This window comes from Hyla sarda, chromosome 1 (genome assembly GCF_029499605.1).
Source record: "Hyla sarda isolate aHylSar1 chromosome 1, aHylSar1.hap1, whole genome shotgun sequence".
NCBI lineage: Eukaryota > Metazoa > Chordata > Amphibia > Anura > Hylidae > Hyla > Hyla sarda.
In genome coordinates this window covers 587812609-587939254 of record NC_079189.1, presented here as the reverse complement: position 1 = coordinate 587939254, position 126646 = coordinate 587812609, and the positions used below count along the sequence as shown (strand labels likewise).

Genomic DNA, 126646 nt, shown 5'->3' with positions numbered 1-126646 from the left:
TTTTTTTTCCTGGATAACCCCTTTAATATTGTCAGCTGCTTAGCATGAGGAGTAGGGATGAGCAAATCAAATCTGACAAATCCGAATGTTACGAATTTCCCCAAAAATTTGCTTTGCTACTAATCTGAATTTTTCCACTATTCGATCACACGAATCGCCTCTTTTAACCCCTTAACCCCTTAAGGACCCGGGGTTTTTCCGTTTTTGCATTTTCGTTTTTTCCTCCTTACTCATAACTCTTTCAATTTTGCACCTAAAATTCCATATGATGGCTTATTTTTTGTGCCACCAATTCTACTTTGTGAGGACATCAGTCATTTTACCCAAAAATCTATGGAGAAACGGAAAAAATCATTGTGAGACAAAATTGAAAGAAAAAAAACGCCATTTTGCAATTTTTGGGGGCTTCCGTTTCTACGTAGTACATTTTTCGGTAAAAATGACACCTTATCATTATTCTGTAGGTCCATACAGTTAAAATGATACCCTACTTATATAGGTTTGATTTTGTCGCACTTCTGGAAAAAATCATAACAACATACAGGAAAATGTATACGTTTAAAATTGTCATATTCTGACCCCTATAACTTTTTTATTTTTCTGCGTATGGGGCGGTATGAGGGCTCATTTTTTGCACCATAATCTGAAGTTTTTAGCAGTACCATTTTTGTATTGATAGGACTTATTGATATAAAAAGTGACCAAAAATACACAATTTTGGACTTTTTTTGCGCGTACGCCATTGATGTTTAATTAATGATATATTTTTATAATTCTGATATTTCCGCATGCAGCGATACCACATATGTTTATTTATTTTTTACACAGTTCTTTTTTTATGGAAAAAGGGGGTTGATTTAAAGTTTTATTAGGGAAAGGTTAAAGGAGTATTCTTGTCTACTCCTGCTTTGTCCTGCCCGGGCTGCAAAAAAAATGAAAATAAACCATCACTCACCTTCCTGGGTTCCCGCGGAGCGCCACTACAGCTGATCGGTCCTCCGGTCCATCTTCTTCATACTTCCATGTGAACGAAGCGTCACATGTCGCTAAGCCTATTATAGGCCGAGGCAGAACATTGCGGAGGCCGGTGATAGGCTGAGCGCCATGTGACGCTTCGTTCACACGGAAATATGAAGAAGATGGACCGGAGGACCGATCAACTGTAGTGGCGCTCCGCGGGAACCCAGGAAGGTGAGTGATGGTTTATTTGAATTTTTTTTTGTAGCCCGAGCAGGACGGAGCAGGAGTAGTCTGCACCAGAGTACTCCTTTAAAGGATCTTTTAACTTTTTTTTTTCCCTTTTTTTTTTTTTTTGCAATGTTTATAACTCCCATAGGGGTCTATAACACTGCACACACTGATATTTTACATTGATCAATGGTTTCTCATAGGAAACCATTGATCAATGATTCTGCCGCTTGACTGCTCATGCCTGGATCTCAGGCACTGAGCAGTCATTCGGCGATCGGACAACAGGAGGCAAGGTAAGGGACCCTCCTGCTGTCCTAGAGCTGTTCGGGATGCCGCGATTTCGCCGCGGTGATCCCAAACAGCCCCCTCAGCTAACCGGCAATGTTTTACTTTCACTTTAGACGCAGCGTTCAACTTTGAACGTCGCATCTAAAGGGTTCATAGCACGCAGCACCGCTATCAGTGCCGCGTGCTATTAGCCAAGGGTCCCGGCCGGGCCCGACCCACTATGACCCCGTATTATAGAACGGGAGCGGACTCAGGACATACAGGTACGCCCTGAGTCCTTAAGGAGTTAATTCTATATAGTGGGGTCCAGGCTCCAGGGCATCTAAGATGGCATATCCACATATCAAGACATGGGGCAGAAGATTGTAGAATCTACAATCTTCTGGACCTCCACCGACTCCCAAAAAGTGCCCGGTTTTCTCTGCAGGCTGCAGCCGAGGATTTCTCCGCACCACCCCGCTACTCAGGGGTTCAATGCATAAAACCAAGCGTCGCTTAAGGTGAGCAATATTTCAGGGCATTCGGGACATTTAGCTCACGGAATTACACGAGGCGCCGTCCTCCATATTTTTTTGTTCCCACTATTTCGTCCTAAGACATGGGGCAAGGAACTCAATTTAAATGGTAAAAAATATCTTTAATCTTTTCAATTGTGAGGCCCTATGGTCTCGTCAGGCGGTTGCTACCTCCAGGCTGTGTGATTCAGCCACTATATGGTCTCCTCATGCTGCCGCCAACTCCAGACTTTGTCATTCAGCCACTATATGGTCTCCTCATGCTGCCGCCAATTCCAGACTGTGTCATTCAGCCACTATATGGTCTCCTCATACTGATGCCACCTCCAGGCTCTGTCATTGTGCCGCTCTGCGACAGTGATTCTAATGGTCGCAGGGGCACAGGGACCAATCTGCATAGTTTCACCCCTGGTACCACTGAGAGAGTATATGTGCTTTCTGATAATCACATTTAGTGACTTACATATTCTTCCTAGCAGCATTAGAAATAGTCAAATGTTTGCTGGACTTTAGATCAAGGAGATTTTTTTTTTCTCTTAGTTTTGAGGATTTTGGGACACAAATTCTGCACATTCTAAATGTAAATTTTTTATGATGTTTTATGTAAGTCTCAGACTCTGCCTAGAACAGATTTTTAGGCACAACATCTAAATTGTATATTAGTTTTCACAAAACCTTTCACATACATTATGTCGGTAGATAAGAACCATTCTGCCCATCTAGTATGCCCAATATCCTGAATACTATAAATAGTCTCTAGCCCTATCTTATATGAAGGATAGCCTTATGCCTATTCCTATCTTATATGAAGGATAGCCTTATACCTATCCCTATCTTATATGAAGGATAGCCTTATACCTATCCCTATCTTATATGAAGGATAGCCTTATACCTATCCCTATCTTATATGAAGGATAGCCTTATGCCTATCCCTATCTTATATGAAGGATAGCCTTATACCTATCCCTAACTTATATGAAGGATAGCCTTATGCCTATCCCTATCTTATATGAAGGATAGCCTTATACCTATCTCTATCTTATATGAAGGATAGCCTTATGCCTATCTCTATCTTATATGAAGGATAGTCTTATACCTATCCCTAACTTATATGAAGGATAGCCTTATGCCTATCCCTATCTTATATGAAGGATAGCCTTATACCTATCTCTATCTTGTATGAAGGATAGCCTTATGCCTATCTCTGTCTTATATGAAGGATAGTCTTATACCTATCCCTATCTTATATGAAGGATAGCCTTAACCCCTTAAGGACCAAGGACGTACCGGTACGTCCTTGGTCCTGCTCCCGTGATATAACGCGGGGTTACACGGTAACCCCGCATCATATCACGGCGGGCCCGGCGTCATAGTGAAGCCGGGACCCGCTGCTAATAGCGCACGGAGCCGCTACCTGCCTCCTCGCTGTCCGATCGCCGAATGACTGCTCAGTGCCTGAGATCCAGGCATGAGCAGTCAAGCGGCAGAATCATCGATCACTGGTTTCCTATGAGAAACCAGTGATCAATGATAAAGATCAGTGTGTGCAGTGTTATAGGTCCCTATGGGAGCTATAACACTGCAAAAAAAAAAAGTGAATAAAGATCATTTAACCCCTTCCCTATTAAAAGTTTGAATTTTCCCATAAAAAAAAACACAGAGTAAATAATACATATATGGTATCACCACGTGGGGAAATGTCCGAATTATAAAAATATATCATTAATTAAACCGCTCGGTCAATGGCGTGCGCGCAAAAAAATTCCAAAAAAATTCCAAAGTCCAAAATAGTGCATTTTTGGTCACTTTTTATATCATTTAAAAATTAATAAAAAGCGATCAATAAGTCCTATCAATGCAAAAATGGTCCCGTTAAAAAATCTTCAGATCACGGTGCAAAAAATGAGCCCTCATAATGCCCCATACACGGAAAAATAAAAAAGTTATAGGGGTCAGAAGATGACAATTTTAAACGTATTAATTTTCCTGCATGTAGTTATGATTTTTTCCAGAAGTACGACAAAATCAAACCTATATAAGTAGGGGATCATTTTAACCGTATGGACCTACAGAATAAAGATAAGGTGTCATTTTTACCGAAAAATGTACTATGTAGAAACGGAAGCCCCCAAATTTACAAAACAGTGTTTTTTTTTCAATTTTGTCGCACAATGATTTTTTTTTCTGTTTCACCGTAGATTTTTGGGCAAAATGACTGATGTCATTACAAAGTAGAATTGGTGGCGCAAAAAATAAGCAATCATATGAATTTTTAGGTGCAAAATTGAAAGAGTTATGATTTTTTAAAGGCAAGGAGCAAAAAAACGAAAATGCAAAAACGGAAAACCCCCCGGTCCTTAAGGGGTTAAGCCTATTCCTATCTTATAAGAAGGATAGCCTTATACCTATCCCTATCTTATATGAAGGATAGCCTTATGCCTATCTTTATCTTATATGAAGGATAGCCTTATGCCTATTCCTATATTATATGAAGGACAGCCTTATGCATATTCCTATCTTATATGAAGGATAGCCTTATACCTATCTCTATCATATATAAAGTATAGCCTTATGCCTATCTCTATCTTATATGAAGGACAGCCTTATGTCTATCCCTATCTTATATGAAGGATAGCCTTAGAATATCCCAATCTTATTTGAAGGATAGCCTTATACCTATCTCTATCTTACAGGAAGGATAGCCTTATGCCTATAAGGCTAAGTGAGGGTCCAAAGCGTCAGACACACAGTTTTTTTTAAACTTTTTTGTTGACATTTTTTATTCTAATGTTCATCCCTTTTACATATTAATCAAAAACCATTTCTATATCTCCTCCTTAGCTGGTGACATGTCATGACTTTCATCATAGCAGCGAGTCACATAACACCAATGAGCAGGAGGCTGCCCGTTGGTGTATAGAAAAAAAGCAGGACCTGGAACTGACCTGTCACATCTGGGGTAGGAAACAGTGTATCTCTGATGCAAGCTTAAATTACCTAGATCCAACACAAACAGTGGTCCCCAACTGGGTGACGTTCCCTATGCTGGTCTATACGCAGGAGCGTCAGAGTGTTCCAGATAAGTCAGACAAACCAAGTTGGCATCACATGGGCAAATAAGGTACAAAAATAACAAGACAAAAGCAGGGTCAGGACAATCAATGAGTCAAAGCTAGATAGTGGCGTAGTACATAATCAGCAGATGGAGGGATAGTCAGAGCACAAGCAAAGGTCAAGTCTGAGGAAGTTAGAAGCACTACAGAAAGAAAGGGATCAAGACTGCTGGTGTAGGGAATTAACTTCTTTCATAGGCACAAGAGAATGCACACGGCATGTTTAAATATTCTGCTATACACACACACACACATATATATATATATATATATATATATATATATATATGCAATTTGCACATGGAGTACTGGAGTAATTTTTCTACATTTAGAGGTCAGAACATCATGGAGCCCAGAAGAAGCTGGATGTTCACAACACTATCATATCTGAGGTATCCTAATACCAGCAGCCGGTCAGAGATATTCCAGTAATCCATTATATAGGGATTATATAAGGAGACGGTATAAACCCAGCAGATTTACAGCACACGGTATTACTGGGGCAGCTTGTGCTGACTCACGCTGTAATGACTCGTGTGCTCAGAATTCTAACAAGCCGCAGTCATAGTTGCCATCTGTAGACACTGAGCAATGCTAAAGAATATCGCTTTATTACTCTATGATTTCTTTACTACTGACTACACTAGAGAAATCTTCATATTCTGGGCATTAACATATGAACAATACAGAATACAGGCCCCTAAGCAGAAAAGCTAAAACTATAAAGTAGGGACCCAGAAAGTGACTGGTAACTGACCATGGAATGGCGGCATTGACATACAGTGATTCATGAATTCAGTGCAGTTTTCCAACATTTGTTAAAAAGTTTTCCTTGTTATGATGTCTCCCATACACTGCTCACACATATTCAAGGGGATCCTGCTCCCCTTTATTGCATTTCCTCAGAAGCAGCGGCAGCATGGAGGACATTACACATCAGTATTAAGCATTGTAAGCTGTGAATGTAAAACTGGTGAGAAGCAATACTCACTACAAGCTGCAGTCTGTGCGTCTCTCTCCAGCCAGTAACCTTCCTTCCTCACACCCCCTCTCCATAGACTTCTATAGGCAGCTGTAACATGATTCTCCAGCGAGCTGATCTGTTTCCAAATGGATATAAGCAGTTCTTGCAAAGTGAACAGTGAGTATAGGAGGGGGAGCGCCAGAAAGGATTCTGACAAGTGATGTTAGAGGAATTTTTCTCTGATAAGATATAATTACCGTATATACTCGAGTATAAGCCGAGTTTTTCAGCATGATTTTTCGAGCTGAAAACACCCCCCTCGGCTTATACTCGAGTGAACTCTCCGCCCCCAGTGGTCTTCAACCTGTGGACCTCCAGATGTTTCAAAACTACAGCTCACAGCATGGGAGTTGTAGTTTTGAAACATCTGGAGGTCCGCAGGTTGAAGACCACTGCGGCTTTCGTCATGATCCAGACCCCCCCCCCCTTTAGTTTTGTACTCACTTCCCCTCGGCGGGACGTTAGGGTGAGCTGGTCTAGGCCATCTGTGCTGCAGGACCGTCCGGTGGGGAGGGATAGTCGTTCCGGGCTGTCCTACTTCACCGGGGGGCCTCTTCTCCGCGCTTCGGCCCCGGAATAGTGACGTTGCCTTGACGACGATGCACAGGGACGTTCATGAGCAACGTCCCTGTGATGTATTTCCCACCCTAGGCTTATAGTCGAGTCAATAACTTTTCCTGGGTTTTTGGGGTGAAATTAGGGGCCTCGGCTTATACTCGAGTATATACGGTAAGTTTCCTACATTCACTTGTACTAGAATCGAATTATGCAAAGTGTATTGAAGTATATATTATGTTGGGACATAATGTGGAAATTTAGAAGCACACATTGGTCCTGCACACCTGATCTTGGATTGTGGGTGCCATGTAGGAGGATATGCAATACATGAGAAAAGAAGAATAGTCTGCAGCACGCCAATAACTGATCCATATTGGCGTACCATGGACTAGACTTCATAATGTGGAAAGTGGAATTATGATGCGAAAACAAAACCATTGTACAAAAATTATTTTTATTTTTTTTCTAGCTTGTATAAAAGACGTAGAGAGCAGAGGCACAGAATGATAATGTCCTGACATTTTCCAGCATGGAGCAGCTGACAGGGGGCTGACACCTTCTATAGCTGGATAAGAGTCAACTGGAGAAATAGTCTGATCCTTCTAGACATCACAGGGACTTGTGCTGACAATCGTCACCTCCTCCCCTTGGCATTTGAGGATTCCGGTGTCACATTCACTTAGGGTTTGCTTCTTGCCATTCACTAGGACACAAATGCTGATGCCGTCAGCTTCACAAGTCTGGGCTTCTCTGCAGACACATGTATCACCTAGACAAGGAGGAAGAAGAAGGAGGCGATTACAGCTGACATCTGGGGCAACCTACAGATAGATGACTAAGGAGCGACCATAGGAAGACACTGATATAATAGTAACACCACAAGCGAGACAATGAAACATGAGCACTGTGCTGAAAAGTTCTACCTTTATCTCAACTGTCCATAGAAAATATTTTAGGAAGCATTGCTGGAAAACCTAGGTCAGGCCTGTACAACCTAGTACTAGGTGAGGGACATAATTCAAATTGGCCGCAGCTTCTTGGGGCTACACATAGGTTTTAGCAAAGTATTCTGCTGAGTATTCTGCAGTGTGATGACACTGACTGCACTGTTATATGGCAGCATTCACTGAATTTACTGACTGCACTGTTATATGGCAGCATTCACAGAATTTACTGACTGCACTGTTATATGGCAGCATTCACTCAATTTACTGACTGCACTGTTATATGGCAGCATTCACTGAATTTACTGACTGCACTGTTATATGGCAGCATTCACTCAATTTACTGACTGCACTGTTATATGGCAGCATTCACTGAATTTACTGACTGTACTGTCATATGTCAGCATTCACTGAATTTACTGACTGCAATGTTATATGGCAGCCTTCACTGAATTTACTGACTGCACTGTTATATGGCAGCCTTCACTGAATTTACTGACTGCATTGTTATATTGCAGCATTCACTGAATTTACTGACTGCAATGTTATATGGCAGCCTTCACTGAATTAACTGACTGCACTGTTATATTGCAGCATTCACTGAATTTACTGACTGCACTGTTATATGGCAGCATTCACTGAATTTACTGACTGCACAGCTGTATGCCAACACTCACAGACTTCACTGCTTTTATAGTGGCACTCAATGTCTGCACTACTGTATGGCAGCACTCACTGATGCACTGCTGTATGGTAGCACTCACTGACGCACTGCTATATGGTGGCACTCACTGACTGAACTGCTGTATGGCGGCACTCACCGACTGAACTGCTGTATGGCGGCACTCACTGACTGAACTGCTGTATGGCGGCACTCACTGACTGAACTGCTGTATGGCGGCACTCACTGACTGAACTGCTGTATGGCGGCACTCACTGACTGAACTGCTGTATGGCGGCACTCACTGACTGAACTGCTGTATGGCGGAACTCACTGACTGAACTGCTGTACAGCAGAACTCACTGATGCACTGCTGTATGGCGGCACTCAATGACTGCACTGCTGTATGGCAGCACTCACTGACGCACTGCTGTATGCCGGAACTCACTGACTGCACTGTTATATGGCGGCACTCACTGACTGAACTGCTATATGGCGACACTCACTGACTACACTGCTGTATGCCAACACTCACTGACTGAACTGCTGTATGGCGGCACTCACTGACTGAACTGCTGTATGGCGGCACTCACTGACTGAACTGCTGTATGGCGGCACTCACTGACTGAACTGCTGTATGGCAGACCTCACTGATGCACTGCTGTATGGCGGCACTCACTGACTGCACTGCTGTATGGCGGCACTCACTGGTGCACTGCTGTATGGCAGCACTCACTGGCGCACTGCTGTGTGGTGGCACTCACTGACTGCACTGCTGTATGGCAGCACTCACTGGCGCACTGCTGTATGGTGGCACTCACTGACTGCACTGCTGTATGGCAGACCTCACTGACTGAACTGCTGTATGGGGGCACTCACTGACTGAACTGCTGTATGGCAGCACTCACTGGCGCACTGCTGTATGGCGGCACTCAATGACTGCACTGCTGTATGGCAGCACTCACTGGCGCACTGCTGTATGGTGGCACTCACTGACTGCACTGCTGTATGGCAGACCTCACTGACTGAACTGCTGTATGGGGGCACTCACTGACTGAACTGCTGTATGGCAGCACTCACTGGCGCACTGCTGTATGGTGGCACTCACTGACTGCACTGCTGTATGGCAGACCTCACTGACTGAACTGCTGTATGGGGGCACTCACTGACTGAACTGCTGTGTAGGCCACAATCAGCTACCAGGTCTCCTTTATGATTTCAGCGCCAGTCAAGTATTGTGTTCCTGCTTTAAGAAACCTGTCCCTGCACAATAGTATGTTCACTGTGATTATGTGGGCACAGCTATGTTGTTATGGACAGTGATACAGGGCTGCCATTAGAAATCTGTAGACAAACAACTGTACCCACATATTTGGTACCCACTGATCGTAAGCTAAACTCCCTGCAGTGCCCATATCAGCATTATTGGATGAGCGGATGAGGCAGGCAATATCAGGAGGTCTGACAGACGGTGGCTGCCATCCTCGTAGAGCTGCACATACAAAGCTCCTGAGGGTTGGATGGGGCAGGGACGGTGACAGCCGCAGCAGGTGCATGTGTGGTTGCTTTCCCAGCCCTCACTGCATGGCTGCCCACAATGACGTCATCCATATATACCATGATGGTGGTGGACTGCAGTCACGGGCTGCAAAAAATTACTTAAGCGGGCCGCATGTTGTGCAGGACTACTCTCGGGGGTCTCGAGCCAACTTGAGATATTTCCAATAAAAAACTAGTCTCCCATGAAGATGATGGAGATACTGTACCTGAGCAGGTTTCCCACAAGTGGCATGAATCACACGACCGTTTAGCATTTTGGGGGAATTTGCAGTCGGCATCCTTAGTCAGGGTGTATTTCCTACCCAGACATTGCAGGGCATGCATTTTACAAACTGTGAGTGCCACATTTTTGCCTGATCTCCCATCAATGGCGCATATGTCCAGCGAAGAGCTAAAAAGCCAATACAAGATATAATATTATTATCCTACTTAAAGTGAAAATCTATGGCCTATATTTACTATGGAAATCAAAGCTATGGCTGTGACGAAACATTCGCACTTCCATATGAAGATGTGTATTACAGATACATTTTTTTGTTACAATTTGTACATTTTTTTGTTCGAAACTGCTTCCATTTTTTTTTTAAATATGGATGAAAAAAAAATAGAAACATTAATTGTTCAATTAAACCCAATACTTCTGCAGGCTGGACAGTACCAATACTGATTAATTTCAACATTCAGCATATTGAAGAAAAAAATCGCCAACAGCATAAAAAGGCTTAAAAAACGTAAATATGAATAAACAATATTGAATGCATTGTTAGAATTAATTATTTTATCAATACATTTATCAATAAAGAACCAAAATACAGAAGTGTGAATGAGCCCATAATGTGATAGCCGACAGTGACATCACTTATAGATCACTGGTGGGGAGTGGAGAGGTGAACATCACAGGAGGATCCAGGGACAATTCTCGATTCTTCATCATTTAAAGGCTATATTTGCTGTCAATGAATAAGAACACCAGTATTGGTTACACTTAGGCAGTAAACTTATACATAGCTAGTCGTGCTTTCAGCTGAGAAGTGGAGACAATTGTATCCAGTCTAGACAATGCTCTGTGAGCTAAACAGCCTGGACTCCAGACTGATACATTGTACATAGCTAGTCCTGCTCTCAGCTGAGAAGTGGAGACAATTGTATCCAGTCTAGACAATGCTCTGTGAGCTAAACAGCCTGGACTCCAGACTGATACATTGTACATAGCTAGTCGTGCTTTCAGCTGAGAAGTGGAGACAATTGTATCCAGTCTAGACAATGCTCTGTGAGCTAAACATCCTGGACTCCAGACTGATACATTGTACATAGTTAGTCCTGCTCTCAGCTGAGAAGTGGAGACAACTGTATCCAGTCTAGACAATGCTCTGTGAGCTAAACAGCCTGGGCTCCAGACTGATACATAGTACATAGCTAGTCCTGCCCTCAGCTGAAAAGTGGAGACAATTGTATCCAGTCTAGACAATGCTCTGTGAGCTAAACATCCTGGACTTCAGACTGATACAATGTACATAGCTAGTCCTGCCCTCAGCTGAGAAGTGGAGACAATTGTATCCAGTCTAGACAATGCTCTGTGAGCTAAACATCCTGGACCCCAGACTGATACATTGTACATAGCTAGTCCTGCTCTCAGCTGAGAAGTGGAGACAATTGTATCCAGTCTAGACAATGCTCTGTGAGCTAAACATCCTGGACTCCAGACTGATACATTGTACATAGCTAGTCCTGCTCTCAGCTGAGAAGTGGAGACAATTATATCCAGTCTAGACAATGCTCTGTGAGCTAAACATCCTGGACTCCAGACTGATACATTGTACATAGCTAGTCCTGCTCTCAGCTGAGAAGTGGAGACAATTGTATCCAGTCTAGACAATGCTCTGTGAGCTAAACATCCTGGACTCCAGACTGATACATTGTATATAGCTAGTCCTGCTCTCAGCTGAGAAGTGGAGACAATTATATCCAGTCTAGACAATGCTCTGTGAGCTAAACATCCTGGACTCCAGACTGATACATTGTACATAACTAGTCCTGCTCTCAGCTGAGAAGTTGAGACACTTGTATCCAGTCTAGACAATGCTCTGTGAGCTAAACAGCCTGGACTCCAGACTGATACATTGTAGCAAACTAGTAGAGAGATTTTTGCCGCTGCTTCTGATGTATTTAACTCACAGAGCATTTTCTAGGCTATATACAATTGTAACCACATCCATTAGGCTGAATCTCACATATTATTTAGCAGCCAATTCATTTCAGCAGATTAATATTCACGCTGTTCTCTCTCAGATAAAAACATATTGAGCTGTGCAGCGCCTGAAGTCTGGCGGATGTTCAGCGTCTGATGCTCCATCTTCCATTCCTTGCATATGTTAAATAACTGGATGCTTTCCCTTGTTTACCGAATAAAAAATCCATAATGTAACTAAATAAAGAACAGGACTGAGTAATATATATTTATTGTGGCTTTTCTGTATATACTCCTGTTATCCCGACCTTGTGGTTAATCCTGACAGTCAAGTCCTCAGACCCTGAGCTTATGCCCAGCACTTTCAGAAGTGCTTCCCAACCATGGTGCCTCCAGCTGTTGCAAAACTACAACTCCGGTTGTCCAGGTATGCTAGGGGCTGAAAGTTAAATGGGTGCTTTTTTTTTTTTTTTTTTTTTTTTAATCAACTGGTGCCAGAAAGTTAAACAGATTTGTAAATTACTTTTATTTAAAAATCGTAATCCTTCCAGTACTTATCAGCTGCTGTATGCTCCGCAGGAAGTTCTTTTCTTTTTTAATTTATTTTCTGTCTGACCACAGTGCTCTCTGCTGACCCCTCTGTCCATGTCATTAACTGTCCAGAGCAGGAGAGGTTTTCTATGGGTATTTGCTCTTACTCTGGACAGTTCCTGACATGGACAGAGGTGTCAGCAGAGAGCACTGTGGTCAGACAGAAAAAATATTCAAAAAGAAAAGAACTTCCTGTGGACCATACAGTACCTGATTACTACTGGAAGGATTAAGATTTTAAATAGAAGTAATTTACAAATCTTTCTGGCACCAGTTGATTTTATTTAAAAAAAAAAAAGTTTTCCACCGGAGTACCCCTTTAAAGATCTCCGGCAAAAATGTACTTATCCACTATCCACAGCATAGGGGATAAGCAGCTGTTCGTGGGGGGGTCTGACTGCTGGGACCCCCGTGATCTCCAGGACAGGACCCGGCGCTCAGTGAGGAGCGCATGCTGCAAATGCCATGCGCTCCATTCATTTCAATGGGAGCGCCGAAAAGACCTGAGTACAGCACTCGGGCATCATCGACCCTCCCATAGAAATGAAGGGAGCGCACCTCACTAAGTGCTGGGGTCCGGTCCAGAAGATCATGAGGGTCCCAGCAGTCGGAACCCCCCGCGATCAGCTACTTATCCCCTATCCTGTGAATAGGGGGTAAGTTAATTTTCTCCTTTAAGACAAGATGCGTGTAGTATATGAGCCACCGCTTGTCTTACCCGCACTCATACGGCATTTTGCAGGTGCACTTGGAATCCTGGATTTTTTCCCATGCTTTGCAGTTGGAGTCAACTTTTGAAGTGACGGCAGGTTCTGCGATATGAGAGAAATACATATATTACACTGTAAATCCTATACTGGAGAAGGTGAATTACAATTCACTCTATTAGAGAAACATTAGAGACATCAACCGCACAACAGTCCCATCTTGAGCTACCAATATCAAGGACCTGCCTGCTGTCGGTACAATCATATACTTTCCTATACACAACCTCATCTGGAGCATACAGCAGCTGATTAGTACTGGAAGGATTATTATTTTTATATAAAAGTAATTTATGTAATGTTTGTAATGTTTATATAATGTCCTGCAGCAGCTCTCACCACTAAGATGCTTTTCCCTTGATGTACATTTCTGTAATGTCCTGCAGCAGCTCTCACCACCAAGTTGTTTTTCTCTTGCTGTCCCTCTATGTAATTTCTTCAGCAGTACTTACAACTGAGGCTTCCCTCCTACTGCAGCTTTCTGTAATGTCCTGCAGCAGCTCTCACCACCAAGTTGCTTTTCCCTTGATGTACCTTTCTGTAATGTCCTGCAGCAGCTCTCACCACCAAGTTGCTGTTCCCTTGATGAACCTTTCTGTAATGTCCTGCAGCAGCTCTCACCACTAAGATGCTTTTCCCTTGATGTACCTTTCTGTAATGTCCTGCAGCAGCTCTCACCACCAAGTTGTTCTTCTCTTGCTGTCCCTCTGTGTAATGTCCTTCAGCAATACTTACAACTGAGGCTTCCCTCCTACTGCAGCTTTCTGTAATGTCCTGCAGCAGCTCTCACCACTAAGTTGCTTTTCCCTTGATGTACCTTTCTGTATTGTCCTGCAGCAGCTCTCACCACCAAGTTTCTGTTCCCTTGATGTACCTTTCTGTAATGTCCTGCAGCAGCTCTCACCACCAAGTTGCTGTTCCCTTGATGAACCTTTCTGTAATGTCCTGCAGCAGCTCTCACCACTGCGTTGCTTATTTATATTAAAACCTGCAGCAGCTTTCATGACTGAGCTGCTTCTCTCCTGCTGTGTAATGTTCTGCAGCAGTTCTTACCTCTAAGAGGCTTCTCTCCTGCTGCACCTTTGTGTACTGTCCTGCAGCAGCTCTCACCACTAAGATGCACCTTTATGTATAGTCCTGCAGTTGTTTCCACTAACAACCTTCTTATCTCCTATTTATGTTTACATAGTCCCATAGGTAAGAGATATACATACATGCAGAATACTTCAGACATATACTGTGATTATTGTTCTGATGTGAAGTGAAATACTCCTCCGGCCTCGCCTTATCAGTACTCACCCTTCTTTACACACTGAATGCTTTTTGCAGGAGGATTCCAAGTTAGGCTAGAAGTGCACTGAATAACATCTGAACCATCCAAATCCAGAGCAGGAGGACAAGACAGCTTTAATTTGTCCCCAATTTCATAAGAAGATTTCTTCGGAGCCGCTTTAATATTACTGGGAAGATCAGGAGAGGAGCAGAGTATTCCTGAGAAGATATACATGCAGCATTTACAATGTGTCGGAATAAACCTCATTCCTATGGATTATGTCAATGCCACATAAGTGAAATAATATAATAAGTATATGAGTCTGCACACAACATAGAGCAAATTGCAAGTTAATAGTGATGTCAGGATCCGGACTGGTAAACAGCGAGGACACTGGTGGTGGATCCTCTGTGTCAGAGAGGGATTGGCGTGGACCGTGTCGGTGGACCGGTTCTAAGTTGCTGCTGGTTTTCACCAGAGCCCGCCGCAAAGCGGGATGGTCTTGCTGCGGCGGTAGCAACCAGGTCGTGTCCACTGGTAGCGGCTCAACCTCACTGACTGCTGAGAGTGGCGTGGTACAGGAGGACTTGACAGAGGCGAGGTCAGACGTAGCAGAAGGTCAGGGCAGGCGGCAAAGGTTCGTAGTCAAGGGCAACGACAGAAGGTCTGGAATCACTGGTAAAGGCTCTCACAAAACACTTTCACTAGGCACAAGGCAACAAGATCCGGCAAGGACAGGAAGGGGAAGTGGGTTTTTATTCACATGGAGCAGGCAAGCTAATTGACACTGATTGGGCCAGGCACCAATTAGTGGTGCACTGGCCCTTTAAATCTTAAAGAGCCGGTGTGCGCGCGCCCTAGAGAGCGGGGCCATGCGCGCCAGGACGTGACAGCCGGGGAACGGGACAGGTGAGTAGATTGGGATGCGACCCGCGGGCGGGCGCGTCCCGCAACGCGGATCGCATCCCCGCCGGCAGTGACAGAGCAGCGCTCCCGGTCAGCGGGTCTGACCGGGGCGCTGCAGAGAGGAGAACGCCGCTCGGCGTAACAAGTGATTTCACATTTAGCAGATTTGAGGGCATACTGATCCACAGTGTGCCTATGTTACCGACCTGTGATGTAGATTTCACTACTATGAAGTCTATGTCACATTCAGCAGCACAATCTAGTGTCTGAACTGGGAAAGAGTTAAATGGTGAAATTACAATGAAATTATTTCTAATTTTTGAACAACGCCAAATGTTAGGACCCTGTCTATAATAGTCAATGTCGACAACAATGGGCAAACCTGGTTCGCAACATGGTGCCCTTCACAATAATTTCCAATATTTATACTGCATTTGGGACACTTAAAGGGGGACTCCACTGGCCAGCATTCGGAACTACCGTATTTTTCGCACTATAAGACGCACCTGACCATAAGACGCACCTAGGTATTAGGGGAGGAGAACAAGAAAAAAATATTCTGAACCAAATGGGTACTAAAATATTTAGGACCCCCCTTGTGGCCAGCAGGACCCCCCCCCCCTTGTGGCCAGCAGGACCCCCCTTGTAGCTGCTTACTTATCGCCGCTCCGCAGCCCCCTACTTATCACTACCGCTGTCCTGTTCTGCCGTCCGCATAATGGAGTCTATGGAGGAGCATGTGACACACATGTCACTCTGCTTCCTCCGTAGCGTTACGCTGGGCACAGGAAAGCGGCGGTAAAGGGAATGGCAGAATGGGGCAGCGGCGTGAATCAGAGAACGGGGCAGCGGAGCACTTCGCCTTATAGAACCCAGGAGCAGGTAAGCTTACCTCTTCAGCAGCCTCCCCTCTGCAGCCTTCCCTGCACTTCGGCACACACATTCGCTCCATAAGACGCACAGACATTTCCTTCCCAATTTTGGGGGAGAAAAAGTGCATCTTATGAAGCGAAAAATATAGTAAATGTTCTGAACATTGTTTTTGTGCTGTGGGGGTTGACCACGCCCCTCGTGACATCACGACCATGCCCCCTCAATGCAAGGCAATGGGAGGGGGCGTGACGTCACAAGGGGCGTGGCCTACCCCCCGCAGTACAAAAACAGCGTTAGGAACATTTAGTTCCCAATGCTGGCCAGTGGAGTACCCCTTTAAGTCCTGCCTGGGCATGCCACAAAATATGCCACTTTTATGGCAGATTTTTGTGGTCTGGTTTATGGCTTTGTCTCACCAAAATTCTGACTTTTGGCAAGTATGCCTTCACGTCAAATAAAGGTAAAGGCCCAGGACCAGATTAGTATCCGGTTCCCCCTTGGAGTCATAAGGACTGACTTGACTATGGCAGACTATAACTGACTTCACCCCTTCTGTAGCTTACCAGGCTTTGACTTGACCTGTGGGGCAATGGACTTGAGAACCCGTGGCTACTGGACTGACTTTAGGCCTCCTCTGGACTCCAGACACACACCTAGGACTTAGTCTTTGCTGAGGAACAGTAAGGTCAAGAGAGAGAGCAGAAGCTCCACCCAGGGCTTATATGGGGGAGACTCTGAGGGGTCCCATAGGTCACCCTTAGGTCACATGGTAACTGGTACCTCACTGGGTTACAATCACATTCTTAAAGGCATAACATGATTTATATACAATACACAGCATAAAGATAACTGTACAAGGGGAACAGGTGCAAAGGGGCCCAGGGGACACTGCAGGGAGGCTGCTTGACAGGGCAGCAAGGGTACAGGGGTGCAGCTCCTGTACTGGGCCACCACAAAATGTTTCCTTTTCTCTTCCTATTGATTATTTTATTATGTAAACTGACAAATATCTGATATTTATACTCACGTTGGCATTGCATGGCATTGACCTGCCACTGACGATCATCTGTGCACTCAGCAATGGGATTGCCCACCACTGTGAAGCCGCTGTTGCAAGCATATATGATACGTTCACCGACATGGTAAAAGCCATCATCATCCTGTAAAATGAAACATGTAGCATATGAGAAAAGACATTATAAAAATAGGGCTGTTTTTTTTTCCAGACACAGGCAGTCCAACAGGTAGTATGTGGTATTGCAGCCATCTTTCAGTATTTTATTGAGCATTAAAGGGGTATTCCGCCCCTAGACATCTTATCCCCTATCCAAAGGATAGGGGATAAGATGTTTGATCGCAGGGGGTCCCGCCGCTGGGGACCCTCACGATCTCCCTGCTGCACCCGGCATTCGTTTAGAGTGTCAGGTGCAGCACCGGAGGCTTGTGACATCACAGCCATGCCCTGCTCCTGACTTTATGGCCATGCCCCCTCAATGCAAGTCTATGGGAGGGGGCGTGACAACCCCACATCGCCTCTGCCCCGCATTGCCAGTCATCTGGCACGGAGCGAAGTTCGCTCCTTGCACTGGATGTCTGGGGTGCCGCAGCCAAGATCGCGGGGGTCCCCAGCAGCAAGACCCCCGTGATCAGACATCTTATCCTCTATCCTTTGGATAGGGGATGAGATGTCTAGGGGCGGAGTACCCCTTTTATGGTAGAAAACGTACAAAGCCTTGAGTTTGGCCTCTTTACAGCGCCTTAAAATTCTTTCTTATCCTGAGGTTGCCATCTACAAAAAAGGCAGTCACACATGATAGAAAGAAGTTGGCCAACCCTGCCGATTGATGTTGAGGGGAGAGGTGGATCAGGCAAAATATATTGGACTTCAACTGCTTGATCCTTTTTTCCTGGAGAGGTACTCTGGTACCACAGGAGTCTGGCCTCCATTCAGAACACATGAACACTCAGGCTCATGAGCATGCGCATGGGGCAAGGGAAAGTTCGTTGAATGGATGCTCTGCTGGTGGGTCTCCTCTCAACATTAGATAGGGCCTATTTATATCACTGACAAATAAGAGTGGTTATATGGACCCGAATGTTACCTAGGTCTTTTAATAAAGGTCCGGCACTAAGTAGTAATGTGGAGTGGGTCCCCTGGGGCACATTCTGGTACTATGGCTGGCTGGGGGGAGTTGGGGGTGACCAAGATGGGGTAAGTATAGAACAAATGTTCTGAAAATTATTAGGTGGTAAAGTAGTGATATGCAACTTCTGGCAACTTTGATGTATGTTACATTTAGCACACATAAAAGACAACATTGGAGAAAATCCATATCCTGGTCGGTGGTGATGTATGTGGTACCTGGATATATCCATCCTGCAGAGGAGGGGGGGCATTGCAGAACTCTGTGGGTAATATACTGATATCAAAACAGTGCGGCTCCACGGTGCTAAAGAGAAAGAGAAAACAAATATTTAGTATTATATGACATCACTTAGCAATGTTCTGCTTGTAGACTGCCTCTACTTAGGTTGTGCTACTTTTTTGAACATTAGTGCCAATCCTGTCCACATACTTCAGTGGAGCTGCAATGACAAAGCCCATAAGCAGGAGTGGTGCTTAGGTAGAGAGCCGAATTTCCCTTGCAGTCTGCCATTAGGACAGGTTTCCCATAAACAACTGAAATTTATCAAGTCAGGGACATATCTTCTTGAACCGCTATAACAAGATCACCAAAACAGACAAGATTTAGTATAGGAAGTCCATTCCTCCCCAAATGAAAGGTACTGAGGGTCAGACCATACGGAGAATCACCGACTAATGACCCATGACCACAAAATAGTTGGTGAATAATAAAACTTCACTTTTATTAATTCTTTATTATAAAATAAACTCAACTGAAAAGTGACATACCTATAAATGTGGTTTGTATGGGGGGGGGGGTGTAAAGTGCTCCCTAACGCTTTATTTTACTCCCCTCTGGCCCTACCCAACCATGATGAAATAGCTATTATCTCCTTTTGTGCCTTTTGGACCACTAAGTAGAGGAACATTGACATCACTTTAGGTAATAACCTACCAACACTGTCATTGCCTGTATTATGTCAATCTCCCTACCTATGGTTTGCTGCTGTATCCCTTACTCTATATAGGACAGGGTCCACCACCATGGTTGGCGATGGGCAAACAGTGATTAAAAAACGGAGGGCCATGATGCACAAACATTTGGAATGAGGCACACCTACCTATAAATGTGGTTTGTATGGGGGAAAGAGGGGAGGGGTAACGTGCCACCTAACGCTATGTCCCACTCCCCTTTTGTCCTACCTCTTGGGGGGCCCACCTACTTAACCGGCAGTCCCAAACCACGGTGGCAGACCGTATCCTATATAGAGTGAGGGATACGACAACAAATCATAGGTAGGGAGATCGACATACCACAGGCAATGACACAGTGTTATTACCAAATAGATCTCAAGGTTCCTCTACCTAGTGGTCCAGAAGGCACAAAGAGAGATAATAGCTAGTCCAAAGTGGTTGGGCCACCGTGTGAAGGAGGTGGTAGGGCCACAGGGGAGTGTGACAAAGCATTAGGAGGCACTTTATCCCACTCCCCTACAAAACAAATTTATAGGTAGGTGAGCCTCCTTCCAGACCAGGGTGCATCATGGTCCTTCTTTATAAATACTGCGTGTGGGTATTTTTGTTATGTCACTTTTCAGTCAAGCCTATTTTATAAGGTATTGTTTTGTAATTCACTATTTCTGGTCATGGGTTCGGAGATTCTACGCTATAACAAGACATTATGGCGATACGCTATTCTGTAACAATCCCACCACTGTCATTCCTCATGCATACATTATGATGATGATGAGGACTGTAGTCTATCTTAATCCATAATAACAACTTCTATTATATGCAACTTCAGGGGAAGCCCCCCGGCACACAAACAGTGACCTTTGTGTAAATGTCTATAATGTGTATTTGTGAGAAGCCGGGGGCCACGTTCTGCAGATGATGAAATGCACTGTCCGGTCGGTGACAAAGCGGCAGTGACAGTTGTCAGAACAGGTGAGCGTTTCATGAAAGGACATGTCTTGAGGAAGACACAATATTAGCACATGGCAGATGCGGCCCGTATCTCCCACGAATAATTCCAAATTAAATCTGATTAAGTCATTCCAGTTGCTGTGCTGGGATACAGACTGGACAAGAAGCTACAGCGTGCACCGGAGCGAGAAATGCAAAACCAGCAACAATACTCTGCATGGACCTGCTGCACCCCAGGAGACATGGCATCACGGGAAATACTGTATACCAAGTGATGCTGCACCCCAGGAGACATGGTATCACGGGAAATACTGTATACCAAGTGATGCTGCACCCCAGGAGACATGGCCTCACGGGAAATACTGTATACCAAGTGATGCTGCACCCCAGGAGACATGGCATCACGGGAAATACTGTATACCAAGTGATGCTGCACCCCAGGAGACATGGCATCACGGGAAATACTGTATACCAAGTGATGCTGCACCCCAGGAGACATGGCATCACGGGAAATACTGTATACCAAGTGATGCTGCACCCCAGGAGACATGGCATCACGGGAAATACTGTATACCAAGTGATGCTGCACCCCAGGAGACATGGCATCACAGGAAATACTGTATACCAGGTGATGCTGCACCCCAGGAGACATGGCATCACGGGAAATACTGTATACCAAGTGATGCTGCACCCCAGGAGACATGGCATCATGGGAAATACTGTATACCAAGTGATGCTGCACCCCAGGAGACATGGCATCACGGGAAATACTGTATACCAAGTGATGCTGCACCCCAGGAGACATGGCATCACAGGAAATACTGTATACCAAGTGATGCTGCACCCCAGGAGACATGGCATCACGGGAAATACTGTATACCAAGTGATGCTGCACCCCAGGAGACATGGCATCACGGGAAATACTGTATACCAAGTGATCCTGGTGAGACATGGCATCACGGGAAATACTGTATACCAAGTGATCCTGGTGAGACATGGCATCACGGGAAATACTGTATACCAAGTGATCCTGCACCCCAGGAGACATGGCATCACGGGAAATACTGTATACCAAGTGATGCTGCACCCCAGGAGACATGGCATCACGGGAAATACTGTATACCAAGTGATGCTGCACCCCAGGAGAGATGGCATCATAGGAAATACTGTATACCAAGTGATGCTGCACCCCAGGAGACATGGCATCACGGGAAATACTGTATACCAAGTGATGCTGCACCCCAGGAGAGATGGCATCATAGGAAATACTGTATACCAAGTGATGCTGCACCCCAGGAGACATGGCATCATGGGAAATACTGTATACCAAGTGATGCTGCACCCCAGGAGACATGACATCACGGGAAATACTGTATACCAAGTGATGCTGCACCCCAGGAGACATGGCATCACGGGAAATACTGTATACCAAGTGATGCTGCACCCCAGGAGATGTGGCATCATGGGAAATACTGTATACCAAGTGATGCTGCGCCCCAGGAGACATGGCATCACGGGAAATACTGTATACCAAGTGATGCTGCACCCCAGGAGACATGGCATCACGGGAAATACTGTATACCAAGTGATGCTGCACCCCAGGAGACATGGTATCACGGGAAATACTGTATACCAAGTGATGCTGCACCCCAGGAGACATGGCATCCCGGGAAATACTGTATACCAAGTGATGCTGCACCCCAGGAGACATGGCATCACAGGAAATACTGTATACCAAGTGATGCTGCACCCCAGGAGACATGACATCACGGGAAATACTGTATACCAAGTGATGCTGCACCCCAGGAGACATGGCATCACAGGAAATACTGTATACCAAGTGATGCTGCACCCCAGGAGACATGGCATCACAGGAAATACTGTATACCAAGTGATGCTGCACCCCAGGAGAGATGGCATCATAGGAAATACTGTATACCAAGTGATGCTGCACCCCAGGAGAGATGGCATCATAGGAAATACTGTATACCAAGTGATGCTGCACCCCAGGAGACATGGCATCACAGGAAATACTGTATACCAAGTGATGCTGCACCCCAGGAGACATGGCATCACGGGAAATACTGTATATCAAGTGATGCTGCACCCCAGGAGACATGGCATCACGGGAAATACTGTATACCAAGTGATGCTGCACCCCAGGAGACATGGCATCACGGGAAATACTGTATACCAAGTGATGCTGCACCCCAGGAGACATGGCATCACGGGAAATACTGTATATCAAGTGATGCTGCACCCCAGGAGAGATGGCATCACGGGAAATACTGTATACCAAGTGATGCTGCACCCCAGGAGACATGGCATCACGGGAAATACTGTATACCAAGTGATGCTGCACCCCAGGAGACATGGCATCACGGGAAATACTGTATACCAAGGGATGCTGCACCCCAGGAGACATGGCATCACGGGAAATACTGTATACCAAGTGATGCTGCACCCCAGGAGACATGGCATCACGGGAAATACTGTATACCAAGTGATGCTGCACCCCAGGAGACATGGCATCACGGGAAATACTGTATACCAAGTGATGCTGCACCCCAGGAGACATGGCATCACGGGAAATACTGTATACCAAGTGATGCTGCACCCCAGGAGACATGGCATCACGGGAAATACTGTATACCAAGTGATCCTGGTGAGACATGGCATCACGGGAAATACTGTATACCAAGTGATGCTGCACCCCAGGAGACATGGCATCACGGGGAATACTGTATACCAAGTGATGCTGCACCCCAGGAGACATGGCATCCCGGGAAATACTGTATACCAAGTGATGCTGCACCCCAGGAGACATGGCATCATGGGAAATACTGTATACCAAGTGATGCTGCACCCCAGGAGACATGGCATCACGGGAAATACTGTATACCAAGTGATCCTGCACCCCAGGAGACATGGCATCACGGGAAATACTGTATACCAAGTGATGCTGCACCCCAGGAGACATGGCATCACGGGAAATACTGTATACCAAGTGATGCTGCACCCCAGGAGAGATGGCATCATAGGAAATACTGTATACCAAGTGATGCTGCACCCCAGGAGACATGGCATCATGGGAAATACTGTATACCAAGTGATGCTGCACCCCAGGAGACATGACATCACGGGAAATACTGTATACCAAGTGATGCTGCACCCCAGGAGACATGGCATCACGGGAAATACTGTATACCAAGTGATGCTGCACCCCAGGAGATGTGGCATCACGGGAAATACTGTATACCAAGTGATGCTGCGCCCCAGGAGACATGGCATCACGGGAAATACTGTATACCAAGTGATGCTGCACCCCAGGAGACATGGCATCACGGGAAATACTGTATACCAAGTGATGCTGCACCCCAGGAGACATGGTATCACGGGAAATACTGTATACCAAGTGATGCTGCACCCCAGGAGACATGGCATCACGGGAAATACTGTATACCAAGTGATGCTGCACCCCAGGAGACATGGCATCACGGGAAATACTGTATATCAAGTGATGCTGCACCCCAGGAGACATGGCATCACGGGAAATACTGTATACCAAGTGATGGTGCACCCCAGGAGACATGGCATCACGGGAAATACTGTATACCAAGTGATCCTGCACCCCAGGAGACATGGCATCACGGGAAATACTGTATACCAAGTGATGCTGCACCCCAGGAGACATGGCATCACGGGAAATACTGTATATCAAGTGATGCTGCACCCCAGGAGAGATGGCATCACGGGAAATACTGTATACCAAGTGATGCTGCACCCCAGGAGACATGGCATCACGGGAAATACTGTATACCAAGTGATGCTGCACCCCAGGAGACATGGCATCACGGGAAATACTGTATACCAAGTGATGCTGCACCCCAGGAGACATGGCATCACGGGAAATACTGTATACCAAGTGATGCTGCACCCCAGGAGACATGGCATCACGGGAAATACTGTATACCAAGTGATGCTGCACCCCAGGAGACATGGCATCACGGGAAATACTGTATACCAAGTGATGCTGCACCCCAGGAGACATGGCATCACGGGAAATACTGTATACCAAGTGATGCTGCACCCCAGGAGACATGGCATCACGGGAAATACTGTATACCAAGTGATCCTGGTGAGACATGGCATCACGGGAAATACTGTATACCAAGTGATGCTGCACCCCAGGAGACATGGCATCACGGGGAATACTGTATACCAAGTGATGCTGCACCCCAGGAGACATGGCATCCCGGGAAATACTGTATACCAAGTGATGCTGCACCCCAGGAGACATGGCATCATGGGAAATACTGTATACCAAGTGATGCTGCACCCCAGGAGACATGGCATCACGGGAAATACTGTATACCAAGTGATCCTGCACCCCAGGAGACATGGCATCACGGGAAATACTGTATACCAAGTGATGCTGCACCCCAGGAGACATGGCATCACGGGAAATACTGTATACCAAGTGATGCTGCACCCCAGGAGAGATGGCATCATAGGAAATACTGTATACCAAGTGATGCTGCACCCCAGGAGACATGGCATCATGGGAAATACTGTATACCAAGTGATGCTGCACCCCAGGAGACATGACATCACGGGAAATACTGTATACCAAGTGATGCTGCACCCCAGGAGACATGGCATCACGGGAAATACTGTATACCAAGTGATGCTGCACCCCAGGAGATGTGGCATCACGGGAAATACTGTATACCAAGTGATGCTGCGCCCCAGGAGACATGGCATCACGGGAAATACTGTATACCAAGTGATGCTGCACCCCAGGAGACATGGCATCACGGGAAATACTGTATACCAAGTGATGCTGCACCCCAGGAGACATGGTATCACGGGAAATACTGTATACCAAGTGATGCTGCACCCCAGGAGACATGGCATCACAGGAAATACTGTATACCAAGTGATGCTGCACCCCAGGAGACATGACATCACGGGAAATACTGTATACCAAGTGATGCTGCACCCCAGGAGACATGGCATCACAGGAAATACTGTATACCAAGTGATGCTGCACCCCAGGAGACATGGCATCACAGGAAATACTGTATACCAAGTGATGCTGCACCCCAGGAGAGATGGCATCATAGGAAATACTGTATACCAAGTGATGCTGCACCCCAGGAGAGATGGCATCATAGGAAATACTGTATACCAAGTGATGCTGCACCCCAGGAGACATGGCATCACAGGAAATACTGTATACCAAGTGATGCTGCACCCCAGGAGACATGGCATCACGGGAAATACTGTATATCAAGTGATGCTGCACCCCAGGAGACATGGCATCACGGGAAATACTGTATACCAAGTGATGGTGCACCCCAGGAGACATGGCATCACGGGAAATACTGTATACCAAGTGATCCTGCACCCCAGGAGACATGGCATCACGGGAAATACTGTATACCAAGTGATGCTGCACCCCAGGAGACATGGCATCACGGGAAATACTGTATACCAAGTGATGCTGCACCCCAGGAGAGATGGCATCACGGGAAATACTGTATACCAAGTGATGCTGCACCCCAGGAGACATGGCATCACGGGAAATACTGTATACCAAGTGATGCTGCACCCCAGGAGACATGGCATCACGGGAAATACTGTATACCAAGTGATGCTGCACCCCAGGAGACATGACATCACGGGAAATACTGTATACCAAGTGATGCTGCACCCCAGGAGACATGGCATCACGGGGAATACTGTATACCAAGTGATGGTGCACCCCAGGAGACATGGCATCACGGGAAATACTGTATACCAAGTGATGCTGCACCCCAGGAGACATGGCATCCCGGGAAATACTGTATACCAAGTGATGCTGCACCCCAGGAGACATGGCATCATGGGAAATACTGTATACCAAGTGATGCTGCACCCCAGGAGAGATGGCATCACGGGAAATACTGTATACCAAGTGATGCTGCACCCCAGGAGACATGGCATCACGGGAAATACTGTATACCAAGTGATGCTGCACCCCAGGAGACATGACATCACGGGAAATACTGTATACAAGTGATGCTGCACCCCAGGAGACATGGCATCACGGGAAATACTGTATACCAAGTGATCCTGCACCCCAGGAGACATGGCATCACGGGAAATACTGTATACCAAGTGATGCTTCACCCCAGGAGACATGGCATCACGGGAAATACTGTATACCAAGTGATGCTGCACCCCAGGAGACATGGCATCACGGGGAATACTGTATACCAAGTGATGCTGCACCCCAGGAGACATGGCATCACAGGAAATACTGTATACCAAGTGATGCTGCACCCCAGGAGACATGGCATCACGGGAAATACTGTATACCAAGTGATGCTGCACCCCAGGAGACATGGCATCACGGGAAATACTGTATACCAAGTGATGCTGCACCCCAGGAGACATGGCATCCCGGGAAATACTGTATACCAAGTGATGCTGCACCCCAGGAGACATGGCATCCCGGGAAATACTGTATACCAAGTGATGCTGCACCCCAGGAGACATGGCATCACAGGAAATACTGTATACCAAGTGATGCTGCACCCCAGGAGACATGGCATCACGGGAAATACTGTATACCAAGTAATGCTGCACCCCAGGAGACATGGCATCACAGGAAATACTGTATACCAAGTGATGCTGCACCCCAGGAGATATGGCATCATGGGAAATACTGTATACCAAGTGATGCTGCACCCCAGGAGACATGGCATCACAGGAAATACTGTATACCAAGTGATGCTGCACCCCAGGAGACATGGCATCACGGGAAATACTGTATACCAAGTGATGCTGCACCCCAGGAGACATGGCATCACAGGAAATACTGTATACCAAGTGATGCTGCACCCCAGGAGACATGGCATCACAGGAAATACTGTATACCAAGTGATGCTGCACCCCAGGAGACATGGCATCACGGGAAATACTGTATACCAAGTGATGCTGCACCCCAGGAGACATGGCATCATGGGAAATACTGTATACCAAGTGATGCTGCACCCCAGGAGACATGGCATCACAGGAAATACTGTATACCAAGTGATGCTGCACCCCAGGAGAGATGGCATCATAGGAAATACTGTATACCAAGTGATGCTGCACCCCAGGAGAGATGGCATCATAGGAAATACTGTATACCAAGTGATGGTGCACCCCAGGAGACATGGCATCCCGGGAAATACTGTATACCAAGTGATGCTGCACCCCAGGAGACATGGCATCCCGGGAAATACTGTATACCAAGTGATGCTGCACCCCAGGAGACATGGCATCATGGGAAATACTGTATACCAAGTGATGCTGCACCCCAGGAGACATGGCATCACGGGAAATACTGTATACCAAGTGATCCTGCACCCCAGGAGACATGGCATCACGGGAAATACTGTATACCAAGTGATGCTGCACCCCAGGAGACATGGCATCACGGGAAATACTGTATACCAAGTGATGCTGCACCCCAGGAGAGATGGCATCACAGGAAATACTGTATACCAAGTGATGCTGCACCCCAGGAGACATGGCATCACGGGAAATACTGTATACCAAGTGATGCTGCACCCCAGGAGACATGGCATCACGGGAAATACTGTATACCAAGTGATGCTGCACCCCAGGAGACATGGCATCACGGGAAATACTGTATACCAAGTGATGCTGCACCCCAGGAGACATGGCATCATGGGAAATACTGTATACCAAGTGATGCTGCACCCCAGGAGACATGGCATCACGGGAAATACTGTATACCAAGTGATGCTGCACCCCAGGAGAGATGGCATCACGGGAAATACTGTATACCAAGTGATGCTGCACCCCAGGAGACATGGCATCCCGGGAAATACTGTATACCAAGTGATGCTGCACCCCAGGAGACATGGCATCATGGGAAATACTGTATACCAAGTGATGCTGCACCCCAGGAGACATGGCATCACGGGAAATACTGTATACCAAGTGATCCTGGTGAGACATGGCATCATGGGAAATACTGTATACCAAGTGATGCTTCACCCCAGGAGACATGGCATCACGGGAAATACTGTATACCAAGTGATGCTGCACCCCAGGAGACATGGCATCACGGGGAATACTGTATACCAAGTGATGCTGCACCCCAGGAGACATGGCATCACGGGAAATACTGTATACCAAGTGATGCTGCACCCCAGGAGACATGGCATCCCGGGAAATACTGTATACCAAGTGATGCTGCACCCCAGGAGACATGGCATCACAGGAAATACTGTATACCAAGTGATGCTGCACCCCAGGAGAGATGGCATCACGGGAAATACTGTATACCAAGTGATGGTGCACCCCAGGAGACATGGCATCACGGGAAATACTGTATACCAAGTGATGCTGCACCCCAGGAGACATGGCATCACGGGAAATACTGTATACCAAGTGATGCTGCACCCCAGGAGATATGGCATCATGGGAAATACTGTATACCAAGTGATGCTGCACCCCAGGAGACATGGCATCACAGGAAATACTGTATACCAAGTGATGCTGCACCCCAGGAGACATGGCATCACGGGAAATACTGTATACCAAGTGATGCTGCACCCCAGGAGACATGGCATCATGGGAAATACTGTATACCAAGTGATGCTGCACCCCAGGAGACATGGCATCACAGGAAATACTGTATACCAAGTGATGCTGCACCCCAGGAGAGATGGCATCATAGGAAATACTGTATACCAAGTGATGCTGCACCCCAGGAGAGATGGCATCATAGGAAATACTGTATACCAAGTGATGGTGCACCCCAGGAGACATGGCATCCCGGGAAATACTGTATACCAAGTGATGCTGCACCCCAGGAGACATGGCATCCCGGGAAATGCTGTATACCAAGTGATGCTGCACCCCAGGAGACATGGCATCATGGGAAATACTGTATACCAAGTGATGCTGCACCCCAGGAGACATGGCATCACGGGAAATACTGTATACCAAGTGATCCTGCACCCCAGGAGACATGGCATCACGGGAAATACTGTATACCAAGTGATGCTGCACCCCAGGAGAGATGGCATCACGGGAAATACTGTATACCAAGTGATGCTGCACCCCAGGAGACATGGCATCACGGGAAATACTGTATACCAAGTGATGCTGCACCCCAGGAGACATGGCATCACGGCAAATACTGTATACCAAGTGATGCTGCACCCCAGGAGACATGGCATCACAGGAAATACTGTATACCAAGTGATGCTGCACCCCAGGAGAGATGGCATCACGGGAAATACTGTATACCAAGTGATGCTGCACCCCAGGAGACATGACATCACGGGAAATACTGTATACCAAGTGATGCTGCACCCCAGGAGACATGGCATCACGGGAAATACTGTATACCAAGTGATGCTGCACCCCAGGAGACATGGCATCACGGGGAATACTGTATACCAAGTGATGGTGCACCCCAGGAGACATGGCATCACGGGAAATACTGTATACCAAGCGATCCTGCACCCCAGGAGACATGGCATCACGGGAAATACTGTATACCAAGTGATGCTGCACCCCAGGAGACATGGCATCACGGGAAATACTGTATACCAAGTGATGCTGCACCCCAGGAGAGATGGCATCATAGGAAATACTGTATACCAAGTGATGCTGCACCCCAGGAGACATGGCATCATGGGAAATACTGTATACCAAGTGATGCTGCACCCCAGGAGACATGACATCACGGGAAATACTGTATACCAAGTGATGCTGCACCCCAGGAGACATGGCATCACGGGAAATACTGTATACCAAGTGATGCTGCACCCCAGGAGATGTGGCATCATGGGAAATACTGTATACCAAGTGATGCTGCGCCCCAGGAGACATGGCATCACGGGAAATACTGTATACCAAGTGATGCTGCACCCCAGGAGACATGGCATCACGGGAAATACTGTATACCAAGTGATGCTGCACCCCAGGAGACATGGCATCACGGGAAATACTGTATACCAAGTGATGCTGCACCCCAGGAGACATGGTATCACGGGAAATACTGTATACCAAGTGATGCTGCACCCCAGGAGACATGGCATCCCGGGAAATACTGTATACCAAGTGATGCTGCACCCCAGGAGACATGGCATCACAGGAAATACTGTATACCAAGTGATGCTGCACCCCAGGAGACATGACATCACGGGAAATACTGTATACCAAGTGATGCTGCACCCCAGGAGACATGGCATCACAGGAAATACTGTATACCAAGTGATGCTGCACCCCAGGAGACATGGCATCACAGGAAATACTGTATACCAAGTGATGCTGCACCCCAGGAGAGATGGCATCATAGGAAATACTGTATACCAAGTGATGCTGCACCCCAGGAGAGATGGCATCATAGGAAATACTGTATACCAAGTGATGCTGCACCCCAGGAGACATGGCATCACAGGAAATACTGTATACCAAGTGATGCTGCACCCCAGGAGACATGGCATCACGGGAAATACTGTATATCAAGTGATGCTGCACCCCAGGAGACATGGCATCACGGGAAATACTGTATACCAAGTGATGGTGCACCCCAGGAGACATGGCATCACGGGAAATACTGTATACCAAGTGATCCTGCACCCCAGGAGACATGGCATCACGGGAAATACTGTATACCAAGTGATGCTGCACCCCAGGAGACATGGCATCACGGGAAATACTGTATACCAAGTGATGCTGCACCCCAGGAGACATGGCATCACGGGAAATACTGTATACCAAGTGATGCTGCACCCCAGGAGACATGGCATCATGGGAAATACTGTATACCAAGTGATGCTGCACCCCAGGAGACATGGCATCACAGGAAATACTGTATACCAAGTGATGCTGCACCCCAGGAGAGATGGCATCATAGGAAATACTGTATACCAAGTGATGGTGCACCCCAGGAGAGATGGCATCATAGGAAATACTGTATACCAAGTGATGGTGCACCCCAGGAGACATGGCATCCCGGGAAATACTGTATACCAAGTGATGCTGCACCCCAGGAGACATGGCATCCCGGGAAATGCTGTATACCAAGTGATGCTGCACCCCAGGAGACATGGCATCATGGGAAATACTGTATACCAAGTGATGCTGCACCCCAGGAGACATGGCATCACGGGAAATACTGTATACCAAGTGATCCTGCACCCCAGGAGACATGGCATCACGGGAAATACTGTATACCAAGTGATGCTGCACCCCAGGAGAGATGGCATCACGGGAAATACTGTATACCAAGTGATGCTGCACCCCAGGAGACATGGCATCACGGGAAATACTGTATACCAAGTGATGCTGCACCCCAGGAGACATGGCATCCCGGGAAATGCTGTATACCAAGTGATGCTGCACCCCAGGAGACATGGCATCATGGGAAATACTGTATACCAAGTGATGCTGCACCCCAGGAGACATGGCATCACGGGAAATACTGTATACCAAGTGATCCTGCACCCCAGGAGACATGGCATCACGGGAAATACTGTATACCAAGTGATGCTGCACCCCAGGAGAGATGGCATCACGGGAAATACTGTATACCAAGTGATGCTGCACCCCAGGAGACATGGCATCACGGGAAATACTGTATACCAAGTGATGCTGCACCCCAGGAGACATGGCATCACGGAAATACTGTATACCAAGTGATGCTGCACCCCAGGAGACATGGCATCACGGGAAATACTGTATACCAAGTGATGCTGCACCCCAGGAGACATGACATCACGGGAAATACTGTATACCAAGTGATGCTGCACCCCAGGAGACATGGCATCACGGGGAATACTGTATACCAAGTGATGCTGCACCCCAGGAGACATGGCATCATGGGAAATACTGTATACCAAGTGATGCTGCACCCCAGGAGACATGGCATCACGGGAAATACTGTATACCAAGCGATCCTGCACCCCAGGAGACATGGCATCACGGGAAATACTGTATACCAAGTGATGCTGCACCCCAGGAGACATGGCATCACGGGAAATACTGTATACCAAGTGATGCTGCACCCCAGGAGAGATGGCATCATAGGAAATACTGTATACCAAGTGATGCTGCACCCCAGGAGACATGGCATCATGGGAAATACTGTATACCAAGTGATGCTGCACCCCAGGAGACATGACATCACGGGAAATACTGTATACCAAGTGATGCTGCACCCCAGGAGACATGGCATCACGGGAAATACTGTATACCAAGTGATGCTGCACCCCAGGAGATGTGGCATCATGGGAAATACTGTATACCAAGTGATGCTGCGCCCCAGGAGACATGGCATCACGGGAAATACTGTATACCAAGTGATGCTGCACCCCAGGAGACATGGCATCACGGGAAATACTGTATACCAAGTGATGCTGCACCCCAGGAGACATGGTATCACGGGAAATACTGTATACCAAGTGATGCTGCACCCCAGGAGACATGGCATCCCGGGAAATACTGTATACCAAGTGATGCTGCACCCCAGGAGACATGGCATCACAGGAAATACTGTATACCAAGTGATGCTGCACCCCAGGAGACATGACATCACGGGAAATACTGTATACCAAGTGATGCTGCACCCCAGGAGACATGGCATCACAGGAAATACTGTATACCAAGTGATGCTGCACCCCAGGAGACATGGCATCACAGGAAATACTGTATACCAAGTGATGCTGCACCCCAGGAGAGATGGCATCATAGGAAATACTGTATACCAAGTGATGCTGCACCCCAGGAGAGATGGCATCATAGGAAATACTGTATACCAAGTGATGCTGCACCCCAGGAGACATGGCATCACAGGAAATACTGTATACCAAGTGATGCTGCACCCCAGGAGACATGGCATCACGGGAAATACTGTATATCAAGTGATGCTGCACCCCAGGAGACATGGCATCACGGGAAATACTGTATACCAAGTGATGCTGCACCCCAGGAGACATGGCATCACGGGAAATACTGTATACCAAGTGATCCTGCACCCCAGGAGACATGGCATCACGGGAAATACTGTATACCAAGTGATGCTGCACCCCAGGAGACATGGCATCACGGGAAATACTGTATACCAAGTGATGCTGCACCCCAGGAGAGATGGCATCACGGGAAATACTGTATACCAAGTGATGCTGCACCCCAGGAGACATGGCATCATGGGAAATACTGTATACCAAGTGATGCTGCACCCCAGGAGAGATGGCATCACGGGAAATACTGTATACCAAGTGATGCTGCACCCCAGGAGACATGGCATCACGGGAAATACTGTATACCAAGTGATGCTGCACCCCAGGAGACATGACATCACGGGAAATACTGTATACAAGTGATGCTGCACCCCAGGAGACATGGCATCACGGGAAATACTGTATACCAAGTGATCCTGCACCCCAGGAGACATGGCATCACGGGAAATACTGTATACCAAGTGATGCTTCACCCCAGGAGACATGGCATCACGGGAAATACTGTATACCAAGTGATGCTGCACCCCAGGAGACATGGCATCACGGGGAATACTGTATACCAAGTGATGCTGCACCCCAGGAGACATGGCATCACAGGAAATACTGTATACCAAGTGATGCTGCACCCCAGGAGACATGGCATCATAGGAAATACTGTATACCAAGTGATGCTGCACCCCAGGAGACATGGCATCATAGGAAATACTGTATACCAAGTGATGCTGCACCCCAGGAGACATGGCATCACGGGAAATACTGTATACCAAGTGATGCTGCACCCCAGGAGACATGGCATCACGGGAAATACTGTATACCAAGTGATGCTGCACCCCAGGAGACATGGCATCACGGGAAATACTGTATACCAAGTGATGCTGCACCCCAGGAGACATGGCATCCCGGGAAATACTGTATACCAAGTGATGCTGCACCCCAGGAGACATGGCATCACAGGAAATACTGTATACCAAGTGATGCTGCACCCCAGGAGACATGGCATCACGGGAAATACTGTATACCAAGTAATGCTGCACCCCAGGAGACATGGCATCACAGGAAATACTGTATACCAAGTGATGCTGCACCCCAGGAGATATGGCATCATGGGAAATACTGTATACCAAGTGATGCTGCACCCCAGGAGACATGGCATCACAGGAAATACTGTATACCAAGTGATGCTGCACCCCAGGAGACATGGCATCACGGGAAATACTGTATACCAAGTGATGCTGCACCCCAGGAGACATGGCATCATGGGAAATACTGTATACCAAGTGATGCTGCACCCCAGGAGACATGGCATCACGGGAAATACTGTATACCAAGTGATGGTGCACCCCAGGAGACATGGCATCACGGGAAATACTGTATACCAAGTGATGCTGCACCCCAGGAGACATGGCATCCCGGGAAATACTGTATACCAAGTGATGCTGCACCCCAGGAGAGATGGCATCATAGGAAATACTGTATACCAAGTGATGCTGCACCCCAGGAGACATGGCATCACGGGAAATACTGTATACCAAGTGATGCTGCACCCCAGGAGACATGGCATCACGGGAAATACTGTATACCAAGTGATGCTGCACCCCAGGAGACATGGCATCACGGCAAATACTGTATACCAAGTGATGCTGCACCCCAGGAGACATGGCATCACAGGAAATACTGTATACCAAGTGATGCTGCACCCCAGGAGAGATGGCATCACGGGAAATACTGTATACCAAGTGATGCTGCACCCCAGGAGACATGACATCACGGGAAATACTGTATACCAAGTGATGCTGCACCCCAGGAGACATGGCATCACGGGAAATACTGTATACCAAGTGATGCTGCACCCCAGGAGACATGGCATCACGGGGAATACTGTATACCAAGTGATGGTGCACCCCAGGAGACATGGCATCACGGGAAATACTGTATACCAAGCGATCCTGCACCCCAGGAGACATGGCATCACGGGAAATACTGTATACCAAGTGATGCTGCACCCCAGGAGACATGGCATCACGGGAAATACTGTATACCAAGTGATGCTGCACCCCAGGAGAGATGGCATCATAGGAAATACTGTATACCAAGTGATGCTGCACCCCAGGAGACATGGCATCATGGGAAATACTGTATACCAAGTGATGCTGCACCCCAGGAGACATGACATCACGGGAAATACTGTATACCAAGTGATGCTGCACCCCAGGAGACATGGCATCACGGGAAATACTGTATACCAAGTGATGCTGCACCCCAGGAGATGTGGCATCATGGGAAATACTGTATACCAAGTGATGCTGCGCCCCAGGAGACATGGCATCACGGGAAATACTGTATACCAAGTGATGCTGCACCCCAGGAGACATGGCATCACGGGAAATACTGTATACCAAGTGATGCTGCACCCCAGGAGACATGGCATCACGGGAAATACTGTATACCAAGTGATGCTGCACCCCAGGAGACATGGTATCACGGGAAATACTGTATACCAAGTGATGCTGCACCCCAGGAGACATGGCATCCCGGGAAATACTGTATACCAAGTGATGCTGCACCCCAGGAGACATGGCATCACAGGAAATACTGTATACCAAGTGATGCTGCACCCCAGGAGACATGACATCACGGGAAATACTGTATACCAAGTGATGCTGCACCCCAGGAGACATGGCATCACAGGAAATACTGTATACCAAGTGATGCTGCACCCCAGGAGACATGGCATCACAGGAAATACTGTATACCAAGTGATGCTGCACCCCAGGAGAGATGGCATCATAGGAAATACTGTATACCAAGTGATGCTGCACCCCAGGAGAGATGGCATCATAGGAAATACTGTATACCAAGTGATGCTGCACCCCAGGAGACATGGCATCACAGGAAATACTGTATACCAAGTGATGCTGCACCCCAGGAGACATGGCATCACGGGAAATACTGTATATCAAGTGATGCTGCACCCCAGGAGACATGGCATCACGGGAAATACTGTATACCAAGTGATGGTGCACCCCAGGAGACATGGCATCACGGGAAATACTGTATACCAAGTGATCCTGCACCCCAGGAGACATGGCATCACGGGAAATACTGTATACCAAGTGATGCTGCACCCCAGGAGACATGGCATCACGGGAAATACTGTATACCAAGTGATGCTGCACCCCAGGAGACATGGCATCACGGGAAATACTGTATACCAAGTGATGCTGCACCCCAGGAGACATGGCATCATGGGAAATACTGTATACCAAGTGATGCTGCACCCCAGGAGACATGGCATCACAGGAAATACTGTATACCAAGTGATGCTGCACCCCAGGAGAGATGGCATCATAGGAAATACTGTATACCAAGTGATGCTGCACCCCAGGAGAGATGGCATCATAGGAAATACTGTATACCAAGTGATGGTGCACCCCAGGAGAGATGGCATCATAGGAAATACTGTATACCAAGTGATGGTGCACCCCAGGAGACATGGCATCCCGGGAAATACTGTATACCAAGTGATGCTGCACCCCAGGAGACATGGCATCCCGGGAAATGCTGTATACCAAGTGATGCTGCACCCCAGGAGACATGGCATCATGGGAAATACTGTATACCAAGTGATGCTGCACCCCAGGAGACATGGCATCACGGGAAATACTGTATACCAAGTGATCCTGCACCCCAGGAGACATGGCATCACGGGAAATACTGTATACCAAGTGATGCTGCACCCCAGGAGAGATGGCATCACGGGAAATACTGTATACCAAGTGATGCTGCACCCCAGGAGACATGGCATCACGGGAAATACTGTATACCAAGTGATGCTGCACCCCAGGAGACATGGCATCCCGGGAAATGCTGTATACCAAGTGATGCTGCACCCCAGGAGACATGGCATCATGGGAAATACTGTATACCAAGTGATGCTGCACCCCAGGAGACATGGCATCACGGGAAATACTGTATACCAAGTGATCCTGCACCCCAGGAGACATGGCATCACGGGAAATACTGTATACCAAGTGATGCTGCACCCCAGGAGAGATGGCATCACGGGAAATACTGTATACCAAGTGATGCTGCACCCCAGGAGACATGGCATCACGGGAAATACTGTATACCAAGTGATGCTGCACCCCAGGAGACATGGCATCACGGAAATACTGTATACCAAGTGATGCTGCACCCCAGGAGACATGGCATCACGGGAAATACTGTATACCAAGTGATGCTGCACCCCAGGAGACATGACATCACGGGAAATACTGTATACCAAGTGATGCTGCACCCCAGGAGACATGGCATCACGGGGAATACTGTATACCAAGTGATGGTGCACCCCAGGAGACATGGCATCACGGGAAATACTGTATACCAAGCGATCCTGCACCCCAGGAGACATGGCATCACGGGAAATACTGTATACCAAGTGATGCTGCACCCCAGGAGACATGGCATCACGGGAAATACTGTATACCAAGTGATGCTGCACCCCAGGAGAGATGGCATCATAGGAAATACTGTATACCAAGTGATGCTGCACCCCAGGAGACATGGCATCATGGGAAATACTGTATACCAAGTGATGCTGCACCCCAGGAGACATGACATCACGGGAAATACTGTATACCAAGTGATGCTGCACCCCAGGAGACATGGCATCACGGGAAATACTGTATACCAAGTGATGCTGCACCCCAGGAGATGTGGCATCATGGGAAATACTGTATACCAAGTGATGCTGCGCCCCAGGAGACATGGCATCACGGGAAATACTGTATACCAAGTGATGCTGCACCCCAGGAGACATGGCATCACGGGAAATACTGTATACCAAGTGATGCTGCACCCCAGGAGACATGGTATCACGGGAAATACTGTATACCAAGTGATGCTGCACCCCAGGAGACATGGCATCCCGGGAAATACTGTATACCAAGTGATGCTGCACCCCAGGAGACATGGCATCACAGGAAATACTGTATACCAAGTGATGCTGCACCCCAGGAGACATGACATCACGGGAAATACTGTATACCAAGTGATGCTGCACCCCAGGAGACATGGCATCACAGGAAATACTGTATACCAAGTGATGCTGCACCCCAGGAGACATGGCATCACAGGAAATACTGTATACCAAGTGATGCTGCACCCCAGGAGAGATGGCATCATAGGAAATACTGTATACCAAGTGATGCTGCACCCCAGGAGAGATGGCATCATAGGAAATACTGTATACCAAGTGATGCTGCACCCCAGGAGACATGGCATCACAGGAAATACTGTATACCAAGTGATGCTGCACCCCAGGAGACATGGCATCACGGGAAATACTGTATATCAAGTGATGCTGCACCCCAGGAGACATGGCATCACGGGAAATACTGTATACCAAGTGATGGTGCACCCCAGGAGACATGGCATCACGGGAAATACTGTATACCAAGTGATCCTGCACCCCAGGAGACATGGCATCACGGGAAATACTGTATACCAAGTGATGCTGCACCCCAGGAGACATGGCATCACGGGAAATACTGTATACCAAGTGATGCTGCACCCCAGGAGAGATGGCATCACGGGAAATACTGTATACCAAGTGATGCTGCACCCCAGGAGACATGGCATCATGGGAAATACTGTATACCAAGTGATGCTGCACCCCAGGAGAGATGGCATCACGGGAAATACTGTATACCAAGTGATGCTGCACCCCAGGAGACATGGCATCACGGGAAATACTGTATACCAAGTGATGCTGCACCCCAGGAGACATGACATCACGGGAAATACTGTATACAAGTGATGCTGCACCCCAGGAGACATGGCATCACGGGAAATACTGTATACCAAGTGATCCTGCACCCCAGGAGACATGGCATCACGGGAAATACTGTATACCAAGTGATGCTTCACCCCAGGAGACATGGCATCACGGGAAATACTGTATACCAAGTGATGCTGCACCCCAGGAGACATGGCATCACGGGGAATACTGTATACCAAGTGATGCTGCACCCCAGGAGACATGGCATCACAGGAAATACTGTATACCAAGTGATGCTGCACCCCAGGAGACATGGCATCATAGGAAATACTGTATACCAAGTGATGCTGCACCCCAGGAGACATGGCATCATAGGAAATACTGTATACCAAGTGATGCTGCACCCCAGGAGACATGGCATCACGGGAAATACTGTATACCAAGTGATGCTGCACCCCAGGAGACATGGCATCACGGGAAATACTGTATACCAAGTGATGCTGCACCCCAGGAGACATGGCATCACGGGAAATACTGTATACCAAGTGATGCTGCACCCCAGGAGACATGGCATCCCGGGAAATACTGTATACCAAGTGATGCTGCACCCCAGGAGACATGGCATCACAGGAAATACTGTATACCAAGTGATGCTGCACCCCAGGAGACATGGCATCACGGGAAATACTGTATACCAAGTAATGCTGCACCCCAGGAGACATGGCATCACAGGAAATACTGTATACCAAGTGATGCTGCACCCCAGGAGATATGGCATCATGGGAAATACTGTATACCAAGTGATGCTGCACCCCAGGAGACATGGCATCACGGGAAATACTGTATACCAAGTGATGCTGCACCCCAGGAGACATGGCATCATGGGAAATACTGTATACCAAGTGATGCTGCACCCCAGGAGACATGGCATCACGGGAAATACTGTATACCAAGTGATGGTGCACCCCAGGAGACATGGCATCACGGGAAATACTGTATACCAAGTGATGCTGCACCCCAGGAGACATGGCATCCCGGGAAATACTGTATACCAAGTGATGCTGCACCCCAGGAGAGATGGCATCATAGGAAATACTGTATACCAAGTGATGCTGCACCCCAGGAGACATGGCATCACGGGAAATACTGTATACCAAGTGATGCTGCACCCCAGGAGACATGGCATCACGGGAAATACTGTATACCAAGTGATGCTGCACCCCAGGAGAGATGGCATCATAGGAAATACTGTATACCAAGTGATGGTGCACCCCAGGAGACATGGCATCCCGGGAAATACTGTATACCAAGTGATGCTGCACCCCAGGAGACATGGCATCCCGGGAAATACTGTATACCAAGTGATGCTGCACCCCAGGAGACATGGCATCACAGGAAATACTGTATACCAAGTGATGCTGCACCCCAGGAGACATGGCATCACGGGAAATACTGTATACCAAGTGATGCTGCACCCCAGGAGACATGGCATCATGGGAAATACTGTATACCAAGTGATGCTGCACCCCAGGAGACATGGCATCACAGGAAATACTGTATACCAAGTGATGCTGCACCCCAGGAGAGATGGCATCATAGGAAATACTGTATACCAAGTGATGCTGCACCCCAGGAGAGATGGCATCATAGGAAATACTGTATACCAAGTGATGGTGCACCCCAGGAGACATGGCATCCCGGGAAATACTGTATACCAAGTGATGCTGCACCCCAGGAGACATGGCATCCCGGGAAATGCTGTATACCAAGTGATGCTGCACCCCAGGAGACATGGCATCATGGGAAATACTGTATACCAAGTGATGCTGCACCCCAGGAGACATGGCATCACGGGAAATACTGTATACCAAGTGATCCTGCACCCCAGGAGACATGGCATCACGGGAAATACTGTATACCAAGTGATGCTGCACCCCAGGAGAGATGGCATCACGGGAAATACTGTATACCAAGTGATGCTGCACCCCAGGAGACATGGCATCACGGGAAATACTGTATACCAAGTGATGCTGCACCCCAGGAGACATGGCATCACGGGAAATACTGTATACCAAGTGATGCTGCACCCCAGGAGACATGGCATCACGGGAAATACTGTATACCAAGTGATGCTGCACCCCAGGAGACATGACATCACGGGAAATACTGTATACCAAGTGATGCTGCACCCCAGGAGACATGGCATCACAGGAAATACTGTATACCAAGTGATGCTGCACCCCAGGAGACATGACATCACGGGAAATACTGTATACCAAGTGATGGTGCACCCCAGGAGACATGGCATCACGGGGAATACTGTATACCAAGTGATGGTGCACCCCAGGAGACATGGCATCACGGGAAATACTGTATACCAAGCGATCCTGCACCCCAGGAGACATGGCATCACGGGAAATACTGTATACCAAGTGATGCTGCACCCCAGGAGACATGGCATCACGGGAAATACTGTATACCAAGTGATGCTGCACCCCAGGAGAGATGGCATCATAGGAAATACTGTATACCAAGTGATGCTGCACCCCAGGAGACATGGCATCATGGGAAATACTGTATACCAAGTGATGCTGCACCCCAGGAGACATGACATCACGGGAAATACTGTATACCAAGTGATGCTGCACCCCAGGAGACATGGCATCACGGGAAATACTGTATACCAAGTGATGCTGCACCCCAGGAGATGTGGCATCATGGGAAATACTGTATACCAAGTGATGCTGCGCCCCAGGAGACATGGCATCACGGGAAATACTGTATACCAAGTGATGCTGCACCCCAGGAGACATGGCATCACGGGAAATACTGTATACCAAGTGATGCTGCACCCCAGGAGACATGGTATCACGGGAAATACTGTATACCAAGTGATGCTGCACCCCAGGAGACATGGCATCCCGGGAAATACTGTATACCAAGTGATGCTGCACCCCAGGAGACATGGCATCACAGGAAATACTGTATACCAAGTGATGCTGCACCCCAGGAGACATGACATCACGGGAAATACTGTATACCAAGTGATGCTGCACCCCAGGAGACATGGCATCACAGGAAATACTGTATACCAAGTGATGCTGCACCCCAGGAGACATGGCATCACAGGAAATACTGTATACCAAGTGATGCTGCACCCCAGGAGAGATGGCATCATAGGAAATACTGTATACCAAGTGATGCTGCACCCCAGGAGAGATGGCATCATAGGAAATACTGTATACCAAGTGATGCTGCACCCCAGGAGACATGGCATCACAGGAAATACTGTATACCAAGTGATGCTGCACCCCAGGAGACATGGCATCACGGGAAATACTGTATATCAAGTGATGCTGCACCCCAGGAGACATGGCATCACGGGAAATACTGTATACCAAGTGATGGTGCACCCCAGGAGACATGGCATCACGGGAAATACTGTATACCAAGTGATCCTGCACCCCAGGAGACATGGCATCACGGGAAATACTGTATACCAAGTGATGCTGCACCCCAGGAGACATGGCATCACGGGAAATACTGTATACCAAGTGATGCTGCACCCCAGGAGAGATGGCATCACGGGAAATACTGTATACCAAGTGATGCTGCACCCCAGGAGACATGGCATCACGGGAAATACTGTATACCAAGTGATGCTGCACCCCAGGAGACATGGCATCACGGGAAATACTGTATACCAAGTGATGCTGCACCCCAGGAGACATGACATCACGGGAAATACTGTATACCAAGTGATGCTGCACCCCAGGAGACATGGCATCACGGGGAATACTGTATACCAAGTGATGGTGCACCCCAGGAGACATGGCATCACGGGAAATACTGTATACCAAGTGATGCTGCACCCCAGGAGACATGGCATCCCGGGAAATACTGTATACCAAGTGATGCTGCACCCCAGGAGACATGGCATCATGGGAAATACTGTATACTAAGTGATGCTGCACCCCAGGAGAGATGGCATCACGGGAAATACTGTATACCAAGTGATGCTGCACCCCAGGAGACATGGCATCACGGGAAATACTGTATACCAAGTGATGCTGCACCCCAGGAGACATGACATCACGGGAAATACTGTATACAAGTGATGCTGCACCCCAGGAGACATGGCATCACGGGAAATACTGTATACCAAGTGATCCTGCACCCCAGGAGACATGGCATCACGGGAAATACTGTATACCAAGTGATGCTTCACCCCAGGAGACATGGCATCACGGGAAATACTGTATACCAAGTGATGCTGCACCCCAGGAGACATGGCATCACGGGGAATACTGTATACCAAGTGATGCTGCACCCCAGGAGACATGGCATCATAGGAAATACTGTATACCAAGTGATGCTGCACCCCAGGAGACATGGCATCACAGGAAATACTGTATACCAAGTGATGCTGCACCCCAGGAGACATGGCATCATAGGAAATACTGTATACCAAGTGATGCTGCACCCCAGGAGACATGGCATCATAGGAAATACTGTATACCAAGTGATGCTGCACCCCAGGAGACATGGCATCACGGGAAATACTGTATACCAAGTGATGCTGCACCCCAGGAGACATGGCATCACGGGAAATACTGTATACCAAGTGATGCTGCACCCCAGGAGACATGGCATCACGGGAAATACTGTATACCAAGTGATGCTGCACCCCAGGAGACATGGCATCCCGGGAAATACTGTATACCAAGTGATGCTGCACCCCAGGAGACATGGCATCACAGGAAATACTGTATACCAAGTGATGCTGCACCCCAGGAGACATGGCATCACGGGAAATACTGTATACCAAGTAATGCTGCACCCCAGGAGACATGGCATCACAGGAAATACTGTATACCAAGTGATGCTGCACCCCAGGAGACATGGCATCCCGGGAAATACTGTATACCAAGTGATGCTGCACCCCAGGAGATATGGCATCATGGGAAATACTGTATACCAAGTGATGCTGCACCCCAGGAGACATGGCATCACAGGAAATACTGTATACCAAGTGATGCTGCACCCCAGGAGACATGGCATCACGGGAAATACTGTATACCAAGTGATGCTGCACCCCAGGAGACATGGCATCATGGGAAATACTGTATACCAAGTGATGCTGCACCCCAGGAGACATGGCATCACGGGAAATACTGTATACCAAGTGATGGTGCACCCCAGGAGACATGGCATCACGGGAAATACTGTATACCAAGTGATGCTGCACCCCAGGAGAGATGGCATCATAGGAAATACTGTATACCAAGTGATGCTGCACCCCAGGAGAGATGGCATCATAGGAAATACTGTATACCAAGTGATGGTGCACCCCAGGAGACATGGCATCCCGGGAAATACTGTATACCAAGTGATGCTGCACCCCAGGAGACATGGCATCCCGGGAAATACTGTATACCAAGTGATGCTGCACCCCAGGAGACATGGCATCATGGGAAATACTGTATACCAAGTGATGCTGCACCCCAGGAGACATGGCATCACGGGAAATACTGTATACCAAGTGATCCTGCACCCCAGGAGACATGGCATCACGGGAAATACTGTATACCAAGTGATGCTGCACCCCAGGAGACATGGCATCACGGGAAATACTGTATACCAAGTGATGCTGCACCCCAGGAGAGATGGCATCACGGGAAATACTGTATACCAAGTGATGCTGCACCCCAGGAGACATGGCATCACGGGAAATACTGTATACCAAGTGATGCTGCACCCCAGGAGACATGGCATCACGGGAAATACTGTATACCAAGTGATGCTGCACCCCAGGAGACATGGCATCACGGGAAATACTGTATACCAAGTGATGCTGCACCCCAGGAGACATGGCATCATGGGAAATACTGTATACCAAGTGATGCTGCACCCCAGGAGACATGGCATCACGGGAAATACTGTATACCAAGTGATGCTGCACCCCAGGAGAGATGGCATCACGGGAAATACTGTATACCAAGTGATGCTGCACCCCAGGAGACATGGCATCCCGGGAAATACTGTATACCAAGTGATGCTGCACCCCAGGAGACATGGCATCATGGGAAATACTGTATACCAAGTGATGCTGCACCCCAGGAGACATGGCATCACGGGAAATACTGTATACCAAGTGATCCTGGTGAGACATGGCATCACGGGAAATACTGTATACCAAGTGATGCTTCACCCCAGGAGACATGGCATCACGGGAAATACTGTATACCAAGTGATGCTGCACCCCAGGAGACATGGCATCACGGGGAATACTGTATACCAAGTGATGCTGCACCCCAGGAGACATGGCATCACGGGAAATACTGTATACCAAGTGATGCTGCACCCCAGGAGACATGGCATCACGGGAAATACTGTATACCAAGTGATGCTGCACCCCAGGAGACATGGCATCACGGGAAATACTGTATACCAAGTGATGCTGCACCCCAGGAGATATGGCATCATGGGAAATACTGTATACCAAGTGATGCTGCACCCCAGGAGACATGGCATCACAGGAAATACTGTATACCAAGTGATGCTGCACCCCAGGAGACATGGCATCACGGGAAATACTGTATACCAAGTGATGCTGCACCCCAGGAGACATGGCATCATGGGAAATACTGTATACCAAGTGATGCTGCACCCCAGGAGACATGGCATCACAGGAAATACTGTATACCAAGTGATGCTGCACCCCAGGAGAGATGGCATCATAGGAAATACTGTATACCAAGTGATGCTGCACCCCAGGAGAGATGGCATCATAGGAAATACTGTATACCAAGTGATGGTGCACCCCAGGAGACATGGCATCCCGGGAAATACTGTATACCAAGTGATGCTGCACCCCAGGAGACATGGCATCCCGGGAAATGCTGTATACCAAGTGATGCTGCACCCCAGGAGACATGGCATCATGGGAAATACTGTATACCAAGTGATGCTGCACCCCAGGAGACATGGCATCACGGGAAATACTGTATACCAAGTGATCCTGCACCCCAGGAGACATGGCATCACGGGAAATACTGTATACCAAGTGATGCTGCACCCCAGGAGAGATGGCATCACGGGAAATACTGTATACCAAGTGATGCTGCACCCCAGGAGACATGGCATCACGGGAAATACTGTATACCAAGTGATGCTGCACCCCAGGAGACATGGCATCACGGGAAATACTGTATACCAAGTGATGCTGCACCCCAGGAGACATGGCATCACGGGAAATACTGTATACCAAGTGATGCTGCACCCCAGGAGACATGACATCACGGGAAATACTGTATACCAAGTGATGCTGCACCCCAGGAGACATGGCATCACGGGGAATACTGTATACCAAGTGATGGTGCACCCCAGGAGACATGGCATCACGGGAAATACTGTATACCAAGTGATGCTGCACCCCAGGAGACATGGCATCCCGGGAAATACTGTATACCAAGTGATGCTGCACCCCAGGAGACATGGCATCATAGGAAATACTATATACCAAGTGATGCTGCACCCCAGGAGACATGGCATCATGGGAAATACTGTATACCAAGTGATGCTGCACCCCAGGAGACATGGCATCACGGGAAATACTGTATACCAAGTGATCCTGGTGAGACATGGCATCACGGGAAATACTGTATACCAAGTGATGCTGCACCCCAGGAGACATGGCATCACGGGAAATACTGTATACCAAGTGATGCTGCACCCCAGGAGACATGGCATCACGGGAAATACTGTATACCAAGTGATGCTGCACCCCAGGAGACATGGCATCACGGGAAATACTGTATACCAAGTGATGCTGCACCCCAGGAGACATGGCATCATGGGAAATACTGTATACCAAGTGATGCTGCACCCCAGGAGACATGGTATCACGGGAAATACTGTATACCAAGTGATGCTGCACCCCAGGAGACATGGCATCACGGGAAATACTGTATACCAAGTGATCCTGGTGAGACATGGCATCACGGGAAATACTGTATACCAAGTGATGCTGCACCCCAGGAGACATGGCATCATAGGAAATACTATATACCAAGTGATGCTGCACCCCAGGAGACATGGCATCATGGGAAATACTGTATACCAAGTGATGCTGCACCCCAGGAGACATGGCATCACGGGAAATACTGTATACCAAGTGATCCTGGTGAGACATGGCATCACGGGAAATACTGTATACCAAGTGATGCTGCACCCCAGGAGACATGGCATCACGGGAAATACTGTATACCAAGTGATGCTGCACCCCAGGAGACATGGCATCACGGGAAATACTGTATACCAAGTGATGCTGCACCCCAGGAGACATGGCATCACGGGAAATACTGTATACCAAGTGATGCTGCACCCCAGGAGACATGGCATCCCGGGAAATACTGTATACCAAGTGATGCAGCACCCCAGGAGACATGGTATCACGGGAAATACTGTATACCAAGTGATGCTGCACCCCAGGAGACATGGCATCACGGGAAATACTGTATACCAAGTGATGCTGCACCCCAGGAGACATGGCATCATGGGAAATACTGTATACCAAGTGATGCTGCACCCCAGGAGACATGGCATCCCGGGAAATACTGTATACCAAGTGATGCTGCACCCCAGGAGACATGGCATCACGGGAAATACTGTATACCAAGTGATGCTGCACCCCAGGAGACATGGCATCACGGGAAATACTGTATACCAAGTGATGCTGCACCCCAGGAGACATGGTATCACGGGAAATACTGTATACCAAGTGATGCTGCACCCCAGGAGACATGGCATCACGGGAAATACTGTATACCAAGTGATGCTGCACCCCAGGAGACATGGCATCATGGGAAATACTGTATACCAAGTGATGCTGCACCCCAGGAGACATGGCATCCCGGGAAATACTGTATACCAAGTGATGCTGCACCCCAGGAGACATGGCATCACGGGAAATACTGTATACCAAGTGATGCTGCACCCCAGGAGACATGGCATCACGGGAAATACTGTATACCAAGTGATGCTGCACCCCAGGAGGCATGGCATCACGGGAAATACTGTATACCAAGTGATGCTGCACCCCAGGAGACATGGCATCACGGGAAATACTGTATACCAAGTGATGCTGCACCCCAGGAGACATGGCATCACGGGAAATACTGTATACCAAGTGATGCTGCACCCCAGGAGACATGGCATCATGGGAAATACTGTATACCAAGTGATGCTGCACCCCAGGAGACATGGCATCATGGGAAATACTGTATACCAAGTGATGCTGCACCCCAGGAGACATGGCATCACGGGAAATACTGTATACCAAGTGATGCTGCACCCCAGGAGATATGACATCACGGGAAATACTGTATACCAAGTGATGCTGCACCCCAGGAGACATGGCATCATAGGAAATACTGTATACCAAGTGATGCAGCACCCCAGGAGACATGGCATCACGGGAAATACTGTATACCAAGTGATGCTGCACCCCAGGAGACATGGCATCACGGGAAATACTGTATACCAAGTGATGCTGCACCCCAGGAGACATGGCATCACGGGAAATACTGTATACCAAGTGATGCTGCACCCCAGGAGACATGGCATCACGGGAAATACTGTATACCAAGTGATGCTGCACCGCAGGAGAGATGACATTATAGGAAATACTGTATACCAAGTGATGCTGCACCGCAGGAGACATGGCATCATAGGAAATACTGCACCCTAGGTAATGCTGCACCTCAGAAAATGCTTCCCCCCAGAACAAGTTGAACCACAAAATAGGTTGAACCGTAGGAAATGATAAATCCCATGAGATGATGAGCCTCAGCGGAGTCTGTATGCCGGCATATATTACCCCCAGGACATTGTAGCCTCCAGGAAATACTGCGCCCCAGAAAACTGCATCCCAGGAGATGCTGAACCCTAGCCAATATAGCACCTCAGAATATCCCACACCTAATAAGATGCTAAACCTCAAGACATACTGCACCCTAGGAACCACTGTACCCCAAGAAATGGAGCACTGAGGAAATACTGCAAACCAGGGAATTATCGGCCATAAAAAATACTGCACCCCAGAATATGCTTAACCCCCTGTAGATACTGCACCCCAGAAAATACAGTGCCACAGGAGACACGGAAACCTAGGAGAGGCTGCACCCCAGAAAATAAAGTATCCCAGGAAGTACTGCACTCCCACCCCACCCCACCCCTTCAAATGTGGTGACTAAGTACAGGATGTTGTCCTGTCCTGTAAACGGTACCTGGGGGAACTTCCAGTGTCAATGCTCTGTGCCCACTACTGCAGGGTAATTTGTATTTTGTTATGCTGCCATTTTGTGTTATCAGAGTACCTGTCACCAAATAAAACGTTTCGTATAGTGTTCCTTGTGTAACTAGCAGACACTTTCCCATTCACTTGCTTTTAACCCTTTAAGGACCCGGGCTTTTTCCGTTTCTTCATTTTCAATTTTTCCTCCTTAACTTTAAAAAATCATAACTCTTTAAAATTTTCACCTAAAATTCTATATCATGGCTTATTTTTTGTGTCACTAATTCTACTTTGTAATGACATCAGTCATTTTACCCAAAAATCTACGGTGAAACGGGAAAAAAACTCAATGTGCGAGAAAATTGATGAAAAAACACTGTTTTATAAGTTTTGGGCACTTCCGTTTTTACGTAGTACATTTTTCGGCAAAAATGACACTTTATCTTTATTCTCTTGGTCCATACGGTTAAAATGATACCCTACTTATATAGGTTTGATTTTGTATCACTTCAGAAAAAAATCATGAATACATGCAGGAAAATTTATATGTTTAAAATTGTCATTTTCTGACCCCTATAACTTTTTTATTTTTCTGTGTTCAGGGCGCGATGAGGACTCATTTTTTGCGTCGTGATCTGAATTTTTTAGCGGTACCACTTTTGTTCTGATCAGACTTTTTGATCACTTTTTATGGACTTTGGAATTTTTTTGCGCGTACGCCATTGAACGTGCAGTTTAAAAAGCAGTATATTTTTATAATTCGGACATTTCCGCACGCGGCGATACCACATATGTTTATTTTTTATTTACACTGTTTTTTTTTTTTATTCTTGGAAATGCCGGGTGATTCAAACTTTTATTAGGGGAAGGGATAATTGAAAGGGTTAATGATTTTTTTAACACTTTTTTAATGCAATATTATAGCTCCTATAGGGGGCTATAACATTGTATTTACTGATCTTTAACACTGATTGATGCATCTCCATAGGAATGGATCAATCAGTGTTTTCGGCGATTGAATGCTCAAGCCTGGATCTCAGGCTTGAAGCATTCATTCGGCGATCGGACAGCAGGAGAAGGTAAGAGACCTCCTCCTGTGCTACAGCTGTTCGGGATGACGCGGCGATCCCGAACAGCTCCCTGAGCTAGCCGGACGCTCAAAGCTGAGCCGCGCGGCTAAAGGGTTAATAGTGCGCGGCACCGCGATCAGTGCTGCCCGCTATTAGCGGCGGGTCCCGGCTTCACTATGACGCCGGGCCCGCCGCGATATGATGCGGGGTCACTGTGTGACCCCGCGTTATATCGCAGGACCGGGACTCAGGGCGTAAACTTACAGGTTAAGCTTATCAACATAAATATGTTTAAAATGTAATAGAAAAATCGGCCACTTGGTGGCTATTTTCTGGTCTCTGCTGCAATTATTACAGTGAGTTTAGTCTCCTCCTGGCCTGGCAGGGGACCAAACTAAGGAAGTGCTTCTCTATGCACTTAGTTTGATTGACTTCTGTACAGAGCCTCACTGAAAGCTGCACAGACTGAAAGCTGCACAGACTGAAAACTGCACAGAGCCTCACTAAAAGCTGCACAGACTGAAAACTGCACAGAGCCTCACTAAAAGCTGCACAGACTGAAAGCTACACAAGGCATCACTGAAAGCTGTCCAGAGCCTGAGGTCTTCCATTCATCACAGCGCCGCAAAGATGTGATGGCGAAAGTGGTCCCCCGCAGTCTTCAGTGATGTCATGGCTGCTGGGAAACGCCCACTTGTGTTATGAGTAGTTAGGGAACATAGCCTGAGTTAGTTTAGAAAAGTTTATTTGGTGACAGGTACTCTGTTTCCAAGAACCCCATCACACAGATACAGTTTAAAGCCTGGTGATAAGCTAGAAGCTCCGGTGGAATATTCTCCAGCCAGTATAAAGTCAGCGCGGGTTGTCACAGGTCTAAAACTAAAGTATAAATTCTGCAGTTGTGGCGTGCGGGGTTGCAATGTAGGGCAGATGTTGTAACCCTGGGGGCAGATGTTATTAACCCCTTCTTGTCGTGATGCCAGGGCGTGGTTTAGCCTTAACCACCCAAAGGTTATGCCAAGTTATGGCCAACGGTAGCTTTACTGAGGGTAGACGGGTAATACAGTCTATGCAGTACAGCCATTATCCCAAGGAGGTGACCAGTGACACAGGGGGACCTTGCAGGCTTGCTGGGACTTGCAGTATGTAGAGACACTTTAGTACAGGCCATGGTGACTATATAGAAGTCTTGACTTGACTGACTTGACAATTGACATGAAGATGACTTTGAGCTTACTTGAGCTGACTTTGTGGCTGCAGACTTTAGGCTTAAGGCCTCCAATGCTCCGGACACACTATAAGACAACTGCACTGGACCTCAGCAGGAGCAAGAATGCTGGAAGAGAGAGATTGTAGATCCACCCCTGGTTTTTATAGGGGTGTCTAGCAAAGAGCCCATAGGTCACTTAAAGGGTCACCTGGTCACTAGTGCCTACTGGGCAACAAGCACATGGTCACAGTACTTAAAGAAGCATTACACTTTTAACATATAGCATATGTACATAGGAGATAACACTGAAGGGGGTCCTGGGGACATAAAGGGGCTCTGCCTGACAGTGCAGGAGAAGGGTATGGGGAAGCACCATCCTGTACTGGGCCACCACACAGTCAAGCAAAGCAACTACAAGTCCAAGCAAGGCAACATTCTCCCAAGGGTTACTCTGCACTTCCCCTGCTCTAATCTGTACTGTAAAGAATTTTACCATCATTCCTACCTCAGTAAAATATAGTTTCTTGTAACCCTGCATCTGTGTTCTCTATTGTCCCCAGGGCTTAGCCAGGAGAATTGTCTAAACCTTGGAGCGTGGTGGTTAACATTACCCTGGCGTCACGAATGGTACATCCCCCCCCAGTAGTACACCACACAAATACAGGACCCCAGGAGTTACTGCACCCAAGGAGATAATAAATCTCAGGAACTACTGCACCCAGGAGATACCTTTATCCAAGGCCCCAGTATGTCTTAACCCAACCCAAATAAAACAGATAGATTTCAGAGATCAGCAATAGGACAAAATGTACCGTAAATGTTCTATCTCATCCTCTTCACATTTTTCACTTTCTATTGAGTCACCAATACAGCTCTTCCCGCCGCCGGCAGGGGCAGGGTTATTACACACGCGGCTCCTCACTCGCCTCCCAGCTCTCCCAGCACAGGTACTCCATGATGTCCAGCAGCCCCAGTTACCATCAATAACTCCTTCAAGAAAAAGGGAGAAAATAAACAATAAAGGTGGATGCCTCCAAATGGGGATGGTTTATACTAGTTTTTCCTCAACCAGGGCGCCTCAAGCTGTTGCAAAATTACAACTCCCAGCATGCCCGGCTGTCCGGGCATGCTGGGAGTTGTAGTTTTGCAACACCTGGAGGTACCCTGTTGGGAAACACTGCTCTATACATAATAACTTCATAGTGCACAAAAATATGTAGAATTTATATTTTTGCATGTAAGGTAATCAGAAAATCTTAAAGGGGTTCTCCAACCAGCATCCCTGATCTGCACAGCACATTATATTTAGTAGTGGATATTCCTGTTATTACAGCTCACTGCAGCTATTCCGGGATTTTTTTTTATGATTGTGCTAAAGGTGCTGTAAAGTTTTTGTAGTTCATACTATAGTTTCTGTACCTGTGTTTAATAGTGGTCCCGCAATTCTTATTTGATCTTTGCCCCGATGTTCATTTTTTAGCAGCATACAAAAGGAGTGTTGTCTTGGGCTTTTCCCAAGTTGCAGTGCGGCCTGAGACATTACTTTACTAGTCAGGTGTTGAAAGGGAGCCTGTCTGTGCTTTCATGGTGTGGAGCGACCGCTGGGTGGGAGGGAGATCATTCTCCACAGGGCTGCAGGGAATTGTAGTTTCAAGCACAGCACGCACAGAAGGGAGCTCAAGCTGTGCGGAAATGGGTGGGGTGACTAATGTGTAGGAGGGAGAAAAAGTCACCTTAAAAATGAGTGATCCTGGGACTTGTAGTTGGAGGGAGGGAACTCCAACATATAGCCATTTCACAATAAGAAAGCAGCAGCGTGATGGGGACTCACAATATAGCCATTTACCACCAACACAAGCACAGATTCTTCCTAAGCATGTCCATTACTGTCTGGAAGGTAAGTACTAAAGTCACCTTATATATATATAATCCTTCTCAGTACCCGCAGCAGCCCACAAAGGTGACGCGTTTTTATCACTTGGATAAAGCGTAGGATTAATGGAGCCTCCACTACAGACACTTGTTATAGCAAAGAGCTAAACCGCACTTCTTCATGGTAGCCGTATGTGTTCACATTGTCACAAAGCAGGAAAAGGTGTCTATTCTCTGAGGATTTATATTTCATTTCGGGCCATTTTGGGACATATATTTCCCTTTTGTATCCGCCGTCACATTCGGCACGCATAGGTGCTCCGGTACATCTCTAATGTGTCTTTATAGGTATCATGTCTCACAAGTTCAAAGCACAGAAAAAAAAAAAAAAAAAGACCAAAAAAATAAGAAATCTAAGTTCTCAGAGATAAAGGCCTTGGTATATTAATATTTAAATAGTTTTTTTCCCCTTTTCATAGTGAATTTCTATAGAGTTTTCCCTCATATTCATGAATGTTCTGTTCACATGTTGGTAACATTTGGTGTATTGGGCATGGGAGAGAGTGCGCCAATATAACCAAGCGGATTTTCATTTATTGACCAAAAAACGATGCCAAAAAACATGGTGAAAAGTTAATAAATAACTTGGGTTGTTAAAAAAATAAAAAAATAGAAAGATCCATTTCGGATAAACAGCTGAAAGTGACGACTTTCTCAATATGAAAGAAAAATTTGGCGCCCAATGTTTATAAATAGATTGAAATGCGTTTCCCCATACTTTTTTTTTAATGGGCACTGTCAGATAAAAAAAATTAGATTACCGTATATGTTTTTAATCTGGGCAAAACATGAACCTTTCTAATTTACATCAAAATAAATATAAAAATCATGGCTCATAAAAAAAAAGGCCACTAGGTGTCCCCATTCCTTCCAAAGTATAATCCTGTCCGATTGCAGCATCATCTTTGACCCAGCTGAAGAACAGGCAGGGACAAAGTCCAGTAAGTGAGGGCGGAACTAGCACTTCTCTGTGCTCACTCCTGCCCTATCAGACTGAAGCATAAGACCAGAGAGAAGGGGATTAAAAAGCAGCCTGCACCCAGCACAGCAGACTCAGGAAGGAAGTGAATGCATGGTGAGTGAGGGTGGGCTTAGTGCTTGCCTCTGGCCTATCCCTTCCTGAGCAGTGGATGTCAGAATGAATGAGCGGTAGAACAGAGAATTTGTGAGCCAGATACAGAAGCATCTGCATGACTAGTGAGTAATATATAGAATATTTTTTTTTTCTGTCATATGACAGCTATAAAGGTGTGCTCTGGTGCAGGACATCTCATTCCTAAGTGTCTGATCGTGCGGGGGTCCGACCCTTGCGATCTCCTGCTGGCACCCTGACTCTCTCCATGCATGGAGAAACATCAGCTCCGTGTACGGATTTGCTGTTGACCACCGAACTAAGCGATGACGACACGTCCCTCCATGTATCTCTATGGGAGAGGCGGAAATACAGGAACGCTCTATCTCCGGCTCTCCAATACATAGAGATGCATGGACGCTTTACACGCCGAGGTCGCTCCATAGATGGAGAGAGCCGAGGTGCCGAGCAGCAGATCGCGGGGGTTCCACCGGTCAGGCCCCCCGGCGATCAGACACCTATTCCGTATCCTGTGGATAGGGGATAAGATTTTCTGCACCGGAGTACCCCTTTAACTACATTTTATACTGTCCATTTCATGGACTTTGGGGGGTTATATTTGCCTTTTCAATTTATTCATGTTTCCCTCATATGCATGAATGGTGTTTACAGTAGTTTTCGTTTATTTAATTACATTTCAATTAAATAAAAAAAAAAAGTAAAAACGCAAAACCTAAATTTACATGGAACTACAACAGTCTATGAGACCCTTTTTTCTGCAGGACCCCTCTTTTTTTACACTAGATCAGCAGTCTTTAAATTGTGCACTTCCAGATGTTATTGCTGCAAGCAGAGCGGCGCCCCCATCAAGAGTGCTCTCTAGGCAGCTGCCTATTGTGCCTATAGGCAAAGCCGGCCCTGAGGGTTAAACACTGGGAGGAATTTTGGATTGGTTCGTCTTGATGGACCTAAATAAAGAAACTTGCCTGAATTTAATCCACAGACCCCATATTGCAGGGCCGCTCTCTGTGCACGTCAGGTAATACTACAGTTAGGAGCCCAAAAAGACTCTACAAGGACACAACACAGATATTGCGGATGTTTGCTTTTTTGTACAATACGTGTGAATCGTACCAGGTTGCTCGTCCACCAGGATGCCCTTTTCACAAGCGGAGCCAGAAGTGTACGGCCTACAGTGGCACACGCACTTTGTGCCCTCGATGAGTGGCAGTCCTTTGTTTTGGCATGGTTTACACCGACATGGACTGTCCTCATTCAAATACTCCTCTATGGCTCGTTTCAGGTACAGTCTTTTAACCGAGTAGCATGGCACTTCTTTCACCAACTCATATAAGGGGGCAAGCTGAAAAGAAAAAGCAAATAAGGAAAACGTTACATCTACTGGGCTTACTTATATTTTCCAAGATTAGAAAAACATGGCCGCTTTCTTCAAAATCAGTTCACGGTCTGGAATTGCAGCTCAGCTCTATTGAAGTGAACTGCAGTACCACATGCAACCTGTGGGCAAGTGTGGCGCTGTTTCTGATTTTACAATACTATCATAACAGCCTTCATAGTTGATGTATTGGGTGGGTATTCGAGACTCCATGTGCAACAAAACATTTAAATAGAGAGGAACCGATATGAACTCTGTGGTCCCCAACCCATTCCTCAAGGCCCACAAACAATCCAGGATTGACATTTTTCCCTGTTCTATCCCAATGGACTAACTGGAAAAAAAACTGAATGTAGATGGGTCTTGAGGATGGGGTTGGGGGACCAATGCTTTAGAAGACCTAGTGAATTCTGAGTTATTAAAGGGGAACTCCGGTGGAAAAAAAAATGTTTTCAAACCAACTGGTGCAAGAAAGTTAAACAGATTTGTAAATTACTTCTATTTAAAAATCTTAACCCTTCTAGTACTTATCAGCTGCTATATACTAAAGATATACTTCAGAAAATGTGTGTAGTTCTTTCCAGTCTGACCACAGTGCTCTCTGCTGACACCTCTGTCCATGTCAGGAACTGTCCAGAGAAGGAGAGGTTTTTGATGGGGATATGATTCTAATCTGGACAGTTCCTGACACGGACAGAGATGTCAGTAGAGAGCACTGTTGTCAGACAGAAAATTAATTCACAAATTTCCCTGTTTTATACAGCAGCTAATAAGTACTGGAAGGATTAAGATTTTTTTTTTTTTTTTTATAGAAAGTAATTTACAAATCTGTTAAACTTTTAGGCACCTGTTGATTTAAAAACATTTGTTTTCTACTTGTTTCCATCAGAGTTCCCCTTTAATGGAGGGCCCTCATTCAGGACTTCACATCTTGCACACAAAAAAAAAAAAAAAAGCAACAAAGAGCGTCCAGAGCAGCATATGTTTGCTATGGGGATTTTCTCCTGCTCTGGACAGTTCCTAAAATGGACAGCAGAGGTCAGCAGAGAGCACTGTGGTCATGACATCAGAGAAATCTAAAAAGTAAAGCATTTCCTCTGTAGAATATAGCCCCTAAAAAGTACTGGAAGGATTAAGATTTTTTAATAGAAGTAATTTACAAATCTGTTTAACTTTCTGGCACCAGTTGATTTAAAAAAAAAAAAAAAAAAAAAAAGTTTTCCATGGGAGTACCCCTTTAAAGAATTTTCTCTTTCATGTGAAGGAACAATTATAGTTCAAAATATAAATATGCAGGAAAATAGCACAAAAATAAACACTACCCAATAGGGCAATCACTCACCGATCCATGAATATTCTGTTTTTGTTTTTTTTATCCCTTTAAAATGTAGTGTAACAAACTTAAATAGTAGATACAGACATGGCATGCTGCAGTCTTTGCCTCTGTCTGACTCTACCAGACATGGACACAACGGCGTTTCGGGGGCGGACCCCCTTAGTCATGACTAAGGTGTTAGTGGTGCAGTTAAAACCAAGAAACTAGGATTTGAGGATGTTTTAGTAGAACAGGTTATTTTAGTGAACTTCATCCACATATGCAAAAAAAGCACCTGTATTGGAAGATGGTAAATGGCGCTTAAAGAGATACTCCGGAGGAAAACTTATTTTTTTAAATGAACTGGTGCCAGAAAGTTAAACAGATTTGTAAATGACTTCTATTAAAAAATCTTTATCCTTCCAGTACTTATTAGCAGCTGTATGCTACAGCATACATTTTTTTCCAAAGTGCTCTCTGCTGATACCTCTGTCCATGTCAGGAACTGTCCAGAGTAGCATAGGTTTGCTATGGTGATTTTCTCCTGCTCTGGACAGTTCCTGATACGGGCATCAGGTGTCAGCAGAGAGCACTGTGGACAAGACAAAAAAGAAATTAAAAAAACAAAGAATTTCCTTTGTAGCATACAGCTGCTAAAAAGTACTGGAAGGATAAATATTTTTAATAGAAGTAATTTACAAATCTGTTCAACTTTCTGGCACCAATTGATTTAAAACATTTTTTTTCCACCGGAGTACCCCTTTAAGGAGTTAACCTCTGCGGAGTGTAGATTTTCTGAGGCGGTAGATCCCATGAGAAGACTTGAAGACACAATGCAGGTTGGTTTTCAACAGCATCACATTCGTCTGGCCCGACCGAAGGTCCACAACAGGCACAGACAGCTAAGGGGCCCTTGAAAATGTATATCCCCTTAGGAGAAGAAGAAAAGCATGTCCTTCAGATCAGGGGAAAACCATACTGAGGATATCCTGGAGAAGAGAAGTGTAGGGGCCAGTTTTTGTATGTGCAATTCTGGTGGTCTTGCAACTAGTTCATGCAACTCCTGTAGACTTGAGGATTTGTTCAGACGATGGAATTTTCACGAGGATGCATGTTCTGCTGGGAAACCTTCCATGCGGACATTCGCCCATGTGAAGATAGCCTGAGACCCCTTGAGAAAAACTTGAAACCATGTGGGTAGTAAAATCTGGGTTTATTTAGGGTTCTAATAATACTTACCTCACCTTTTATTAAAGATGAGCGAAGTTACAGTAATTCGATTTGTCACGAACTTCTCGGCTCGGCAGTTGCTGACTTAAAGGGGTAGTCCAGTGCTGAAAAGCGTATACCCTATGCTAAGGATAGAAGATAAGTTTCAGATCGCGGGGGGTCTGACACCCCCCCCCCCCCCCCCCACGCGATCCCCTGTACGGGGCCGTGGCAGCCCGCGGGAAGGGCGCGTGTTTACCACCGCACGAAGCAGCAGCTGACACGCCCCCTCAATACAACTCTATGGCAGAGCCGGAGCGCTGCCTTCAGCTATCTCCGGCTCTGCCATAGCGATGTATTGAGGGGGCGTGTCAGCCGCCGCTTCGTACAGTGGTCGACACCCGCTATCTGGCCAGCGAGCCGGGGCCCCATACAGAAGATCACAGGGGGCCCCAGCGGTTGTACCCACCCCCCCCCCCCCCCCCGCGATCTGAAACTTATTTCCTATCCCTAGGATAGGTGATACGTTTTTCAGCACTAGACTACCCCTTTAAGCCTGCATAAATGAGTTCAGCTTTCAGGTGCTCCAATGGGCTGGAAAAGGGGGATACAGTCCTAGGATAGAGTTTGCAGCCCACCGGAGCCCCTGGAAGCTGAACTAATTTATGCAGGCTAAAGTCAGCTAACGGAGAGACGCGAGGTTCGTGACGAATCGAATTTACTGTAACTTTGCTCATCTCTAACATTTATACTTGAAGATTTCAGGGGATTCTAGAAGGTTAAAACTATCATACTGTTTTCCTCCAGAGGTGGCAGCATAGAGCCGGTAATTCATGTAAATGTACATGCGCAATTACCTCCTTGATACCATATCAAATCAAGGGCATACACAAGGGGCGGTTTCATGGTTTTAACAGCCCCTTTGGTCCTCAGGACGCCCATATGGGTGAACACTATGGTGGATTACCTGTATGATGGGCACTTTTAACCGTAAGTATGTCCTTCAATTTTGGGGTCTGGGGTAGGGCTGGGTGGTATGACCAAATGTGTGTATCACTGTATTTTTGTAACTTTTGGCGGTTCCATGGTATATAACGGTATTTCCTCCTCCTCCACCCCCCCCCCCCCACCCCCCCAAATTAATTATGAGCCCAGCACTGCCCCCATCAGAGTAAATACTCACATGCCACCCGCAAGCGCTGCCCTCCTCGTCCTGCTTGTTGCGGCCGCCGGCGCTGACACTCTCTATACTATGCAGTACCCCTATGCCCGGGCTGCAAAAGGTAAACAAAATAAACGAACGCATGTTCCTACGTCGGCCTTATGCTGGGGACGGGAACATTGGACAGTCCTCAGCCTATCACCGGCCGCAGCAATGTCCCGCCTCGGTCAGTGATAGGCTGAGCCCACTGTCATGTAAGAAGCCGGCTTCTTACATGACAGTGCACTCAGCCTATCACCGGCCGAGGCGGAACATCGCTGCGGCCGGTGATAGGCTGACGGCTGTCCGACGTTCCCGTCCCAAAGAAGCAAATGAGGCCGGTACCGGACCAACGGGAGGTGAGTTAAAGTTTATTTTGTTTATTTTTTGCAGCCCGGGCATAGGGATACCGCACAGTATAGAGCAGTGGTCTTCAACCTGCAGACCTCCAGATGTTGCAAAACTACAACTCCCAGCATGCCCGGACAGCCGTTGGCTGTCCGGGCATGCTGAGAGTTGTAGTTTTGCAACATCTGGAGGTCCGCAGGTTGAAGACCACTGGTATAGAGTGTCAGCGCCGGCGGCCGCAACAAACAGGAGGACGAGGAGGGCAGCGCTTGTGGGTGACATGTGAGTATTTACCCCGATGGGGACAGCGCTTGGCTGATAATTAATTTGGGGGGGGGGGCAGAACAGCGCTCGCGGGTGTCAGTTGATAATTCATTCAGTCCCGAGGGGGAGGGGCCAAACCGGTACTGCGGTATGGGTAAAAATCCATATCGTGCAGCACAAAAATTTCGGTATTCGGTATGAACCGGTATAACGCCCAGCCCTAGTCTGGGGACTGAATTAATCTTTGGGGTCTGCTGTAGCTAAGCAGGGGAGTGTGCGCCGCAGCACTAGTAATTTAATAACATTAAGTTGATGGTATTTGGGTGCATGGGGGGGAGATTTATCAATAGCTGTCCAGAGGAAAAGTTGACCAGTTGCCCATAGCAACCAATCAGATCGCTGCTTTCATTTTTCACAGGCCTCTTTAAAAATGAAAGAAGCGATCTGATCGGTTGCTACGGGCAACTGGTCAACATTTCCTGAAGAGGGGGCAACATGACTTTGGTTTGTCTTTGAAATGTGTTCTGTCATGTAGATTAAGTTGTGAACAGTATACGGCGTACGGCGTTCATTCCCTTCACCGACTCATCATGGACGTCTCCCCTCCTCGATCATCATCCAGCCAGACGCTCACCACATTGCTAACATCAGGCTGCGGCATGTCGGGGATGTGAGCGGAATGATGAGAACATTGATAAACATACTTCAGGCAGAACCATTGATCATACGGAAAGGTCAGCGCGATTCCTGTCAGATCCCTAATTACTTTTTGTCTCCCGTATTCCCTAATGCGAAAGGTGTTGAAGTGTCTGGCAATGTAAGACATGATAAATGGCGCTGTCATGTGCCGCCCGCTATGATAAAGCCACCATAACTTACTGGGGTTTAAATAGATCTTCTATTGTTTCAGCTCCGAAGAAATGCGAAGAAAAATCATAATATCATCTGAGGCAAAGTCATGCTCCCCCCCATCCCCCCCCCCCACCATCCCGCAACAAATATCTATGTGAAAGGGGTTATCCAGGAAAAATCTTTTTTTTATATATATATATCTACTGGCTCCAGAAAGTTAAACAGATTTGTAAATTACTTCTATTAAATAATCTTAATCCTTTCAGTCCTTATGAGCTGCTGAAGTTGAGTTGTTCTTTTCTGTCTAAGTGCTCTCTAATGACACCTGTCTCGGGAACCACACAGTTTTGAAGCAAATCCCCAAAGCAAACCTCTTCTACTCTGTGCAGTTCCCGAGACAAGCAGAGATGTCAGCAGAGAGCACTGCTGCCAGACAGAAAAGAACAACTCAACTTCATCAGCTGATAATTATTGAAAGGATTAAGATTTTTTAATAGAGGTCATTTACAAATCCGTTTAACTTTCTGGATCCAGTTGATATATAAAAAAAAAGTTTTTTCCTGGAATACCCCTTTAATAAGAGAGGCTTGTAAAGGGTTTTGTTTTTTCATAAATGAAGCTTAACCCCTTAGGGACAATTTTCACCTTAACCCCTTAAGGACCCGGGCTTTTTCCGTTTTTTCATTTTCAATTTTTCCTCCTTAACTTTAAAAAATCATAACTCTTAAAAATTTTCACCTAAAATTATATATAATGGCTTAATTTTTGCGTCACTAATTCTACTTTGTAATGACATTAGTCATTTTACCCAAAAATCTACGGTGAAACGGGAAAAAAAATCAATGTGCGACAAAATTGATGAAAAAACACTATTTTGTAAGTTTTGGGGGCTTCTATTTTTACGCAGTACATTTTTTGTCAAAAATGATACCTTATCATTATTCTGTAGGTCCATACGGTTAAAATGATACCCTACTTATATAGGTTTGAATTTGTATCACTTCCGAAAAAAATCATGAATACATGCAGGAAAATTTATACGTTTAAAATTGTCATCTTTTGACCCCTATAACTTTTTTATTTTTCTGTGTTCAGGGCGGTATGAGGACTAATTTTTTGCGCCGTCATCTGAAGTTTTTAGCGGTACCATTTTTGTTCTGATCAGACTTTTTGATCACTTTTTATTCACTTTTTTGTGGTATAAAAAGTGATCAAAAATGCGCTATTTTGGACTTTGGAATTTTTTTGCGCGTACGCCATTGAACGAGCGGTTTAAAAAGCGGTATATTTTTATAAATCGGACATTTCCGCACGCGGCGATACCACATATGTTTATTTTTATTATTATTTACATAATGTTTTTTTTATTTTTGGAAATGCCGGGTGATTCAAACTTTTATTAGGGGAAGGGATAATTGAAAGGGTTAATGATTTTTTTACACTTTTCTTATGCAACATTATAGCTCCCATAAGGGGCTATAACATTGCATTAACTGATCTTTTACACTGATTGATCCATCTCCATAGGAATGGATCAATCAGTGTTTTCGGCGATTGAATGCTCAAGCCTGGATCTCAGGCTTGAAGCATTCATTCGGCGATCGGACAGCACAGGAGAAGGTAAGAAGACCTCCTCCTGTGCTACAGCTGTTCGGGATGCCGCGATTATACCGCGGCGATCCCGAACAGCTCCCTGAGCTAGCCGGGCACTTTTACTTTCGTTTTTAGCGCTATTAGAGGCGGGTCCCGGCTTCACTATGACGCCGGGCCCGCCGCGATATGATGCGGGGTCACCGTGTGACCCCGCATTATATGGCAGGACCGGGATACGTCATGGGTCCTTAAGAGGTTAAGGACTCAGCGTTTTTCCGTTTTTGCATTTTCATTTTTTCCTCATCACTTTCTAAAAATTATAACGCTTTCAATTTTGCACATAAAATTCCATATGATGGCTTATTTTTTGCGCTACCAATTCTACTTTGCAGTGACATCAGTCATTTTACCCGAAATGGAAATAAATTCATTGTGCGACAAAATTGAATAAAAAATTTCATTTTGTAACTTTTGGGGGCTTCCGTTTCTACGAAGTGCATTTTTTGGTAAAAATAACACCTTATCTTTATTCTGTACGTCCATAGCCTGTAGCTCAGGCTTGGAGCAATCAAACCCTGATCGGACGCCGCGGAGAGAGGTAAGGAGACCAACTGAGCTGCCAGGAACCGTTTACTTTCACCTTCAGACGCGGTGGTCAACTTTGACCGCCGTGTCTGAAGAGTTAATAGCGTGCGGCACAACGATCGGTGCCGCTCGCTGTTAGCCCAGGGTTCCAGCTATGATTAGCAGCCGGGACCAACCCGGTGTGATGCGGGGGTCAAGCTTTAAACACCGATACCGGGCTCAGGGCGTACAGGCGTACAGTCCTTAAGGATCGGGGATGCAGGGTGTATGCATACGCCCTGCGTCCCCAAGAGGTTAAAGGGGTACTCCCGTGGAAAACTTTTTTTTTTTTTTAAATCAACTGGTGCCACAAAGTTAAACAGATTTGTAAATTACTTCTATTAAAAAATATTAATCCTTCCAGTACCTTTTAGGGGCTATATACTACAGAAGAAATGCTTTTCTTTTTGGATTTCTCTGACGTCACGACCACAGTGCTCTCTGCTGACCTCTGCTGTCCATTTTTGGAACTGTCCAGAGCAGGACAAAATCCCCATAGCAAACATATGTTGCTTTGGACAGTTCCTAAAATGGACAGCAGAGGTCAGCAGAAAGCACTGTGGTCTTGCTTTTCTTTTTGGATTTCTCTGATGTAATTTCCTCTGTAGTATACAGCCCATAAAGTGTATTGGAAGGATTAAGATTTTTTTTTATAGAAGTAATTTACAAATCTGTTTAACTTTCTGGCACCAGTTGATTTAAAATAAAAAGGTTTCCACGGGAGTACCCCTTTAAAGGAGTACTCTTCCCCTAGACATCTTATTCCCTATCCAAAGGATAGGGGATAAGATATGTCTGATCGCGGGCGTCCTAACGCTGGGACCCCACAATCTCTGTGCAGCACGAGGCGTTCGTTTAGAACGCTGGGTGCGGAGGTCGTGACGTCACTGCCACTTTCCTCGTGCCATCACGCCACGCCCCCTCAATGAAAGTCTATGGGAGGGGGCATGGCCCTCCAACCCCCCTCCAATAGACTTGCTTGGAAGGGGCGTGGCCATGACGTCAGGAACAAAATGTTCCAAACACTGGGGCAGCTGAGTACCCCTTTAAAGGAGTACTGCGGTGTAGGAAATTTTAAATGTCATGGGGTGGTCCGACCGCTGGGACCCCCCAGGATCTCCTGCACTGTACTCTGGCTCTCCTCACTCACGGAGCAGGGGTTGGCGTATGCCCTCTATTCAGCGTGCTCGGGTATCTCCAGCTCTCCCATAGAGATGAATGGAGGGTGCGTGCTGACCCCCGCTCCATGCACGAGGAGAGCTGGAGTGAAATGCAGGAGATTCCGGGGGGGTGCCAGCTGTCAGCGGACACCTCCACGATCAGACACTTATCCCCTATCCTATGGATAGATGATTCATTTTCCTATACTGTACCTATTCCTATACTATTTCCTTGCTCACCCTGAAGAATCTCACCTGCTTCTTAAGTAATGAGGCAGCAGGGAAGGGAGGTGTATATAAGTAGTGTTGAGCGGCATAGGCCATATTCGAATTCGCGAATATTCGCGAATATATGGACGAATATTCGTCATATTCGCGAATATTCGCATATTCGTAATATTCTCGTTTTATTTTCGCATGTGCGAAAATTAACATATGCGAAAATTCGCATATACAAAAATTATCATGAGCGAAAATGCACATATGCGAAAATTAGCATATGCAACTTTTCGCATATGCGAAAATACGCACACCGGTCTCACACAGTAGTATTAGAGCCTTCTTACACCACATAAGCTGGAAGCAGAGAGGGATGATCACTGTGATGTGTACTGTGAAAAAAATAAAAATAAAAAAAAATAAAAAAACGAATATTCGTAATTACGAATATATAGCGCTATATTCGCGAATATTCGCGAATTCGCGAATATGCGATATTCGCGAATAAAATTCGAATTGCGAATATTCGCGAGCAACACTATATATAAGATGGAGACGCAGTCTGATCTGTGCTCTCCCTGGGAAACAGCATGTCGCTGTAGGGGGAGACACTCGGACCCTGCTGAGGAAGCACACAGCTGGAATCTGTGAGTGGTCCAAGAAGTGGTGTGAACTGTGAGTAACAGGTTGTAGGAGTCACATGTTTAACTGGCTGAGGGTAGCTCACCAGTTAATAGTCAGGGCATGCTGATATGTGTAGTCAGCAACGGATTTTATGTTGTTCCTGCGTTATGTTTGTTTTTCCCCTGCAACCTGTCTAAATAAAGATGGCAAGGTGCCAGGCTTGCATGAATAACCGTGAGGACTGGGGGGTCTCTACTGGACTGTGTGAATGGTGCTGTATATTGTGAACCCATGCAGGCTGATAATGTTTTTCTTGAAACACTTATGTTAATGTGTTCTGATGTAAAGAGTACTGTTGCCACCTCTCGCAGGACAAAAGAAAACCTGTGTGAGCTGGAAATAGAAGGTAAAAAAGATTATGGTTTTGTTAGATCCAAAATGTGTAATAAGTCTGGTAAAGACCAGCGGCAGAAAGCCAGACCCCGCTATAGTGTCTATACAAGCCGGTATTTGGGGTTATAAAACAGTTAATGTGTGTATTTCTACTCCCTATGGTACCATAAGTCACAAGGTTGCAATAGAGCCTACCTTAGAGTATGAAGTAGTGCTGAGGAAGGATTTTCCATTTTTTCAGCAGTTGTGGGAAGATAGTCAGGTGACTAGAGCAGGAACACCTGATAGGCTCACAACACTTGATTTGCACCACATAGCAGGGGACAGTAACTCAGCAGAGGCTGAGGATGGGGAGTGTCAGCAGACCCTAGGTGTATCTCCGGAGGGAGTGTGCCGGACCACTAGGGGAGCTGAAGAACAGTCCGCGAGTCAAGATAAAGAGGTGACTGGAAAAGAAGCTACGGAGATGGCTGTGGAAAAACAAAAACTCCCGAAAAGAGTACCGGTGGAGCTGGGGGCTGCAAACAGAGTCCTAAGTGAAGGAGATGTGGCGTCTGGACCAGAGAGGGGTTGTAACCAGGAAGGTCGAACCACTGGACCAGATATTGTTGCAGACCCAGGAGCCCTAGTCGTTTTTGCCAGGCCATGGAGAGACTGTGACAAGACAAAAGAAAAGTCTGCCAAGGAGCCGAGAGACAGTTCAGAGGAACTGTTCTGGAATCACCCTGACTCGCTGGTGCCAAGAGCCATTGAAGTCGTTGCTAGGGGCAACAAACTTACCGCCAATGGATTGCCGGTCCGACGGGAGTGTTTAGCAAGAGTCTCCAGAGTTGCCAACGTGGTGGGAGAGGAAGAGTGCCAGGTGTCGGTGGCACCTGTTGTTGATGATAATAACAAGGCACAAGTGGCCGCAACCCCGAAAAAGGGGGAGACTTCATTTAGAGATGGAGAAGAGCTGGGTTGAGTGTCTGACAGAGGACCAGAGGATGTCTTAAGGTCTAACAGCAAGAGTGATGAGACCGCTGTCAGTAAAAGGTCTCGGAAAAGACGAGCTGGCCTTGGAAAAAAACTGGAGCAGATCCAGAATCTGGAAGAATCCCTACAGATGGTCTCTGTGAAGTTGACGGAGAAAGAAAAAGAAGTACATCGCTTGACAGAGGAGAGGGACAAATCGTTTGCTGACTTTAAAAAAGAGCAAGAAGTGAGGCTTCAGCTGGAAAAAGTCATGGAGCACCACAGAAGTGAGTTTGTGGCTCTGCAGGATGAACTGTCCCGCTCCCAGGGTCTTGTGACCAGCAAGGAGAGTGAAGTGGAGAGTCTGGCCAAGCGGATGTCATTCCAGGAAGAAGTGAGTCTTCTACATGGTGCATATCAGGCTCTGCGGAGTGATCACAAGGCTAGGCTGGTAGCCATGGAAAAAATTGAAAAAGAAAAGAATGAAATGAAGATGGACGTTGATGCTCTTGCCAGCAATCTGGAGTGTCTCTGAAGCTAATAGACAACTTGAGGAGAAAATCAAGGTGAAGAATGCCCTTGCACATGCTCTTCAATCTGCTCGTCATGACAATGACTTGCTCCGTGAGCAGTATGAGGAGGCCCTGGAACAAGTTGAGACCCTGAAACTTGAAAACAAGAACTTGCAACAGGAGATCTCAGATTGGTGAGAGTGGAAAATTTATCAACGAGTTAGAGAAGACCAAGAAACAGTTGCTGGACAGTGAGAAGATGATCTCTGCAAAGCTCAAGAGTGAGCAGCTGAAATATATAAAGCTGGAAGATGACATGAAGATCTTAAAAGAGAGCCTGAAGCGCAGAACGAAACACGCAGAAGGTCCCACGTAGCTGCCTTGGTTTTGCTGAGAGCGCAACTCTACGAGCACGTGGGTGTGCTGGCGGACAATGTTGAGGAAACAATTGCTGTCTTCGGAAGATACTGTCAGGGACTTGACAGAGTTACTTGACAGCGAGAGGATGAAGTCCGCTAAGCTCCAGTGTAAGCAGCGAAAATGTAAGAAAAAGGAAGAGGACCGGGAAGTTCTAAAAGAGAGCAGAGACCAAGCTATGGTGGAATTGGCTCAAGAAAGGCTTCTGGGGCAGAAGTTACGGGATACAGGGATGCTTTCTCTGAAGCCCGGTAAAAAGTCCTCTAATGCTAAGATTGAGGTGAAGCCCTGTAAGAAGTCCCCTGAAGCTAGGACTGAGCTGAAACCTGGTGGGAAATCCTCTGAAGTGGAGACTAAGGAGAAGTCAGGCGGGAAATCCTCTGAACCTGAGCAGACCAAAAATTCTGAAGGTAATGCTGAGGCAGAGAAATCCTCTGAAGCAGAAGCTAAACCAGAGACAACCTCAAAAGCTGTGAGTAAAGAAAATGGTACAACTGAAGCTACAGGTGAAGAGAAGAGTAAGCCTGAAGAAGCTGCAAAGAAGAGCCAAACAGTAGTAGAAGCTGATTCTACACAAGAATCTGAAGGAGCCAAAGACTCTGAAGCCAAATCTGAGGAAGCTGGTGCCCCTGAAGAGAAAGCTGGAAGGGATGAGGTGAAACCATGTGAAAAATCCACTGAAGTCAAAATTGTGGTGAAATCGGGTGGGAAGTTCTCTAAAGTTGAAACTGAGATGGACCCGTGTCGGAGGCCCTCTGAAGCTACAGAGAACAAGACAGTGGTTGGTGAAGCCACTGAGGCCAAAAGATTTTCTGAAGCAGAGGCAGAGGTCCGGCAAGCCAGAAGAAGACAAAGGTTAGAAGCATCGGTCATCTCGGTCCTTAATTTCAAGAACCCTGCCCACACCAGGGTGAAGAACCTGGTAATGGAGAGGTGTGACCGAGAGACTTGCAATTGGTGGCTGGTAAAAGTACGGAAGAAAAAAGTCAAGGATTTCAGAGACTGTGGGACAAAAGTTGTCCAAGAGAAAGGAAAGGCAGATGGTTTCTGCCTTTCAAATACATGTGCTCCTTCCCGGTGGTCTGAGCAAAGGGGGGGGGGGGGGATATGTGACAAGGTGGCAAGGAAAGGGTGTATTTCCTTGCTCACCCTGAAGAATCTCACCTGCTTCTTAAGTAATGAGGCAGCAGGGAAGGGGGGGGGGGGGGGTGTATATAAGATGGAGACGCAGTCTGATCTGTGCTCTCCCTGGGAAACAGCATGTTGCTGTAGGGGGAGACACTCGGACCCTGTTGAGGAAGCACAGAGCTGGAATCTGTGAGTGGTTCAAGAAGTGGTGTGAACTGTGAGTAACAGGTTGCAGGAGTCACATGTTTAACTGGCTGAGGAAAGCTCACCAGTTAATAGTCAGGGCATGCTGATATGTGTAGTCAGTGACCAGACGGTCTAGGATTTTATTTTGTTCCTGCGTTATGTTTGTTTTCTCCCTGCAACCTGTCTAAATAAAGATGGCAAGGTGCCAGGCTTGCATGAATAACCGTTGTCTGCGGGTTTATTGAGTGGAATCGTGTCCCGTGGCAGTGTCCAGGACAATCCCGGAGCTATCCCCAAGGAGGAATCCTTACACCCTTTAAAGGGGTATTTCGATATAAGCATGTTATCCCCTATCCACAGATAACATGCTGATCTGTGGGGATCCTAGCAATCTGACCACCACTGATCGGCAGAGATCCGAGGTAAAATCTGCCCCCGGAATAAATGGAGCTCAGTACTCTGCAATGTTCAGAAGCCCCCGCAGAAAATCAACGAAGCATTAGTCCTGCATGTACAGTATACTCCAGGGGACATTTCACCTCCATTCTACGAATCAAGTCCCAGAAATCGGACCCCCACCACTCCTGTGGATAGCGGATAACATTCTGATATTGGGAAACCCCTTTAACCTCTATATTAATACAATGTTCTACAGCCTTTTAAAGGGGTATTCTGCCCCCAGACATTTTATCGCCTTTCCAAAGGATAGGGGATATGATGTCTGATCAAGGGGGTCCCGCCGCTGGATGACTGGTATGCCGCAAGAAATGAAAATAGCAGTGAACCTGTACATAGCTAGTCCTGCTCTCAGCTGAGAAGTGGAGACAATTGTATCCAGTCTAGACAATGCTCTGTGAGCTAAACAGCCTGGACTCCAGACTGATACATTGTACATAGCTAGTCCTGCTCTCAGCTGAGAAGTGGAGACAATTGTATCCAGTCTAGACAATACTCTGTGAGCTAAACATCCTGGACTCCAGACTGATACATTGTACATAGCTAGTCCTGCTCTCAGCTGAGAAGTGGAGACAATTGTATCCAGTCTAGACAATGCTCTGTGAGCTAAACATCCTGGACTCCAGACTGATACATTGTACATAGCTAGTCCTGCTCTCAGCTGAGAAGTGGGGACAATTGTATCCGGTCTAGACAATGCTCTGTGAGCTAAACATCCTGGACTCCAGACTGATACATTGCACATAGCTAGTCCTGCTCTCAGCTGAGAAGTGGGGACAATTGTATCCAGTCTAGACAATGCTCTGTGAGCTAAACAGCCTGGACCCCAGACTGATACATTGTACATAGCTAGTCCTGCTCTCAGCTGAGAAGTGGAGACAATTGTATCCGGTCTAGACAATGCTCTGTGAGCTAAACAGCCCGGACTCCAGACTGATACATTGTACAGACTAGTCCTTCTCTCAGATAAGATATGGATTACAACTATATACAGTCTAGACCATGGGTGTCAAACATGCGGCCCGCGGGGGGCAGGGTCTTGTGCAAAGGGGGGCATGGGGTCTTGTGCAAAAGGGGCATGGGGTCTTGTGAAGGGGGGTCATGAGGTCTTGTGAAGGGGTCATGAGGTGTTGTGAAGGGGTCATGAGGTGTTGTGAAGGGGTCATGAGGTGTTGTGCAGGGGGGTCATGAGGTGTTGTGCAGGGGGGTCATGAGGTCTTGTGAAGGAGGGTCATGAGGTCTTGTGAAGGGGTCATGAGGTGTTGTGCAGGGGGGCATGGGGTCTTGTGTAGGGTGGGCATGGGGTCTTGTGCAAAGGAGGCATGAGATGTTGTGCAGGGGGGCATGGGGTGTTGTGCAGGGAGGGCATTTTTTTTTTTTTTTATGCGGCCCACATGAACTTAAACCTTGTTTTTTTGGCCCATGTTAGCCTATTAGTTTGACAGGCTTGGTCTAGACAATTCTCTGTTGGCAAAGGCAACAGCTGCAGAAAGCTCACTGCTAGTTTGTATCTATCTGTTTGTTATGTCTTGTGCTATCTTCTCGTGTCCTGGAACCTGAAACAAGGCTGTGCGCAATGGATATAAAGCAAATATTGGTATTTAAGGCAGTATGATACAGTGGTAGAAATATGAAATAAACAGTCTGCAGAATATGGAAAAATGGAGATTCTGTAAAAAAATTATTACAAAAAATAAGCTGTGTATAAAGGGGTACCCCTGGACATCTTATCCCCTATCCAAAGCTCAGAAGTGGAGACAATTGTATCCAATCTAGATAAATCTTTTGATGTTCATGAGGTGCGGTTGTTCCGGGTGGCATTCTCTTTGGCGTTTTTCGTGTATTTTCATGTGTCGGAGTTGGTGTCCCCGGTGGATTGTCATTTAGTGAGGTGGAGCCAGGGCCAGATTAAGGCTGCCTGGAAGACAGAGGTTGGCAGTATAGCTCCCCAGCATTTGGTGCAGTATAGTTCCCCCACATTAGGTGCAGTATAAGTTCCCCCACATTAGGGGTGCAGTACAGTTCCCCCACATTAGGTGCAGTACAGTTCCCCCACATTAGATGCGCAGTACAGTCCCCCCACATTAGGGGTGCAGTACAGTCCCCCCACATTAGGGCTGCAGTACAGTTCCCCCACATTAGGTGTGCAGTACAGTTCCCCCACATTAGGTGTGCAGTACAGTTCCCCCACATTAGGTGCAGTACAGTTCCCCCACATTAGGTGTGCAGTACAGTTCCCCCACATTAGGGGTGCAGTACAGTTCCCCCACATTAGGGGTGCAGTACAGTTCCCCCACATTAGGGGTGCAGTAGAGTTCCCCCACATTAGGGGTGCAGTACAGTTCCCCCACATTAGGGGTGCAGTACAGTTCCCCCACATTAGGGGTGCAGTACAGTTCCCCCACATTAGGGGTGCAGTACAGTTCCCCCACATTAGGGGTGCAGTACAGTTCCCCCACATTAGGGGTGCAGTACAGTTCCCCCACATTAGGTGCAGTACAGTTCCCCCACATTAGGGGTGCAGTACAGTTCCCCCACATTAGGTCCAGTACAGTTCCCCACTGGGTGGAGCTGTGGTCAGGGTCGGTGTGCTGCAGGATTCTGCGGTCCAAGATGGATCAGGTGGGTGTGGGCTGCTGGGTAGTTTTAGATGAGTTGGCGGGTTCCTAAGCCAGTGGTCGTAACATCATGGCCACGGCCCTCGTGACGGCCAACACGCCCCCTCGCTTAGACATAAATGGGGGGGTGAATGAGGGGAGTATGGGGACGTGGTGTGATGACACGAGTGGGTGTGGCCATGAAGACACGATCACGGCCTCCGTCTCATAGAGTTGTGAACAAAATGTTCAGAACGCTGAAGCACCGGAGTACCCCTTTAAACTAGTGACAGATATCTTTAAACACTTTTGTCAAGATTACAAGTAACGTATGAGTATTGTACTGACCTTGAACTTGATAATAACTGGCAGATTTGTTACAGAACCTGCCCAGGAAGCATAGCGTTGGTCATTGGCAACTGGGTTATCCATGGAAAAATAGCTGAGCGCAGAGATGAATTTGGGTTCTCCTCCTTTCACAATGGCTTCACCTCGAACCTCTGTACCACTGGCACCTACAAATATTAAGGACAAAAGTCAACGTTTTCTGGTGAGAATGAACACGTTCCATGAGTGTGTACTAATCTATCTGTAAGTTTGTTGTAGTATATTCTAGTTACCCACTACAAAATAAAAAATATAAAATAGAATTTTTTTTTTTTAAAGACCTTGAATAGTCCTTTTTGTCATTACAAATTTTTTTCATCACAGCTTGTATATGTAGTTTTTATTTTATTTTTTCTTCATTCATGGGAAAGCACTTTAAAAATGTCAGGAGCCACGCTTAGCCTAAAACCCCAGTGGGGCAAAACAGATAAAGCTTCTCCTTGAGGAGAATACCAAAAAGCATGTGGAGTCTTAGGGCCCATTTAACAGAATCCCAATCTGAATGGGATTCTGCTGCTCCAGGCTCACTATAGAAGTTCCACATCAGAACTTCATATTTTCGGGGGCATTCTGCACACAAAAAAAGCCATAGGTCAGTGGGACTTTGAATTGTAAGGGTTAATTTCTCCTGCAAATTCTGTGGGAAATTAGCCCTAATTCTGAAAATGTTTTGCTTAAAAGGGCTACTACGGTGGAAAATATTTTTTTATTTTTATTAACTGGTGCCAGAAAGTTAAACAGATTTGTAAATTACTTCTATATAAAAACCTTAATCCTTCTAGTACTTATCAGCTGCTGTATACTCCAGAGGAAATTGTGTAGTTCTTTTCTGTCTGACCACAGTGCTCTCTGCTGACACCTCTGTCTATGTCAGGAACTGTCTAGAGCAGGAGAAGTTTGCTATGTGGATTTGTACTGCTCTGGACAGTTCCTGAGATGGACAGAGGTGTCAGCAGAGAGCACTGTGGTCAGACAGAAAAGAAATGAAAAAAGAAAAGAACTTCCTATGGAGCATACAGCAGCTGATAAGTAATGGAAGGATTACGATTTTTTAATAGAAGTAATTTACAAATCTGTTTAACTTTCTGGCACCAGTTGATTTAAAAAAAAAAAAGTTTTTCACCGGAGTACCCCTTTAACGACGCAGGACGTATATTTACGTCCTGCGCCGGCTCCCGCGATATGAAGCGGGATCGCACCGCGATCCCGCATCATATCGTGTCGGTCCCGGCGCTAATCAGTCCCGGCGCTAATCAACGGCCAGGACCCGCGGCTAATACCACACATCGCCGATCGCGGCGATGTGCGGTATTAACCCTTTAGAAGCGGCGGTCAAAGCTGACCGCCGCTTCTAAAGTGAAAGTGAAAGTGACCCGGCTGCTCAGTCGGGCTGTTCGGGACCGCCGCGGTGAAATCGCGGCGTCCCGAACAGCTGATCGGACACCTGGAGGGCTCTTACCTGCCTCCCCGGTGTCCGATCGACGAATGACTGCTCCGTGCCTGAGATCCAGGCAGGAGCAGTCAAGCGCCGATAATGCTGATCACAGGCGTGTTAATGCACGCCAGTGATCAGCATAGGAGATCAGTGTGTGCAGTGTTATAGGTCCCTATGGGACCTATAACACTGCAAAAAAAATGTAAAAAAAAAAGTTTTAATAAAGGTCATTTAACCCCTTCCCTAATAAAAGGTTGAATCACCCCCCTTTTCCCATAAAAAAAATAAAACAGTGTAAAAAAAATAAAAATAAACATATGTGATATCGCCGCGTGCGTAAATGTCCGAACTATAAAAATATATCATTAATTAAGCCGTACGGTCAATGGCGTACGCGCAAAAAAATTCCAAAGTCCAAAAAAGCGTATTTTGGTCACTTTTTATACCATTAAAAAATGAATAAAAAGAGATCAAAAAGTCCGATCAAAACAAAAATCATACCGATAAAAACTTGAGATCACGGCGCAAAAAATGAGCCCTCATACTGCCCCATACATGGAAAAATAAAAAAAGTTATAGGAGTCAGAAGATGACATTTTTAAACGTATACATTTTCCTGCATGTAGTTATGATTTTTTCCAGAAGTGCGACAAAATCAAACCTATATAAGTAGGGGATCATTTTAACCGTATGGACCTACAGAATAATGATAAGGTATAATTTTTACCGAAATATGCACTGCGTAGAAACGAAAGCCCCCAAAAGTTACAAAATGGCGGTTTTTTTTTCGATTTTGTCGCACAATGATTTTTTTTTCCGTTTGGCCGTGCATTTTTGGGTAAAATGACTAATGTCACTGCAAAGTAGAATTGGCGACGCAAAAAATAAGGCATAATATGGATTTTTAGGTGGAAAATTGAAAGGGTTATGATTTTTAAAAGGTAAGGAGGAAAAAACGAAAGTGCAAAAACGGAAAAACCCTGAGTCCTTAAGGGGTTAAAGTACGGGGAGATTATTGAGTACACCCCAGTGAAAAGTTTGCGAGGGGAATGGGCAGCTGCTGTCACCAGACCAGTAAATCCTACTCAAATCCTGTTTGCCTATTTCCCCTCTGAAGATTGGGACTCAGATCCCTTTGGACTCCTCCCTCCAAGTGCTAAAGGAACAGTCGTCCAGGAGGAGTATCCTGATCCACCAGCGATGGATCCCAGGTACCATAGACCTTCAAATCATCGTTCCAGTACAGATGTGCCCAGGCCTACTCCTATGAGCGAGGAGGATTGGCCTGACCACCGGGCACCAACTCATGTACCCAGGCCTACTCCAGCTGTCAAGGAGGTTTGGCCTAACCAACGGGTACCTATGAAAGTGCCTAGGCCTACTCCTGCAGTTTGGCCTGGAGAACAGGCACCAACTAGTAATCCCTCTGTGGCGCAAGCTGCTGCAGTGCAGGTGGTGGTTACTGTTAGTCCCACCATCACCAATTCCAGCCTGGGACACCCATATTGACCCCATGCAGGGGGCCCAGTCTCGCAACCCTAGGTTCATCTCACAGCCTAGGACCACACCTGGTAGGTGAGACTGGGAAAGAAAGAAAGCTGAATAGTAACTTTGTGTAGAGAAAATAACCTGACTTGGTTGCAAGACTGACAGATTGTCGTGCAGTAGCACACTTTGTTGTTTCAGGTTCCTGCAACGGTTCAAGATTTGTGCCTGACAAGACTTTGTCAAGAAAAGTTCTCCAGTTTGCAACCAACCCTCATAAGTAATATGCCCGGCATTAGCCGAGAGACTCCTTGGTGTAGGAGATTCTATTAAGTAATGTGCCCGGCATTAGCCGAGAGACTCCTTGGTGTAGGAGATTCTATTAAGTAATGTGCCCGGCATTAGCCGAGAGACTCCTTGGTGTAGGAGATTCTATTAAGTAATGTGCCCGGCATTAGCCGAGAGACTCCTTGAGGTAGGAGATTCTATTAAGTAATGTGCCCGGCATTAGCCGAGAGACTCCTTAAGGTAGGAGATTCTATTAAGTAATGTGCCCGGCATTAGCCGAGAGACTCCTTGAGGTAGGAGATTCCATTAAGTAATGTGCCCGGCATTAGCCGAGAGACTCCTTGAGGTAGGAGATCCTAACTGATCTGAACGAAACAAATGAACTCCTTGTGTACATGGACTACTGAGCAGTACATGAACTCTTGTATAGAGACCTAAAGTAATATACTTTGGTTCAGTAAAAATGGTCATGGAGGTACACTGAGTGGTCGTGGTCCTAATGTGATGGTCCTATGTTGTGTTATCAATGTCAAATGTCAGATAACATGTATAAAGTTATTGTACACTAAAAGTCAGTGTGTACGGTCATCTATGATGTCTGGTTGTCTCCTTACAGGGGCTTTATCCTGATATGGTCGGGAGGAGCACATATCACCCCTTCACCAGCATCTTGTACATGTAAAGTAGTATGTGTAGTACACTACAGTACACATAGTTGTGTCCACCATTAAAGTACACATAGTTCAGTATACCTAAGTCAAGTATACCTTAGTCACATAAAGTAGAGCTGTATCACTCACATTACACAGTCTACTAACAGTCATATAACCAAGATTATGGCACAATATATTATATTATTATAATTAGGGATCTATGATACCTATAAATATAGTGTTGTTACATATGGCCCTACTATACACTCCTTATACTAAGAACAAATACAAAAGGAATGGGATGGAGTAATAAGTGGATAAAAATATGACTTTATTAATAATTCATTACATATTAAAAACAAGAAAAGACATCATACAGAGGGAGAAAACAACTTGTGGTGGAAAAGAGGGCGTCACTCCAGAAAGTCCACAATGTAAACTATAGTATTAAATACATTTCATACGTTGTACTACTGCTCATTCTATTGCACAATCCCATAGAGGAAATACCTCAACAACTATAAAGTGCCTAGAGACAGTATACATACCAATAAATAGAATCAAAGTGCAAATACAAGAGGGACCGCTGGAGAGACGCCACCCCAGTCATAACAGTCATATGCCAAATGTGTATAATGTCATATGTTCTTGTGTTCGTGCGCAGGATACTTTCCTGGCCAGAAAGTAGTCCTGGAACTAACCTAAAGCACGTAGTCAGTAAAAGGTAACATGAATGTCAAAATGTTATCTGTATTCATTGTCTAGCATAAAAATGTCTCAAATAAACTAATAATAGTGTTCTGGGGAGATTGTTTTTATGCCAAGGGACCCCAGTAGCCAAGGCATTGGGCAAAGGGCCTCAGGCAACCAGATCCGATAAATGTGTAATTCATAAGTCTAGTCATGTATACAATATCTAGTATATAGTCTAGTCATGGACAGTATATCACATGCATAGTCAAAAATGTCATGCTATGTTTAGTAAACAGTAATGCAAATCAGCAAATGCATAGTCCAGTTGTTATGTGCATAGTCAAAGTTCCTTACAAGTCAAGTAAATGTATATGTACAAGTTATATAACATCATTAATCCTGTTCAATCACAAAACAGAGCGTGTGTGGACTGTTATACAGATACTCTAATGTTATCCGTTATTTCACCAGCCTGAAATGGACGTTTGTGCAAAATTGCCTCAGGACTGAATCTGGCCCTGCGGCCACTTCGTCTCTCAGTGCTGACAGAACCTAAGTCGAGGACGACTTATGTTAAGTAAGTGGGTTTGTGATGTCCCAGTACAGGACATGGTCCTGTACTACCCTTAGTCCCTGTCAGGTTGAGACCCTCAGTGACCTGGGGGCTCCTCTGCATTGTCTTCCCCTGTTGTTTCCAGAATGTTGTGTATATCACTTTAATGCCTAGACAGTATCTTTATGTATAGATAGAGCAGAGGACCTGTAGGAGGTCTCAAGGACCTGTGGTCTGTCACATGTTATGCAGTCACATGATTTGTTGTCACATGTTCTCCCAGAGAGCACCAGCTTAACCTATAACCCACAGCTTGACCAATGGGCTTTAGCCCAGCTTCCCACTATATAAAGGGGCAGACAATATAATTCAGCCTCTTGTACCATCAGTCTTTACTGAGACAGCAACCACCAGAGATCTCAGTGCAAGTGATCAGCATCTGGAAGACCCCAAAAGCTACAGTCATTCCAGTAAGTCTCAAGTCTATGTCTGCTGTTACTGAAACTAGTAAAGTCCTGCATATAGTCAAGTCAAGTCCAATCTCAAGTCAAGTTTATTACAAGTGTATTGGTCCAGCAAGCTGAGGGGTCCTTCTGGGTCCTGGCCACTTCTCTGGGAATTCTAACCTTAATTGTGAAGATAATTTCATCTGTCTTATACTCAGTAAAGCCTCCGTTTGACCATAACTGGATGTGGACTCTCATTTCACTACAAGCAACTGGGATAGCGGAGAAACCGGGCGTGTGGTGTTCCGGAACCCTAAAACGACACTGGCGTCACGAACACTAGGGGTTAACAACATCTTGCCCCCAGGGTTAATACCATCTGATCCCACCACTCACACCGCTACACCCGTGGTCCTGCCATACACCGGTGGTCCACCACAAGTACATCTGCTTACGTTCTCCGCAGGGTTGCTGCACCACAGTATTAAAAATTGGATTCCATAAATTCTTGGTCACTAAGAATGTACATCACAGCTAAAAAAGTGCCCGTGAACATTGTACGTATGTGTATAGGGGCGATACCCACCTGAGGATGATCTTATGGCATCATACAATTTATTGCATTCGGTTTTTGATGATTTAAATATTAAAAATCCTGAGCTGGAGGAGGTGCATTTCTCAAAATTCGTTGTGGATCCATCTAGAAAAGAAAGAGACATGTATCTTAATATTTAGGTCGAGATACGGAGCGCCATGTTGGGCGAGTGAAAGATAAATGAAAGATTGTAATGACCAATAGAAGGATTATAAGGAGAAGGGGATTTATGATAATTCTGATCATTGAGATTTGGTGGTATATAGCAAATAGTCCATGTGCAGAATAGTAATAGAATAGTTATCATTTATAGAGGGTCTGCCAGCTTTCCTAAATACTTGCATCCCACATAACAATGCTGACCCATGTTTTTATATTTGCATTGTGTTGTTCCACTGTTATTCCTCCAAAAATATGAATAAGTTGACCATTTCACAGGGAGGGGGAGGCTGAGCTCTGAGCATCAGCTACTGTGAAGATCATGCGTTCTCTATCTACGGAGGGTCACCTTTCACTTTCATGTTGTACAGATCCCATTCTAGCAGCTGCCTCCTTATCATCCCAGTTTTGCCAGGTTTCCCTCCTCACAAGCTAGAATAAGGGGAGAGATATCTGGAGCGATGTAAGTTTTGTACCGTATACAGTCTCTTTGCTGCTATCGAGATAAAACCGGAATTCATATTCGCCACCCAGAGATCCAGAATGTAAAAAATGGGTTCCGTATCTATCTATGAGCTTTCGGTAAGCGGTGTAGTCATAGACTGATGGCAGGTTGAAGAGTTCTCTCCAGAAGGGTTCTGCGAGCAGTAAATGTTCCGGATTGTTATTGATGAATTGCGCCACTTCCACGTTATTCCTGATAACCAAGAACTGGTAACTCTGGAGAGGCAAAAACATCTCGACATTACTCAAGTTTATAAAGAAACATTAGATTGCATTTATTGTTCCAGCTATTCTTTATTTTATTTTTTTTGTGGGGGGGATAGGCCCAATCCTGATTTTTGCTATGGGGCCCCATAAATTCAATTTACACCTCTGCACCTTAGATACGGAGAGGGAATACTATCTGTATGTCACATATTCTGCTCTCACAATAGAGATAGCATCTCCATGACCTGCCTTAAAGGGGTACTCCGCCTCTAGACATCTTATCCCCTATCCAAAGTATAGGGATAAGATGTCTGATCGTGGAGGTCCTGCCGCTGGGGACCCCCGTGAACTCCCTGCTGCACCCGATGTTCGTTTAGAGCGTTGGGTGCAGCGCCGGAGGCTCTTGATGTCACAGTTGCGTCCCACTCATGACGTCACAACCCCGCCCCCTCAGTGCAAGTCTATGGGAGACTTGCAGTGAGGGGACATGGCCGTGACGTCACAAGCGTCTGTTCCGCATTGCCAGTCATCCGGCACGGAGCAAAGATTGCTCCATGCACCGGATGTCTGGGGTGCAGCAGCCGAGATTGCGGGGGGCCCCAGCAGTGGGACCCCTGCAATCAGACATCTTATCCCCTATCCTTTGAATAGGGGATAAGATGTCTAGGGGCAGAGTTAGGCTGCTTTCACACTAAAATGTATCCGTTTTAAAGATCTTTTCAATATTCCGTTATAAAAACCCTGAAAATCGGCCGTTAGAAAATCCAATATAGTCTATGGGATTTTTACATTATCCGTTTTAACCCGTTATAGCCCGTTATTAATAACGGCCGTTATTTTGTGACGGGAGAATGAACAGAAGAAATAGTGCATGCACTATTTCTCCCGTTACTACGGTATCTTCCGTCACAAAATAACGTCCGTTAATAATGGGCTATAACAGGTTAAAACGGATAATGTAAAAATCCCATAGACTATAATGGGATTTTCTAACGGCCGTTTAATGGCCGATTTTCAGGGTTTTTATAACAGAACATTGAATGGATATTTTAAGGAGTATTCCAGGCAAAAATATTTTATCCCCTATCCAAAGGATAGGGTATAAAGTGTCTGATCGCGGGGGGCCCGCTGCTGAGACCCCCCGCAATCTCCCTGCATTCTATGGGGACATGACGTCACGCCACGCCTCCTCTATTCATGTCTATGAGGTCTATGGGGGCGTGACAGCCATCGCGGGAATTCCGTAGTGTGAACTAAGAGAGTAAGAGGATCTATCACCTCTCTTAAAATGTCTGTTTAAAGGGTACCTTTCATCAAAAAAACTTTTGATATATTATAGATTAATGTATGCAGAATAACTTTCCAATAGCATGTTATTAAAAAATATGTTTCTTTCTATTTAATTTTCCACTTTGAAAAAATGACCACTAGGGGTCTCCCTACCAGTCCTTTTTTATAGATTTCAGACTCATGCAGGAGTCCTAAATCTCAGACTGCAGCTGGGACACAGACAAACTCCCTGGCAGGGAGCAGTGCTGAGCTTGTCTGTGTCCCGGCTGCAGTTTGAGATTTAGGACTCCAGCATGAGTCTGAAATCTATAAAAAAAAAAAAGGACTGGTAGGGAGACCCCTAGTGGTCATTTTTTCAAAGTGGAAAATTAAATAGAAAGAAACATATTTTTTAATAACATGCTATTGGAAAGTTATTCTGCATACATTAATCTATAATATATCAAAAGTTTTTTTGATGAAAGGTACCCTTTAAGTACATGCTTGTATTTCCCATAAAAGGAGCATTTTTACGCAACTCATTATGCTATTCCTCTGTTACTCCTCCTGCAAATGCACACATTGATTGGTACCATTCCCCATTTCAGTTGGGTGAGTTCCTATAGCCTGATACTGATTGGACGCTTTTAGACTGTACAAGGACATAACCCCCTATTGAGAAGGCAGTGGAGACACCCAATGTCCCTTATTTTATACATTTCCAAAAGGAATAACAGAGGAACTTCCCAATGCAGAGTTCTAAGAAATATATGTAGAATAGAGATTCTCTATAAGAGGGGGCTGCAGCCAAATTAAACTAGGATGTGGATGGAAATACTGCAAATAAGTTTGGCTTTGACCACAAAAATGAACTTATTTTTCACAATCGTAATATTCCATTATAACACTGCCCTTTAAACCACAAAGTGTAAGGAGGTTGTCAAATACCATCATATTTATTACAGAAACTTCTATTAGAAAGAAATGAGCAGCAATGTTACAATGTGGCTAAATGCAGTAGAATAATGGTGTGTTACTATTTATTGGATCTGGTTATCAGTATTGCCCACTTTTACTGAGATTATGAACCTGTTGCTGCATATTCTTATTAGAGATGAGCGAAGTTACAGTAAATTCGATTCGTCACGAACTTCTCGGCTCGGCAGTTGATGACTTTTCCTGCATAAATTAGTTCAGCTTTCAGGTGCTCCGGTGGGCTGGAAAAGGTGGATACAGTCCTAGGAGACTCTTTCCTAGGACTGTATCCACCTTTTCCAGCCCACCGGAGCACCTGAAAGCTGAACTAATATATGCAGCATAAGTCATCAACTGCCGAGCCGAGAAGTTCGTGACGAATCGAATTTACTGTAAGTTCGCTCATCTCTAATTCTTATGCTAATATTTTTTATTCTGATCGGTAAAGAAAGAGACCATACCCTAAATTAACTATGTATTGCCTTCCTCCTTCAATACTTAAATCATTGTGCTTTACTCTACTTTAAAGGGGTACTCCGGTGGAAAATAAATGTTTTCAAATCAACTGGATCCAGAAAGTTAAACAGACCTGTAAATTACTTCTATTTAAAAATCTAAATCCTTCCAGTATTTATCAGCTGCTGTATGCTCCAGAGGAAGTTGTGTAGTTCTTTCCAGTTTGATAACAGTGCTCGCTGCTGCCAGCTCTGCACATGTCATAAACTGTCCGCAGTAGGAGCAAATCCCCATAGAAAAAGCCTATCCTGTTCTTGACAGTTCCTGACACAGACAGAGGTGTCAGCAGAGAGCACTGTGATCGGATCGGAAAGAACTACAAAACTTCCTCTGAAGCATACAGCAGCTGATAAGTACTGGAAGGATTAAAAATTTTAAACTGAAATAATTTACAAATCTGTTTAACTTTCTGGCACCGGTTGATTTGAAAACATTTATTTTTCCACCGGATTACCCCTTTAAAGCAGCAGAGCGGCTAACTGATCCTTACCTTATTAGAGGAAAATCATTTTCACTACCTACAAAACTTATCTTTAAATGGGCACTGTCAGATACAAAAACTTTTCATATGTTGTAAAGTATGCAAAACCAATAGGTTTTCATTAGAAAATTTTCAGTATTTCATACTGAAAAAGCCAGTCAAACAACTGCTTGGACACATACTAGTCCTGCTGTGTCCATGCATCATCACCTATGTCATGGACACACTTCCTTGATTGACAGCTGTGAGCGCAGGGCTCACACCTGGAGGATAAATCCTTCCACTGTCAGCTTGTGTCCCGCTACTGTCAGTGAGGAGAAGCTGGGAGTTGTAGTTTTGCTAATGCTAGGGGAGATGTGATCAGACAGCATACTGAGGGAGGGGGCGGAGACCTGCACAGTGAGGCCACGCCCCCTCCCTTTGAATGGAATTCAGACTAGTGAGCTAAATTAAAAGTGTGATAAAATAAATAAATAAAGGTGCTAGACACATAAAAATTAGATGTACATGGTCAGGATTAGGTACTGAGTGATATATTTAAAAAAAAGTTTTTTTGTTGGATCTGACGGGTACGCTTTAAATGTTCACACACCTCTGTGGTCCTACCAAAATATAGAAGACGGTGAGGAGGATAGGTGACTGCAGCTTCTTTTCCTGTCTCCGTACATGTTTATGAGTACACCTTCCCAGGAAACATGGAGAGAAATGCAAAAGCCAGAGGATAGAAAGAGATGCAGAACTCACCTCAATGTATACAAATTCACAACTACCAGTAGGTAAATGTCCATAAACAAAAATCCCCACAGGATCACTGTTACCTTTTCTTTTGTCTGTCTGAAGGTCGTGGACACATCCTTATTACCCGCATAGTTCGATCTCACTATCTCCTGGGTGTTTTTCACATAGGACCAGGTGCTGTTATAAAAATCGTAGCTGAAAGCATTCTTAGCTTGCACCTGCAAAAATGTAAGAAACTATTTAGTCAGGTCTGAGATCTGTATCATTTTAGGGGGTTTGATTGGGGTTTATACTAATTTTAGGGGGTTTATTAGGGTCGGTTCTGGGTCTTTACAACTTTAGTGTGTCTGGTCTGGGGTCTATTATTTTAAAGGGGTTCACCACCCCTAGACATCTTATTCCCTATCCAAAGAATAGGGGATAAAATATCTGATCACAGGGGGAACGTAGCTGGAACCCCCATGATCTCTGAGCAGCACCCAGCTGCGGGTGGTCGTGACGTCCTCAATGCAAGTCTCAATGTCCTCAATGTAAGTCTACAGGAGGGGGCGTGGTTGCCACGCCCCCTCCCGTAGACTTACATTGAGGCACGCCCCCTCATAGACTTGCATTGAGGGGGCGTGGTGTGACATCACGAGGGGCGTGTCCATGACATCACGACCCCCCCCCCCCCCCCCCCGCTAGCTCCAAGCCTTCGGAACAAAATATTCCCAATGCTGGGGCAGTAGAGTACCCCTTTAAGGGGCCTGGTCTGGTTTTTGTATAATTTTAGGGGGTCTTGTCTGGAGTCTGTATTATTTTAATTTGGCAAGTGTGGGTCTATATAATTGTAGGAGATCTGGTCTGGGGTTTGTAGTATTTTGAGGGAGCTGGTCTGGGGTCTTTATAACTTTGGTGAGTCTGATCTGGGGTCTGTATCATTTTAAGTGGTCTTGCCTGGTTTTTGCATAACTTTAGGGGGTCTTATCTGGAGTCTGTATAACTTTAGTGGGTCTTGTCTGGAGTCTGTATTATTTTAATTTGCCAGGTCTGAGTCTATATAAGTTTTTGGAGATCTGGTCTGGGGTCTGTAGTATTTTGAGGGAGCTGGTCTGGGGTCTGTATAACTTTAGTAGGTCTGATCTGGGGTCTGTATCATTTTAAGGGGTCTTGCCTGGTTTTTGCATAACTTTAGGTGGTCTTATCTGGAATCTGTATAACTTTAGTGGGTCTGGTCAGGGATCTGTATTATTGTATGGTTTCCGTTCGATGTTTTCATAACTGATTTGGTCCGGGGTCTGTACAACTTTTTGGGGTATAGTATGGGGTTTGTATAACTGTATTATTTTAAATAGTCTGGCATCTGTATAACTTTAATGGGTCTGGTATGGAGTTGGTATAAATTTAGGGCGTCTGTATTATTTTAAAGGGGTCAGATCTGGGGCCTGCTTTACTTTAAGGGGCCTGGTCTGGAACCTGTATTATGTTGAAGGGTCAGTTCCGGGATATGTATAACTTTAGAGGGTACAGTCTGATGGCTGTATTCATTAAGGGGCCTGGTCAGGGGCCTGTTTTAGTTTAGCATGTCTGTGGTCGGGGATGTGTCTTCATTTTGGGGTGTGATAAAGGCGGTCATATGTATTATTTGTAATATAAATCCTGAATGTTGGGAATGTGCCTTACATAAACTGGGGAACATATGGTGACAAAAATTAGCATAACCTCCCTGATGTCTCCTCTTGATGTGGATTTGTATGGCACAATATTAATTTTTTTTCATTAAGAAATTGGGGAAAAATCCTGCTACATGTCTTATCACGAATGTAAATGATAAGTTTGGGCAAAGGATGACTCTGCACAGCTGTACCCTCTTTTCTACATCAGTCCATCTTAAAGTAAAGAGAAATTACCTTAAATGTGTAGGTGAGGAGGTTTTGACTTAGCCTGTAGAACTCTCTGCCATCCCCACTGAACACTTTACGACACTTTCCGCCAAAACCTTTAGTATGAATGACCCCAATTTTCAATTTTTGGGTGGTGACATCAAAACTGATGACAAAACACAGAGAATAGGTTGTGATACATTTCACATAAACCTTTTTTTAAGCCACTTTCCAAAGACCATTTTTTTAAAGTGGGATTTGAAAGAGCTGTTTAAGTTTAATCTTTGTTCTCACCCCAGTCCAGTTAGTTCTGTATTGGGGGGGTATTTATCCGTGTCGCACACTTTGTGGCGCTCCTCGCAGTTGGCCTCATCGCTGCTGTCTTCTTCACAATCGTGATCACCATTACACACAAGCGCTTTACTGATACACTGACCTTAAACACAGAAACGGGAACCATCACACATTACACAGAGAAGGGCAGGAGATTTAGGAGAAAAGAGACGCCAGTCCATCTACATACATGTGCACTATGACTGCCTATGATATCATACTTTCCTATAGATATATATATCTATACATATAAATATATATATATATATATATATATATATATATATATATATATACATATACATATACTGCAGAGCATTATCTCCCCATATAAAAGAATCAGACACATTAGAAACAACCATCAGCTATACCTTGGGTGGTGAATTAGGTAAACCATGCCCTGGCGTCCTGAACACAAAGGGTTAATAACATCTGCCCTTCCAACACCCTTACCACACATGGCCATAAAGTGTGGAATGTTTGAAGTAAACAGAGAGTGGAGTGGACAGGACAAACATGACACAATAGACATGACGTGAGTTATGAAATTATTATTATATCTTCTGACAAAATGGAGGCCTTAGGGAGATTATATCTCCTACATAGTAGGCCCTAGTGTTGAAGATAGTCCCCGATATAAGAACATTACCTGAAAAGCATCGAAATCTGTCTCCACAGCCATCCTCTATGGGACATCCTTTAGTGGGAACACAAGACTGAGTTTCATAAGAATTTCCAGTGCACTCAAGGCCTCCAAACTGGGCATAAACCTCTATGGTCCGTCTGCGAGTCTACATGGGAAATCAAGAGAGTGAGAATACTAGTTACTGAAAAGAACATTGTACCAGATGCATGGACCATCATAGTTATAGTAGATATCACAGCAGATTCCTACTTACAGCAAGCAGAGGTCTTGAAATTCATCAGCAAATGGTGTAAAAAAATCACAAACTTCTATGACCCCACTGGGATCACTTATCCATTAAAATCAGAGCCAGAACCACAGATGTTTGCATGGGTTCCAGAAGTCAGACATCACCAATAAAACCCATGTATCAGAAAGCCCCTTTAACATTGGTTCAGTGTACAAAACAGTACCTTCTACTGCACACAGGACATAGACTTCCCAGTGATCTACCACATATAGGTGTGATGAAGTGACATACCTGTGTCTTAGTGCATCCGTCACATTCTGACCAAGGTCCATATGGGCCCCATTTGCAGTTCACATTTGTCCCACTTCTATAATATATAATGTATGAATCCTACATTGTTACACATATTCTCCAGCTCAGTAATACAGTACATTAAGGTACACAGTAGCAGAGTCACATGAGTATTTTATTTGATCACCTTAAACCTGATGAGTTATCCTGAAATAAGAACATTTTAACACAATAGACTGACACTTCCTGCCTTGCATTGTCAGTTTTGCCGTATAGGCTTTGACAGCTTAAGCAGAGTCGTCTCATCATCATTAGTTAGCAGGGGAGTTATTGATAGCTCCATTATAATGCTAGAGGTCCTTATGTGGCCGGATAGTAACATTTAACACTATACACATAGATACAGCTCTGTAAACAACTCCTTGGTCTCTGTGGTAGAAGCTGAACTTCATCTCTTCCTAGAGATTGTATTGGTCTATGGACACAGTAATAGATAACCCTTTATAGTGTGGTATGCCTCGGGGGGTGTAGGGTAGTTGGGGTGTTGCTGTTCTGAATAATAAAGGGTGCTGTTAACCCTTGTCACTCGTGACGCCAGGGTGCGGGTTAAATACTGTAATGATGCTGGGCCTATCGCCACCCTTCCCAAGAGCGATAGGTGAATGCGTAATAAATGGATTGTCCACAACCACTGTCTAACTGAAAACTTGCAAGAACTTTTACTGAAGATTTTCTGCAGCAGGCAATATTAATAACAGTCCATATAACAGAGTCTATTTACAGTTGAGCAGCGATTGACAGTTGGTTGGGATCAGATAAGCTCAGTTTAGCTTTTAAAAGATTCCGTAGCATAGATTCGCTGGATTTAGGGGTGCATTTAGGTCCAGTGATCTTGCGGAGAGTAGCAGGGAATTGTAGAAGTACAACAGCCTTGGTATAGGCCGAGGCCGCAACTTTTAAGTAAACGTACTTAAAAGTTGCGGAGGTCCTACCTCGTTCAGTGACAGCAATCGAAGAGAGCGAATAATTAGCTTCCTTATATGGGCAGGGGCTGAGCCATTTTGGATTGGTCCATAACAACTGTCACTCACCGTTACACGGCATTGTGGGTGAACACATGACACAAGAACCACCTAAGGTCCTTCAACATACCATAGAGTTCTGAGTAACGGGTCACATGACCTAAGGTACTGCAATGCCAAACAAGTGAGTAATGCAATATACATATTTACAATGATAATTTTTATAAATATTAACTTACTAAGGGGTGACTAGGGGCTAACTTGGGAAGCGGACCCCACAGTCCTAGGGACTCTGACTTTGGGGACCCCCCCCACCAAGGCACTGTATGAAATACAGTGCCGGGACACCACAAACCCCCTTACTTAAAAAAGTCGACCCCGATGCCTGTCCCCTAAGGCAGAGGGACTAGGACAAGGACAATTGAAACTCTCTACACATTTTTAGACTAGCGTTCTCACTAGACAATTATGAAGCTATCTAACAAGTAGTCTCAAGCTCCCTAGAAATTCATGAAGCTTACTAGGCATTTATGAAACTCACTAGATATTTAGAAAGCTCACTAGACATTTATGAAGCTTACTAGGCATTTATGAAACTCACTAGACATTTATACAGCTATCTATACATTTAGTCTCAAGCTGTCTAGACATTTTTTTATTTTTTTTTTAAATCTCAACACATTTTCTTTTTCTTGTTGCCATGATGAGTCACCTGTTAGTACACAAAAGTTATACTGGCTTGCCTGAGGCTATCTACCAGTAAGTTTAGCTACTAGGGTCTATCGGCTACACGCTACTTACCCCTAGAACACAACAGAATAACCTTACCTAGGTTACCTTTAGAAATACATGTTTAATTTTTAAGCTCGCAAGAGCACCTACTGGCCAGGTAGAGCATCCCACACATGTAATAAAGAGAAGAGAGAAGTTAGTGTACATAACAGTGGCAGGAATTGAATATTGATAGGCTACAATTCCTAAAGTGTTTATTAAATGTGAGATATTTTTTATTTTTGTGTATTGGAGAAGACTGAAGTAAGTACATTTAAGTGAGCTATCTGAGGTACTATTTTTGAAGACTGAGGTAAGTATATTTAAGTGAGTTATCTGAGGTACTATGTGTGCAAGTACTGCTTGGAAGTCAGTCTTGGTACCTTAAGGGTAGTTTACCCTGAGTAGTCCTTTGAGACCGGTGCTAGCGATTGGTGATGATAATGCCACTCTCGGAGGAGCAGGGAGAGTCACCTATTTAGCAACTACTAAACACCTTTTAGAATTCCCTCTACATTTGTATGTACAGGTAAACAATATTTATTGACGTTTTTCCTTTGGTGTACATAGGCATCAAGCGGACATTTTTTTATTTTTTTCATGTACAACCTTTACCTATTTTATTTTATTTTTTTATGTACACAGACACGAGAATACTTTCTTGTGTACAAGAACTATATACATTTTGATAATACCGACTTACACCTTTATTAACACTCCAACAAGGTTCAGGTGCATACACCTGATAAGTGCAATTTTCTTGGCACGAAAGTCTTATGAGTATGTAAGTATATACACAAAACTGGCGTGTAAGGATCTGCAGTCCACCTACACTAAGAGTCCATGAAAAACACGGCCTTACCACAATAAGCCGGCACAAAACTTACGGATCTCCTACTGGCTAGGAGTCTCTTGACCTAATGGTCAGGCACAAAGCTTAATGGTTACGTTGCTGAACGTGAAACAGGAACAGTCTTAGCATAGTCCTGCTAGACACAATTTCTTGAACTTTTCCTTTGCTGAAAAACAAAAGAGATGAACAGCAAAACAACAGACATCACATCACAGTCTCTCAGAAGACATTTTTCCTCATTCTCCCCACTCCTCTTCTGGTTCACTCCTCCCAACATCTGGAGCAGGCAAGGAGTTCACATAACTCTCCCACACCACATTTGTGAGAGTTGAGTGGGACACTGATGGATTCAGAGTGACCAGTGGCTTACTGGCCGCTGGTTTCTTTTCTGGGACAAGTGTGGTTGGTGCTAAATAACTCGACCCCATCTCTCTGCCTGGAGTGGGTCGCAGCACATGAGTTGGTACCCTGGAAACAGGCAAGCTCTCCATGTCAGGAGAGGGCCTTGGTACAAATGTTGGTACCCGTGCAGGAGGCAAACTCTCTTTGCTCCGAGAGGGCCTAGGTACAGTCGTTGGTGCCCGAAGTTTAGGCCTACTTTCCTGGTCATGAGTAGGCCTTGGCACTTTGCTGCATTCTGAAGAAAATGACTGATGTTGTAGAGGCTCCTCCTCCTTGAGTACGTTGGTGGAGGCATCAGGAGCAGGCCAGTTCGGCCTCAGGTTGAGGGGATCGGACTCCCAATCAGTTGAAGGAAAATATTTAAATGGAAGCTGTGTAGGAGCTGTTGGCCTTGTGACCGCAGCAGCCCATTCTCCTCGCAGACCCCGGACGGGGGTGTATTCCACAATTTCACCCACCTCCAGGGAGTAGAACTTTTTGTGAAGATATGGCCTCTGTACTGCTCACCGGTGTACGAGGATGGTTTGCCCTGTGTGGCAATATAGGAGTGTCCCATAACCTCTGACCTTGTCGAACTTGGCCACAGTTGCTCTTCGTCGTTCTAAAGGCTCCTCCCTTTCTCGAGGATGATCCCACTTGCGGATGAACAGTGCTTCCATTTCTTTAGTATTCTCCTGATAACTAATTCTCTCCTCAGGAGGCAAATGCACATGCTTAGGGGCGTACATTTCTCTGTGTCGGGCCTTTATTTTGTCCATCAACTCAGCCGGCTCGGCTTCCTGACGGGCCCTTTCTCTTTGTGCATCTGGGATTGGTGGGAGTGGCTTCCCAGGTATAGGTTGTAGAACCGCGTGCATATATTCGATGAATCCCAGCTCGTCCCCAAAAATCCACTTGGGCAAATTTGGTGAGCGCGGTCGTGCACTCGGCAAGCTAGATAGGGGTACTTCAGGCTCAGGGCTGGAGGAGGAAGAAAAGGCCGCCTCTGGCGGGCTGCTCACTGTAGACTCCTCCGATGGGATCTCGGCCCACGAGCCCCAAGTCCTGTAGTGAGGGGACAATCTCACCGGTGATGCACCTCCAGGTGTCCCAGCGCTCTCTGCTGGAGGTGAGTCCGGCCAGTCATCATCATCGTCGGGCAGTGGAGGAAGATTGCAGGCCCCCTCTTCATCTAATGACAATTGCTGCAGACGGTCGGCTAAGTTTTGGAAAAGTTGGGCTGCGACCACCACAACTTTCCGTTGCTCCGGCGCCATCTTGAAGCTTTCGCCTTGAGGAACGCTGCTCTTCTCCATGTCTGTACTCTCCGGCTCTTTGTGCAGACTGAAGAGGTCGCTTTGCAGGGTTTCTTTTATAGTAGGCTTCCCCAAAATGGCTGCCGGCCGGAAGAACGTCATCGGTGCTGCCCCGACTTCCGGTCCTCCCAGAAACAACTCCTCTGTCTCTAAGTTCCCTTTCGGCTGTGATACAGCAACTTGACAGCCACGCCCAGGGGCGGGGCGTGGGGCAGCTCAGGCCTTTTTCGCATGCTTCTCCGGCAGCAGGCCAACTCCTCCTGTGCCAACCGGACCAGAGGATCATAGCATGTATTCACTTCGCAGTTTACACATTCTTGCTGCGAAGAAATCTTCGTCTCCCCCCTTACTTTTCGCGTGGCCCCCTTGCAATACACACCACACGCACTGCTCTCGTACACAGAAATGCGGTTTGCGACACATGAATTAAGTCCGTTATATTGGGGGGAGTTCACTTTCACTAGTGGCAACAGCAGCAGGCACACACCCGAATCCAAAAGAGGCATGGACTCAAGGGACAGGGACATAATACTCCCCCTTTATAAAGCATTGGTACGGCCTCACCTGGAATATGCTGTTCAGTTTTGGTCGCCTGTTCATAAAAGGGACACTGCGGAGTTGGAAAGGGTGCAGAGACGCGCGACTAAACTAATATGGGTCATGGAACATCTTAGCTATGAGGAGCGATTAAAGGAGTTACAATTGTTTAGTCTTGAGAAGAGACGTTTAAGGGGGGATATGATAAACGTATATAAGTATATAAATGGCCCATACAAAAAATATGGAGAAAAACTGTTCCAGGTTAAACCCCCCCAAAGGACGAGGGGGCACTCCCTCCGTCTGGAGAAGAAAAGGTTTAGTCTAAAGGGGCGGCACACCTTCTTTACCGTGAGGACTGTGAATTTATGGAACAGTCTACCTCAGGAAGTGGTCACAGCAGGAACAATTAACAGCTTTAAAACAGGGTTATATACATTCCTGGAACAAAATAACATTAATGCTTATGCAGAATTATAAAACTACATCCCTTTCCCTTATCCCCTTACATCCTTCCCTTCAATCCCCCTGGTTGGACTTGATGTCTTTTTTCAACCATACTAACTATGTAACTATGTAACTATGTATCCTGTTCGTGAGACGCCAAAAAGGCTTTGTGGTACGCCTTGGGGGTGTAGGGTACTTGGGGTGTTGCTGTTCTGAATAATAAAGGGTGCTGTTAACCCTTGTCACTCGTGACGCCAGGGTGCGGGTTAAATACTGTAAGGGTGCTGGGCCTATCGCCACCCTTCCCAAGAGCGATAGGTGAATGCGTAATAAATGGATTGTCCACAACCACTGTCTAACTGAAAACTTGCAAGAACTTTTACTGAAGATTTTCTGTAGCAAGCAATATCAATAACAGTCCAGATAACAGAGTCTATTTACAGTTGAGCAGCAATTGACAGTTGGTTGGGATCAGATAAGCTCAGTTTAGCTTTTAAAAGATTCCGTAGCATAGATCCGCTGGATTTAGGGGTGCATTTAGGTCCAGTGATCTTGCAGAGAGCAGCGGGGAATTGTAGAAGTACAACAGCTTTGGTATAGGCCGAGGCCGCAAGGCTTTGGCCTAGTAAACGTACTTGAAAGTTGCGGAGTTCCTACCTCGTTCAGTGACAGCAACCCAAGAGAGCAAATAATGGCCGCAGCTCCCTTATATGGGCAGGGGCTGAGCCGTTTTGGATTGGTCCATAACAACTGTCACTCACCGTTACAAGGCATTGTGGGTGAACACGTGACACAAGAACCACCTTCAACATCCAAGGTCCTTCAACATACCATAGAGTTCTGAGTAACGGGTCCCATGACCTAAGGTCCTGCGACGCCAAACAAGTGAGTAATGCAATATACATATTTACAATGATAATTTTTATAAATATTAACTTACTAAGGGGTGACTAGGGGCTAACTTGGGAAGTGGACCCCCACAGTCCTAGGGACTCTGACTTTGGGGACCCCTCCACCAAGGCACAGTATGAAATACGGCGCCGGGACACCACAATAGTAATAGATAAGCCCCTACAGTATTAGATAAGCCCCTACAATAGTAGATAAGCCCTATAGTAATAGATAAGCCCCTATAGTAGTAGATGAGCCCCTATAGTAATCGATAAGCCCCTTTAGTAGTAGATAAGCCCCTATAGTAATCGATAAGCCCCTATAGTAATAGATAAGCCCCTACAGTAGTAGATAAGCCCCATAGTAATAAATAGTCCCCTACAGTAGTACATAAGCCCCTATAGTAATCAATAAGCACCTATAGTAATAGATAAGCCCCTACAGTATTAGATAAGCACCTATAGTAATAGATAAGCCCCTACAGTATTAGATAAGCCCCTATAGTAATAGATAAGCCCCTATAGTAGTAGATAAGCCCCTACAGTATTAGATAAGCCCCTACAGTGTTAGATAAGCCCCTATAGTAATCGATATGCCCCTATAGTAATAGATAAGCCCCTAAATTAATAGATAAGCCCCTACAGTAGTAGATAAGCCCCTATAGTAATCGATAAGCCCCTATAGTAATCGATAAGCCCCTAGAGTAGTAGATAAGCCCCTATAGTAATAGATAAGCCCCTATAGTAATAGATAAACCCCTATAGTAATCGATAAGCCCCTATAGTAATAGATAAGCCCCTATAGTAGTAGATAAGCCCCTATAGTAGTAGATAAGCCCCTATAGTAATAGATAAACCCCTATAGTAATAGATAAGCCCCTATAGTAATAGATAAACCCCTATAGTAATAGATAAACCCCTATAGTAATAGATAAGCCCCTATAGTAATAGATAAGCCCCTATAGTAGTAGATAAGCCCCTATAGTAGTAGATAAGCCCCTATAGTAGTAGATAAGCTCCTATAGTAATAGATAAACCCTTATAGTAGTAGATAAGCCCCTATAATAATCGATAAGCCCCTATAGTAGTAGATAAGCCCCTACAGTAGTAGATAAGCCCCTATAGTAGTAGATAAGCCCCTATAGTAGTAGATAAGCCCCTATAGTAATCGATAAGCCCCTATAGTAATAGATAAGCCCCCTATAGTTGAGGTTCTAACACGTAAGTACAAGCTTCCTTCACACCATGAGCTCCACTATCTACAATGACTCCCTGACCTGCCAGCCGTGGAACACCCCACGAGCAGCCGCGCCATTCACAGCACTCATCATCATTAGGGGCTGAGTGATTTCTATTGAGATCCGCTGCTAATGTGGAGACAATAAGCCGAATATTCAGTGTAATTAGCTGCATCGCTTATGAGAAAACATTCCCGGAAATGCAAACAAATTCCAGGCAGCGGCAGCCGCCAGATGAGTTAGAATTAAACATTTTTCGTCTATTCTTCAATGTGATTACTACTTTTTTATTTGCCTTATTCTTTTATGTTTACATTCAGTATTCCGGGACTAACATTTGCAATTTCATTTTCATTTGTTGGTCATTTTAAGCGCCAGATCTGCTTCTATCCAGCAGATAAAATATTTTGCTTTGAAGGCCCATTTCTATAAGCCGTGCCATATTAAAGGGGTACTCCAATGGAAAACAAGTGGAAATTATATATTTTTTTAAAATCAACCAATGCCAGAAAGTTAAACAGATTTGTAAATTACTTCTATTTAAAAATCGTAATCCTTCCAGTAGTTTTCAGCTGCTGTATGCTGCACGGGAAGTTGTGTAGTTCTTTCCAGTCTGACCACAGTGCTCTCTGCTGCCACCTCTGTCCATGTCAGGAACTGTCCAGAGTAAAAGCATCTCCATAGCAAACCTGGGCAGTTTCTGACACGGACAGAGGTGTCAGCAGAGAGCACTGTAGTCAGACTAGAAAGAACTACACAACTTCCTCTGTAGTATACAACAGCTGATAAGTACTGGAAGGATTGAGATTTTTTTTTATATAGAAGTAATTTACAAATCTGTAGAACTTTCTGGCACCAGTCGATTTCAAAACTTTTTTTTTCCACTAGAGAACCCTTTTAATAAAGGACATTTTGGAGATAAGCAAAATGTTCCTAAAATATTGACTGGCATTGCCTTATGAAACAAAAAGCCCCCTTCAGGCACGGGAGCAGGGTCTAAGTACTACCTTCAATTGCCGCCATCTCCACTGATGGCAAACTACTCCGCCTGCCCCTCAGCCTGGTTTTAGGGCAATGCACTACACATAGGGGGGAGATTTATCAAAACTGGGTCAAAGGAAAAGTTGCCCAGTTGCCCATAGCAACCAATCACATTTCTTCTTTCATTTCTAACAAGGCCTCTGCAAAATGAAAGAAGCGATCTGATTGGTTGCTATGGGCAACTGGGCAACTTTTCCTCTGGACAGGTTTTGATAAATCTCCATCATAGAGAGAAGAAGCATAAACTCAGATTTTTTTTTAATTAATTTATTTATTTATTTGTATGTTATCAATTGATATCTTATTTATGATCCTTACCTTGAAAATAAACCCGGTAAGAAACCGGCCCCCTCCCCGATCTCCAAGAGCAGCACAAGAAAGAGCAGACGATGCTAGGAAAGGAAAAGAAATATATAGTTACACGCAGTTTCTCTATACATAGTAAAGTCCTTAAAGGGGTTATCCAGGAATAAACTTTTTTTTTATATATCAACTGGCTCCAGAAAGTTAAACAGATTTGTAAATTACTTCTATTAAAAAATCTTAATCCTTTCAGTACTTATGAGCTTCTGAAGTTAAGGTTGTTCTTTTCTGTCTAAGTGCTCTCTGATGACACGTGTCTCGAGAACCGCCCAGTTTAGAAGCAAATCCCCATAGCAAACCTCTTCTAAACTGGGCGGTTCCCGAGACACGTGTCATCAGAGAGCACTTAGACAGAAAAGAACAACCTTAACTTCAGAAGCTCATAAGTACTGAAAGGATTAAGATTTTTAATTGAAGTAATTTACAAATATGTTTAACTTTCTGGAGCCAGTTTATATATATATATATATATATATATATATATATATATATATATATATAAAGTTTTTTCCTGGATAACCCCTTTAACATTATGACCCTTATGAGCTCTTAGGGTGTATTGTTTCTTTGTAGATTTATCAGGTGTGAGGAACTTTACAGGCAAAGTATGCAAATTAGCCCTCCTCTAGTGCAATAGCGCAGTGTTGGGACATTTGCAATAAAGTGAACAGTAAATACATTACCTGGTGCTAATATAGGGACCCGATGTAATAGACAGGACTGGTATCTACTTCTTTATAGTCACTGTACAGGGAGATACAGGTGTGTATACAGTGGTTTTATTCAGTAACAGTATGATGCATTAGTCAGTCACTGTGTGATGTAAAGTGTGTTCCTGATGAGGCAGTATTATTTGGTCCTGGTAGTGTTTATACTCTGGTATTATTGGTATTGTTAGTCTGTTTATAGTGGTTTTTACTCAGTATGACGGTATCATCCAGTCTTTGTGTGCTGGTATAATTTGTTCCATGTATAGTGATATTATTGTTAATATTGTTCTCAGTATTCAGGATTTGGTCAGTAATGGTATGGTGGTAATATGTATGGGGATTTTATTCCTTCTTGTATACTGGTTTTAATGCTTAAAATTGTCTTCTATAAGACTTTTACTTATGGGACTTATTTTTTGCTCTGTGGTCTGTAGTTTTTATCGGCATCATTTTTGTTTTGATGGTACTTTTTGATCACTTTTAACCTCTTAAGGACCCAGCCATTTTACACCTTAGGACCCGGCCATTTTTTGAACATCTGACCACTGTCACTTTAAACATTAATAACTCTGGAATGCTTTTAGTTATCATTCTGATCCCGAGATTGTTTTTTCGTGACATATTCTACTTTAACATAGTGGTAAAAAAAAATTGTAACTTGCATCCTTTCTTGGTGAAAAATTTGAAAATTTTATGAAAAATTTAAAAATTTTGCATTTTTCTAACTTTGAAGCTCTCTGTTTGTAAGGAAAATGGATATTCAAAATATTTAAAAAATTTTTTCACATATACAATATGTCTACTTTATGTTTGCATCATAAAATTGACAAGTTTTTACTTTTGGAAGACACCAGAGGGCTTCAAAGTTCAGCAGCAATTTTCCAATTTTTCACAAAATTTCCAAACTCACTATTTTTCAGGGACCAGTTCAGGTTTGAAGTGGATTTGAAGGGTCTTCATCTTAGAAATACCCCACAAATGACCCCATTATAAAAACTGCACCCCCCAAAGTATACAAAATGATATTCGGTCAGCCTTTTAACCCTTTAGGTGTTTCACAGGAATAGCAGGAAAGTGAAGGAGGAAATTCACAATCTTCATTTTTTACACTCGCATGTTCTTGTAGACCCAATTTTTGAATTTTTACGAGGGGTAAAAGGAGAAAATGTATACTTATATTTGTAGCCCAATTTCTCTCGAGTAAGCACATACCTCATATGTCTATGTAAAGTGTTCGGCGGGCGCAGTAGAGGGCTCAGAACCGAAGGAGTGACAAGGGGATTTTGGAGAGTACGTTTTTCTGAAATGGTTTTTGGGGGGCATGTTGCATTTAGGAAGCCCCTATGGTGCCAGGACAGCAAAAAATACCCACCTGCCATACCATTTTGGAACGTAACAAGGAATAAAGTGAGCCTTAATACCCCACATGTGTTTCACGACTTTTGCATATGTAAAAAAATAAAATATAATTTCACTAAAATGTGTGATTCCCCCCAAATTTCACATTTTTGCAAGGGTTAATAGCAGAAAATACCCCCCAAAATTTGTAACCCCATCTCTTCTGAGTATGGAGGTACCCCATAAGTTGACCTGAAGTGCACTACGAGCGAATTACAATGCTCAAAAGAGAAGGAGTCATATTTGGCTTTTTGAGAGCAAATTTTGCTCGGGGGCATGTCCCATATAGGAAGCCCCTATAGTGCCAGGACAGCAAAAAATACCCACATGGCATACCATTTTGGAAACTAGACTCCTTGAGGAACGTAACAAGGAATAAAGTGAGCCTTAATACCCCACACGGGTTTCACGACTTTTGCATACGTAACAAAAAAAAATAAAATTTCATTAAAATGGGTGTTTCCCCCCAAATTTCACATTTTTGCAAGGGTTAATAGCAAAAAATACCCCCCAAAATTTGAAACCCCATCTCTTCTGAGTATGGAGGTACCCCATAAGTTGACCTGAAGTGCACTACGAGCGAACTACAATGCTCAGAAGAGAAGGAGTCATATTTGGCTTTTTGAGAGCAAATTTTGCTCGGGGGGCACTTCGCATTTAGGAAGCCCATATGGTGCCAGGACAGCAAAATAAACCCCACATGGCATACCATTTTGGAAACTAGACCCCTTGAGGAACGTAACAAGGGGTACAGTGAGCATTTACCCCCCCACTGGTGTCTGTCAGATCTTTGGAACAGTGGGCTGTACAACATTTTTAATTTGCACAGCCCACTGTTCCAAAGATCCGTCAGACACCAGTGGGGGGTAAATTCTCACTGCACCCCTCATTACATTCCGTGAGGGGTCTAGTTTCCGAAATGGGGTCACATGTGGGGTTTAGTTTTTTTTGCGTTTGTCAAAACCGCTGTAACAATCAGCCACCCCTGTGCAAATCACCTCAAATGTACATGGCGCACTCTCCCTTCTGGGCCTTGTTGTGCGCCCCCGGAGCACTTTGCGCCCACATATGGGGTATCTCCGTACTTGGGAGAAATTGCGTTACAAATTTTGGGGGGCTTTTTTCCCTTTTACCTCTTGTCAAAATGAAAAGTATGGGGCAACACCAGCATGTTAGTGTAAAAATGTTATTTTTTTACACTAACATGCTGGTGTAGATCCCAACTTCACCTTTTCATAAGGGGTGAAAGGAGAAAAAGCCCCCCAAAATTTGTTAGGCAATTTCTCCCGAGTACGGCGATACCCCATATGTAACCCTAAACTGTTGCCCTGAAATACGACAGGGCTCCAAAGTGAGAGCGCCATGCGCATTTGAGGCCAGAATTAGGGATTTGCATTGGGGTGGACATAGGGGTATTCTACGCCAGTGATTCCCAAACAGGGTGCCTCCAGCTGTTGCAAAACTCCCAGCATGCTTGGACAGTCAACGGCTGTCCAGCAATACTGGGAGCTGTTGTTTTGCAACAGCTGGAGGCTCCATTTTGGAAACAGTGGCGTACCAGACGTTTTCATTTTTATTGGGGAGGGGAGGGGGGCTGTTTAGGGGTATGTGTATATGTAGTGTTTTTTACTTTTTATTTTATTTTGTGTTAGTGTAGTGTAGTGTTTTTAGGGTACAGTCACATGGGCGGGGGGTTACAGCGAGTTTGAGCTGCCGCGCAAAATTTGCTGCATCGCAAACTTGCAGCCTGATACTCACTGTAAGCCCCCTGCCCATGTGAATGTACCCTGTACATTCACAGGGGGGGGGGGGGGACCTCCAGCTGTTGCAAAACTACAACTCCCAGCATGCACAGTCTATCAGTGCATGCTGGTAGTTATAGTTTTGCAACAGCTGGAGGCACACGGGTTGGGAAACACTGAGTTAGGAAACAGACAATGTTTCCCAACCAGTGTGCCACCAGTTGTTGCAAAACCACAACTCTCAGCATTCTCAAGCATGCTGGGAGTAGTAGTTGGCAACATCTTTAGAGCCAGATGTTGCCGAACTTCAACTCCCAGCATGCTTGGAGTTGTAGTTTTGCAACATCTGGAGGACTACAGTTTGCAGACCACTAATACAGTGGTTCTCAATCTGTGCCCTTCCAGATGTTGAAAAACTACAACTCCCAGTATGCCAAAACTGTCCAGGCATGCTGGGAGTTGTAGTTCTGCAACATCTGAAGGGCCAGATGTTACAGAACTACAACTCCCAGCATGCCTGGACAGTAAGGGCATGCTGAGGATGTGTAGTTTTGCAACATCTGGAAGGGCACAGTGGTCTCCAAACTGTGGACCTCCAGATGTTGCAAAACTGCAACTCTCAGCATGCCCAGACGCCAAGGGCTGTCTGGGCATGCTGGGAGTTGTAGTTTACAGGGTCCCAATACAGCAATGCATGTCGCTTTACGGCGACGTGCATTGCTGTAAAGGGCCCGGCTGCGGCTGAAGATCTACTCACCTGTTGCCGCCGCCGCCATCTTCCTCGCCGGGATCCGGGTCTTCAGGGACGAGGTAAGTACCGGGGCCGGTCCCCAGCACTCCCCCGTCCCCCGCAGCGTCCTCCGGTCTTCCTCCCGTCTTCTCCGGACTTTCAGGGGCCGGACAGGACGGGAGGAAGTAACCCCCCCCCTGCGATTGGTCGGTTAGTTAACCGACAGATCGCAGGGAATAGGAGGAGGTGGCCGGCTCGCTCCTATACGTTAGCATGGTCCTGGCTGTCTCTGACAGCCGGGATCATGCGAAATTACCGGGCGGTCGGGTCCCAGAGACCCGATCAGCCCGGTATTGCCGCAGATCGCAAGGGCGATTTCCCTTGCGATTTGCGGCGATCGCCGACATGGGGGGCCTACATGGCCCCCCTCGGCGTTTGCCCTGGATGCCTGCTGAAGGATTTCAGCAGGCATCCAGTTCCGATCTCTGCCCGGCGCGCGGCAGGGACCGGAAAACGCCAGGGCGTATGGATACGTCATGGGTCCTTAAGGCCCAGGGTGTGAGGGCGTATCCATACGCCCTGGGTCCTTAAGAGGTTAATAAACTTTTTTTTCTGGTATATAAAATGACCAGAAATCATTAATTCTGGACTTAGGTATTTTTTTACTTTTACACCATTCACCATGCAGTTTCATTAATGTCATATTTGAATAGTTCACCAAATATGTTCATTTTTGTTCACACTTTTATTAGGGAAGGGACATAATCACTGATGTGCGGCATTAGCAGTAAATGAAGAACGTTCAGCTAGTAAGCGCACTTCATACACCCAGACTGCTACCACGGCATACATGTACACCCTGTTTCGTCAAGGTGTTAATACCTCCCACAGTCCTGATGAGTCCCTATCTCTTGAATTCACTGCTCCTTGAAGTTACCTGTGATGAGGAGCCTGTATTGTCATGCAAAATTAAGTGGTTCCGCCCCTTTTAGCCCCTCCCCTTTTAGGGCTCTGCCTTTTGCAAAGCCACACCCAATTACAATGCTTTCCCCCCAGATTTGTGGGGGTTCCTACGCCCCTGGCTAAATATATTCGTTATGATGAATATTCTTTTTTTTTCCACAGTAGACATCACAACGATCAACCCTCCCTGCTTCCAGCTTGTGGTCCAACATCCCTAGCAACCAATAGGAAAGTAGTTAGTTGAAAGATATATGGGGGAAAAAAAGGTAACAAATATGCGAAATTCGCAAATATAGGATGAATATTTGTCCATATATTAGCGAAATATTGCGAATTCGAATATGGCCTATGCCGCTCTTCACTAGTGATGAGCATCCAATCAGAAGAGTGATAGATGGATAATTGCAACACGCTCACATGTGACCCATAGGCATGGTCAACGTTACCACCTGGATACAACTACTTCTCAGCTGAGAGCAGGACTAGCTATGTACAACGTATCAGTCTGGAGTTCAGGATGTTTAGCTCACAGAGCATTGTCTAGACTGGATACAATTGTCTCCACTTCTCAGCTGAGAGCAGGACTAGCTATGTACAATGTATCAGTCTGGAGTCCAGGCTGTTTAGCTCACAGGGTATTGTCTAGACTGGATACAATTGTCTCCACTTCTCAGCTGAGAGCAGGACTAGCTATGTACAATGTATCAGTCTGGAGTCCAGGCTGTTTAGCTCACAGAGCATTGCCTAGACTGGATATAATTGTCTCCACCTAACAGCTGAGAGCAGGACTAGTCATGTACAATGTATCAGTCTGGAGTCCAGGATGCTTAGCTCACAGAGCATTGTCTAGACTGGATATTGTCTCCACTTCTCAGCTGAGAGCAGGACTAGCTATGTACAATGTATCAGTCTGGAGTCCAGGATGTTTAGCTCACAGAGCATTGTCTAGACTGGATACAATTGTCTCCACTTCTCAGCTGAGAGCAGGACTAGCTATGTACAATGTATCAGTCTGGAGTCCAGGCTGTTTAGCTCACAGAGCATTGTCTAGACTGGATACAAATGTCTCCACTTCTCAGCTGAGAGCAGGACTAGCTATGTACAAGGTATCAGTCTGGGGTCCAGGCTGTTTAGCTCACAGAGCATTGCCTAGACTGGGTACAATTGTCTCCACTTCTCAGCTGAGAGCAGGACTAGCTATGTACAATGTATCAGTCTGGAGTCCAGGATGTTTAGCTCACAGAGCATTGTCTAGACTGGATACAATTGTCTCCACTTCTCAGCTGAGAGCAGGACTAGCTATGTACAATCTATCAGTCTGGAGTCCAGGCTGTTTAGCTCACAGAGCATTGTCTATTATAGTCTATGGAGCACATCTTTCAGATATACGGTGTCCATTTTAGGACATCGTCAGTCGTCAGCGGTAACTCCATCCCGCGTCAGGCGAAAGAGCATCCCGTCTCCTCCCTCAGACCAATCGCCATCCTCCCTCAGCCACAACTCCCTCCTTCCTCATCCAAAACTCCCTCGTCCAAAACGCCATCATGCCTCAGACGATTCTCCCTCAGACGCAACTTCCTGCCGCACAGCAGAGCCGACACTGAATAGCGTGTACAGCAGAACCCGTATAGCAGAGAGCCTACACGGAATCGGCTCTGCTACATGACAGGAAGGTTTTTCGTCTGAGGGATGACAGAGTTTTGGATGATGGAGGAGGGAGTTGCGGCTGACTTCTGATGGAGATTGGTCCGAGGGAGGAGGCGGGACGCTGTGAGGGATGGGGTTACGACTGACGACTGACGATGTCCTAAAATGAACAGACTGAGGAGTGAAGTGTGCTACCAAAAACTTGACCTGGTTATAACTCACGATTGCAAAGGATTTTAGGAATGTGACCCAGTGTGATGTTAACTTTTGATACGTTTTTACGGCTTCTTAAAGGTTTATATGAATGGCAGTGATGCTACACCGTGACTTTTTGTAGCGCTACAGATTGATTTTTACTTTTCGCAGCTGCAGCGCACAAGGTTGTACACAGCTTGATGTGCTGCTTTGTTTGCAACTGTTTCTCGATAATTAAAATCAATCTGTGTTGCTATAAAAAGTCACAAAGTAGCCCTGACCTTAGTCAACAACAATAGATATCAAATCTAACAGTGCCACCTGCGGATAAAAAGAGATACTGCATCATGTCAATAGTCACTTTATTCTCCACCTGATGGACACAGCCGCTAGACTTTCTAGCCTTGTCGGATTGTGGAGTAAAGTATCTACACAGAATTGTATTCATACAGAAAAGTACAGTATAGCAAGTGAAGATATCAAGTGGTGTTTGCTCATTACATTCCATTCTTAGCAGAATACTAAACCCAGGTTTAAAGCCACAACAAATCGCTTCGGGGGTATGATGTCTCCCAATATGTCACCCTAAATGAGAGAAAATAGAATGCAATATACAGCAATACAACAAAACTACAGCTCCCATGTATAATGACCCAGCTTTTCCAGAGAACGGAATGGCAAATCTGTCTTATTTGTCAGTGATTCATTCCTCCTATATTTCTGCACCACTAAGCAGATCGCTCCTCAGGATACTAGAAAAATTCTGTAATTAAAAAATATTGGTTACAACTAGACTTTCCAAGATATTGATATCACTAGGACACAAGGGGGAGATTTATCACAACCTGTCCAGAGCAGTGGTGTACCAAGGGGGGGGCGGTCCGCCCCGGGTGCCACCCACAAGGGAAGGGCCGCCCCCAGGTGCCACCCACAAGGGAAGGGCCGCCCCAGGTGCCACCCACAAGGAGGGGGGCGCCCCAAGTGCTACCCACAAGGAAAGGGTCGCCCCAGGTGTCACCCACAAGGGAAGGGCCGCCCCAGGTGCCACCCACAAGGGAAGGGTCGCCCCAGGTGCCACCCACAAGGGAAGGGTCGCCCCCAGGTGCCACCCACAAGGGAAGGGCCACCCCAGGTGCCACCCACAAGAGAAGGGCCGCCCCAGGTGCCCCCCACAACGGAAGGGTCGCCCCAGGTGTCACCCACAAGGGAAGGGCCTTCCCAGGTGCCACCCACAAGTCAAGGGCCGCCCCAGGTGTCACCCACAAGGGAAGGGTCGCCCCCAGGTGCCACCCACAAGGGAAGGGTCGCCCCCAGGTGCCACCCACAAGGGAAGGGTCGCCCCAGGTGCCACCCACAAGGGAAGGGCTGCCCCAGGTGCCACCCACAAGGGAAGGGTCGCCCCAGGTGCCACCCACAGGGGAAGGGCCGCCCCAGGTGCCACCCACAAGGGAAGGGCCGCCCCAGGTGCCACCCACAAGGGAAGGGCCGCCCCAGGTGCCACCCACAAGGGAAGGGCCGCCCCAGGTGCCACCCACAAGGGAAGGGTCGCCCCAGGTGCCACCCACAAGGGGGGGTGCCACTCCTCCCCCCATCCACTGCTGTGTACCGTGACGCTTTTCTGCCCGGAGCCTGCATCTGTGGAGTCAGAGCAGCAGGGGGAGGAGTGTTGCGGCAGAGCGCAATGTGACCTCACGACGCAAACGCCGCCTTCACAGATCTTTTAAAGGAGCGGAAGGAGCCATCACCAGCAGTCGGACAGAGGCATCATCAAAATGTAAGTAAATAATTCTATGTGAAAGGGAGGGAGGGGTGTAATTAAGGGGGGGAGGGGGTGTAATTAGAGGGGAGGTAAAGGGAGTAGGGTGCCAAACAAAGGGTCCGCCCCGGGTGCCAAATGCTCTAGGTACACCCCTGGTCCAGAGTAAAAGTTGCTGAGTTGCCCATAGCAACCAATCAGATCACTTCTTTCATTTCTAACAAGGCCTCTGAAAAATGAAAGAAGCGATCTGATTGGTTGCTATGGGCAACTCAGCAACTTTTACTCTGGACTGGTTATGATAAATCCCCCCCCATTAATGTGTCTCTAGCTGTTGCAAAATTACAAACCCCAGCATGCCCGGACAGCAAACGGCTGGGAGTTGTAGTTTTGCAACAGCTGGAGGCATAATGGTTGGTAAAAAGACTGGGTCTTTTGGGGTCCTTGGGTCTCACAGACTACTGGAGAACCGCAACTACCAGCATTCCCTGAGACAGATTGTAAGGTCTTGCTGGAAGTTTTTGGAACTCAGCTGAGAGCAGGACTAGCTATGTACAATGTATCAGTCTGGGATCCAGGATGTTTAGCTCACAGAGCATTGTCTAGACTGGATACAATTGTCTCCACTTCTCAGCTGAGAGCAGGACTAGCTATGTACAATGTATTAGTCTGGGGTCCAGACTGTTTAGCTCACAGAGCATTGTCTAGACTGGATACAATTGTCTCCACTTCTCAGCTGAGAGCAGGACTAGTTATGTACAATGTATCAGTCTGGAGTCCAGGCTGTTTAGCTCACAGAGCATTGTCTAGACTGGATACAATTGTCTTCACTTCTCATCTGAGAGCAGGACTAGCTATGTACAATGTATCAGTCTGGAGTCCAGGATGTTTAGCTCACAGAGCATTGTCTAGACTGGATACAATTGTCTCCACTTCTCAGCTGAGAGCAGGACTAGATATGTACAATGTATCAGTCTGGAGTCCAGGCTGTTTAGCTCACAGAGCATTGTCTAGACTGGATACAATTGTCTCCACTTCTCAGCTGAGAGCAGGACTAGCTATGTACAATGTATCAGTCTGGAGTCCAGGCTGTTTAGCTCACAGAGCATTGTCTAGACTGGATGCAATTGTCTCCACTTCTCAGCTGAGAGCAGGACTAGTTATGTACAATGTATCAGTCTGGAGTCCAGGATGTTTAGCTCACAGAGCATTGTCTAGACTGGATACAATTGTCTTCACTTCTCATCTGAGAGCAGGACTAGCTATGTACAATGTATCAGTCTGGAGTCCAGGATGTTTAGCTCACAGAGCATTGTCTAGACTGGATACAATTGTCTCCACTTCTCAGCTGAGAGCAGGACTAGATATGTACAATGTATCAGTCTGGAGTCCAGGCTGTTTAGCTCACAGAGCATTGTCTAGACTGGATGCAATTGTCTCCACTTCTCAGCTGAGAGCAGGACTAGCTATGTACAATGTATCAGTCTGGGATCCAGGATGTTTAGCTCACAGAGCATTGTCTAGACTGGATACAATTGTCTCCACTTCTCAGCTGAGAGCAGGACTAGCTATGTACAATGTATTAGTCTGGGGTCCAGACTGTTTAGCTCACAGAGCATTGTCTAGACTGGATACAATTGTCTCCACTTCTCAGCTGAGAGCAGGACTAGTTATGTACAATGTATCAGTCTGGAGTCCAGGCTGTTTAGCTCACAGAGCATTGTCTAGACTGGATACAATTGTCTTCACTTCTCATCTGAGAGCAGGACTAGCTATGTACAATGTATCAGTCTGGAGTCCAGGATGTTTAGCTCACAGAGCATTGTCTAGACTGGATACAATTGTCTCCACTTCTCAGCTGAGAGCAGGACTAGATATGTACAATGTATCAGTCTGGAGTCCAGGCTGTTTAGCTCACAGAGCATTGTCTAGACTGGATACAATTGTCTCCACTTCTCAGCTGAGAGCAGGACTAGCTATGTACAATGTATCAGTCTGGAGTCCAGGCTGTTTAGCTCACAGAGCATTGTCTAGACTGGATGCAATTGTCTCCACTTCTCAGCTGAGAGCAGGACTAGTTATGTACAATGTATCAGTCTGGAGTCCAGGATGTTTAGCTCACAGAGCATTGTCTAGACTGGATACAATTGTCTTCACTTCTCATCTGAGAGCAGGACTAGCTATGTACAATGTATCAGTCTGGAGTCCAGGATGTTTAGCTCACAGAGCATTGTCTAGACTGGATACAATTGTCTCCACTTCTCAGCTGAGAGCAGGACTAGATATGTACAATGTATCAGTCTGGAGTCCAGGCTGTTTAGCTCACAGAGCATTGTCTAGACTGGATGCAATTGTCTCCACTTCTCAGCTGAGAGCAGGACTAGTTATGTACAATGTATCAGTCTGGAGTCCAGGATGTTTAGCTCACAGAGCATTGTCTAGACTGGATACAATTGTCTTCACTTCTCATCTGAGAGCAGGACTAGCTATGTACAATGTATCAGTCTGGAGTCCAGGATGTTTAGCTCACAGAGCATTGTCTAGACTGGATACAATTGTCTCCACTTCTCAGCTGAGAGCAGGACTAGATATGTACAATGTATCAGTCTGGAGTCCAGGCTGTTTAGCTCACAGAGCATTGTCTAGACTGGATACAATTGTCTCCACTTCTCAGCTGAGAGCAGGACTAGCTATGTACAATGTATCAGTCTGGAGTCCAGGCGGTTTAGCTCACAGAGCATTGTCTAGACTGGATACAATTGTCTCCACTTCTCAGCTGAGAGCAGGACTAGCTATGTACAATGTATCAGTCTGGAGTCCAGGATGTTTAGCTCACAGAGCATTGTCTAGACTGGATGCAATTGTCTCCACTTCTCAGCTGAGAGCAGGACTAGCTTTGTACAATGTATCAGTCTGGAGTCCAGGATGTTTAGCTCACAGAGCATTGTCTAGACTGGATACAATTGTCTCCAATTCTCAGCTGAGAGCAGGACTAGCTATGTACAATGTATCAGTCTGGAGTCCAGGCTGTTTAGCTCACAGAGCATTGTCTAGACTGGATGCAATTGTCTCCACTTCTCAGCTGAGAGCAGGACTAGCTATGTACAATGTATCAGTCTGGGGTCCAGGCTGTTTAGCTCACAGAGCATTGCCTAAACTGGATACAATTGTCTCCACTTCTCAGCTGAGAGCAGGACTAGTTATGTACAATCTATCAGTCTGGAGTCCAGGCTGTTTAGCTCACAGAGCATTGTCTAGACTGGATACAATTGTCTCCACTTGTCAGCTGAGAGCAGGACTAGTTATGTACAATCTATCAGTCTGGAGTCCAGGCTGTTTAGCTCACAGAGCATTGTCTAGACTGGATACAATTGTCTCCACTTCTCAGCTGAGAGCAGGACTAGCTATGTACAATGTATCAGTCTGGAGTCCAGGATGTTTATCTCACAGAGCATTGTCTAGACTGGATACAATTCTCTCCACTTCTCAGCTGAGAGCAGGACTAGTTATGTACAATGTATCAGTCTGGAGTCCAGGATGTTTAGCTCACAGAGCATTGTCTAGACTGGATACAATTGTCTCCACTTCTCAGCTGAGAGCAGGACTAGCTATGTACAATGTATCAGTCTGGAGTCCAGGATGTTTAGCTCACAGAGTATTGTCTAGACTGGATACAATTGTCTCCACTTCTCAGCTGAGAGCAGGACTAGCTATGTACAATGTATCAGTCTGGAGTCCAGGTTGTTTAGCTCACAGAGCATTGTCTAGACTGGATACAATTGTCTCCACTTCTCAGTTGAGAGCAGGACTAGCTATGTACAATGTATCAGTCTGGAGTCCAGGATGTTTAGCTCACAGAGCATTGTCTAAACTAGGCATAAACCTCAACTATTAGATCACAGTTCCCGTATCAGGTTTTTGATGAAAAACGGATTCCTCAAAACTGGACTAAACTGTATCAAAATGTGTGTACAAAGTTTAATCCGTATATGGTTTGAAAAATGATGTCCGGTTGCATCCGTTTTTTTTAAAGAAAAAAAACGTATACGTTTTTAACTTTTCACTCCATTATGAATAAAGTTTCACTTGTTTGATTGAAATTTCAAGAAAAAAAACTGTGCAAAGTCAAAAAACCGTATGGTGAAAACCGGATGGAACCGTACGCACATACAGTTCTCTACGGTTCCCATTGACTCCCATGTTAAAAAAAAAAAAAAAAAGTATATGGTTTAATACGATTTTTCTCCCAGACCAAAAACCGTGGTAGGCTACAGTTTTGGGTACGGGAAAAAAACGGACAAAACCGTATAAGACGCAAAACGGACACAACCTGATGCATCGTTTGACATATGGTTTTCAATGGAGAGTCAATGCATACGGTTTTCAATACGGTTCCATACAGTTTTCAAATTGAAAACGTATACGGGAACTGTACTGCAAAAACGTGGTGTGAATGTAGCCTTAGATTAGATCCAGAGGTATTCTTATGGGGTGCCGTTGGGGGGGGGGACTTAATACATGTATAGTTTTGCAATGAATAACTCCTTCACACAACACCGTAATGAACACGAGCTGAGCCCATTGTGTGGCTTATGGTGACAATACAATGTGTTGTCCGTTGTTTTACATGGGACTGCAGAGAATCCAAAAGCTGTGTTTTTTTTTTTTTTTTTAACAACGTGCCTCCAGCTGTTGCAAAACTACAACTCCCAGCATGCCTGGACAGCCAAAGGCTGTCCAGGCATGCTGGAAGTTGTAGTTTTGCAACAGCTGGAGGCACGCTGTTTGGAAAACACTGTCCTAATGAATGATGGGGTCAGAGTTTTGATGCAGAGGATAATCCTGGGGTCTTACCATCATATCTGGGAGATGTCCTCAGTCGGGAGCTGCTGTCGCTGTAGTGGAGGTTCAGCTTGGAAGTGTCGGGTTCTTCTGCTGCCCAGAGATAATCCCCAATCTGTATCCTGTTTACTGAAATCACCGCCCATTTCTCTCCCTAAACTCTGCCATTTGGTGCTCTGCCCCTATCATTACTATTACAGGGCAGGCGTCTGTTTAGGAGTTTCCCACCGCTATAACTTATCCATGATATATCCCATAGATATAGGATGCAAAGGACACATCCAAAACCACTGATATTAATGCGCGGAGGCTAGTGTTTAGCGCGAATATTCGCAATTCGAGTATTTATCGCAATTGGTTTTTTTTCCCCCACAGAATACATCCCAGTGATCTCCTCCCGCCCTGCTTCCAGCTGGTGGTCTAAAGAAGACCCCTATACTATTTACTGTATTAGAATATTCACGAATATCGTCACTAAAATTAGATAGGTAGGTAGTGACGATATTCGCGAATATGACATTAAAATATTCTAAATGAATAATGTCATAGACCCATTATCACTTCTGTATAGACCAAGAATATTAGGAGATAGATAGATAGATATGAGATAGATAATATAGATAGATATGAGATAGATAGATAGATATGAGAGATAGATAGATAGATAGATATGAGATAGATAGATATGAGATAGATAGATATGAGATATAGATAGATAGATAGATAGATATGAGATAGATAGATAGATAGATAGATATGAGATAGATAGATAGATAGATAGATATGAGATAGATAGATATGAGATAGATAGATAGATAGATATGAGATGATAGATAGATATATAGATATGAGATAGATATGAGATAGATAGATAATATAGATAGATATGAAAGAGAGATAGATAGATATGAGATAGATAGATAGATACGAGATAGATAGATATGAGAGAGAGATAGATAGATATGAGATAGATAGATAGATATGAGCTAGATAGATATGAGATAGATAGATATGAGATAGATAGATAGATAGATAGATATGAGATAGATAGATAATATAGATAGATAGATATGAGATAGATAGATAGATAGATATGAGATGATAGATAGATATATAGATATGAGATAGTTATGAGATAGATATGAGATAGATAGATATGAGATAGATAGATATGAGATAGATATGAGATAGATAGATAGATAATATAGATAGATTTGAAAGAGAGATAGATAGATAGATAGATAGATATGAGATAGATAGATATGAGATAGATAGATAGATAGATAGATATGAGATAGATAGATAGATAGATATGAGATGATAGATAGATATATAGATATGAAATAGTTATGAGATAGATATGAGATAGATATGAGATAGATAGATAGATAGATATGAGATAGATAGATAGATATGAGATAGATAGATATGAGATAGATAGATAGATATGAGATAGATAGATATATAGATATGAGATGATAGATAGATATGAGATAGATAGATAGATAGATAGATAGATATGAGATAGATAGATAGATATATAGATATGAGATGATAGATAGATATGAGATAGATAGATAGATTTGAGATAGATAGGTAGATATGAGAGAGATAGATAGATAGATAGATAGATATGAGATAGATATGAGATAGATATGAGATAGATAGATAGATATGAAATAGATAGATATGAGATAGATAGACAGATATGAGATAGATAGATAGATATGAGATAGATAGATAGATAGATATGAGATAGATAGATAGATATGAGATAGATAGATAGATATGAGATAGATAGATATGAGATAGATAGATAGATAGATATGATATAGATAGATATGAGATAGATAGATAGATATGAGATAGATAGATATGAGATAGATAGATAGATAGATATGAGATAGATATGAGATAGATAGATAGATATGAGACAGATAATATAGATAGATAGGTAGATAGTTATCCGCATGTGCATATGCGCATGGGCATTTCCGTAAAGCGAAAATAACCGCAAATATATCGAATATGCAAATTTTGCAAATTTAGGACAAATATTCGGCCATATATTCGCGATATATATCACGAATTCGGATATGGCATATGCTGCTCATCACTAGCGGATACACGCTGCTATGGCTGCAACGCAAATGCAAATACACGAAGACTACAGTAAAACAGCGCAAGCACCAAGATAAAGGGGAGATTTATCAGAACCTGTCCAAAGGAAAAGTTGCTGAGTTGCCCATAGCAACCAATCAGATCGCTTCTTTTATTTTTCAGAGGCCTTTTTAAAAATGAAAGTAGCGATCTGATTGGTTGCTATGGGCAACTCAGCAACTTTTCCTCTGGACAGGTTTTGATCAATCTCCCCCATATGTGTCCAACATTGAATATATGACTCAGTTTAAACTACATTATTACTATATGAACTATAAAAACAACTGATCACTGACATTAAAGGGGTACTCCGGTGGAAAACAAATGTTTTCACATCAACTGGTGCCAGAAAGTTATACAGATTTTTAAATTACTTCTGTGTAAAAATCTTAATCCTTCCAGTACTTATCAGCTGCTGTATGCTCCTGAGGAAGTTGTGTAGTTCTTTCCAGTCTGACCACAGTGCTCTCTGCTGACACTCTTTTTATTATAAATATATAAAACTTAACAAAACCGAAAAACAGGCTTAACTAGCAATAACAAAGCACAACACAACAAAACCTGCCTAACCGGCCAGCCCAGCTTAGCTAATCTAACAAAACACATAACATTATGTCTACATATAAATTACCTACATATAAATTATGAAAAATACTATCACACACACACATACCCACGCATTCTTTACATAAACATAAAAATAGCTTTACTTAGCTTTAAACTAAACAACCAAACTTGGTAAAAACTCAACCGCACATTACATTCACAACTAACATCCACCTTTTATTTTTTTTTATTTTTTTTTTATTATCATTTTTTTTTTTATTAATTTTTTTTACTTTTTTTTTATTTATACATATATATATATATATATACACATATATATATATATATATATATATATATATATACATACATACACACACTTTTTTTTTTATCTACACTACCATAATATAACCAATATTTAAAGTAATATAATAATGCTAACTAAATCTGATCCGACTGCCTATCCCCATCCCCTCATAAAATAAAATAACCAATCCATACTATATAATAATATATACAATACAAATATAAAAATACAAATACATAACCTAAATGCAAATATATACATAAACCATATACACCAAAAACCAAACTATACATCTACAAAACACATGACATCCTACACTAGTCTAACCCATCACCCACACAACCACCCACCTTGACATGGGTCACAGTCCATAGTCCATGGATATCCAGTCCAGTCCATAACTGACCCATGCCAGCCCCTCCAAACATCCACCAACCCACCAATTCCCCCACCCAACCTAATCTATACCCAAACCAACTATACAAATACAACTTCAAAGCACAACATAACATCATATACAAATACAAAACAATACAACCCACCTTAGGCCCAAGTTCGGTCGCCTGTAAGCCCTTTAGGCAATACATATTCTGAAAACAAAACAAAAAGACTAGGGTGTACATGCATAGCCCACCACCAGGAAGAAGGATGGCAATCCTGATATTACTTTTCTAAACTCTCTCCACTAACGTTTCCCTTCGACTCACCCTACCGTTATCCCTTCAACAAACTGACCCTGCACTCACCCTCTCTCTGTCCCTATATTGCTATCCCTAACCAGAAACAGGGGTACTCTACCCAAGAGGTCTAGTACCTAGGGCACATCAAATGAAAAACCTCTCCACAGGAGAGAATCCCTACTGTTACCAAGACTGCCATACTCCAAAGACCTGATCTTCCCGAGGTCACCGGTGATGTTCCTACAGACCTCCACCTCGGAGAGGACTTTCCGCTGTGTAGATACTAGACACCGTGCGTTCCACGTGTAGTACCTAACCACTAAACTGACTACAAATAAAGTGCCCCGGTCTCGGCCACCCAGGTTCCTGAATGCCCCATAAGCCCACTCCGGATAGGTAAGGCCAGCAAGGTGACTCCAGCCAATGGAAGCGCCCACCCGGTTGTAGACCCCTATATTAAAAGGACAATGAAGCAGGAAGTGGTCCATGCTTTCCAGCGTGTCCCCGCACTCTTCTCGGGGACATCCCCGGTCATCAGAGCTCCTACACTTCAAATTGTCCTTTACATATAGCTTCCCCTGAAAGCAGCGCCAGGCCAAGTCCCAAAACTTCTGGGGGATCCTTTTCATGTTTAAAAGGTACAATCCTACCCTCAGATCCCGACCTGGGCAGTCCCTGAGCGCCAGAGGCTTCTGGAAGTGGGTCAACAGAACCCGTTTGTCAAGGAACTGCCTTGATTGGGTCCTGATCTCCCACACTCCCAGACCCCACCGACGTATCGCCTTCAGAGTCGGGGTAGCATAAGCCGGAAGATATCCGTGTGGCGTACGGAGGTCCTTCACTTGCCCTCCTGTCTCCCATTCCTGGAAGAAAGGCCGAAACCATTCCCTGCAGGAGAGTACCCACGGAGGAGCTGTCTCTGACCAGAGGTTTGAGATGTTAGCTTTCAAGAAGGTGTTTGTTAAGAACACCACAGGGTTTACCATAGATAAACCCCCTAGTCTCCTCGTGCGGTACGTAACCTCCCTCTTGACTAGGTTCATCCTGTTTCCCCATAACAGTTGGAAAAACAGGCTGTAGATCCTAGTGTAGTAAGCCTCTGGCAAGATACATACGCTGCCCAGATAGATAAACAAGGGGAGCAGGTACGATTTGATCAGGTGTACCCTTTCCCTGAGGGTCATAGACCAACCCTTCCACTGGTTCACCTTCTGAGCGGCATCCTGGAGCTTACCATCCCAGTTTTTGGTGGGATAATCATTCTGACCGAATGTGATGCCCAAAACTTTTGCTGACTCTTGGGGCCCTGGAAGGGTGTCCGGGAGATCAAACGTGGGATTTCCCCCTCCCAGCCATAGACTTTCACACTTATCCCGGTTGATCTTAGACCCGGATGCCTCCGAGTAGCGGTCCACTTCTGACATCACCACATCGACCTCCTCTCTCAAGGACACGAAAATGGTGACATCATCAGCGTACGCCACTACTCTCTGGGGGACATCCAGCTCCACCAGACTCATCCCGACTCCCACCAACGGCCCACAATCTACCCTCCTGACGAAGGGATTGATTGCGAACACGTATAAAAGCGGGCTCAAAGGACAACCCTGACGGACTCCAGACCCCACCTCAAAAGAGCGGCCAGACCACCCGTTCACTAGCGGGAAACTCTCTGCCCCTGCATACAAGATCTTAAGCCAATTAACAAAAGTACTCGGTAAGCCATATCTCAGGAGGACAGACCAGAGGTGCTCATGGTTCACCCGATCAAATGCTTTGGCCTGATCCAAAGACAGCAAGTGCCCCTTCCAGAGACCTACTTTACTCCGCTCCACTGCCTCCCTGACACTAAGGACAGCACTTAAGGTGCTTCGGCCTGGAAAAGAGCAGTGCTGGGCCCCCGAAAGGAGCCGGGGTGCAAACTTCACCAGCCAATTAAACAGTATCTTGGCCAGAAGTTTCCTGTCCGTATTGAGAAGAACTATGGGCCTCCAATTCTCAATACGGCTCGGATCTTTACCCTTTGAAAGGAGAATCAGGGCTGACCTCCTCATTGACTTCGGCAGAGTGCCCGAGGAGAGACACTCATTGAATACCTCAGTCAAGAGGGGAGCTAAAGACTCCTTAAAGGTCCTGTACCACTCGGATGTTAAGCCATCCGGACCTGGCGACTTCTTAGGGGCGAGCCCCTCGATCGCCAGTCTCACTTCCTCTTCCCTGATTTCTACTGCCAAAACATCAAGAGAAGGATCTACCCCTGGCTCAGGAATGGTTTCAGCCAGGAAAACCGACATCTTGTCTCAATCCAGATCCTTCCTCCCCAAGAGGTGCGAGTAGAAGGATCTGACAACCTCCAAGATCCCTGATCTGGACCGATTCAGAGATCCTGTACTATCAATCAGTCCTGAAATGACTTTACTACTCACTGACATCTTACAGTTTCTGTAAGGGTCGGGCGAGCGGTACTTCCCGAAATCCCTCTCAAAAACCAAAGATGCGTGCCTATCGTACTGACACCTCATCAGCAAGGATTTCACTCTGGAGATATCCTCTCGGCTACCTCCAGTCGAGACAAGGAGCTCGAGTTTCCTCCTCAGACCCTGATACAGGCGATACCTGTTCAGGGACCTGAGGCTCGAGAGCTGGAGGAAGAACCCCGCAACCCTCTTCTTGAATATCTCCCACCACTCCAGCTTATTACTACAAAGGCCCAGTAAAGGTACCTGACTCTGAAGAAAATCCTCAAAGGACTGTCTCACCTCTGCTTCCTCCAGGAGGGACGAATTCAGCTTCCAATAACCTTTACCCATCCGGGGGGTCTCTGAAACATTCAGGGAAAACAAAATCATACAGTGATCGGAGAACTCCACCTCAACCACGGACACTGCGGAAGAGACGGCTTCCTCCTTTAAATAAAACCTATCTATCCTAGACCTGCGACTACCTTGATGATAGGTGAAACCCGCGTGGCCCGAGGGGCTCCGGATGTGGGCATCCTCTAGGCGAGCTTCTCTAGCTATGCTAATCAGTGCCACACTATCGCAAGTCAGCGGACCATTGGAGCCTCTCCTATCTTGGGACCTCGTGACATTATTGAAGTCCCCTCCAAAGATCACCTGCCGACTCGTAAAAAGAAAGGGCTTAATCCTCATAAAGAGATCTTTGCGGCCCCACTTGGTTTGTGGGGCGTAGATGTTAATGAGCCGGAGCTCTTGTCCCTTCATGAGGACATCTAAGATCAGGCACCTCCCCATTTCTAACTCAATATCCCGTCTGCATTCAACTGGAGCGGTAAAAAGGACCGCCACCCCACTATACAGCTCAGCCGCAAGAGACCAGTGGGAGGGGCCGCGCCTCCACTCTCTTCTGGCTTTTACCAGAGAGGCTAGATCTGACAACCTGGTCTCTTGCAGATACAAAATGTCGGCTTCAACACGGCCGAGAAAATCAAAGGCTGCGAATCTAGCCGTATCAGACTTTATGCTGGCGCAGTTAATAGATGCCAGCGTCAGTGGGGTGAGTGCCGCCATCCTGGGTGATTGAGTTAGATGGCCTCACCCCTTATACCTTCTTCCTCTCCTTCCCTCCATCCCCATCTGAATCAGAGGAAGACCCTTTACCCCTTTTTAGGCTCAGAGACATATCCATCCCAGGATCTTTACCTCCGGCATCTGGTGTTACCTACACCCCTGAGGAAACTGTCCCAGAGGAAGGAGGCTCGGCACCTCCTGGAGGCCGCACTGCTTCCTGAACTTCAAGAGGAGAAGGGAAGGTAGTATCCCCGAGGGCCTCATACCGATTTGAAAGGACGATCAGAGGGTCGGAGACTGAGTTGTTCCTTCTATGGTCTGAGGCTACAACTGAAGAGGAGGATGGTGCCACCTTACTCTTACCCTTCTTCCTCCTCCTCTTCTTTTTCTGGCCACCATTTACTGTCTGCCCCTCCTCCTCATCCACAGTTTCAGATTCAGAGGCATGACTGGAGGAAGGAGCATCTTGACCTTCTTCCCTACGCAGTCTCCCCATCTCCTCGTCCAGTTTGGCCTCACCCAAAGCCTCAGAGTTATCCTGACCTCCTTCTGAGCCAGTGTCTGGAGTGGGACCCCGAGCTACCCCTGACGCCTGGGCATTCTCAAGGGCCCTCTCCAACCTGCGCTTCTCCTCTCGCCTCCGCATAGAGGGGGTCTTATGTTTTTCCTTCACTGGCTTTGGTGCCCCCTCTCCTCCACTGGTCCCTTCCCCCGCCGGGGCAACCGTCAGCTTTCTCCAGCGTTAGAGAACGAGCGCGGACACCGGCTGAAAGGGTGACCTAAGTCACCACACAAGTTACACCGAATCTGTCCACAGGTGGCTGCCAGGTGACCCACCCCACAGCAGAGGGCGCATATCTGTTGAGTGCAGTTGGCACTAAAGTGGTTTGGGTCACCACACCTGTGACACAGCTTCGGCTGCCCCTGGTAGAAGATCTGAATCCTGTCGCGTCCCAGGAAGGCAGTCGAAGGGATGTGGGTGACCGTGTTCCCTGAACGCCTGAGACGGACGGAAAACGTCCAGGCCCCAGACCATATATTGTGCTCGTCAAAGTTCTTCCGGGGGACGTCCGTCACCTCCCCGTACCTGCCCAGCCAGGTCATAATGTCATAACAAGAAAGTGACTCGTTACGGGTCAAAACGGTCACTTTCTTTACCATACTCTGGCGAGATACTGCTTTTACAGTGAAATCTCGCCATCCGGGCTCGTTTTTCATCAGCTCATAATTAGACCAAAAGAGATCTAGTCCCTCCAGCCTAACAAAGCTGACGTCAAACTCGGAGGAGCCGAAGGGGTGAATCAGGGAAAAGATGTCCCTAGCCCTGAAACCCATCTGGAAAAGAAGCTCCACCACCTTGCCCCTTTGGGGGCACGCATCTTCGCCTTTCCAGACCAGACGGGCCACATTCCTGCGACCTATCTCCTGCCCGGGTGTCTGGAGGGACCATACGGTCTCCCCATTCCTCTCTCGGAACGCTCCCAGACCATGTCTCTCCACCCAAAAAGACAGGTCCATCTCCTTTCCCTCTACCTGGAGCGTCCTTTCTCCTCTCTTCAGTGCCTCCAGGAGGCGCCGTTGCAACTGACCGTCACCAGATGCAGGAGGTAAAGATCCCACTGAACCCCCAGCCGCCACACTCGCATAACTCCTGGCGACCGGGGGGGCAGCCGGACCAGACACCGTCCCTATGTCCCTGCCTAGGCCACCTGTACTGCCACAAAAGCCACTACCACTCCTCCCATCTGCACCACTACCACTCCTCTCATTCACACCACTACCACTCCTTCCATTCACTCCACTACCACTCCTCCCATTCACTCCACTACCACTCCACCCATTCACACCCCTACCACTCCTCCCATCTACACCACTACCACTCCACCCATCTACACCACTACCACTCCTCCCATCTGCACCACTACCACTCCTCCCATCTGCACCACTACCACTCCTCCCATCTGCACCACTACCACTCCTCCCATCTGCACCACTACCACTCCTCCCATCTACACCACTACCACTCCCACATACACCCCTCTCATCCACAGCACTACCACTCACATCATTCACACTCTTTGTATTTACATTGCTTTCATTTACAGTATATATGGGATCAGCAGCTGCTTCACCCACTACCTCTGGGCTGGCCTGGACGTGTTTTAGCTTGGGCTTCTTGCTCCTTCTTAGGTCACCGGCGGCTGCCGACACTGACTCCTCCTCTATACGAGACGCCACCGTAGACGTCAAATTCCGAGGCTGCCCCTCCGGGCGCACCTCCACCCCTCCTCCTGCCACTGATGTGCAGGGACTCCCCTCCCTATCAGGGGAGATCCCTGCAGCATCCGCGCCACACACTTCGCCCGACCGCACAGGCTTAGCAGTAGGTCCCGGCGCCTGGACACTCCCCCCCCTCTCAGGGGAGTGCCCTGCAGAGCTGGTGACATTGCCCACAATACTCGGGGAACCGCTCCCCTTGCACACTGCCGCATAACTACTGCCCACCATTAGCCCGTCCTGCTCTTCCCTACCAGCAAGACGCATGACTGTAGCACCCGCGGCCATGTTGGATGCAGCACTGTACCCCCCGTGCTTTTCCCGTTCCACAGCAGAAGCGGGATCTGGCAGGGTGGGGGGCCCAGCAGCCTGAACCAACTTTTCAGGTGGCCCAGACTGCTGGATAGGAGAGAAAACAAACTTCACTTGCTTCCCAGCCTTTTTCTTCTTCTTTTTCTTCCTTTTATTCTCCTCAGGGCCCAGGTCCTGGCCAAAACTGAAATTTTCCAGACGGGTGGGTGACTCCTGCATAACTATGGCCCGCCGGAGCCCCCCACCGACCGGGCTGCTGTCACCGCCATCACTGCTGACACTTTCCTCTGAGGTGGTTGGTAAGGCAACTTGAGCAGGGTTAATATATTCTGCACTTGGGGTGACAGAGGTCTTAGGGGTACATGGGGTATCACACACATCCCCCTCACTCTCATCACCCTCACTGCCGCCATCTCCCTCACCACCTTCCTCCATCTTCTCCTCTGTATCAAACAAGCATTCTTCCTCCCCCTGACTATCCTCTTCCTCCTTCACAGGGGTCTGCATGATTTTATAGCGGTCGTTATTTTTTAACTTTTCCTTAAATATACCCGCTCCCTCTACGATCTGCATTCGGGCTCTCACCACCTCCTGCTCCTCTGCCTTCAGTTCACACACCCTGGCAGCAAACTTAGCCCTCATGGCCTTGGCAGAGTTATCTGTCAGGTAGCGGGCAAACTTCAGATCTTCCCTTAACACCTTCAGCTTCTTTCCCAGCTGCTCATATTCCACCAGCTTTGCCTGCATGCGGGATCCAAGGGTGGCAAGTGACTCCCTGGGTCCCTTCACCCCCCATTGCTGGGGTTCCATAACAACAGTCCCCGAAGACATAACTGTAATTTTCTTACCGGACGCCTTGCGGTTTCCAGCGACGGACAGGGGAGTGGGCTCCACATTACTGCGGAGCCTGCTGGATCTTCTCACCCCGTCCTGAGAATCGGCCGTAGCTCTCTCACTCCCACCCCCCCTCCGGCCTAGTTCGAGGGGTGGAAGTCTGGGGCTCCATAGCAGGAGGTTCTCCCAAGGAGGCTGCCACCCTCCTGGGAAAAAGGCTGTAGGAAAATCTGCTTCAATCCTCTCTCTCTGGAAAGCCCTGGAAATCAGACACACCCAACAGCTGCTGTGTTCCGCAGGAAGTGCTCTCTGCTGACACCTCTGTCTGTGTCAGGAACTGTCCAGAGCAGGAGAGGTTTGCTATGGGTATTTGTTCCTGCTCTGGACAGTTCCTGACATGGACAGATGTCAACAGAGTGCACTGTGGTCAGGCAGAAAAGATCAACTCAACTTCCTCTGGAGCATACAGCAGCTGATAAGTACTGGAAGGATTAAAATTTTTAAATAGACGTAATTTACTAATCCGTATAACTTTCTGGAACCAGTTGATGTGAAAACATTTGTTTTCCACCGGATTACCCATTTAACACCCAATTCAAATGCAAATTACCAAGTATTTAAAGAAACAAACTAATTGTAATGCAAATATACCAGCTCTGCAGGACATATAGTGCAAGTAATAACCTCAGAATAGAAATCACTGACAGTAGACAGCAAATCTAAACACAGGCCCCTTTACCAGGAGGGTAAATGACAGCAAATGGCCAGGATGCTAATATATCAAATGACCCTAACACAATAATAAGTGTAACCAACCAATGAATAACAGATCAATACAAGTAGACCCAGAGTTGACCACCATCAAAACCTTGACCACAAAGCTACATAAACATCCTACAACCCGACCAAGCAAGACCCAGGGAAGTAACATCAAACACCAAGTGACCTGTAAGCCCCAATGTACTGATACTATGGTAATTATAGATTTAAAGGGGTACTCCGGCCCCAAGACATGCCTCCCGGCCAAGGGGACGGAGTATCGTGGCATCCCGACTCTGCCCCCGTGTGACGTCAAGCCCAGCCCCCTCAATGCAAGTCTATGGGAGGGGGCGTGACGGCCGTCATGCCCCCTCCCATAGACTTGCATTGAGGGGGCTGGGCTTGACGTCACACGGGGGCAGAGTCGTGACGTCAAGATACTCCGTCCCCATGGTTGGGAGGCATAAGACTGAGAGCCTACAGCGCTTCCGGACGTACTTACAGGTGGGTGCTGCATGCTATATTGCGGGGGTCCCCCGCGATCAGACATCTTATCCCCTATCCTTTGGAAAGGGGATAAGATGTCTTGGGGACGGAGTTCCCCTTTAAATGGGAAATACCTTAAAGGGGTTATCCACCATAAAATGATTTTAGTACGTACCTGCCAGACAGTAATGGACATGCTTCAGAAGGATCTGCGCTTGTCTTGGGGCTAAACAGCTATGTTCCTAGTCAACCATAACACTGTGGCTTTTTGTGAACTGGGTATTTTCTGTTGGAGTTCCCTCCTCGAACTACATGTCCCATAATTCCCTGTTTGTAAGTGTGAGGTCATTTTTCTCCCTCCCACACATCAGCCACTTCACCCATTGAAACACACCTGTGATCCTTTCAATGCAATACACCAATGTTTTCTAAACAGGGTGCCTCCAGCTGTTGCAAAACTACAATTCACTGAGTAACCATGGTAGCATGTAAACTACGGGTCAACAAATGGATCAAAACAAAAATAAGCAAAGAAAAGGGAAGAGAATCCCAGTACCGAGTAACTGGGATTCTTTTCCCTTTTCTTTGCTTATTTTTTGTTTTGATCCATTTGTTGACCCGTAGTTTACATGCTACCATGGTTACTCACGTTTCCTGTAGACAACCTTAAAAGGGTAACGCAATGATGTGAACGTTGAGGCCGGAAGAAGGACGTTCCTAGGTCCGAAACACCCGGCGTAGCCTCTGAGCGCCCCTCATTGTCTCTGTCTATGCTGTGGTGATCCCGGACCTTGGGCCTGCAGCTGTTTACCAGCGGTGACTGCACACTTTTCTCTTTTGTTGTAGATTTGTAAATCACTTCTATTAAAAAATCTTAATCCTTCCAGTACTTTTTAGGGGCTGTATACTAAAGAGAAATCCAAAAAGAAATGCATTTCCTGTGATGTCCTGACCACAGTGCTCTCTGCTGACCTCTGCTGTCCATTTTAGGAACTGTCCAGAGAAGCATATGTTTGCTAAGGGGATTTTCTCCAGTTCCTAAAATGGACAGCAGAGGTCAGCAGAGAGCACTGTGGTCAGGACATCACAGGAAATTCATTTCTTTTTTGGATTTCTCTTTAGTATACAGCCCCTAAAAAGTACTGGATTAAGATTTTTTAATAGAAGTGATTTACAAATCTGTTTAACTTTCTGGTACCAGTTGATTTAAAAAAAAAAAGTTTTCCACGGTTGTACCCCTTTAAGAACTACACTAACTTTACAGCCCTTGTAGCATAGTCAAATAAAATAAAATGAAAATCCCAGAATACCCCTTTAATACAAGGCAAGTCTTTCCAAGAAAAAGGGTTCATAAAATTTACCCCACAACGATAGCACATGTCACAGCAGTCATCTCCGAAAACATAGTATTATAGATATGAGTACGAATAAACTCCAAAAGCAGCCGCAGCGGATGGAACAAGCCCCCCAGCTGGCAAAAAGTGCGCAATAAAAGTTCCCCGACTCTAAAATAATGATATCATCATCCTTGCTCCCTAAAAAGGATATATACCAGTCAGACCATCACCACCGAGCTGGCAGATAAAATCGTCACCCCTCCCCTCATCACCTGTATGGCCGGGTTCACACGGCCAAAAAATGTGCAAAACGCGAGCATGATCTGGTGGGCACTAGGACCGCTTGGAAATTCGCCGTCTCATACACAGCAATGCATTACCAAGTGGCATCTGCAAGAAAGAAGAGACAAGTCTATTCCTTTTGCGGACGCTGGAATCAGGATTTCCACGGCACATGTTGTCATGAAACGGGGGCAGGGAGATGTGAGCCTAAAGGTGGTCCCCAAGACATTTCTACTTGCCTAGGCACCCTAGCGGTGAATGACAACTTGGAGCCAGTCCCTTCCAGCGCTAAAGTGGCGTAAAAATCAACACCGGGTGCTGCGAGAGATTGTGAGGCACAACAGCGGTACCCCCCCCCCCCCCCCCCCCCGATCAGACGTCTTACTCCCTTTACTTAGGATAGGGGATAAGGTGTCTGGCAGTGGAGTACCCCTATGACATCCAGTCGGACCCCCAGACCTCCTTGTCCTATGCGGTCAGCTCTTTACAGGGAAGATGGACTAATGATGTCCTTTATAATCAGAACCTCAGCTCCAGACACTGCCCAAGGAATATCAGTAGACATATTCTACTAAGGAAGAGAATGAATCCCCGGGGTCCAATGAATACAGGATTGTTGTCCTGGAAGGATATTAGTCTGGTACATGGAGAAGCTCCATGATGAGTATATGGGACCGGGAAAGGGGGGAACCGACCACATCTGGATCACAATAGGTGGCGCCATCCTCAGCTTCCATAATTGTAAGCGCTGCGGAATCTGTAGGCGCTATATAAATAAAATGATTATTATTAATTATTATTATTATCTTCAGTCTGGTATCTACATTATACACAGATCTTCAGAAGCAACAGCCTGACCCCTGAGCCAGAGGAGCACAGACAGCGCTACATGCAGGCCTGGTGCAAGCATCTTTGCCACCCTAGGTGAAAGATAATTTTGCCCACGCCCATTGGTTCTGCCCTATGACAGGCCCCACCTTACTACTGGGGTGACACACTGTAACAAACCTCCTCTTCATGTAATCACCTTACTACTGGGGTGACACACTGTAACAAACCTCCTCCTCATGTAATCTCCTTACTACTAGGATGACACACTGTAACAAACCTCCTCCTCATGTAATTACCGTACTACTGGGGTGACACATTGTAACAAACCTCATCCTCATGTTATCACCTTACTACTGGGGTGACACACTGTAACAAACCTCCTCCTCATGTAATCACCTTACTACTGGGGTGACACACTGTAACAAACCTCCTCCTAATGTAATCTCCTTACTACTGGGGTGAGACACTGTAACAAATCTCCTCCTCATGTAATCACCTTACTACTGGAGTGACTCACTGTAACAAACCTCCTCTTCTTGTAATCTCCTTACTACTGGGGTGACACACTGTAACAAACCTCCTCCTCGTGTAATCTCCTTACTACTTGGGTGACACACTGTAACAAACCTCCTCCTCCTCATGTAATTTCCTTACTACTGGGGTGACACACTGTAACAAACCTCCTCCTCATGTAATCTCCTTACTACTGGGGTGACACACTGTAACAAACCTCCTCCTCCTCATGTAATTTCCTTATTACTGGGGTGTCACACTGTAACAAACCTCCTCCTCATGTAATCTCCTTAATACTGGGGTGACACACTGTAACAAGCCTCCTCCTCATGTAATTACCTTACTACTGGGGTGACACACTGTAACAAACCTCCTCCTCATGTAATCTCCTTACTACTAGGGTGACACATTGTAACAAACCTCATCCTCATGTTATCACCCTTAGTACTGGGGTGACACACTGTAACAAACCTCCTCCTCATGTAATTATCGTGCGACTGGGGTGAAACATTGTAATAAACCTCATCCTCATGTTATCACCTTACTACTGGGGTGACACACTGTAACAAACCTTCTCCTCATGTAATCACCTTACTACTGGGGTGACACACTGTAACAAACCTCCTCCTCATGTAATCTCCTTACTACTGAGGAGACACACTGTAACAAACCTCCCTGTGTAATCTCCTTACTACTGGGGTGACACACTGTAACAAACCTCCTCCTCATGTAATCACCTTACTACTGGGGTGACACTCTGTAACAAACCTCCTCTTCATGTAATCACCTTACTACTGGGGTGACACACTGTAACAAACCTCCTCCTCATGTAATCTCCTTACTACTGGGGTGACACACTGTAACAAGCCTCCTCCTCATGTAATTACCATACTACTGGGGTGACACACTGTAACAAACCTCCTCTTCATGTAATCACCTTACTACTGGGGTGACACACTGTAACAAACCTCCTCTTCATGTAATCACCTTACTACTGGGGTGACACACTGTAACAAACCTCCTCCTAATGTAATCTCCTTACTACTGGGATGAGACACTGTAACAAATCTCCTCATGTAATCACCTTACTACTGGGGTGACACACTGTAACAAACCTCCTCCTCATGTAATCTCCTTACTACTGGGGTGACACACTGTAACAAGCCTCCTCCTCATGTAATTACCTTACTACTGGGGTGACACACTGTAACAAACCTTCTCCCTGTGTAATCTCCTTACTACTGGGGTAACACACTGTAACAAACCTCCTAATCATGTAATCGCCTTTCTACCGGGATGGCACGGTTTAGCTGGATGGGCGGATGCTTCAGATGCTGGCTAACTTTATAGGCAGAACGGCGCCCCCATCAAGAGTTCGCTCTAGGCAGCTGCCTATTTTGCCTAAAAAGCAGAGCCGGCCCTGGCTACATCACAACAGAGGGCCAACGGGGGCCCCAGAGAATGAGGCGCATGATCTACCAGGGACTTCTATACATTGATCCTGGTTTTCTCTCCATTTCTCATCCCTTTATTTCTATCCTTCATTCTGCTAATGTGTATTTGGTCCTAACAATAAGGGATCTTTAAATTTGGAAATGATAAATGGTCCTTCTGGTGGATGAGATCCAGATGTGGAATGTAGGGATTAGGATCTGTTATCTCCAGTCACATCCATCACTGTCCTTGCTCTGTTTTTCCTCTGCAGCTTTCTTGACCTTCTTCCTTCCTTATCACTTATTAGACAGATCCCAGGCCTGGAAGACAACATGTGATCAATGTCAGGAGCCGCTTCTCAGAAACACCGAAACACATAGAGGGGAGGGGACAGAAATCTTCAGAAACATAAAGAACCAGTGTTTC

At 45.9% G+C, this 126646-nt stretch overlaps 1 protein-coding gene across 1 annotated transcript; it reads right to left on the bottom strand.

Moving 5' to 3' along the window:
- Positions 1-7129: 7129 nt before the first annotated feature.
- On the bottom strand, positions 7130-110459 carry C7 (complement C7). Its single transcript, XM_056545875.1, has 18 exons — positions 109945-110459; positions 95905-95978; positions 87091-87166; positions 86574-86715; positions 85886-86027; positions 85619-85757; positions 83810-83947; positions 79516-79759; positions 78872-78985; positions 72694-72860; positions 56032-56260; positions 52706-52883; positions 18812-18899; positions 17477-17609; positions 14697-14888; positions 13352-13445; positions 10061-10245; positions 7130-7458 (listed from the first exon to the last, which is right to left on the bottom strand). Exons 1-18 carry the CDS (start codon positions 109948-109950, stop codon positions 7292-7294), a joined length of 2508 nt encoding a protein of 835 aa, XP_056401850.1. The 5' UTR covers positions 109951-110459; the 3' UTR covers positions 7130-7291.
- Positions 110460-126646: the final 16187 nt, after the last annotated feature.

Excerpts from the sequence above, each read along its gene's own strand:
- C7 (XM_056545875.1), bottom strand. Across the intron at positions 78,986-79,515 it reads CAGCAAAGAGACTGTATACG|ATGGATCCACAACGAATTTT; the intron begins GTACAAAACTTA and ends TTTCTTTTCTAG. Across the intron at positions 72,861-78,871 it reads TGCCATAAGATCATCCTCAG|GTGCCAGTGGTACAGAGGTT; the intron begins GTGGGTATCGCC and ends TAATATTTGTAG.